The sequence below is a fragment of the Manis pentadactyla genome, chromosome 2, assembly GCF_030020395.1.
Source record: "Manis pentadactyla isolate mManPen7 chromosome 2, mManPen7.hap1, whole genome shotgun sequence".
Classification (NCBI taxonomy): Eukaryota; Metazoa; Chordata; class Mammalia; order Pholidota; family Manidae; genus Manis; species Manis pentadactyla.
In genome coordinates this window covers 189300502-189444680 of record NC_080020.1, presented here as the reverse complement: position 1 = coordinate 189444680, position 144179 = coordinate 189300502, and the positions used below count along the sequence as shown (strand labels likewise).

The window sequence follows — 144179 nt, the reverse complement described above, 5'->3', positions numbered from 1 at the left end:
CAAATTCCCTCAGCTTTTGCTTGTCTGGGAACTGTTTAATCCCGCCATCATATTTAAATGATAGTCATGCTGGCTATAGTATCCTTGGTTCAAGGCCCTTCTGTTTCATTGTATTAAATATATCATGCTATTCTCTTCTGGCCTGTAGGGTTTCTGTCGAGATGTCTGATGATAGCCTGATGGGTTTTCCTTTATAAGTAACCTTTTTCTCTCTAGCTGCCTTTAAAACTCTTTCCTTGTCCTTGATCCTTGCCGTTTTAATGATTATGTGTCTTGGTGTTGTCCTTCTTGAATCCTTTCTGTTGGGGGTTCTGTGTATTTCTGTGGTCTGTTCGATTATTTCCTCCCCCAGTTTGGGGAAGTTTTCAGCAATTATTTCTTCAAAGACACTTTCTATCCCTTTTCCTCTCTCTTCTTCTTCTGGTACCCCTATAATATGGATATTGTTCTTTTTGGATTGGTCACACAGTTCTCTTAGTATTGTTTCGTTTCTGGACATCCTTTTATCTCTCTCTATGTCAGCTTCTATGCGTTCCTGTTCTCTGGTTTCGATTCCTTCTATGGCCTCTTGCATCTTATCCATTCTGCTTATAAATCCTTCCATGGTTTGTTTCACTTCTGTAATATCCTTCCTGGCATCTGTGATCTCCCTCCAGACTTCACCCCATTGCTCTTGCATTTTTCTCTGCATCTCCGTCAGCATGTTCATGATTTTTATTTTGAATTGTTTTTCAGGAAGACTGGTTAGGTCTGTCTCCTTCTCAGGTGTTAACTCTGTGATCTTTGTCTGCCTGTAGTTTTGCCTTTTCATGGTGACAGAGATAGTTTGCAGAGCTGGTACCGGTGATGGCTGGAAGAGCTTTCCTTCTTGTTGGTTTGTGGCCTTCCTCTCCTGAGAGAACAGCGACCTCTAGTGGCTTGTGCTGGGCAGCTGCGTGTAGACAGGGCTTCTGCTTCCTGCCTGGCTGCTATGGAGTTTATCTCCGCTGTTGCTGTGGGCGTGGCCTGGCTCGGGGGGCTCCTCCAAAATGGTGGAGCCCTGTTGGAGGGGGAGCAGCCGGGAGGCTATTTATCTCCATAAGGGGCCTCTGTGATCCCTGCTGCCCAGGGGGTTAGAGTACCCAGAGATCCCCAGATTCCCTGCCTCTGGACTGAGTGTCCTGCCCTGCCCCTTTAAGACTTCCACAAAGCACTTGCCAAACCAAGTCAACAACACCACCAACAATAAAAAACCACATGATTTTCTTTGTCCTCAGGCACTGGCCTCAGGCACCCGCTCACCAGTCTTGCTGCCCTGTTTCCCTAGTATTGGGGTCCCTGTCCCTTTAAGACTTCCAAAAAGCACTCACCAAAAAAAAAGAGAAAAAAAAAATGGCCGCTCCCATTTCTTTGTTCTCCGGCATCAGCCTCAGGCACCCGCTCACTGGTCCTGCTGTCCTGTTTCCCTAGTATCCAGCGCCCCGCGCATGCACTCTGTCTGCGCTATTGTCCGGATGGCTGGGGCTGGGTGTTCAGCAGTCCTGGGCTCCCTCTCCTTCCCGGCTCCAACTCCTCTCCTCCTGCTGGGAGTTGGGGGGAGGGGCGCTTGGGTCCCGTAGGGCTAGGGCTTGTATCTTACCCCCTTCGTGAGGTGCTGGGTTCTCACAGGTGTGGATGTGGTCTGGATGTTGGACTGTGTCCTCTGGTCTCTATTTTAGGAAGAGTTGTCTTTGTTGTATTTTCATAGATATATGTGGTTTTCGGAGGAGATTTCCGCTGCTCTACTCACACCACCATCTTGGCTCCGCCTCTCTATTCTTCTTGATTTTATTTCTGCTCCAATCTTTATTACGTCCATCCTTCCACTGACTTTGGGCCTAATTTGTTCTTTTTCTTCTAGTTTTGTTAATTGTGAGTTTAGACTGTTCAAATGGGATTGTTCTTCTTTCCTGAGGTAGGATGTATTGTAATATACTTCCCTCTTAGCACGGCCTTTGCTGTGTCCCACAGATTTTTGCGTTGTTGAATTACTGTTGTCATTTGTGTCCATATATTGCTTGATCTGTGTTTTTATTTGGTCATTGATCTATTGGTTATTTAGGAGCATGTTGTTAAGCCTCTGTGTGTTTGTAGGCCTTTTCGTTTTCTTTGCATAATTTATTTCTAGTTTCATACACTTGTGGTCTGAAAAGCTGGTTGGTACAATTTCAATCTTTTTTAATTTACTAAGTCTCTTTTTTTGGCCTAGTATGTGACCAATTCTTGAATATAATCCATGTGCACTTGAGAAGACTGTGTATACTGCTGCTTTTGGGTGGAGAGTTCTGTAGATGTCTGTTATGTTCATTTGTTCTAGTGTGTTGTTTATTGCCTCTGTCTCCTTACTTATTTTCTGTCTGGTTGTTCTGTCCTTCAGAGTGAGTGGAGTGTTGAATTCTCCTAGAATGAATGCCTTGCATTCTATTTCCCCTTTTAATTCTGTTAGTATTTGTTTCACATATATCGGTGCTCCTGTGTTGGGTGCATAGATATTTATAATGGTTATATCCTCTTGTTAGATTGACCCCTTTATCATTATGTAATGTCTGTCTTTGTCTCTTGTGACTTTCCTTGTTTTAAAGTCTATTTTGTCTGATACAGTTACTGCAACACCTGCTCTTTTCTCCCTATTAGTTGCATGAAATATCTTTTTCCTTCCTTTCCCTTTTAGTCTGTGTATGTCTTTGGTTTTGAAGTGAGTCTCATGTAGGCAGCATATAGATGGGTTTGTTTTTTTATCCATTCAGTGACTCACTATCTTTTGATAGGTGCATTTAGACCACTTACATTTAGGGTGATTATCGATGTGTATGTATTTATTGCCATTGCAGGCTTTAGATTTGTGGTTGCCAAACGTTCAAGAGTAACTTCCTTACTATTTATGAGTCTATCTTAACTCACTTAGTATGCTATTACAAACACAATCTAAAGGTTCTTTTCTTTTCCCCTCCTTTTTTTCCTCCTCCATTCTTTATGTATTAGGTATCATATTCTGTACTCTTTGTCTATCTCTTTTTATTACCTCTGGTGACAGCTATTTCACCTTAGGAACATTCACATCTGTAACATTCCCTCCAAAATACACTGTAGAGATGGTTTGGTAGAGCTAAATTCTCTCAGCTTTTGCTTATCTGCAAATTGTTTAATCCCTCCTTCAAATTTAAATGATAATCTTTCTGGATAGAGTATTCTTGGTTTGAGGCAGTTTTGCTTCATTGCATTAAATATATCATGGCACTCCCTTCTGACCTGTAAGATTTTTGTTGAGAAGTCTGATGATAGCCTGATGGGTTTTCCTTTGTATGAGATCTTATTTCTCTCTCTGGCTGCTTATAGTCTGTCCTTATCCTTGATCTTTGCCATTGTAATTAATATATGTCTTGGTGTTGTCTTCCTTGGGTCCCTTATGTTGGGAGATCTGTGCACCTCCATGTCCTTAGAAACTATCTCCTTTCCCAGATGTGAGAAGTTTTCAGCAACTACCTCCTCAAAGACACTTTCTATCCCTTTTTCTCTCTCTCTTCTTCTTCTTCTGGTACCCTTATGATATGAATATTGTTCTGTTTGGATTGATCATACAGTTCTCTCAGTATTCTTGCTTTCCTAGAGATCTTTTCTTCTCTTTGTGCCTCTGCTTTTTTGTATTCCTCTTTCCTAGTTTCTATTTCATTTATTTTCTCCTCCACTGTATCTAATTTGCTTTTAATATCCTCCATTGGGTTTTTCAATGATTGGATCTCCATCCTAAATTCATTCTTGAGTTCTTGAATATTTTTCTGTACCTCCATGAGCATGTGTATGATTTTTATTTTGAAATCTCTTTCAGGAAGATTTATGAATTCAGTCTCACTCAAACCTTTCTCTGGTGTTGAGATTTTGCCTTGAACCAGTTCCTTTGTCATTTCATATTTGTTTGTGGCACCCTCTATTGCCTGGAACCTCTTCTCTTTGGAGCTGCTCACCCCTGGAGTGATGTTGGTGGTTGCAGGGGTGTTGTACTGGTGCCTGGGGGGAGGAAAGAACTCTTTCCTGCTTCCCTTCTGCTCTGCCTGTCTCCACTGCCATAACCAGTGGGCTGAACACACAGGTGTAATTGCCTCCATGCTTTGTGTTTGTAGCTGCCATAGGCAGGGCTTTCCTCTGGCTAGCCTGATGCCAGGGCAGGCACTGCCAGTTTCTGAGCCAGGGGTAGGATGGCCTGGAGGAAGACACACCAGCCTGTGTTGTGAAGGGCCTTGGAGGTGCATAGCAAGCCAGGGGGATGGACCTCCTGAGGATTGTTTAAGTTCTCAACCTGCTGGTCAGAGTACACCCTGGCAATTTTGTCTACCTTTCCTTTCTACTGAGCAGTAAGCTCTGTGCAATCCTTGCCCCTTTAGCAGCCCTCTCACTGTTAGGAAGTCTCTCAGACTGCCCTCCCAGATCAGCTGTATATGAATTCCTGTTTTATACAAGCAGCTGGAATCTCCATGTCTCCAGGTATTTTGCTTGTCTTAGCTTTCAATCCCACAACTCACCAGAGCACCATGCAATGTAGGTTCATGCTCTCAGAGTAGATCTCCTGAGCTATGTGTTCAGCAGTCCCAAGCCTCCACTCCCTCCCTGCTCTGTTTCTCTTCCTCCCATGGGGGGAAGGGCTTGGGTCCCGCCAGGTCACAGCTTTGGTACATTACCCTGTTCCATGAGGTCTGCTCTTTTCTCCAGGTGTATGCAGTCTGGTGCAGAATTCTTTCCTGTTGCTCTTTCAGTATTAGTTGTATTAATTAAATTTTCATGTTATATGTAGTTTTAGGAGGTGGTCACTGTCTCTTCTCTCACACTGCCATCTTTAATCATCTTTTGCAAGGCTTTTAAGAAAAACGTTTTGTGAGAGTCAGGTCCAGTTGTTTTTTTCTTTTTTTTTAAAAAACTGTTTCTATCATGGGAAATCTGGGCAGCTGAATCAATTCCCCCTGTTTCAGATTTAAAGCAATGTCATACATAATGTAAATGGTAGCATTTCAATACTTGTACTATTTTTCTCTTGCTGCAAACATTAAAACAAATAAGAAAATTTTCCTATTTAACCAAATGATTATTCAGAATTTGTCTGCTCATTATTCAGAATGTAATCTTTTTCCTCAGCTACAGAAATGGCATTTTTCTCCCTGTGTACCCATGATAATCAGTTGGAACAACTAATATGATATAATGAGGCTCCCACAATTGGGGGGCTTTGAGAGACATTTTTCTGTCAGATTTATACTGTCTACACTAGGCTAATAATCAAGGTTATAAACTTGATGTAGGATCTAGATTCAGATTTTCCTCCTTTCATAATCTAAAATTTATAATACATTGGAGGCATTGAAGATTTAATATATTTATAAAATATACATATCTGTATAAAAGATATATATACGTATATCTTCCACAGTGTGAAAAGAAGTAAAAGATAAAATGTGGCAGAAAAGATTTAACTTCAAAATAAGACAGAATTTCTTGAATGATGAGATTGTTAAGGACTTAGCACTGATTGAGAGTCTATCATGTATCTATGCTTTACATGTATCATCTTATTAATTCTTCTAACTACCACATGAGGGAGGTATTATACTTCTCATTTCATAGATGAAATAGGGACTCAGAGAATCAGAAATATTTAAGCCAGGATTCAAAAACCAGATCTGTCTTTCTCCAAGGTTTATACTATTTTCAGTACACAATAGCTAGATGATTTTCAAGTTTTTTTTCCTCCCTGGAAATTCTTTATGTTCTTATTTTCAGTATCCACACTCATTTAATTGCAGTCTGGAGGTGAAAATAATGAAGAGGGAACTCTTGAAGGTCAGGAGATCTGTTGGGCCCTAGTTTCCACATGTGTAGGTAAATGTATGGCTGCTACCTTTGCCTAGATTCTGTCAGTTGTAGAGCAGTATTACTGACAAAATGCTATTATTAAATAAGGAAATTACAGCCCTAGTTTTCTTGTGGGATAGAAAGAACACAATTTAGGGTTTTCCCACTTCCATTTACTCTACTTAATCCCCTACTCTTGGTCAGGAGTAGTTGTTACTATTAAAATTCACAATTTCGTGAATGAAGAAGACATGGATAATCAGCATAATTCATGTTCTACACCTTGTTTAGGGTTCACAGAGCTAGTAGAACAAGGAAAGAGTATAAATGGATCCTGTCTTGTGACAAAAAAGCAAAAATCATCATAATTTTGGATTTTAATCCAGGATCATAGGTCTTCTTCTTCCTAGGCTTCCTCATGAAATGATCTGTCTCAGTCCTACTTTTGGGCAGGCAAGGTTTCATTCCTGTTTTATGGGAATGAAAACAGGGGCTGAGAGGTTATGCAGCTTGGCCATGGTTTCAAGAGGGGTTCCACAGAGAGGGAGGATTGAGTACAGCCATCTTCCTCATGCAAAAGCAAATCCTGGTTTTGGAGATGTGTTTTTTCTGTAGGAGCTCTTAGTTCTGCATTCCACAATCAGGGAATGTAATGATATCTCCCCTTGCTTTCCAAATCAACTCCTGTGTTCAATCTAAAATGATAACTAGGACTCCCTGAAGATAAAGGATCTTATATAGTAGTTCTCTCTAACAGATATGAAAGCATCTTCATTGCATCTGCTGGCCCCAGATTACCACATCCAGACATTTGGATATATCCTCGGGTTTCAGAACCAGGTTGTCCATTGCTTTTTGACAAAACTTCCTTCAGCAACCACTATTTTCACTTCACGAAAATAAGTGTTTAGAGTCTGCTATCTTACTTATCATTCAATAAACTAAAATGTGAAAAAAAATTGCAAGTCCCTGATCATACCTGGTATATGCATATCCATGTTCCACTCCAGCACTTAATGTTGCTCTGTGCTGGAATGGTCCTTGCCATGGCAAATTCTTGACAATCATTTGTTAGGGAAGCTGTGGAGAGGATCCATGCATCAGATTAAGATTTAGATGAATTTTTGGGCTCTCTTAATCCTGTGAGGCTATGATTTTGTGGTATCAACATTACTACTTGAAAGAAGTAGATAACCACTGGTCATGATTGTGACCAACATAGACCACCACTTTAGTGTTTTTGTTTTAAATGGAGCTCATTTTTTAAAATGCCTCTTGAAGTTTCAAGAGGGCATTGGAAGCTTTATATCTTCAAGTGCTATTAAATATTGGCACAGCAGCCTGACAGATGATAGAAAACGTATAAATTTGTCAGTTTTATTGCTTGGCTCCAACCATTGTCATCTTTATTTTCTCATCATCTTCATATTCTGATATATAATTTGGTTATATCAAACATTTCCTGCAAAGAGCCTGAAACTAAGTATGTTAGGCTTTCTGGGTCACATAAGGTCTCTCTTGCATATTCTTCTTTCTTCTCCTTCCGTTCTTTGTCTTCTAAAATTGTGAAAATCATTCTTAGCTTTACAGACTGTAGTACAAAAACTGTTGAGGGCACTTTCAGCCTGGAGGCCCATAGATGGTAAAGTTCTGGGCTATACCATAGTTAAAAAGTGAATATTTTAAAAAGTCTATTGATAGGTTGTTTGCATTTTTCACTATTTCAAACAATGCGGCAGTCAAAAATCCTATGACTCATGTCTTTGTTCGTGTGTGCTAGTAGAATCCTAGAAGTAGAATTAATCATTAACCTGTATTTGCATTTTTTAACATTGGGACAGATATTGCTAAATTACTCTCTGCAAATGTTGTACCATTTACACTTTCCATAATAGTATACACAAATTATTTATTCTCTATGTCTTTGTAAAAACTTCATATTATCAAACTTTAAGATTTTTGCCCATCTCACAGATAAAAAATACTGTCTCACTTTAAAAAAATTGTATTTTCCTCATTCTTAGTAATTTCAGGAATCTTTTCATATATTTATTAGACATTTAAATATATGACTTTTGTCCTTTATTTTTCTATGGGGGCTTTCATTAATCCTTTCCCTGTTTTATATGTTGCAAAGTTTCCAGTCAGTATGTCCCTTGTCTATTTACCCTGTTTTGAAATTTGCTATTTTTATTTTAGACAAACTAAAAATCTTTAAGTTTGTGACTTCTGGAGGTGTTGTGTCTTGTTTTGCCTTCATTCAGATTAGAAGTATGCCCTTTTAAATAGTACCTTTGACTAAATTCCTATCAGAACTGTGACATAAGGAAAATAATTCCCTCTCTCAAATAACATCAATACTTTTTTGCCTAGTCAAGAAATAGCTAGATCTGTGGTTCAAGTGTGGTAACTACCCTGCTTCTTAGGCTATGCAGTAGTTACTGTGACCCATCAGTACTAAAGTGGTAGCAATAAAACTGAAAACAGAGGCTAGGTTTAAATAAAAACCTAGCCCCTGAATTGAAATCCAAAGCAGAAAAGCAGGTCATTAGATGACCTCAAATATGAATGGAGCAGCTCTGAGAATCTGAGTTTGTGGGCAAATTTGATCAGTAGTACTGGGGAGCCTATGGGGAGACAAGGTCTGGAGATGGGGATGGATGTATTCAATCTAGGGGATCTGTAGTCACAGATTCTGATCCTGTGCGCTCACAACTTCTGCAGGCTTATAACCTCGTACATGTACTTCCAAAATCCAAAAAGCTCCAAACACCCAGACTTTAAAAATATTTGTCAAAATCTGACCTAAATAGGTATGACAATATTTAGTCTTTATTCCACTTATTTTGAAAAGGCACGTATTTTAGCCGCATAAGTAACAATGTAGTTAATTTTAAGTTGTTCCTCATATAATACTAGAGTATTGTGTACTACCTGGTGTATGTATCTCCTTACCTCCTTACCTTTTCTAAATGCTTGGATTTCGGAATTATGAAAAATCTGGCCTCAGGGGTTTCTATTATGGGATTGTGGACCTTTAATAGCTTACCCGAAGGCCCAGACAGAATTAGCTTCCTTCTTGCTTCCTTATGGTTTTTGGTGTCACCTTTCTAAGATTATTTTTAATAATCTTGTTTCATATGTAGTTTTCATATAAGCTCTTCATTTTTTTGGCAGTGGGGTGTGGGAGCCAGCTTTCAAGAGGACCCACAATAATCTTTTCCTTTGTGTAGTCTCCTCCTATATTAACACAGACTGCTCTGTATGTGCATATAGAATATGGGCAGCAGTGATGAGGTATGACTTCCGAGACTAGACCATAAAAGACATTTCAGCTTCTGCCTTGGTCTCTTGGATCTTTGGTTCTGGGGTAAGCCAGCCACCATTGTGTGAGAACACATAAGAAGCTACAAGAGGAAGCCCAAGGGGAGAAAAAGCAACTTGTCAATCATGTGAACAAGACTCCTTGGAAGTGGATTCTCCATCTCTCATCAAGCCTTTAGATGACTGTAGCCAGTCCAACACTTTGATTGCAACTTCGTGGGAGACTGAGTCACAACTGCCCAGCAAAGTGATCCGCAGAAACTGTAAGAACTATAAATCACTATTATTCTTTTAACCACCAAGCTTTTGGATGATTTTTATGCAGAAATAGATAACTAATGAATTAATGATAACTAATGAATAACTAAATAATTCAAAAAAAAATCTCCTGCTTGGAAACTTTTTTGCAGGGCATCTAACCAGTGAGTAGACTTAACATGGTATTTGATCCCTGCATTGCATTTCCTGCATACTTTGCACATTGATGAAATTGGGGATTTTATCACTTGCCATGCATAATACTTAAAAGTTTTTTCTCTCTTCTTTCCCTTCTCCCCTCTGGCAGAACTGGTTATATAATTTTATTTTTATGAAACTCCTTATTGTGTGACTATTCTGATTCTGGTCCAGAAATAGTTTTGCACCAGCCCTCCATTCCTGTGTGACAAACCGCCCCAAAACTCAGGGTTTTAAAACAATGAAAATTTACAGATGGTCCCTGACTTACAATGATTTGACTTAGGCTTTTTTGACTTTACAATGGTGGGAAGTGATACACATCTAGAAGAAGCTGTGCTTTGAAGTTTGATCTTTTCCCCAGCTAGTGATATGCAGTGCCCTCCTCTCTCCTGATGCTGGGCTGTGGCGGGGCTCAAGAGCTCCCAGTCAGTCACATGATCACTAGGGTAAACAAGAGATACACTTGGAACCATTCTGTAGGCATGCAACCATTCTGTTTTTCACTTTCTTTACAGTATTCAATATATTACATGAGATATTTAACACTTTATTATAATATAGGTTTTGTATTAGATGATTTTGCCCAACTATAGGCTCATGTAAGTATTCTGAACATGTTTAAGTTAGGCTCTGCTAAACTATGATGTTCGGTATGTTAGGTGTATTAAATTTATTTTTGACTTGGCTCTCTGCAGATATGCCTATGGATCTCACACTCTCAGCCATAACATATACCCTCAGGATGTTTGATAGGGCACCAGAGTCCTGTTTGGTTACCTGCCTATTCTTTTATACACTTTACCATATGGCAAATATGCCAGGAGTGAACTCTTATGGCTTAAAATAATTGGAGTAGGTGTCTGGGGGTTTATGGACTTCACATGCAGAACAACGTATTGAGCATTAGGTGGCAGAGACCTGAAGAAAATGTAAGACGCGGAATCACAGAGTGGGAAGGGAAAATACAAATCATCTTGTCATCTTCCATTTGAAAGATAAGGAAATTGAGACTCAGGGACATTGACATGTTCATATTAAAATACCTGTTTAACAACAGACCTGAAAATACATCTAGGGAATTTTGACTTGCTGTCTGATGTTCTTTCCTCTGGTGCCTGCCATCTTAAAGAAGAGAAAGATAACATCTAAAATTTATTGAAAGTTAACTTAGGGTATGTCAAGCAATGTGCTAAACTTTGAGTTTCTCACTGAATCCTTCTGACAACTGGAGGAATGGGTATTGTTAGCATTCTCATTTATAGAGGAGAGCTTAAATAACTTTCCTAAACTGCTAATTCTAAAAATTTCAGAGGCAGGTTCTCACCTAGATAGTCTGACTCTAGAAATGATGCTGTTCATTATTGTGCTGGTCCTAGTGTGTGAATTAGAGTGACAATACTGAAAAAGCCAGAAGAGGCTGGAAGCCTGCTGAGGTTACATGGAAAATCTTTAGGTCCTGAGTGAGGAACTATGCTGGAGGCACAGGACATGTGCCTCTGGGGGTTAATCACAGCCTGGCTCATGGTAGAAACCTAGGCTGAATTTGTTATGTCTAAAATATCCCATTTCTTTGTGAATGGATAAGTCAGTAGAGTACACATTAGGATCAGAGTTTTTCTCTTGCACTGAAGACAGTCTGATGAGAGTAAGATTTCTTTCTGAAAATAGTCTGATCATGAGTGAATTAAATCTAACCATTTTATGGCATGGGCAATAAATCCCTTTTTCAAACTCTACTTTAGAAATTAGCAGTTTTGTAGTCCATTCATCCATTCATTCATTCATTGTTTCAGTAAAGAAACTGAGCATCTGTTTTGTGCAAGAAGACGTATCAGCACTGAGCTAGTTAGGGTAACTTTTGGAAGCTGTCTCTACTTTCCTTTTAGCTCTAATTATGTCTCCTATTATCATGACTCACAGTATTTCTTTTCTGAAAGAAAATTTGACGTATTTTGACATATTTATTTAAGTCATGGCAAAAACAAAATTAGAAAGTGATATTTCTCAGATGATTTTCATTTGGTATTTTTTAAAGAACCCTAGAAAGAAGGAACATAAATCTTGCCCTTGGTCATTATGATTTAAAAATTTATTGTGCTAGTTAGAGTATAGCTAGCTAACAAACCCAATGATGTATAATGGCTAAAAAATGAGATTTTTTTTTCATGCTTGTGTAAAATCTCAAATGCATATTTCTGGTAATTAGGTGGGTTTCTTACACATGGTGATTCAGATGCCGAGTTCCTTTCAAGGTGATTACATGTGCACATTAAGCTGGCAGGATGGGGGAGAACATAGAGGATGTCACGTAAGTGGAGCTTTTTTGGGCTAGACATGGGCATGGCACGTATCTTTCTATTGACAGTCCTTTGGCTAGAGCTCAGTAACATGGTCAAAACCTAACGGTGAGGGGGCCTGGAAAATGTGCACTATTTTGTACCCAGAGAAAAGAGGAAATAGCTGAAAAGGGGGGAAGGACTGTGAAATCCTCTTACTCTACTTTTCTCTTAATTCACTAACCCTTCTTTAAACCTACACATTTTCTTAAATTTAATGTAAATATTCATGAATTTAAGTTTTTTATTTCCTAACCTTAAAAAATTATATTGTCAAATTCCTTTTGAAATCATGTTCAACACTTTTATTACATAGATGAGAAATGTGAGGTCCAGAGAAGTCAAATAACTTGCTTAAGGTTCCACAGCTTGTAGGCAATAGAGCTAATACTGAAGTTCAGAGGTTTCTTATTCTCTTCTTTATTTTAATTTGAAATAATATCAATAGTATTTTCCTAAGCCGTTATCTGTTTTAAATTTCCACCTCACACACGTTTTGTTGAATTCATTTTGTAGAGATGAATTTTTTTATTATCTCCCACACTGATATTATTACACTAACAACATTTCTAGCAAAAACAAATCAGCAAGTTCAATAACTGAATTCACATTTAAAGATTTCATTTTGATCCATGAGCCAATTTGGAAATAAAGTTCGTGTTGATGGAAGGGATTAAAAGTAAAAAGCACCTTTTCCTTGCTACATATAATATTTTGTAACACAATGGCTCTGAAACTTCAAACCAATATCAGATGCAAAATCCAACTCGCAGGACTCTCATTTTAATTAGGACTATAATATGGACTTGTCTCTTTTCTTTTTTAAATAGTCATTTAGACAGTTATTTAAAAACCATATGCTTTAACTATAGGGCAGGAAGCTGAAAGTACATCCATGACAATTATACTCCACAGTTAATACTTTTTTACTTGTGTTGAATTGTCATATCACTGAGAACCTTGACCTAGTTCTAAGATTTGAGGTAACTTACAGTTATCATTTTTTGGAAACATTTTTTTGGTACTTCAGTTAAGTCCTCAGGGTTTTTTTTTTTTCTAAAATCTAGGGCTAGAGTTTAACGTCCAACACTTTCCTCCTCAGTTAACACAATTATGAATATCCAGAAACCCAGATACTTCTTAAATCATTAACATTTTAGAGCTTTGCCCCAAAATGACATTTGAAAAGAATGACTAAAATAGAATTAGCTAAATTTTACACTCCTGAAGCTGCCTACACTCATCTTTAGATTTTATGTTTACAGTATATCCAGGAGAAACTAAAGAACATCTTACACTAATTATTTTCCACACTCTATTCTAGATGTCAGTTTACTAAGAGTTGTAGTTTTTGCACAGGTGAACCATTGACTTTTAAAATTACACTATACTAGCGGGGCTTAAAGATGGCAGCATGAGAGGTGAGACAGAGGCTTCCTCCTAAAACCTCATATAATACAAAAAAAATAATTAATACAACTAATCTTGAAAGAGCAACAGGAAAGAGGACTGCGCCACACTGCATAAACCTGCAGAAAAGAGCAGACCTCACGGAACAGGGTAACATACCAAAGCCTGGCCTGGAGGGACCTGAGCCCTTCCCCTACCCCAGCTCATTGGTGGGAGGAAGAGAAACAGAGCAGGGAGGAAGTGGAGGCCTGGGACTGCTGAATACCTAACTTCGGAGATCTGCTCTGGGAGCACAAACCTACATTTCATTGTGCTTGCATGGTACTCTCACGATTAGGGGGTTGGAAAGCTAAGACAGGCAGAATTCCTGGACAGACTGAGATTCCAGCCACTTGGGGAAAGCAGGGATCCATATTTGGCTGCTATGGGACAAAAGAAAGGTGGAAGTCCGAGAGACTTCCTAACAGCAAAAGGGCGCAAAGCAGCAAGGATTGCACAGAGTGTACAGCTCAGGATAAAGGACAGATAGACAAAATTGTGCAGATGTACTCTGCCCAGCAGGTTGGGAGCTTTCACAATCTTAAGGTGTTTCAGCTCCTTGGCTGTCTACACAGTTTCCAAGGACACCCTCCGTGATATGCAGCCTACTGCGCCTTTCTCCTGGCCAGCCCCACCTGGCTCACAAACTGGTAAAACCTACCGTGGCGTTAGGCCAACCAGAGGGAAGATCTGTCTACAACAACTACAAACACAAAGCATAGAGGATTATACCTGTGTGCTTGGCCCACTGGTTCAGGCAGTGGAGACAGGCATAGCAGCCAGGAAGTAAGAAACAGCTCTTTCCTCCCCCCAGGCACCAATACCACACCCCTGTGACCCCCGACATTGCTTCAGGGGCTGAGCAGCTCCAGAGAAAAGAGCTTCTGGGCATTATAGGGTGCCATATACAAATATGAAATGCCAAAGGAATCTGGTTCAAAGTAAAATTATTACAACTCCTGAGAAAGATTTAAATGACATTGAACTCATGAATCTTCCTGAAAGGGAGTTCTATAAAAGTCATTAACATGCTCATAGAGGAACGGAAAGATATTCAAGAACTCAGGAATGAGTTCTGGTCAGAGATACAATCGTTGAAGAGCACAATGGAGGGTATTAAAAGCAGATTAGATATGGTGGAGGAGACAATAAATGAAATAGAAACTAGAGAAGAGGAATACAAAGAAGCTGTGGCACAGAGAGAAAAAAGAATCACTAAGAATGAAAGACTATTGAGAGTACTGTGGGACCAATCCAAACAGACCAATATTCGTATTATAGGGGTATCAGAAGAAGAAGAGAGAGAAAAAGAGAAAGATAATGTCTTTGAGGAAGTAATTGCTGAAAAAGTCCCCAGTCTGGGGAAGGAGATAGTCTCTCAGGACATGGAAGTGGACAGATCTCCCAACACAAGGGACCCAAGGAAGACAACACCAAGACATATAGTAATTAAAATGGCAAAGATCAAAGATAAGGCAGACTATTAAAAGCAGCCAGAAAGAAAATTAGATCACATACAAAGGAAAGTCCATCAAGCTATCATCAGACTTCTCAGCAGAAATCTTACAGGTGAGAAGGGAGTGGCATGATGTCTTTAATGCAATGAAGCAGAAGGGCCTTGAACCAAGATTATTTTATCTAGCAAGATTATCATTTAAATTTGAAGGAGGGATTAAACAATTTCCAGATAAGCAAAAGCTGAGATAATTTATCTCCCAAAAAATGTCTCTACAGTGTATTTTGGAGGAACTACTATAGATGTAAGTGTTCCTAAGGTTTAATAGCTGTCACCAGAGGTAATAATACCACAGTAAAGAAAGTAGAACAGCCAATTACTAAGGAAATGCAAACTTAGATTAACTATCTCCAAAGTCAATCAAGGGATAGACAAAGAGTACAGAATATGATACCTAATATATAAAGAATGGAGGAGGAGGGAAAAGAAGGAGGAAAAAAAAAGAACCTTTAGACTGTGTTTGTTATAGCATATTAAGTGAGTTAAGTTAGACTCTTAGATTGTAAGGAAGCTAACCATGAACCTTTGGTGACAACAAATCTAAAGCCTGCAATGGCAATAAGTACATACCTATTGATAATCACCCTAAATGGAAATGGACTGAGTGTACTAATCAAAAGACATAGAGTCACTGAATGGATAAAAAAACAAGACCCATCTATATGCTGCTTTCAAAAGACTCAGTTTAAACAAAGACATACACAAACTAAAAGAGAAGGGATGGAAAAAGATATTTCATGCAACTAATAGGGAGAGAAAAGCAGGTGTTGCAGTACTTGTACCAGACAAAATAGACTTTAAAACAAAGAAAGTCACAGGAGACAAAGAAGGGCATTATATAATGATGAAGGGTCAATCCAACAAGAAGATATAACCATTATTAATATCTATTCACCCAACACAGGAGCACCTACATATGTGAAACAAATATTAACAGAATTAAAATGGGAAATAGAATGCAATGCATTCATTCTAGGAGACTTCAGAAGGACAGATAAACCAGACAGAAAATAAGTAAGGAAACAGAGGCACTGAACAACACATTAGAACTGATAGACCTAACAGACATCTACAGAATTCTCCACCCAAAAGCAACAGAATACACATTCTTCTGAAGTGCACATGGAACATTTTCAAGAATAGATTGTATACTAGACCACAAAAAGAGCCTCAGTAAATTAAAAAAGATTGAAATAGTACCAACCAGTTTCTTAGACCACAAAGGTATGAAACTAGAAATAAAGTACGCAAAGAAAATGAAAAATCTCACAAACACATGGAGGCTTCACAACATGCTCCTAAGTAACTAATGGATCAATGACCAAATAAAAACAGAGATCAAGCAATAGGGAGACAAATGACAACAATAATTCAACACTGCAAAATCTATGGGATGCAGCAAAGACCGTGCTAAGAGGTAAGTATATTGCAATACAGGCCTATCTCAAGAAAGAAGAACAATACCATAAGAGCAGCCTAAACTCACAATCAATGAAACTAGAAGAAAAAGAACAAATTGGGCCCAAAGTCAGTAGGAGGAGGGACATAATAAATATTAGAGCATAAATAAGTAAAATCAAGAAGAATCAAACAATAGAAAGAATCAATGAGAGCTGGTTCTTCTAGAAAATAAACAAAATACATAAACCCCTAGCCAGACTTATGAAGAAAAAAAGAGAGTCTACACACATAAACAGAATCAGAAATGAGAAATGAAAAATCACAAGAGACACACAGAAATAAAAAGACTTATGAGAGAATACTATGAAAAATTATATGTTAACTGGATAACCTAGAAGAAATGGACAACTTTCTAGAAAAATACAACCTTCCAAGGCTGACCCACAAAGAAACAGAAAATCTGAACAGACCAATTACCATCAATGAAATTGAATTGGTAACAAAAAAACTACCTAAGAACAAAATCCCTGGAGCAGATGGCTTCACTGCTGAATTTTATCAAACATTTAGTGAAGACCTACTACCCATACTCTAAAGTTTTCCAAAGAGTAGAAGAAGAGGGAATACTTCCAAACTCATTCTATGAGGCCAGCATCACCCTAATACCAAAACCAGGCAAAGACAAAACAAAAAAAGAAAACTACAGATGAGTATCACTATGAACATAGATGCAAAAATACTCAACAAAATATTAGCAAATCGAATTCAAAATATACCAAAAAGATCATCCATCATGATAAAGGAGGATTTTTTCCAGGAATGCAAGGATGGTACAACATTCAAAGATCCATCAACATCATCCACTACATCAACAAAAAGAAGGACAAAAACCACATAATGATCTGCATAGATGCTGAAAAAGCATTCAACAAAATTCAACATGCATTCATGATAAAAACTCTCAAAAAAATGGGTATAGAGGGCAAGTACCTACCTCAACATAATAAAGGCCATATATGACAAACCCGCAGCCAACATTATACTTAACAGCGAGAAGCTGAAAGCTTTTCCTCTAAGATCGGGAACAAGACAAGGATGCCCACTCTACCCACTTCTATTCAACATAGTACTGGAGGTCCTAGCCACCCACAGCAATCAGAAAACACAAAGAAATAAAAGGCATCCAGATTGGTAAGGAAGAAGTTAAACTGTCCCTGTTTGTATATGACATGATATTGTACATAAAAACCCTAAAGAATTCACTCCAAAACTACTAGATCTAATATTTGAATTCAGCAAAGTTGCAGGATACAAAATTAATACACAGAAATCCATGGCATTCCTATACACTAACAATGAACTAGCAGGAAAACAATTTCATTCACAATTGCATCAAACAGAATAAAATACCTAGGAATAAACCTAACAAAGGAAGTGAAAGATCTATACTCTGAAAACTACAAGACACTCATGAGAGAAATTAAAGAAGACATCAATAAATGGAAACACATCCCGTGCTCATGGATAGGAAAAATTAATATTGTTGAAATGGCCATCCTGCTTAAAGCAATCTATAGATTCAATACAATTCCTATCAAAATAACAACAGCATTCTTCAACAATCTAGAGAAAAATCATCCTAAAATTCATATGGAACCACAAGAGACCTCAAATAGCCAAAGCAATCCTGAGAAGGAAGAATAAAGCAGGGGGTATTACACTCCCCAACTTCAAGCTCTACTACAAAGCCACAGTAATCAAGACAATTTGGTACTGGCACAAGAACAGACCCATAGACCAATGGAACAGACTAGAGAGCCCTGATATAAACCCAACCATATATGGTCAATTAATATATGATAAAGGAGCCATGGACATACAATGAGGAAATGACAGCCTCTTCAACAGCTGGTGTTGGCAAAACTGGACAGCTACATGTAAGAGAATGAAACTGGATCGCTGTTTAACCCCATACAGAAAAGTAAACTTGAAAAGGATCAAAGACCTGAACGTAAGTCATGAAACCATAAAACTTTAGAGGACAGCATAGGCAAAAATCTCCTGAATATAAGCATCAGCAACTTCTTCCTGAATGCATCTCCTTGAGCAAGGGAAACAAAAGCAAAAATGAATTCATGGGGCTACAACAAATTAAAAAGTTTCTGTAGAGCAAAGGACACCATCAACAGAACAAAAACACATCCTACAGTATGAGAGAATATATTTGTAAATGACAGATCTGACAAGGGGTTAATGTCCAAAATATATTAAGAACTTACTCTCCTCAACACCCAAAAAGCAAATAACACAATTTAAAAATGGGCAGAGGATGTGAAGAGATGGTTTTCCAAAGAAATTCAGATGGCCAACAGACACATGAAAAGATGCTCCACATCACTAATCATCACGGAAATGCAAATTAAAACCACAATGAGATATCACCTCATACCAGTAAGGATGGCCATCATTGAAAAGACTAAGAACAACAAATGCTGGCGGAGATGTGGAGAAAGGGGAACCCTCCTACAATGCTGGTGGGAATGTAAGCTAGTTCAACCATTGTGGAAAGCAATATGGGAATTCCTCAAAAAAAGTAAAAAGAGAAATACCATTTGACTCGGGAATCCCACTCCTTGGAATTTACTCAAAGAATACAACTTCTCTGATTCAAAAAGACATATGCACCCCTATGTGTATCGCAGCACTTTTTACAGTAGCCAAGATATGGAAGCAACCTAAGTGTCTATCAGTAGATGAATGGATAAAGAAGATGTGGTACATATACACAATGGAATACTATTCAACTATAAGAAAGAAAGAAATCCTACCATTTGCAATGACACGAATGGAGCTGGAGGATATAATGCTCATTGAAATAAGCGAGGCAGAGAAAGATAAGTTCCAAATGATTTCCCTCATTTGTGGAGTATAACAACGAAGTAAAACTGAAAGATCAGAATAGCAGCAGACTTAGAGACTCTAAGAAGGGACTAGTGGTTACCAAAGGGGAGCAGTGTGGGAGGGCGGGTGGGGAGGGAGGGAGAAGGGGATTGAGGTGTATTATGTTTAGTACACATGGTGTTGGGGGATCACGGGGAAAACAGTGTAGCACAAAGAAGGCAAATAGTGAATCTGTGGCATCTTACTGTACTGATGGACAGTGACTGCATTGGGGTATGGGTGGCTACTTGATAATATGGGTAAATGTAGTAACCACATTGTTTTTTCATGTGACTCCTTTATAAGAGTGTATATCAATAATATCTTAATAAAAAATTAAAAATAAATAAATAAAACAATGTACCCCTGAAAAAAAAATTACACTATACTACTTCTTATAGAGCTAATAGTTAAATACATGAACCCAAATCTTATGAAAGCAGCACACCCTTGGGAGTAAATAGTATATATTAGAAGTATTAACATCAGTGGTTTGAATATAAAAATCTATTTTTAGGTCAAAGTATGCAACAAATAAAACCTACAGAAAACAGATTTTCCCATCAAAATCTGTTACTTTACCAAGTAATATTTTGAAAACACTTTCCTTTAATCATTGCAAGTTCTTAAAATACAAAAGAAATTAAATATGCAAGTAAGTCTAGTAGACCAAATGCTGTTGTGAGGACTTCTATTTTGTGGTTACCCTTTAGTACATCCCACGCCATACACCTCCACTCATGCCACCTTGCCCATAGTCACCTCCACTGCCTCCACCACCACAGGATAACTACCTAAGCCAGAGAGGAATGTTTTTAATTTCTTTTATTTTTTAAAATTATTTTATTTTTCTTGGTCAAGAGGTTCTCATTATATCCTTTAGATGGCACAAGTTAGATAATCCAAAGCTGTTTTGTAGCTCTAATAATTATAGAAGGTTCAAGAAAAGTTTATGGAAAAATGGGAGCATTGAATAATAATTTAAATTAAGTAGAAATGTTACCAGCAAAGTCTCCCTGCATTTAGAATCAGTGTTTGAGTGAGTCTTTATGCACAAGAGGCAAATGTTTAGAAATTTTTCTAAGAGTTCTCTAATTCTGCCAATGTCAGGAGTCACTAGGAATAAATGACTGTTGGGATAGATTTTGGGATAGGAATTAGAGTTGGAGGTTTCTGAAATGAATAGAATATAAATCTAGGAGGCAGGAGGCCTCAGTTTTCCATGAGTTCCCAAATTTTCAGGACAGGTTTTTTCTATATTGGCTTATGCTACTTATTGCAGATCTTTGTGGCATTTGCTAATTATTTACCTCATCAGGGTGTTTTCAAGACCTATGTGATGATATCTGGAAAGTGTTTCGTGTACCTCTATAGGATGGTGCTATAGCACAATGCTTTGCCCTTGTTAAGGCTACAGCTATTATTTGTGGCTTTGAATTTTCCCATTAGATTTCCTTTTTCTCATTTTTATCTCTGGAGGTACTAAAAACTCTTTTCCTAAGGTGTCAAGGAAAAGTGGTATTTACCCAGTGCATCTTATGTTGACCAGAACTCTGGTAGCCAGTGTGAGGAATCCTAGGAAAATATACTTTCTCTTGAGATCTAATTCAATTCTGAAGACAAGGAAAAGAACCACATACAGAAGAAGAAATATAATTTGTTTTTGTGAATTGATTATATGAATTAGTCCTTCTGCTGTGAACATGTGAAAACAACCAGCATACACACCAAACAAATGAAAATGTGTTGAATTGAGGAAGGTGATGGTAAAATATTCCTCTAGTATTCACCTAGGATGTACTTTCTGGCTTCATTGTCTTTAATTTTCAAAATTATATGATTTTATAATTAGCATTGGAATCCAAATTAGAGTCTGAATATCCAAACTTCATTTTTCCTAACAAAGTCAGTTTCAAGGTTTCTGTGATAATATGAAGTAGGCAAAGCTCACTGTTGGCATCCTTGGACTCTGCATACTGGGTCCTTTCTCATCTGGGTGGTATTCCTACCCTCAGCTCCTTCCCAGCAACTAAAATCTGCTGGTTCTCTTCTCATCATTTCTGACAAAATCTACTCTCTCAACCTTCACAATAAAGCATATGTGACTGATGTTGGCCACAATTGTTCCTGATATCCACCAAGATTTCAATTTTAGCCCATCTGAACCATCTCTTAAGATAAAGATATAAAGTTAAATAGATGTACTACTTTTGTAAAAAATGTACACAGTCATTATAAAAATTCAAATGGTATAGGTAAATACATCCAAAATTCTATCTCCCAAAGATAACTACCACAAACACTTTGGTGAAAATTCTTCCCTGTCCATATATACATGTATACATATACACAAAAACGGGATTTGGGTGTTGTGGTAAAACTGAAGCCCTCCAGCAGGTAGCCTATTTCAATAACTATGCCAACAACATATGCTTTGCCTATGGTAATAAACCTTGCATGATAGGTTCAGTAACTTAAAATACATTGTATCCAGTTTATGATATATCCATGATTTAATGATATAACTGTCTTTTAAATATTCTGAAATGCAAAAGGTAATTTCTGATGATTCTTATATTGAAGAATAAGTTATGACTAGAGAGTCCATTCCTATTTTGGTACATCTTATTGCATAGTTTTTGGTAGGAGAGAACAGACTCCTCCGTTTTTACCCTTAGTTCCCCATTAGGAGAGGTCACAATTATAGTTCCTATTGACTGCATGAAGGAGAAGGGTTTCATGCATGAGTCCATGAAAAAGTGACTAGAAACATTTATGATTCTAGTTTATTGGTCCAGTCACTATTATGTCTCCTAAACAAAGTTTTATATTACGAAACTACATGATGGCTTCATCATACCCCTGTTAAATTTCAAAAGTTTATTTAAAATTTTATGTGGAAATTTCATCTATAGAATGTAGAATTCTGTACACCTGATCTCTTGAATATGTTTCTCCCACTCTCAGTACCTGCCAATCATTTTTGTCTTTTTAGGTTTAGGGTTTTCCTCTCTTTTGTCCTTATTCTATTCTGGACCCACATTATTTTTTTCTTCTTTCCATTCTGAATAATAGGGATTTCCATCCAAGCCAACCAATTGATTAATTAATTAATTAAGCAATTATATTAATTAATAATATGCCTAGTACATAGCCAGGCACTGTGAAGGTTATGAGAAGAGGCAGTGCTACTTAGTGGTCTAGCACTTGGATTTTGGACTTGGACTGCCTGAATTTGTATGCCTTTTTACTAGCAATGTGAACATGAGCATTTTTACTGCTATGAAGCGAAGATGACAGTAAAAGTACTTCCATCAAAGATCGTTGATATAATTAATTGAGATAATCTAAGTAGACCACTGAGCCTGTACCTGGTACATAAAAAATATCAATAGAAGTTATTATTTATAATTTTTCTTCATTATTATTAAGGAGTATTAAACATGAAGCCTGTCTGAAGGAAATTCACAGTTTTGCTGAAATGATATTCATATGCAAAAATCACAAAGAACAGCAATGAAACTGAGTGACATAGATTGTGATGTTGGCAATAAGAGCTATAAATAAGGAGGAATTCATGGAGGAGGAAGAGATTTAGTTAAACCTTGAAAGTAGCATAATGATGGATCTGCAAAGAAGAGAGACAAGACTCTTGTGCAGACAATATGTGTTAAGGTTAGTTTTTCTTGAGTATCAAGAGGCTTGGGATCCTTTACATCTTTTATGGATAAGCTGCTTCTAGGGCTAGGTTCTGGCAAGACCAGAAATACCATTGTTTCAGGGCCTCAGGGCTTGATAAATTTGTTCTGTGGGGATTAATAGAATAGATGAATGAGTAACAGAAATGGTAATTAAGCAATATGACAGGATAGACTGTGGCATAACAATGATTAATGGGATGCCTCAGGTGAGCACTGAGGCATAAAGCAGAACTGAGAGCTCTTGGTACCAGGGAAGTATCATTAATCAGCATTATATCATGCTTGAGAGTAGTTTATTGAAATTATAAAATAGGCACTTAAAATAACATTAAAAGCACAATTTTAAACATGCACAATTGATTGTAGTGAAGTACTATGCCAGGAATGAATTCCAACCTTCCAGAGAACTGTACCCCAAGAAAAAGAGAAAAAAAAAGCTGTGCACTTCAAAGCTGAAAGTAGCCCATTGACATATGTGGCCCTGCGAATTTTACCTCCTTAAAGCTGTTCTTTTCACTGGAAACCACAGTAGAGACCAGCAAAAAACAGAAATGAAATCTTGGCAGTATTTCTTCCTGCCTTATGTGCCTTGTAATGTTGCCCAACTTGTCAGCCAAGGCTGGCTGTTCTTTCCACACCAGATCATTAGGGAATGTGTAAAGGAAGGGGTTCTGGGCAATGCACAAGCATCTGTTGAATTTGGGACAATCTACTGCATCTACTGCACATCAAAGAGAAAAGATGTGGTATGGGGGTTGATGTTTGGGGAAAGGAATCAGGTATTTCACCTTGAGCTATTATAGTGGGTTCATCCCAGTAGAAGTACAGTTCAGCATCAAACACTGAAAATCAAATGACAAGAGGTCAACATCCAGGGTAGATTCAGTTTGCTAGTTGGGTACCTCAGAATCTAAAGATATGCTCAAGGTTTAGAGAAGGCTTTTCCAAACTAAGTTTGGAGAGAAGAGTGCAGGGGCTGCAACATAATATAGAGCTGATGCACCTGACAGGCCCCAAAGAGCCTAGAATACCTGGTAAGGACTGCCTCCTTTGTCACCTACTTAACTTCTATGGTTAGGCCCCCTCCCCTTAACTTGGGTGCCCCTCAAGGGACTATGATATTGGTTCATCATAATTAATTGAATAATATGGCACTTTTCTACTTTTTCTATTTAGAAAATTTAAAAAAATCAGAGTTGCAACCTCATGCCAAAACAAAATAAAACATCTTTTCCTCTCTTTCCCTGCAAAGACCTATTTTGGTCATATTGGTTCAGATAGCGGCCTCATAAGAACTGCACATTTTGTTTAAACTTTAACCTTGCTTTGGCCCTTGTAGTGGACTGAGTGTGGTCCCAAAAGATATGTTCAACTAAAACATGTGAATATGACCTTATTTGAAAATAGAGTCTTTGTAGATGCAATGAATTTAAGGATCTTGGCGCAAGTTAGGATGAGCCCTAAATCCAATGACAAATATTCTTAGAAGACAGGAAGAGAAGAAACACAGATAAGAAGGCAATGTAAAGAAGGAGGCAGAGATTGGAGTGATGTCTCCAAGCCAAGGAGCTACCAGAAACTAGGAAAGAGGCATAGACTATATTGTCCCTCAGAACTTTCAGAAGGAACCAAACCTTGTTGACATCTTGCTTTGGACTTCTGGTCTCCAGAACTTTGAGAAAATGAATTTCTGTTGTTTTAAGTCACCAAATCTGTGGTAATTTGTTACCAACAGAAAACTAATATAACCTGTAGAACTTGCCTCAAGAAACAATTTTGAGTTGAAAGCATCCAGAAATCTGCTAATTTGTTAACCTTAGTAACCAGTGATGACTCCTGAAATCTGGGTTTCTGGGCCAGAGGAGCAGAGAATTTTGTCAAGGATGAATTGATGGATCATTCTACAAGTTTTATTGTGAACCGTGCCATGATACTGTTCTTTTTTCTAAAATGAGTGGAAGTCTTTCATTCCACAACTCATGCCAACCAGCTTGCTATGATAGCTGTCAAATCAGATGAGTTTAAACTCTTTGATGAACAACTAAATTGCAAAGTTTTTATCATTCTGTTAAAAAACCACAATTCCAGAAACCATAGACAAGTGCTCTTAGCTCTGGTTTTATTAATATATCCATTAAAATATATAACACATTCAAGGTTTCTGTCTTCCTGGGATTTACATTTTATGAGGTCATTCCATTCAGTAAAATAAACTTCATTTGACTTGGTTTACTATTCCTCCAAGTTTCTCTTGTTGATGTATTTAGAACCAGACTTGCAAATTGTGTAAGAAAGAGGATGATGATTTGCCTTGTGGAAGGGTCCTTTGCTTCACTAAAAGATTAAATACATAGTTCATTCATTTACTAAGTGAATACTTACTGAGAATCATCTGAAATAGACATTATTCTATGTACTGGAGATATAGGAATGAACAAGGCAACCTTCTTACCATCACCAGGCTTCTTTCTAATGATATCATGAAACTACATGATGGCTTCATCATACCCCTGTTAAATTTCAAAACTTTATTTAAAATTTTATGTGGAACTATCTTCTGTAGAATGTAGAATTCTGTACTACTGATCTCTTGAATACATTTCTCCCACTCTCAATGCCTGCCAATCATTTCTGTCTTTCAGGTTTAGGGTTTTCCTCTCTTTTGTCCTTATTCTAATCTGGACCCACATTTTTTTCTTCTTCTTTCTTTTCTGAATAATAGGGATAATAAAGCTTCAAGGAAAATTTCAGAACTTAACCCACAAAGTTAGATTGAACTTCACTTTTTTATTCTCTGGAGAGAATCAGAAAACAAAATTTTGGAGCTACTGGGCTAATTTCTAATACTTAGCCAAGAATACTTTATTTTTACTTTTTTTTGGAATTTTCTATAAAGAAAAGGACCTTTTTATTAAGAGAAAAATATTTTTAGAAGAAAAGAAAGCCATACAGGGAATACAGTGGCATAAGTATAATAAGTAATGTAAGGACACATCACAGCAGAAGTGAGGTAGGATAACGTGTACACTGCTGGGAATCACCCACATGATGCTGCCAATCTTTGGCAGGCTCTCAGCCTCAGTCTGCAGAGGAATGGACATGAGTAAGCAGATCCCAAAGCAGGGCTTATGCTGACGTGATCTCTTGAGACTTAGCTTTGATCTTTCCCTTTGGAGGATGGGTCTAACTCTTTAAAGCATATTCTATTCTCCATTGGACAATGCAGAGGGTGGCCTGAGAATGTATTTATAGGCAGGCTTGGAAGCTTTAGATTTTCATGTAAAAATCCACACAGACTTATAGCACAGGGTTTTGTGGTTGTTGTTGTTTCTGTGTGTGTGTGTGTATACACCTAATCAGGTACCAGGGATATAAGGCAGGATTCTCTCCTTACCTTCTTGCCCTACTCTGTACTAGTGCCCTGGGAATGTGGGGAAAAATGTGAGGAACCACTCCAGCCACAAGAAAGTCTAGGCAGAAGGGGGAATAAAGGTGATTTGGTCACCTTAGTTTAGAAATTGGTGAGGGATGGCATGGGTAAAATCGCAGTATTTCCAGAATCTCTCACCTGGCTTTAGTGCATCTCCATATCAATAGATGTTTCTAAGGGGTGGAGAGAAGTAGTCCATCTCCATAGCAATAGGTAATTACATGGGCTAGTGAGGGTTTATCAAGATCAAAGAGGTTGGGTGGAGCTCTCCTTCTGCAGCCAAGACTGGAGAGATGTGGAATGACTGCTTGCAAAAAATAAGTGGGTTTCTCCCACTTTATCTCTCCCTTTGACTGATTTCAGTTTCAAAGGTATTTTGCTCTGGGATTTTCCCCCCAGAGTTGCATCTGGTGGCAGTTGGCAGGACCTCTGAACCTGAAATCTCTCTACATGGGTGTGACCCTTGGGCGGGCTGCCTCTAGGGATGGTGGGAAGGCCCCAGTGGCTCCAGTGGTAGAGGGTGCAGCTTTACTTGGGAACTCCCTATACATAGGATTACCAGTTGGGGAGCCCTAGCGGGGAAGTGGTCTAGGGTAAAGCACCTCTTAGAGGGGTGGGTCCTTCCACAGAATTGGGGAAGGGTGGAGACATCAGAAGCTGGAGAGATGTGGAATGACTGCTTGCAAGAAATAAGTGGGTTTCTCCCACTTTATCTCTCCCTTTGACTGATTTCAGTTTCAAAGGTATTTTGCTCTGGGATTTTCCCCCTGGAGTTGCATCTGGTGGCAGTTGGCAGGACCTCTGAACCTGAAATCAGATAGAAGACTGCTTAGAGGCCCTGAATGGCCGTGTAGCAGCTGGGACTGTAGGATCTCTTTTTGTCTAGATAGTGGGAGGTGTCATTGAGGAGAGAGAGAGAGGGTTATTGAGGAGAGAGAGAGAGACTTCTGCAGGAGAGAGACACACTTTGGTATCGCTTGGAGGAGCTGAGTGATGACCTACGGGATGCCCTTAGGAAAGAGACAGTTATTGAGAAGATGAGTTGCGCTCTTGGAAGATAAGGTAGCAGCAAGGGAGGAGGCAGCCAGAGAATCTGCATTGCGAGAGGCCATGGTGGAGGGGAAGGAAGGAGTGGTGCCTTCAGCCCTGAAGATGGTAGAGGAGATGTCAGGAGAGGATGAGGGGTTGTGGCCCAGGGCTGATCTGTTGCCGAGGCTACTGCCTAAGGCACCAGCCTCTCCTGTATTAAAGGCCACCCATTCATAATTAATAAAATAAAAATGCAACAATCATGGGCTCCACAGGGGAAGGAGCTGATCCCTCCCCAGGTTGTGGAGCGCTCCATGCTCTTTAGCATCCCTATACCCAGGATGAGCTGGTGGACATGAGCATCTGGTATTGGCAGAAGCCATTGGAACCTCTGCCTACATGGCTTTTGTGTCTCTGGGATATGGGGGTGGAAAACATTGTTATGTCAGGTTCTGAGATGAGTAGACTGGCTTTCCTGTCAACTTGCCCTTCTCTCTGGCAGCAGGTGCAAAGTACCTGTCACACCTCAGGGAATCAAGTGCTTCTGGATTGGCTGACAGCAGCTATCAAGGCAATTTGGCCTAATCAGGGTGAGTTACCGAACTTATCCACTAGCTAGAAAACATATGCAGAGCTCCAGCAGGTGTTACGGGAGCTGGGCTTGAAAAATATAATCTACAATATGGACTCCCAGGGCCCTGATGAGTTGTTGTTTACCATAGGAATGAGAAATCTGGTGTTCCATAGCTCTCTTTGGGTCCCTAGTGACTATCCTTTCCCCCTACATAGGACAACTCATAAGTGAGGCTACTTGTACATTAGCAGTTCTGGGGTAGGTTGAAAGAATAAGAGCACAGAAGGAATATGGGCTACAACTGAAGGGAGAGGTGTAAAGTGCCCCATGAAGGTCTCAAGGAGTCAGATGTGGGTTGATTTGGTAAAGGCTGGGGTAGTGAAAGAAAAACTTGATGGGCAACCGAATAGGATCTTGTTAGAACCAGAGCAGTAGTTCCAGCCACTGAGGTCTAGGATATGGAGTTGGAGGCAAAGCCCCATATCTGGCCTGTGTCCCTGCAAGACTTCCTGGGGGACAGTACTAAGGCTCCACCTGGGCCCTCACCCCCACAGGACAATGATAGGGTGTCGCAGTTTGACTGAGGGGAGGGTCGAGGCTCCCACCATGAGGGACATGGTGGGGACTAGAGGCCACATGTAGAATTAGCAATTCATTGGTCCCCTGTGAATGTGCAGTGTGTCCTGGCACTGGTGGACACAGGAGCTGAATGTTCCCTGATTTATGGCAATCCTGATCATTTTCCTGGACTGCCTGCTATGATAGATGGCTATGGGGGTAAGGCAGTTAGGGTGAAGAAAGCCCAAACCCCACTGGGAATAGGGCATTTACCCCCAAAGGAGTATACTGTATACATTTCCCATCCCTGAATGTATTTTGGGGGTAGATCTGCTGCACGGCCTGTGGTTACAGACCACTGCAGGTGAATTCAGACTGAGGGTACATATGGTAAAGGCAGTTCTGAGGGAATATGCTAAGCACCCACCTGTAGCAGTGCCTGCATCTTGGTGGGTGACAAATACTAAGCAGTATAAATTGCCTGGGGGTACAAGGAAATTGGAGAAACTCTACAGGAGTTGGAGAAGGTGGGCATCATAAAGCCCACCCATAGTCCTTTTAATTCCCTGGTGTGGCCAGTGAAAAAGCCAGACAGTTCCTGGTGTATGACTGTGGACTACAGAGAATTGAATAAAGTTACACCCCCTTTGCATGCTACTGTTTCCTCTATAGCAGCCCTTTTGGACACACTCAGTCATGAACTGGGGATGTATCATTTTGTTGTGGACCTTGCTAATGCTTTCTTCTCTATTGACATAGCACAGGAAAGTCAGGAACAGTTTGCCTACACATGGGAAGGCCAGCAGTGGACATTCATTGTCCTTCCACAGGGATACCTCCACAGTCCCACTATTTGTCAGGGACTTGTAGTCCAGGACTAGGCCACATGGAAGAAACCACAAAGGTTTGTATCACTACATTGATAATATTATGCTCACCTCTGATTCTCTTTCATATTTAGAAGGGGCGGTTCCTAGACTACTGTAACATCTACAGGAGAAAGGATGGGCTGTGAACAGCATCAAGTTTCAGGGACCTGGTTTGTCTGTAAAGTTCCTAGGGGTTTTCTTGTCAGGTAAAACTAAAGTTATTCTTGAAGCAGTCATAGACAAGGTCCAGGCTTTCCCTACTTCCACCACTGTAGTAGTATTATAAGAGGTTTTGGGTCTTTTTGGGCTACTGGAGAGGGTTTATCTTGCACTTGGCACAAAATCTGAAGCCCTTATACCAGTTGGTATAAAAAGGCATCATGTGGAACTGGGATGAAACGTGCAGCTGCTTCTACTGCTGCTAAGTGAGCAGTCAAGGCTGTACAGGCCTTGAGTATAATGGACTCATCAAGGCCCTTTGAGCTAGATGTTCGTATAAACAAAGATGGTTGTGGATGGGGTCTTTGGCAGCGGCTTGAATGGACACACCAACCTATTGGATTCTGGTCACAACTATGGAAAGGAGCAGAGGTCTGGTACACCTTGATAGAGAAGCAACTGGCTGCTGTGTACCATGCCTTGCTAGCTGTGGGTCCCTTCACTGGAACAGCTCTGACCAAGGTAATAACCAGCTATCCTATTGTGAGGTGGGTGCATGACTGGACCCAAAGGCCATGAAGTGGCATGGCACAGACACCTACACTGGCCAAATTGGGTGCATATTTATAGCAGTGTAGTGCCCTCTCTACTAGCCTCTTAAGTGGAGAACGCCAATGCTTATTGGAGTCAGTGATATATACCAGTGGAAAGTAGAAAGAACTTGCTTTTGAGCCTTTGGTAGATGAGAGTCCTCTTCAGGAGGGAAAAGCCCCTATATCTGAAGATGCTTGGTATACAGACAGTTTCAGTTGTGGGCAGTCCCAAAGTGGAGGGTTGTGGCTTTCCATCCTAAGACTGAGACAATATGGATCGAGGATGGAGAGGGAAAGAGCAGCCAATGAGCTGAGTTACAGGCAGTATGGCTCGTGATCACCCAGGAACCCTTTTCTATAGATGTCTGCACTGACAGCTGGGCTGTCTATCAGGGCTTGATCCTGTGGCTACCAACATGATACCATGCCAACTGGATGGTTGGTCACTGGCCCCTTTGGGGGCAAGAGTTGTGGCAAGACCTATGGGTCTCTGTCAGACTAAGACTATTACAGTATATCACGTGACTGGCCATTTGCCTTTGGCATCCCCAGGGAATGATGAAGCAGACACATTGGCCCAGGTGCATTGGCTAGAAGGAAAGCCTGCCTCTGATGTGGCCCAATGGTTACATCAGCGTTTGTTGCACACGGGGCAAAAGGCAATGTGGGCTGTAGCCCATTGGTGGGGTTTGCCATTGACCTCTGAAGGAGTCACCTGAGCCCAGAGGAGTGCCTTGTGTGCTCTAAGAGGGACTTACATCAAGTCCCACAGCAACATGGGGCAACAGTAAAGGGCTGATACCCCTTGTCAGGTGGCATAGACTATATTGGGCCTCTGCCCATATCAGAAGGATATTGATATGCCATGATTGGGTGGACACAGCTATGGCCTGTTGATTGTTTTTCCTGCACGTCATGCAGATCAACAAACCACCAAGAGGGGCTTAGAGCACCTCATTGCAGCCTATGGCCGGCTGCAGGTGATTGAGAGCAATCAAGGCACCCGCTTTACTGGACATGCATTACAAGGATGGGTGCAGCAATTAGGAATAAAGTGGAAGTTTCATGTACTATATAATCCTACTGGGGCAGGCATGATAGAGAGGTACAACGGTTTGTTGAAATCTGGCCTGAAGTCAGACACCAATAGTCTACAGGACTCGTCAGTTTGCTATGGACAGTGCTATGGCATTTGAATGAGAAGCCCTGAAAAGGAGCTTTGAGCCCTGTAGATACGATAACACACATTGCTGCCTCTCCTATACAACTCTATGTGCAAACCAAAGAGGAGTTACTGAAGCCAGGATATGGTCAGCAGAGCAACATCCTGCTGCCAGCCCCAACTGCATTAAGCGCTGGAGGCACTGTTGAATGGACATGGCCCTGAACATTTTGACATATGGACTAGTGATGTCTGGCGCTTCTGGCACCTTGGGGAAAAGGCCTAGAAGTTGGCCTCATGTGTATTTTTGGAGTAACAACAGAGTGGCCCTCAAAGATCATGGTAGTGTACTCAAAATGTCTGGGAGGTAAGAGCATCTTATGGGGAAGTTTTGTTTTATTTTTATGATCAGTGCATGTACCTCCCATAGCCCTATATATTGACCCACCTATAACTCCCACAGGGAGGGGGGTGAAAGCCTGGTATACTAGACCAGGACAAGATCCCATTCCTGCCACTGTCCTATCATAGGACCACTCTCTTGCATGCCTCCTACCTGAAAGACAAGATCTGCCTATGCTGGTGTCATTAAAACATGTATCTTATCGCCCTTAAGGATACTTTCTTCTACAGTCCTTGGGGGCCTGGATGTGCCCTCTGGCTGCGGCTGCCATGTGATGATTGCTCTGAACTCCCTACCTGTTCAGCTACTGACTGCCTGTGTAATGGGCAAGCTACGGACTTATTCTGTATAGGACTTTGAACCTAGCTGAATCCTCTGGCTTGAGGATTATCATGATTTTATGTTATTAGTCTGGTTACAATGGTCCAGTTTTCTCTCACAGAGGCCATTGTGGAAGATGGGGAATGTGTAGATTGTGAGGCGAGGTCTCTGGAGGGGTGGCCTGTGGATAAAATTGCAATATTTCCAGAATCTCTAGCCTAATTTTAGTACATCTCCCTATCAATAGGTGTTTCCAAGGGGTAGAGAGAAGTTTTATTTCCATATCAATAGGTAATTACAAGGGTGATTGAGGACTTATCTAGACTTGAGAGGTTGGGTGGAGCTCTCCCCTCTGTGGCCAGGTCTGGAGAGACACAGGATGACTGCTTTTAAGAAATTAGTGGGCTTCTCCCACTTTATTTCTCCCTTTGACTGATTTCGGTTTCAAAGGTATTTTTCCCCGGAATTTTTTTCCCTGGACCCTGGAGTTACAGTCAGAAAGAAGGCCTGGCTGGCATTGAAAGCATGGAAATGTCTGAATCTTTGGCTTGGAGACATAAGAGCTCTACCAATTATTTCCAATTTTCACTGCTTGGGGGTTTAAGACCTTTGATCAGTGATTTTTGGAGTGAAGTGGGGAAGTTTTTTCAGAGCTGACAGGGCTAGGACAGGACAGATGACACCAGTAAGATTTGCAAGATGAGCTACATACTTGCTTACCCCATTTTGTTTCCCCTAGGAATCATGTTCATCAACCATGCTGTAACTCCAGGGGAAAAATCCCAGGGCAAAATACCTTTGAAACCGAAATCAGTCAAAGAGAAAAATAAAGTGGGAGAAACCTGTTTATTTCTTACAAGCAGTCATCCACTTCTGTTCTCCTGTATCTCTCGCCACATAGCTGCAGAAGAATCCCCCACCCAACCTCTCTGGTCCAGATAAGTCCTCACTTGCTCTTGTAATTACCTATTGATATGGAGATGAACTACTCTTCTCCTCACTCTGGAAGCACCCATTGTATAGAGATGCATGAAAGCCAGGCGAGAAATTCTGGAAGTACTGCAATTTTACCCACACATGCTTTTTTTTTTCCTCTGTACTATTAACCTCTTTTCCATGGCACATTCTTTTTGCATATAAGCATGTCCAAGTCTCTCAGATAATTAAAAAGCAAAATAAAACCAATAAAATAACCCCTTATCCTCAGCTATCTGTCGTCTCTGGTCATTGTTTTTTATACTTGCCTCTCTTCATGGTCATGCTACTTATAAGGGTTGTTTTCAATTGCTAGTTACACTTCCTTACCTCTCCGTCTCTCCTCAGTGCACTGTACCCTGGCTTCTCATCTCTCTCCAGTGAAACTGATATTGCAAAAGCAGTTTGAGAAAAAAATTTGCAAAAGCAGTTTACAAAAAAATCTCCCAAATTCCATGGACACTTTTTCTCTTTTGGGTGATAATGACTGAGTCTGTGTTTTTCAGTGCTCTATTCTCATTACCCAATAGCACATAACACTAATGGTTACACATAATAGGCACTCAGTGAATATTTGTTAAATCCAATTGACTTTTGTGACATCTGATTCTTTATAATTCTCTCCTTTTTGTTCTTTCTCAATGTTCTTTCTTGTTCTCCTTCTTTGCCTAGCTCCTTAAGGGTTGTTAGGCCCCAGGGGACTGTCCTTTGGCCCCCCCCTTTTCCCACTCTATAGATTTCCTGGGTGATCTATTTAAACACATCGTTTCAACTGTCTGCTCCAAGATAATGACTTCCAAATCTGTATCTACAGCTCAGTCCCTATATTCTAACTGCCTACTAGAAATCTCTGATTGAATGTCTGCTGTGTATCTCTAACTCAACATTTTCAGAACTGCATTAATTGTTTATCTCCTCATCCTCCCTCTCCCATGCTCCCTTGGCTCAGTGGAAGACACACACCATGCACCAAGTTGACCAGGAGCTGTGTTCATTACTTGTTCTTCCTCATCTTGCACATCTAAATATTGAAATCCTACCAGTTCCATTCCATCCCTTAACAGCTCTCAGATCCATCTCCTTTTCTTTAACACTATTGCCATCATTCAAGTCTAATCCACTGTCATTTTTCCCTCTATTGTTGCAGTGTCCTCCTCATTGCTCTCTCTGGCCTCTGACCTTCCTCAGACTCTGCCTCATCTCCATCCAGCTTGAATAACTTCTAGTCATCCCTCAAGTTCCTCTCAATATCACTTCCTTTAGGAAACTTCGACTAACACCCCCACCCACCGCCTCCCTGAACTCTAGGATATATTGAGTGCTTCTATTATATGTGCTCCAGGCACTTAAATCATCCTATTACAATTGCTTATTTAGTTACTTAATTGTCTAACTAGCCTACTAGATTGTAAATTCTGTTTTGCACAGCTATATTTTTAGCACCTAGCATAGAGCCTAGAGTACATAGTACATAGTAGCCCACATCATATGGTACTCAACAAATATTTGTTGAATGAATCAGTGAAAATATTCTCTAAAGAGGTAACATTTCATAGTTCATCTAAAAATAAAAAAGATCAGTAGTTTAGTAAATAAATCATGTAGCTGATGAATATCAACTATGTAAGTGAAACTCTTGTTTTCCAAATAAAAGTATTCAGTGTGAACTGCAGTGTCATAACTTTTGGTGCTCATGGCAACAAGCAGTTGCAACAAACAAAATTAGCAAAGAAACAAAGGTAACAAAAGCTCACTTATCCATCCAAATCTTTTCTGTTTAACTGTGTAGTTTTAACAGTTCAGTAATTCAACTGCAAATTTGTTAAGAGTCATTGGCTTTCCAAGTCCATCACATGCTTAGGCTTATTTGCTTGTCTCTTTCTGCTGGGAAACTATTTGTCTGTGGAGTGGCCCAGAAAACAACTTTTTTCCCATGTTAATCACTCAAAGATTAAGAAAGGTGAAATATGAGTTATGTAATAGATTGTTTGGCTCCTGGTTTACTTGGTAGTGAGCATGCATACTTATCGTTGGGAATGCTTACAATGGTGTTATTTTATGAATGATGGATTTTCTTGTATTCCTATGATACTATTAGTAAGATACTAATTTCCTCCTTCCTATGCCCATCATTTGAATAACTTTTTCCAAATGTCCTGCTTCTCTAATTAAAATTTTGGATTATATCTTATATATACAGCAATGTGAGGATTATCAGAGCAGTAAGAAATGTATTTTAGGTCCTCAGTCCCTTTGGGAACATGTGATCAAAGCCCTCATGAAGCACATGGGATAGGGTGTGAGGAAGTAATTGCAACCAAAGCCTCACAGGCCAGGTTTCCTTCCTACTAACCATTACCCAGTGTTTTTGGACTTAATATGACCACTTAAATTAAACTTGAACTTGAATGTCTCAACTCTAGGGTGACTTTTTTACAAACTGATATACGGTGTATATATATATAGTCATATGGTCACACTACTATATTATTTATAGTATATATGTGAGTACAGTTTATAGTGTATACTATAAACTGTATATATATACTGTATACAGTTTAAACATACTAAAATACAGTATGTATGCATATATAGTGTGTATAAATAGAGTTTATACTACAGTTGCATTTCTTACACAATTGCTAAGTTTTCTTGGAGTTAATAATGGTTTTATATTTTCATTTGCTTTGTTTTTACACTTTTTGAATCTATGGCTGATTCTTTTTTGTAAAGTGGCTGTCAGTATAGCTTTCCACATGATAAAATCTTCAAGATAATCTGCTAGTTCATTTTATTTCTTTCCTACAGAAATTCAGCCAGTCACTTTTTTGTTTTCCTTTTTCAATCAGGATTGGTTGCTTTTAGATCCTGTTACACATTTGTTTTGATAAATGTGATTCATTTTGACACAATCTGAAGAATTCTTAAGAAATTCTGTCTGCTGTGCTGAGTTTTCCTTTTTCTTGGTTTATTCCATTATTTTAGTGGAGCACATTCCTACTTAGCTACCAGAGGAAGGGTGCCTAGGAGTCTGCATATACTTTGTATGTCTGGAAATAACTTAATTTTATCCTCATATACAGCATGATGTTGAAAATAATTTTTCCTCAGAATTTGGCTTGGTCTCTTATTTATTAGAATTTGTCTTCATATACCTGGCAATTCTTGGCTATTCATTTATCTTTAGGAGTGAGTCATTAAAAAGAGACAATTTTTTGTGGTACCTTGGTTTGACTGGAACAGGAGGCAATAGGCTGCTGAGGTGACTGAAGAAAGATCACAGGCTATTTTCAAGCAGCCAATTATTGAAAAGCCAACTTTTCAATTCTATCCTTTTTTAATTTTATTTATTTGCATCTTTGAGATTTTAAAATTTACATTTGAAAATCTATTTAAGTTTGTTTCTTTTCTAAAGTTCTTGGAAAGAAAGTACAGCAACCTGAGCTAATGTTTAATTTTAAAATGTGACTGATATCTCTTAACATTCACTATCATTTCCTCAATCATTTATTCCTTAATTGTTAAAAAATAAAATAATCTATTTGAATATTTGTCTGGTACTTATAATTTCATTTTAATTTCTTGTTGTATTTTTGTCAAATTTTCTTTTATGTATGGTCTTACTTTGCAGTTTCAGATACATTCAGTATCACTAGGTTTCATTGTTAACCTTTATTTTCAGTCTATAGTAACCACATTTATTTCTATTAATAATGTGTACTAAGAAATCACCTTTATTGACTACCAGGATAATAACCTATATTTCTCTGATAGTCATACAGTTATGACCAGGACTTTGGCTATTTGGTAACTTTTAGTTGAAAAGTTTTTAGTCAGCCTATAAATTATCTGGAATTGTATTCCAAATTTTCCTGCATATGTTTATATGTATTTCCCACTCTGACTCAAAGATTCCCTTATCTAACTTCCAAATGTGTAAGAACCACTATTATTATAACTTAGATGTAAATGTTTTTCTTGCAGACAACAATTAAAAATAAAATAACAATAACAATAAAAAATAACAAAAGTGAGATATTATCTTTTAATATAGTCATCATTGGTCTTGGGAGTTAAGGCTATTCTCATTCCTTACTTTTTTTCTTATTTATATGGTTTCCGTGAACTAACTTTCCTCCCTCCCTCCCTCCCTCCCTCCCTTCTTCCCTTCCTTCCTTCCTTCCTTCCTTCCCTCCTTCCTTCCTTCTTCCCTCTCTCCTTCTCTTTCTTTTAAATTTTATTTTTTACCTTGACAATCAAATTTGGCTTAAAAAATAGACCAGTTTGAGGGAGAACAAAAAGATCTGGATCACAAAAATGTACAGCTATATTTAAAAAAATTTAAACATATATGTGTGTGTATATATATATATATATATATACACACATACAATACATATATATATACACATGTATACATACACATATATATAGTATTTTCATACATAGTGAAATGCAAGATCATAAATGAACAATTGATGAGTTATGACATGTATATACCTGTATAACCAACACCTCAATTAAGAAATAGAATATTTCCATGACCTCAGAAGTATCCTTTGGTTTAACAGCTTTTAAAAACAAAGGAGATAATTTTTACCAAATGTTTTCAGGTTAATCAATCTTCTTTTTTTAAAAAGCATTAACACAGATGTATAGTATTGTGTTTTTAATTATTAATGAATTATACAATTAACTAAGTAAAGTTTAAAATGATTTATAGGAAAGATGACATTATGCTTTATTTAGCCATAATTTTCTCTTCATACCTTAGAGTTTCCATAAAATATTACCAACTTAACTATTGACTTTGTATTGATAGTATTCTATTAATATTATATCCACATATTCTCAGATGTCTATTATCTTTTTTGTGTTCCTTGATGGTTTTTGCATTATTATGTGGGACTTTGTTGACACTTTGTTTTAGGTCTGCAATGATTTGAGATTTTTCTCTTTCTGATTTCAAAGAGAAAATTAACTTGGGTAGATACTGCACTTGTGGTTAGAACCCCCTGTCTACTGGGGAGGGAGTTCAAGGAGAGCTGATTTAATTTTCTTAGTACATGTGCTTTATTTTATGTAGTTAACTGTCCTTTGAGGTAGGATTATTATACTCATTTTATACAGTACAACAGAGTAATGGAACCAAAGTCACATATCTAAGACCAGTACAGCTGGGATTTAACTCAGGTCTTTTCAACTCTCTGACCTTTACTTTTCTCACTCCAATATTTCCTCTGAGCTTTATCTGGGTTTTTCCATACATCTCTTCTTATTTCCAGGTGAGATGTCCAAATTCATTCAAACCACCACATTTTGAAATGTCTTCTTTAAAACCTTTTAGAACATGAAGGCACATTTTGTTTCTTAAATCAAATATTTATTGAGCCTCTATACTTCTAAGTGTGGGGGATACAGAAAGTTCTAAGCTAGTCTTCACATTCAAAGACACATAAATATATCATCAGCTTTCCAAATTAGTACTGACTCCTTGGAAGTGTATCCACTTATCCTTTAAATGATAAATACTTGACAAGTAAGTATAGTTTTTTTGGGAGGGGAGCTATTATTCCCTTCAGGCTGTTTCTGACTGAAACTGATTGACTTTGTCATCCAGACTGATTTTTTTTTTTGAGGTAAAAATTTAGGAAAAAAAATTTTTTTTTCAGATGTTTCACTGATGCTGGTCTTTCTAGGTTTCTTAGTTACACCATTATTCTTGCAGGTTAGATCTATGGTTCCATTTTTCAGGTATGTTTAGTCTTGCTGATTTTTACTATCACTTGTCTAAACTGATTGTCTTGTTAATGTAACATTTCCTTGGCATCACTGATACTTTGCTGTGCTTTACTAAGTCTGTTGTTTTAAGATTCTTCACTTTAAAAAAAAGATTATCCAGTTGAATCAGTGGTGCTCAGCTGGGGTGTTTTTGTCCTCCAGGGAACATCTGGCAATGTTTGGAGCATTTTTATTTTTTACAAAGGTGGGTAGTAGGGGCCACTACTGGCATCTAGTAGATTGAAGCCAGAGGTTCTGCTGTACCTTGCCATGCACAGGGCAGCCCTCCACAACAAAGAATTATCTATTCCGAAATGTCAATAGTGCTAAAATTGAGATATCTTGGTTTAAATAATTTATAAAATTTAGGGTGGTCACTTTCTTTAGGTTAATAGTATTTCCAGTATTACATATGTCATGCAGATCCCTTTCATATTTTCATTTTTGAAGCCTTCCTAGTTTGTTTTTTCTATAGACTCTCCAAAATTACAGCTGACTTAAAAAAAAATTAAGGTATCATTGATATACAATGTTATAAAGGTTTCACATGAGCAACATTGTAGTTATTACGTTCACCCATACTATCAAGTCCCCCCACCCCCCAAAAACCACATTGCAGCCACTGTCCATCAGCATTGTAAGATGCTATAGAGTCAACTACTTGTCTTCTCTGTGCTATACTGCCTTCCCCATGAACCCCACACATTATATGTGCTAATCATAATGCCCCTTAATCCCCTTCTCCCTCCCTTTGCACGCACTCTCCCTACCCACTTCCCTTTGGTAACTGCGAGTCCCTTCTTGGAGTCTGTGAGTCTGCTCTTGCTTTGTTTCTTCAATTTTGCTTTGTTGTTATAATCCACAAATCAGTGAAATCATTTGGTACTTGTCTTTCTACACCTGGCTTATTTCACTGAGCATAATACCCTCTAGCTCCATCCATGTTGTTGCAAGTGGTAGTATTTGTTTTCTTCTTATGGATGAATAATATTCCATTGTGTATATGTACCCCCTCTTCTTTATCCATTCATCTACTGATGGACATAAGGTTGCTTCCGTATCATGGCTATTGTAAATAGTGCTGTGACAAATGTAGAGGTGCATATGTCTTTTTGATTCTGGGATCTTGTTTTCTTTGGGTAAATTTCTAAGAGTGAAATTACTGGGTCACATGGTATTTCTATTTTGAGTTTTTTGAGGAACCTCCATATAGCTTTCCAAAATGGTTACATCCCCACCAACAGTGTAGGAGGGTTCCCCTTTCTCCACATCTTCACCAGCATTTGTTTTTCCTTGTCTTTTGGATACTGGCCTTCCTAACTGGTGTGAGGTGATATCTCATTGTGGTTTTAATTCACATTTAACTGATATTAGTGATGTGGAGCATATTTTCATATGCCTGTTGGTAATCTGAATTTCTTCTTTGGAGAAGTGTCTGTTCATATACTCTGCCCATTTTGCAATTGGGTTATTTGCTTTTTGGGTGTTGAGGCATATGAATTCTTTACATATTTTGGATGATAAAACCCCTAACAGGGTAAATCATTTATAAATATATTCTCCCATACCACAAAATGCCTTTCTGTTCTGCTGATGGTGTCCTTTGCTGTACTGAAGCTTTTTAGTTTGATGCAGTCCTATTTGTTCATTTTTGCTTTTGTATCTCTTGCCCAAGGAGATGTGTTCAGAAAAAACTAACTCATGTTTATATTCAAGAGATTTTTGCCTATGTTGTCTTCTTAGAGTTTTATGGTTTCATGACTTACATTCAGGTCTTGGATCCTTTTCGAGTTTACTTTTGCATATGGAGTTACGCAATAATGCAGGTTCATTCTCTTGCATGTAGCTGTGCAGTTTTGCCGACGCCACTGTTGAAGAGGCTGTCATTTCCCCCTTGTATATCCATGGTTCCTTTATCATATATTAATTGACCATATATGCTTGGGTTTATATCTGGGCTTTCTATTCTGTTCCATTGATCTATGGGTCTGTTCTTGTGCCAGTACCAAATTGTCTTAATTACTGTGGCTTTGAAGTAGAGCTTGAAGTTGGGGAGTGTAATTCCCCTTGCTTTATTCTTCCTTCTCAGGATTGCTTTGACTATTTGAGGTCTCTTGTGGTTCCATATGAATTTTAGGATGATTTTCTCTAGATTGTTGAAGAATGCTGTTGTTATTTTGATAGGAATTGTATTGAATCTATAGATTGCTTTAAGCAGGATGGCCATTTCAACAATATTAATTCTTCCTATCCATGAGCATGGGATGTGTTTCCATTTATTGATGTCTTCTTTAATTTCTCTCATGAGTGTCTTGTAGTTTTCAGAGTATAGGTCTTTCACTTCCTTGGTTAGGTTTATTCCTAGGTATTTTATTCTGTTCGGTGCAATTGTGAATGAAATTGTTTTCCTGATTTCTCTTTCTTCTAGTTCATTGTTAGCATATAGGAATGCAATGGATTTCTATATATTGATATTGTATCGTGCAATTTTCTGAATTCAGTTATTAGTTCTAGTTGTTTTGGGGTGGATTCTCTAGGATTTTTTATGTACAACATCAAGTCATCTTCAAGAGTGACAGTTTAACTTCTTCCTTACCGATCTGAATGCCTTTTATTTCTTTATGTTGTCTGATTGCTGTAGCTAGGACCTCCAGAACTATGTTGAATAAAAGTGGAGACAGTGGGCATCCTTGTCTTGTTCCTGTTCTTAAAGGAAAAGCTTTCAGCTTCTCGCTGTTAAGTATAATGTTGGCTGTGAGTTTGTCATATAGGGCCTTTATTATGTTGAGTTACTTGCCCTCTATACCCATTTTGTTGAGAGTTTTTATCATGAATGGGTGTTGAATTTTGTCAAATGCTTTTTCAGCTTCTATGGAGATGATCATGTGATTTTTGCCCTTTTTGTTGATGTGGTGTATGATGTTGATGAATTTTCAAATATTGTACCATCCTGGCATCCCTGGAATAAATCCTACTTGTTCATGATGGATGATATTTTTGATTAATTTTTGAATTCAGTTTGCTAATATTTTGTTGAGTATTTTTGCATCTATGTTCATCAGGATATTGGTCTGTAATTTTGTGTTTTTTTGTGGTGTCTTTGCTTGGTTTTGGTATTAGAGTGATGCTGGCCTCATAGAATGAGTTTGGAAGTACTCCTTCCTCTTCTACTTTTTGGAAAACTTTAAGGAGTGTGGGTATTAAGTCTTCTCTAAATGTTAAATTCTCTAAATGATAAAATTCCGTGGTGAAGTCTTCTCTAAATGATAAAATTCAGTGGTGAAGCCATCTGGTCCAGGGTTTTGTTCTTAGGTAGTTTTTTGATTACCAATTCAGTTTCATTGCTGGTAATTGGTCTGTTCTGATTTTTTGTTTCTTCCTGGTTCAGTCTGGGAAGGGTGTATTTTTCTAGAAAGTTTTCCATTTCTTCTAGGTTATCCAATTTATATACTAGGTTAGTGTATAATTTTTCATAGTATTCTCTAATAGTTCTTTGTATTTCTGTGGTGTCCATAGTGATTTTTCCATTCTCATTTCTGATTATTTTTATGTGTGTACCCTCTCTTTTTTTTATATGTCTGGCTAAGGGTTTATCTATTTTATTTTCTCAAAGAACCAGCTCTTTTTTTCATTGATACTTTCTATTGTTTTATTCTTCTGTATTTTATTTATTCCTGCTCTGATCTTTATTATGTCCCTCCCTCTACTGGCTTTGGGCCTCATTTGTTCTTTTTCTAGTTTTATTAATTATGAGTTTAGACTGTTTCTTTGGGACTGTTCTTCTTTCCTGAGGTAAGCCTGTATTGCAGTATACTTCTGTCTTAGCACAGCCTTTGCTGCATCCCACAGATTTTTTGCAGTGTTGCGTTATTGTTTTCATTTGTCTCCATATGATGTTTGATCTCTGTTTTTATTTGGTCATTGATCCATTGATTATATAGGGGAATGTTGTTAAGCCTCCATGTGTTTGTAGGCTTTTTTGCTTTCTTTGCATAATTTATTTCTAGTTTCATACCTTTGTGGCCTGAGAAGCTTGTTGGTAGAATTTCAATCCTTCTGAATTTACTGAGGCCCTTTATGTGGCCTAGTATGTGATCTATTCTTGAGAATGTTCCACATGCACTTGAGAAGACTGTGTATCTTGCTGCTTTTGGATGGAGTGTTCTGTAGATGTCTCTTAGGTCCATCTGTTCTAATGTGTTATTCTGCACCTCTGCCTCCTTACTTATTTTTCCATCTGGTTGATCTGTCCTTTGGAGTCAGTGGTGTGTTGAAGTCTCCTAAACTGACTGCATTGCATTCTATTTCCCCCTTTAATTCTGTTAGTATTTGTTTCATATATTTGGGTTCTCCTATGTTGAGTGCCTAGATATTTATGATGGTTATATTCTGTTGTTGGACTGATCCCTTTATCATTATGTAGTGCCTTTTGTTACTTGTTTTTGTCTCTTCTTACTTTCTTTTGAAGTCTATTTCATCTGATATAAGTACTGTGACTCCTGCTTTTTTCTCCCTATTATTTGCATGAAATATCTTTTTCCATCCCTTCACTTTTAGTCTTTGTATATCTTTGCTTTTGAAGTGAGTCTCTTGTAGGCAGCATATAGATGGGTCTTGCTTTCTTATCCATTAGGTGATTCTGTTTCTTTTGATTGGTGCATTCAGTCCATTTACATTTAGGGTGATTATCAATAGATATGTGCTTATTGCCACTGAATGCTTTGGATTTGTGGATACCAAAGGTTCAGGAGCAGCTTCTTTACTATCTAACAGTTTAAATTATGTTGCTTATTAAGCTATTTCAAACACAATCCAAAGATTCTTTTTTTTCCCTCCCTTCTTTTTCTTCCTCCTCCACTCTTTATATGTTATGTGTCATATTCTGTACTCTTGTGCATCTCTTGACTGACGTTGTGGGTAGTTGATTTAATTTTGCATTTCCTTATAACTAATTGGTCTACTTCCTTTGCTGTGGTTTTATTTTCTCTGATGACAACTATTTAGTCTTAGGAGCAGTTCCATCTATAGCACAGTCACTCCAGAATACCCTGTAGAGACAGTTTGTGGGAGGTAAATTCCCTCAACTTTTGCTTTTCTGGAAATTGTTTAATCCCTGCTTCAAATTTAAATGATAATCTTGCCGGGTAGAGTATTCTTGGTTTGACACCCTTCAGTTTCATTTCATTAAATATATCATGCCACTCCCTCTGGCCTGTAAGCTTTCTTCTGAGAAGTCTGATGATAGTCTGTAAGTTTTCCTTTGTATGTGATCTTTTTTCTCTCTCTGTCTGCTTTTAATACTATATCCTCGTCCTTGATCTCTGTCATTTTAATTATTACATGTCATGGTGTTGTCTTCCTTGGGTCTCTTGTGTTGTGAGATCTGTGCACTTCCATGGCCTGAGGGACTGTTTCCTTCCCCAGATTGGGAAGTTTGCAGCAATTATTTCCCCAAAGAGACTTTCTATTCCTTTTTCTCTCTTCTTCTTCTTCTGGCACCCTTACAATGTGAATATTGTTCCATTTGGTTTGGTCACACAATTCTCTTAATATTCTTTCATTCTTGGAGATCCTTTTTTTCTCTGTGTGCCTCAGCTTCTTTGTATTTCTGTTTTCTAATTTCTATTTCATTTACTGTCTCCTCTACTTCATCTGACCTGTTTTTAAATTCCTCCATTTATGTTTCATTTCAGATACTGTAGTTTTCAAAGTGTCCATCTCTTTTTGAAGTTCTCCCTGAGGTTTTGAATATTTTTCTGTAGCTTCCTGAGTATGTTTATGATTTTTATTTTGAAATATTTATCAGGAAGACTGGTAATTTTTGTTTCACTTTGCCCTTTTTCTAGTGTTTGTGGGACTTTTGTTGGGACTAACTTCTTTGCCATTTTATATTTCTAATAATTACTATGGAATAATAACTTTGTGTTGGTGGCACCCTCTAGTGTCCAGAAGCTCTACCATCTGGAGCTGCCCAGCCCCTGGAGTGATGGCAGAGGTCACAGGTATGCAGTGCCAGTGCCTGCCAGGAGGAAAGAGCTCTTTCTTGTTTCCTGGCTGCCTTGCCTGCCTGCACTACCAGCCATAGGTAGGAGCCTCTATGCTATTATGCACTTGTAGCTGCCATAGGCAGGTTGCTCTCCAGCTGGACTGTTGCAATGCCAGGGCTGCAGGTTGGTGAACCAGTGCTTGTTTGCAGGAAGGAGCACCAGGCTGTGTATCACAGAAGGGCACCTTGATTGCATTGCCAGCTAGGGGTATGGAGTATGTATAGCTCCTGAAAGATCCCAGCCTGCTGGACTGTATGTGCAGGATAATTTTGTCCACTTGTCCTTTTTCCTGAGCAGGTGGCTCTGTGCAATCCTTGCCCCTTTAGCAGCCCTTTCATTGTTGGGAAGTCTTTCTTTGTGCCCGCCTTTCTTTTGTCCTGGAGTGGCCTATTTTTGGTACTTGTTCTCCACAAGTGGCTGGAATCTCAGTCTTTTTGAGTAATCTGCCTATCTTTGCTTTCCAACCCATCTAATCTTCAGAGCACCATGTAATGTGCATTCATGTTCCCCGAGTAGATCTCCAGGGGTGGGTATTTAGCAGTCCTGTGCTTCTACTCCCTCCTTGCTCTGTTTCTCTTTTTCTCGCCTGTGAGATGGGGGTGGAGGGAGGGCTTGGGTCCTGCCAGATTGCAGCTTTGTTACTGTACCCTTTTCTGTGAGGTCTTCACTCCTCCCCAGATGTAGCCTATCTGTTGCAGTCTTCTTTTTAGTTGCTCTTTCAGCATTAGTTGTATTTGCTGTTTTTTGTATTATATGTGGTTTTGGGAGTAGGTTTCTGCCTCATTTCTCACGTTGCCATCTTGTTTAGTCCTGTTTTTCAGCTTTTTTTTTTTTGATAGAATGCAAAATACAGTAGCCCCTTTTACAGTTGCAGGTGTTTACTTTGGCACTTATAACAAGGCTTCCACTTGAGGCATTTCCAATAGTACATTGTTTGTAACTTTTAACTATCACTTTTTCCCTCTGTTTATGTTAGGGGCTTCATAAATCAGTGAATAAAGAAAGGTGATTGCAATTATAAAGCTAACATAATAGGTCTTCATTTAAACTTGGATCTTTTTATCCTAAATGTTATTAAAGGAAAAATGTATTCTTAGCAAGGTCTTTTGAAGACCTTTTAAAATTTGACCATTTTAAAGGGATTCTCAGCATGAGCACAACATGCCATTTGTTCAAAAAGTGATGTAGCACATGTGCTGCAAACTCTCAAGTTGAGAAACTGAACTAGACCAATTTTTTATTCCGTCTGTTTGAGGTTCAATTACTAATAAACACGATAGCATGAAAACAGGATGATATTTGGGGTTTTGGGCTTGGTTTGCTGTCTTGGTGAAAGGTAGTCTGTTTTGTTATGCTTTTTTTTCTTGTGCTTAGAGTTTGAACTAAGATACAAAAGGAAGTAGGAGAGTTGAAGCTCTGTTCTGAAATTTTTAAAGGAGAAAAGGGAGATTTGTGTCTATCTTGTAGTAGCTGATTAGTGCATCTTAAACCCCAACCAGACAGATAATTTCCAGACTTCCTGAAAATAAATGAAGATGTTGTAGTCATCTCATAGTTTCCTATGCATCTTGCCTTTAAAACATGCAGCACATTTTATTATTATTTAAATCAAGTATTTATTGACTATATATTGTGTTAGGTGTGGGGAAGACAGAGAGTTTTAAGATGTAGTCTTTGTGTTTAAGGAATGTACACAGTAAAATTATTAACAGCTTTCTAAATTAGAAGCTATGGAAAGGTTGGGACAGTCAGTTCCTGCTACTGCAGTTCCTTTTCCTTTCCCATATAGACTCTGTAAGGCTGGAGGCACCAAGTGAAGGGGTGAGCCTGATGGACGAGCTCAGGCCTCACCAAATGAGGTGAAGAGACCAACAGGTACCAGTCTGACAACATTCCAGAGCCTGATCGGACAATCCTCCCAACTAGAGCCCTTCTCCAAGCTAAAAGATTAGTGGTAACTTTCCAGTACCTGGCTAAAGGCCAATGAGAGACCCCTACATACCCTAGATGAGCCAATCCTCATGCCACTGTACAACTTTGCTCTCCCTCCCCCTGCCTTCTTTAAAAACTTGCTGCCTGCCCTGCTGGGTGTGACTTCCCTGGCCTGTGTTTCAGACCGTGGAACATCACCTGGGAAGTGCGTTCAGATAAACTGCCTGGCCCTTTGTTGCCTCTCTTTGCCTGCTTATTTCGGTTGGAATTTATTGGAATTTATCTTACAGACTACCCTGTATTGACCTAGCTATGTGGTAAAGTCTTCTCTCCTAGGGGTTTGCTTGGTATGACCCTCTTGCTTTTAGTGTGCTGAGCTTGGCACACCCTGGCTCTTGAATATTCACATGGACACTGGAGTTTTGGGTCTGTGGCTAGACCTCCTTGTCTTGGTAATTGACTCAGGCCACCTTTTCTGGATTACTGGTCTCTGTGCCTTGCCTGTCTCTTCCCTCTGCAGTCTGTCTTTGATTTTGTTCTTTAGCAGCTTTTGGGAGGTGACAGCCTACTTTGGCTGCACAGCATCCATGCCATTGATGAGAAGTTGACACCTTGTGTCATTCCTTTCTCCCATCCTGATTGCACTTCTCCTTCTGCTGGGGAATATAGCAGAGTTCATGGAGGAGGTAGAACTTCAAATGAACCCTGTGGAAAACAGAGTTTTGAGAAGATTAAGCTGAAAGGGCCACACACAGAGAAGTGAAGACAGGGAGACTTCATGGAGGTTTTACCATGACCAGAATCAGGGGATAAAAGCCCAAGTTGGTGGTAATATGAAAAGGAGAGATTGATGGTAGAGATGTTACTAAGTAAGAATTATCTAGACTGATTGGGCAGAAAGAGAAAAAGAGAAGGAATCGTTTAAATCTTAGAAATGCTAAATGTAAAAATAAAGTTTTGTTTTAAAGGTAAAAGTGACCACCTGGGGGAAACATGAGAGACTGTTGAGGGGTCACCTGCCACTAAGATGACCAAATGTCATTATTTGCTTAGGACTGAGAAGGTTCTCAGGACTTGGGAGTTTTGGTTTCAAAACCAGGTCCTTGGCTGTAAACTCCAGGGGGAAAATTCCACAGCAAAATATCCATGAAACCGAAATCAGTCAAAGGGAGAAATAAAGTGGGAGAAAGCTGTTTATTTCTTACAAGCAATCATCCACTTCTGCTCTCCTGTGTCTCTCATGACCCAGCTGCAGAAGAAGGGCTCCCTCCCAGCCTCTCTGGTCCAGACATGCCCTCACTTGCCCTGGTAATTACCTATTGATATGGAGATGGCTACTCTTCACCCCTTGGAAGCACCTATTGATATTAAGATGCACTAACGCCATGCAAGAGATTCTGGAAATACTGCAATTTTACCCATATTGGCAAACCAGGACAATTTGGTCACTTTATGACTGACAAATACCAACATCACATAGCATGGTGTTAAAAGCTTTTACCCTTTTTGAGGGGTGGAATGCTCTTTTGACAGTCCAAGTCAACTTTGCCTGGGTTATTTTGGACAGGCATTTCAAACAGCTATTGGGATTTTAGTCAAAGAGGTTGAAATTTTATAACTGGGGGAGACAGCCACATATGAGTCGCAGGTGCCTTTGTGAGTATAGCCAAACTTCATACTTCCATTTTGATCAAAGGCAGATTTAAAAAGTAAAATCTTTTTTATATACTTTCATGTTTCTCCCACCAATCCCTTAGCCCCTGACTCCCTCCCCCCAAAAATTCATAGTTCAATTTTCATAGATTAAAATGATTTGCTCTTCTTTTATGATTTCTTTTAGTGGGTGATTTAGTGTTACTGAAATGGCTCAAAGCAGGAATCAGAAGCATGAAGAGAAGAGAAGAATAAGATGGGAAGAAAACAATTCTGTGAGTGAATACATTGATTGTTGACTTCTGAACTTGACTGTGCAGTGTCCAAGGACAAGTATCTGGTAATCTCTTTTCTCTGAGGTATACATGAAGAGCTTGAAGGGCTTTGAGCAACCAGAATATGTGCTACATATTCATGCATTGATGCTTATGCATTTAGATCAGAAGGCTAAGCTTCACAATACCATTCAAAACTAATTTATTTTCAATGTAAATATTGTTACAACAAACTTATTTGGTTTTCCAGCCATCTGCAAGCTGGAACCAATAAACCCAAGATTTGTACATAGCACTTTGTGCTATAAATGTCAGCACAAAGTGAACACTGATAATTTGATAGAATAGAAGGAGACATATAAAAATGTAAAAATTTGCCAAGCTAACCAAGAAAGCATGGCAGCCTATTTAATGTAGGGGCAAATAATTCCATGCCTCTGTTATTGTTTTATACTCCAGTGGAATAACTGATAATTTAAAGATGACTAAATCATCAAGAAAAAGTAAAAAACACTTAGCATACCTTCTTTGATACTCCATACAGTGATTTAACATTTTCGAAAGAGTTTATATCAAATTCTTACATTAACAAATCTTCAGTTATCTGAAAAATTGACTTCTGTGAAATACTTTATTCCAGGAATTGTCAATAAAGTAAATGTTACTGCATGTTTAAAAAAAAATGATGGAGGAAGCCTAAGTGAGATTCAGGACTCTATGTAGAATACTAGGGACACTGCATTTCTGAGAAAATTGACTTGCAATCTCCCTGTTCAGCTGGGGCTGCACAGTGGATGCCAACTGTAGGACAAGGCCAGATCTTGTAGACATTCTGTTGCCCTGACTGCCGGCAGAGAGCCATCACAAGCTTCAGTGCAGTCCCAAGGGGTGCATATATTAAAGAAAAAGCAAGAGCCATGCTCCGAAATGGCTTATTTAAAATGCAAGGGGTAACAAGAGAACTGCATTTGGGGAAAGCCCAACTCTCAGAAACAGGAAACTAATACTGAATCTTGGTTAAAGTTGCTTGCTCTTGAGTTAATTAGCTGGGGATTGAATTCAGCAGGGGAAGTCAGAATGTGGGTTAAGAGTGAAGGAAAATCTTATTTTTCCTTTTAGGTACCAGGCTGGCACTTCAGAACATCATAGCAGGCATCACATGACTGAGATTCAGCCAATTTGGTGAAATCACAAAACTGAAAAACACAGCTAATTGCAAAGGGTTTCCAGGGATATACTTTCTGGCCAAATGCATGATGAAAATATTTTTATCTTCTTTGGTGGTAGCCTCTTTGTAATAAGATAGGGGCACATTTGACATCAAAGAAAAAAAGAGAGGAATGACTAATACAGAGTCCAGTGGGATAACAAATAAGATGATCCCACCACTTTTGAAATAGTATTCCTACCTAGCATTGATCTGCTATTGTTTTCTTTCAGGTTTCTTTTTTTGTACATAAAAGAAAGAAGACAGGATCATTTGCTATTGTTTTATTTATGAACCTTTAAGCAAAGTATAGAATTAAAGTAAAGTCACATAACCCATTGATGACATCCCTCACTGGATTCATGACTTTGACAGAACATGCCTGCATATAACAAGATATTTTTTTAAAATTTTTTTATTAAGGTATGATTGATATACACTCTTATGAAGGTTTCACATGAGAAAACAATGTGGTTACTACATTTACCCATATTATCAGGTCCCCACCCATACCCCAATGCAGTCACTGTCCATCAGTGTAGTAAGATGCCACAGATCCACTATGTGCCTTCTCTGTGCTACACTGTTCTCCCCGTGATCCTCCACACCATGTGTACTAAACATAATACTCCTCAATCCCCTTCTCCCTCCCTCCCCACTTGCCCTCCCACACCATTCCCCTTTGGTAACCACTAGTTCATTGTGGAGCCTCTGAGTCTGCTGCCATTTTGTTCCTTCAGTTTTGCTTCATTGTTTTACTTCACAGATGAGGGAAATCATTTGGCATTTGTGTTTCTCCACTTGGCGTATTTCACTGAGCATAATATCCTTCAGCTCCATCCATGTTGTTGCAAATGGTAGGATTTGTTTCTTTCTTATGGCTGAATAGTATTCCATTGTGTATATGTACCACCTCTTCTTTATCCATTCATCTACTGATAGACACTTAGGTTGCTTCCATATCTTGGCTATTGTAAATAGCCCTGTGATAAACATAGGGGTGCATATGCCTTTTTGAATCTGAGAAGTTGTATTCTTTGGGTAAATTCCAAGGAGTGGGATTCCGGAGACAAATAGTATTTCTATTTTTAGTTTTTTGAAGAACCTCCATATTGATTTCCACAGTGGTTGAACTAGCTTACATTCCCACCAGCAGTGTGGGAGGGTTCCCCTTTCTCCACATCCTCGCCACCGTTTGTTGTTCTTAGTCTTTTCAATGCTGGCCATTCCTGCTGGTGTGAGGTGATATCTCATTGTGGTTTTAATTTGCATTTCTCTGATGATTAGTGATGTGGAGCATCTTTTCATGTGTCTGTTGGCCATCTGAATTTCTTCTTTGGAGAACTGTCTCTTCATATCCTCTGCCCATTTGTTAATTGGGTTATTTGCTTTTTGGGTGTTGAGGCATGTAAGTTCTTTATATATTTTGGGTGTTAACCCCTTGTCAGATATGTCATTTACAAATATATTCTTCCATAGTGTAGGATGCCTTTTTGCTTTGTTGATGATGTCCTTTCCCATATGAAAACTTTTTAATTTGATGTAGTCCCATGAGTTTATTTTTGCTTTTGTTTTCCTTTCTCGAGGAGATGAGTTCAGGAAGAAGTTGCTCATGCTTATATTCAGGAGATGTTTGCCTAGGTTGTCTTCTAAGAGTTTTATGGTTTCATGACTTACTTCAAGTCTTTAATCCATTTCAAGTTTACTTCTATGTATGGGGTTAAACAATAATCCAGTTTCATTCTCTTGCATGTAGCTGTCCAGTTTCGCCAACACCATCTGTTGAAGAGGCTGTCATTTCCCCACTGTATGTCCATGGCTCCTTTATCATATATTAATTGACCATATATGGTTGGGTTTATATCAGGGCTCTCTAGTCTGTTCCATTGGTCTATGGGTCTGTTCTTGTGCCAGTACCAAATTGTCTTGATTACTGTGGCTTTGTGGTAGAGCTTGAAGTTGGGGAGTGTAATTCCCCCTGCTTTATTCTTCCTTTTCAGGATTGCTTTGGCTATTTGAGGTCTCTTGTGGTTCCATATGAATTTTAGGATGATTTTCTCTAGATTGTTGAAGAATGCTGTTGGTATTTTGATAGGAATTGCATTGAATCTGTAGATTGCTTTAGGTAGGTGGCCATTTTGGCAATATTAATTCTTTCTATTCATGAACACCAGATGTGTTTCCATTTATTGATGTCTTCTTTAATTTCTCTCATGAGTGTCTTGTAGTTTTCAGAGTATAGGTCTTTCACTTCCTTGGTTAGGTTTATTCCTAGGTATTTTATTCTTTTTGATGCAATTGTGAATGGAATTGTTTTCCTCATTTCTCTTTCTATTGGTTCATTGTTAGTATATAGGAAAGCCACATATTTCTGTGTGTTAATTTTGTATCCTGCAACTTTGCTGAATTCAGATATTAGATCTAGTAGTTTTGGAGTGGATTCTTTAGGGTTTTTTATGTACAATATCATGTCATCTGCAAACAGGGACAGTTTAACTTCTTCCTTGCCAATATGGATGCCTCTTATTTCTTTGTGTTGTCTGATTGCTGTGGCTAGGACTTCCAGTACTATATTGAATAGAAGTGGGTAGAGTGGGCATCCTTGTCTTGTTTCTGAGCTTAAGGAAAAGCTTTCTGCTTCTCGCTGTTAATTATAATGTTGGCTGTGGGTTTGTCATATATGGCCTTTATTATGTTGAGGTACTTGGCCTCTATACCCATTTTTTGAAAGTTTTTATCATGAATGCATGTTGAATTTTTCAAATCCGTTTTCAGCATCTATGGAGATGATCTTGTGATTTTTGTCCTTCTTTTTGCTGATGTGGTGGATGGTGTTGATGGATTTTCGAATGTTGTACCATCCTTGCATCCCTGAGATGAATCCCACTTGATTGTGGTGTGTGATCCTCTTGACATATTTTTGAATTCGGTTTGCTAATATTTTGCGGAGCAGTTTTGCATCTATGTTCATCAGGGATATTCTTCCGTAATTTTCTGTTTTTGTGGTGTCTTTGCCTGGTTTTGGTATTGGAGAGATGCTGGCCACATAGAATAAGTTTTGAAGTATTCCCTCCTCTTCTATTTTTTTCAAAAGCTTTAAGGAGAATGGGAATTAGGTCTTCACTAAATGTTTGATAAAATTCAGCGGTGAAGCCATCTGGTATAGGGATTTTGTTCTTAGGTAGTTTTTGCATACCAGTTCAATTTCATTGCTGGTAATTGGTCTGTTCAGATTTTCTGTTTCTTCCTGTGTCAGCCTATAACAAGATCTTCTTAACAGGCCTTTGCTAGATTCAAAATTTTCATGCCTAATTGACTGTGTAAACAAACTTGGAATTTAGGAATTTTCTGTCACAAGCAAATGAAGATTTATTACCTATTTTGTAGATGGGTCTTCCCAAATTTGAGGGGTCTACACTATCTGAAATCTATGCTATTCCCTGTGGTGCTCCCTCTGACTGTTACATTGTATATTTTATACTAATTTGGTTGCTGCTTAGCATTGAGAAGTGTTGTGAGCCAGAACAAGGGTAGACCATCTCAGGAAGAGTTACATTGCCAAAAAGTGCAGGGCAGTCAGCAGAGGCCACCCAGCTTTGCAAGTCCTGCCCTACCAAATGCAGCAGTATGTGAAGTTCCCATATCCAAATCTCTTCCAAATTTGGGGATTCCATGAATTTCTTATTCGCCCACTGCAGAAAGAAAGGAGAGGCAGGTAAAGACTGTGCCAAATCCAGGGTTAGGAGAGAAAAGGAATAATTGAGTGTGGTCACCCATCAGTAGAGGCACCAACCTCTGCATCAGCTGGCCAGGAGTCCACAGAAAAGCCAGTGGGACATAGTACAGGTCACCTGCATGTGGCCATATCTTCTATGACTGACACTTAAGTGGCAGAGCTTATTTGATGCTGCTCCAGGCTTGCAGCTGAGTGTTTTTAATTGTGTGTTTTAATTAATGTTTTTATTGTACTTGGACCCAAAGACTGTTTAAGAGAAACATATATGCTGTTTCAAGCATATATTTAGAAGTCTCTGAATAAATAAATGTACAAAAGGGGAAAACCATCTCTGCTGGAATGACAAGAGTGATTGTTCTAAAAAAAGATAGATTAAGATTTCAAACTCAACAGCTTGAAACTAACTTCTCTGCAATATGATGGCCTATCACCTAAATACAACCTTTGGGTATAACATGGCTTTAGGATATTATCCAAGGTCTGGCTTTTAAAGTCTATACTCTAGGTCTTGACGCAGTTGGGGATATTGTGGAATTTATTGTGTCAATTTTAACTAAAAAAAAATTAGCAAAGAAATAGTAGGGATCTTGGGCTGGCAGTGGTAGCACATTTCTGAGACAACATTTATTTGGTCCAGTGTAGTTCCACTGCAAGAAAAAGGCAGTAATTTGAATGGCCTAGTTCTTTTTTTCCGCCCCATACCGTTCTTTCTTCAGTTTTTTCCTCTCCCCTTAAAAAGGGGCTTATATCTCTTCCCTATATATTTTAAGTCAGTAACACTTTTAGGGAGTGTATTTACTTCAATTCAGCTGTTATTTACTGAGCACTTTCTTCATTCAAGGTAAGAGCTAAACTTTATTAGGGGAATGAAATGTTTATGAGTTAAAGGAAATGGGTTTATAAGACACATCTTGCTTCTGAATATGTCCTGAGTTGGAGTAGATGAAAACATCTCCAGTTCCAGTTTCTTTTTGTCAGAACCCTTTATTAGTTAAGCTCTCCAGTTGTAATTTTCTTCTGGCACCAGAGAACTTGTGAAAGTTACTCAAGAGCTAGCAATAAGGCTGAAGTGTTAGCAAATTGCCTACTGACAGTTTGACAAGGCCTGGTCCTGGGCAGAAGAGTAATATTCTGAAATCTGTCTGGTTATCTGCCACTACTTTTTGTTTTTCTTTCCTAACAGTGGCACCCTTTTTCTTCCCCTTTCTCTATCTTCAGGGGCTATATTCTTTAAGGAGCTCTAAATTAGTGGTTCTTGACTCTGGCTGCAAAGAGTTCTGAAAACAATACTGATGTCTGCACCTCACACCCCACTGAAAAGCTCTGCAGGGATTCTATTGCACAACTGGGTTTGAGACTAGGGTACCCTTTGCCACCATTAACAGTTTTCTTCTATGTGCAATTTGGCAAGCTTGCCCTCAAGAAAATACCTGATTAAAATTATCTCAGTTCTAGAATATATCATATTCACAATGCCACTGGTTCTGAAATATATTATAGATCCAGCAACAGATTTTTTTATTTAAAAAGAGTAAGAAAAAATGTTACTACATTAAAAGCGCACCTTAATTTTAGGTCATGACATGATTTTGGAAATATTAAAGTATGAAATTATGTAATCTTAGAACAAAAGGAATATGGTTCTTAGTAGTATATTGTCTGAGAGCAAAACCTTACCTGCTTTTTTGAGGAATATTTTCATTGTGAAAAATATCCTTTTAAAACTGAAATATGCAAGCACTGCCTTTAAAAAAATTGAAGTATACTGGACACTGAATATTATATTAGTTTCAGGTGTACAACATATTGATTTAACAATTATATATGTTACAAAATGCTCATCATAACTGTAGTTAGCATCTGTCACCATACACACATATTACAATATTATTGTCTATATTCTCAATTCTGTACTTTTCATCCCTGTGATTTATTTATTCATAACTGGAAGTTTGTACCTCTTAATCCTCTTCACCTATTTTGCCTATCCCCACATTCTTTCCCTTCTGGAAACCACCAATTTCTTCTCTGTATTTATGAGTCTATTTTTGTTTTGTTTGCTTCTTCATTTGCTTTGTTTTTTAGATTCCATATATAGGTGAAATCACAAGGTATTTGTCTTTTACTTCACTTAGCATAATACTGTGGGGAAGTTGGGGTTCCTATGGCCAGTATCCTCACTGAACTTAAACCACCTGATGAAGTAATTGGCCTCTTGCTAGGCTACCACTTCCACACCTTTAGGCAATAAGCTATTATTGCGCTATGTAGAGAGCTCGGCCCTGTGCTCTGGGCAGAGACAGAGATGCTAGTGCTCGACCTGCTGCCGGAGAACAAGCCGGGTAATAAACCCTTTCACCCCAAAGAACATTTGCTGTCATTTTTCTTTGGTCACATTGAATCCATAGCGAATTTGCCTGGGCCTGAAATCCATTGGGAAGACCAGTAGTGTAGTCGGCAGGATTCATTGTTGACCAAGGAAAAAGACAATTTGCCCTTTTGGGAGGTGTACTTCAGTGGGATGCCCCTGTGAATGGGGAGACAGTGGTTTGTCTCCCAATGGGTACATGGTCTGAGGTGGCTTGCCTCCTAGAGGGCTGGGCCCCACCCCAGGACTGGAGGCAAGTGGAGGTGACACCTGAGGCTGTAGGGATGGCCTTGGTAAAGTAAGTAGGTCTTTTGAGAGAGAGAGTGCCCAGGAGGCAGCAGAGACTGTGGGTTGGCTGCTTCTCACAGTATTAAAAAAGTCTACAGAAGAGAAGGACATGCTCCTGAAAAATAACCCAAGAAATGGTGGCACGAGAATGCAAGCTGCAAACTTCTGTGGATTCCCTGAAGAAGGAAATGGCATTGATGTGAGAGGAGGCAGCACGAGTACACTGGCAGCGAGATGCCATTGAAGAGGTAAAATATTCCTTACACAATGAGACAGCAGCGCTGCCAGGTGTTCTGAAGGAGGAAGAGACCATCAAGGAAAAAGACACTCCTGAGGGAAGCACAGGCGGAGGTGACATGAGAATACCAGCTGCGAAGCATTGAGGTGAAGGTAAGAGAGCTGCTAAAGACTGAGCTAGAATTGCTGCAAGGTGCAGTAGAAAAGGTAAAGGTTGTAGCAGAAGAGGCACTTGGGGAAGCAGAGAAAAAGGTGCCATCAGCCCCAGAAATGGGGGAGCTGGGGAAGGATGAAGGGGTGGTGCTAGAGCCACTGACCCCTTCTGTATTGAAAGAATGCCCAGTGGTTGTAAAGAAAATAGAGACCCGGCAGCTGAAAGTTCCCCAAGGAGAGGAGCAGCCCCTTCCCCAGGTCATGGACCACTCTATGCTCTGCCACTAGACTCAGGCTGAGCTGGTGGATTTGGGCTCCTGGTTTAGGCAGAATCCCTCAGAGTCAATATCAGCTTGGCTCCTGCATCTCTGGGACTTAGGGGTGCATGGCATTGTTCTGTTGGGATCAGGGATAGGAAAGTTGGCTTCCATGACAGTGCAACCTGCCCTGAGGCAGCAATTGCAAAATGCACATCAGAACCCAGGAAGTCACTCCCTCCCTGATTGGCTTATGGCTGCACTTCATGCTGTGTGGCCCAATCAGGGTGATCTACCATCCTTTCCTGTTAGATGGTAGACATATGCTGAACTCCAACAGGTGTTATGAGAGGTAGGCATAAGAAATACCATTTACAGTCCAGAGAATTATGGCCCAGATGAAGAGATTTTCACTACTGGGATGAGAAATATTGTGCTTCAAAAATCTCCCACATCCCTCTTTGGGTCTCTAGTGGCCATTCTTTCCCCTCACTTAGAGCAGCCCATAAGCGAGGTGACATGTATAGTAGCCGACTTAGGAGAGGCTGAAACAATGAGAACATGGAAAGAAATATGGTCTGCTACTCATAAGAAGAATTTAAAGGGCCCCATGAAGGTTACAAGGATGCAGATGTGGGTTGATTTAAAACAGGTGGGAGCAAATGGAAGGAAATTAAATGGAAAGTTAAAAAGGCTCTTACTAGAGATATGGCAACAACTGAAACCAGAGTAGCAGTTCCAGCCATTAAGACCAAAGAGGCAGAGGTCAGAGGCAGAGCTATAAGTCTGGCCTGTTTGTTTACAAGACTTCTTGCTGGAGAGCAAGCCAACCTCATTCAAGCCCACACAGGAAGATGATTGGGAAACACTGTTTGACTGAAGGGAAGGTCAAGGTATCTGCTCTGAGGGACTGGTGGGGACCAGAGGCCACATGTTGAAATAGCTATCCATTGGTTCCCAGTGAACATGCACTGTGTCCTGGCTCTGGTAGACACAGGGGCTGAATGTTCACTGATTCATGGTAACCCTGAGTGGTTCCCTGGCACCCCCACTATCATAGATGGATATGGGGGTAAGACTGTTAGAGTGAAAAAAGCCCAAATCCCTTTGGGAATAAGTCATCTACCCCCAATAGAATATACTGTGTATATATCTCCTATACCTGAGTATATTTTGGGGATTGAAATCCTGCAGGGTCTATGGTTGCAGACCACTGCAGGTGAGTTCAGACTGAGAGTATGTGTGGTGAAGGCAGTTCTGAGGGGACATGCTAGGCACCGGCCCATAGCTTTGCCTGTGCCTCAGCGGGTGACTAATACCAAACAGTACAAACTGCCTGGAGGGCATAAAGAGATTGCAGAAACTCTCTGGGAGCTGAAAAATGTGGGTATTATAAAGCCCACCCATAGTCCTTTCAATTCCCCAGTGTGGCCAGTAAAAGCCAGATGGCTCCTGGCATATGACTGTGGATTACAGAGAACTGAATAAAATCATTCCCCCTATGCATGATGCTCTCCCCTCTATTGCAGGCCTGATGGATACACTCAGCCATGAACTAGGAACATATCATCATTATGTGGTAGATATTGCTAATGCCTTCTTTTCCATTGACATTGAGCAGGAAAGTCAGGAACAGTTTGCCTTCACATGGGAAGGACGGCAATGGACTTTCACCATCCTTCCACAGGGATACCTCCACAGTCCTACCACCTGTAATGGACTTACAGTCCAGGACTTGGCTACATGGGAGAAACTGCCAATGGTATGGCTGTACCATTATATTGATGGTGTCATGCTCACATCCAGATTTAGAAGGTGCAGCATCTAGACTGTTGCAACATCTACATGAGAAAGGATATGCTGTGAACAGTACCAAGGTTCAGGTTCCTGGTTTGTCTGTCAGATTCTTAGGGGTCATCTGGTGGGGTAAGACCAAAGTTATACCAGAAGCAGTAATAGATAAGTCCAGGCCTTTCCTACACCTACAACTATAGCATTGCAGGAGTTTTTGGATCTTCTAGGTTACTGGAGAGTGTTTATTCCGTACTTGGCACAAATTCTGAAGCCCTTATACTGGTTGGTATGAAAGGGCATCAGGTGGGACTGGGATGAGACATGTGCATCTGACTTTACTACAGCAAAATGGGCAGTCAAAGCTATGCAGGCCTTGAGTGTGATAGACCCATCAAGGCCCTGTGAGCTGGATGCTCATGTGACTAAAGATGGTCATGGCTGGGGTCTCTGGAAGCGGCTTGAACAAACTCACCAATCTATTAGATTCTGGTCACAACTCTGGAAATGGGCAGAGGTATGATACACTTTGATAGAAAAAACAACTGGCTGCCATGTAACACACCTTGCTGGCTACAGAACCCATCACTGGAATGACCTTGATAAAGGTAATAATCACCTATCCCATCTTGGGGTGGGTACAAGACTGGACCCAAAAGCCAAGGAGTGGTGTGGCACAAGCACACTAGCCAAATTGGGTGCTTGCCTACAGCAGTGTAGTGCCCTCTCTAGTAGCCCTTTGAGTGAAGAACTCCAAAGCTTATTGGGGCCAGTGACATTTACTAATGAAAAGCAGGAACAACTTGCTTTTGAACCATTAGTAGCAGAGTCCCTATCGGGAGGGAATAGCCCCTATACTCAAAGATGCATGGTACACAGACAGCTCCAGCCATGGGCAGCCCCCAAAATGGAGGGCCATAGCTTTCCTTCCTAAGACTGAGACAATATGGATGGAAGATGGTGAGGGGAAGAGTAGCCAATGGGCAGAGTTGCGGGCCGTGTGGCTTCGGATCAGACAGGAGCCCTTCCTTATAGTTGTCTGCACTGAAATCTGGGCTGTCTATCGGGGCTTGAACCTGTGGCTTCCAACCTGGTACCATGGCAACTGGCTGGTTGGTCACTGACCCCTTTGGGGGCAAGAATTGTGGCAAGACTTACGGGCCTGTGGTCAGACTAAAATAATTACAGTATACCATGTGACAGGTCATTTGCCACTGGCATCCCCAGGAAATGATGAAGCAGATAAATTGGCCCAGATACGTTGGTTAGAAGGAAAGCCTGCCTCTGATGTAGCCCAAGGGTTACATCAGCTTTTCTTGCATGCAGGGCAAAAGACAATGTGGGCTGTAGCCCATCTGTGGGGCTTGCCTTTGACCTTTGAGGACGTTAGTAGAGCCCGACAGGAGTGTGTCATGTGCTCCAAAAGGGACTTACACTGAGTTCCACAGCAACATGGGACAATAGTTAAGGGGCCTATAACCCTCGTCAGATGGCAGATAGACTATATTGGGCCTCTACCTATGTCAGAAGGATATCAGTATGCCATGACTTGTGTGGACACAGCTACTGGACTTCTGGTTGCTTTTCCTACCTGTTGTGCAGACCAGCAGTTGACTATAAGAGGCCTGGAGCATCTCTTTGCTGCCTATGGCCGACCACAGGTAATGGAGAGTTATCAGGGCACCCATTTTCCTGGACATACACTGCAAGAATGGGTGCGACAGCTGGGAATCACATGGAAGTTTTATGTGCCATACAGTATTACTGCAGCAGGCATGATGGAGAGGCACAATGGCTTGTTAAGATCCAGACTAAAGCAGATAGCAATAGTCTGCGGGGATGGTCAGTCCACTTATGGACTGTGCTATGGCGTTTGAACAAGAGACCCCGAAAGGGAGCCCTGAGTCCCATAAACATGTTAACACATATTCCTGCCTCCCCTATACAACTGCAAGTACAAACCAAGGAAGAATCACTGAAGCTGAGGTTCGGCTATCAGAATAATATCTCAATGCCAGCGCCAACTGCACTGAAGTCTGGAGACTCCATTGTGTGTCAAAAGGCTTTGGACCTTTTGACACATGAACCAATGATGGCTGGCTCTCCTGGCACCTTGGGAACAAGGCCTGGAAGCTGGCCTTCTGTGTATTCCTGGAATAACAGCAGAGTGGCTGCCACAGGTCACAGTAGTATATCCTGAACAGCCAGAAGGCAGGAGCATCTTACTGGGGAGTTTTGTTTTATCATTATGGCCAGTGCATGCACCTCCACTAGCACTATATATAGACCCTTCAGTAACCCCCATGGGGAAAGGAGTAAAAGTATGGTATACTAGACTTGGAAGGGACCCCCTTCCTGCTACAGTCCTATCACAGGACCACTCTCTTGCATGCATCCTACCTGACGGACAAGATTTGGCTATGTTGTTGTCATTAAAGCATGTGTCTCATAGCCCCTAAGGTGTTTGTGGATTGGGAACTTCCTCCAGTTTGAGGATTATTATAATTTTTGTTACCTGTATCAAAATCTTATTGTATTTTAATTTTTGTTATTATCTCTAAGTTATTGTTACCCTCTGTTGCTGTTGTGGAATCTGGTTGCAGTGCTCCAGCTTTCTCACACAGGGACTATTGTGGAAGACTGAAAGTGTATAGACTGTAAGGCAAGAATCCTGGAGTGGTGGAATGTGGGGAAGTTCGGGTTCCTATGGCCAGGATCCTCACTGAACTTAAACCACCTGATGATGTAATTGGCCTGTTGATAGGCTATCGCTTCCACGCCTATAAGCTATTATTGCACTATATAGAGAGCTCGGCCCAGTGTTCTGGGTGGAGGCAGAGATGCTAGTCCTCAATGTACTTGCTGGGAGAACAAGCCAGGTAATAAACCCTTTCACCCCAAAGAATGTTTGCTGTCATTTTCTTTGGTCACATTGAATCCATAGCGAACTTGCCTAGGACTGAACCCCATTAGCAAGACAGTACCTTCTAGGTCCATCCATGTTGTTGCAAATTTCATGCTTTTTTTAAATGTCTGAATACTATTCTGTTGTGAATATGTACAAATCTTCTTTATCCATTCTTTGATGGACACTCAATTACTTCCATATCTTGGCTATTGTAAATAATGCTGCAATAAACATAGGGGGTACACATATCTTTCAAATTAATATTTTTGTTTTCTTTGGATAAATACCCAGAAGTAGATTTACTGAATCTTATGGTATTTCTGTTTTTAATTTTTTGAGGGAACTCTATACTGTTTTTCATAGTGGCTACACTAGTTTACATTCCCACCAGCAGTGCAGAAGGGTTCCCTTTTCTCCACATCCTTGCCAATACTTGTTATTTCTTGTCTTGTTGATATTAGCCATTCTGACTGGTGTGAGGTGATATCTCTTTGTGGTTTTAATTTGCATTTCCCTGATGATTAGTGATGTTGAGCATTTTTTTCGTGTATCTGTTGGCCAGCTGTATGTCTTCTTTGGAAAATTGTCTATTTAGGTACTCTGCCCATTTTTCAGTCAAGTTATTTGTTTTTTTTTGGTGTGTGTGTGTTTGTTGAGCTGTATGGGTTCTTAATATATTTTGGATATCAGCCCTTTTTCAAATTTATCATTTGCAAATATCTTCTCCCATTCAGTAGGTTGCCTTTTTGTTTTGCTAATGGTTTTCCTCACTGTGCAAAAGCCTTTTGGTTTTTTAAAATAATCCCACTGTTTATTTTGCTTTTGTTTCCCTATTCTGCGGAGAGTATCCAGGAGAAAAATACTAAGGCTGATGTCCAAGAGTTTACTGTCTGTGTTCTCTTTTAGTTTTATGATTTCAGGCCTACATTTAAGTATTTAAGTTGCATATATTGGCTTTTTTAATGATAAAATTTCAAATTGGATTCTGGGTTATGGAAGGGTTTCTCAATTTCAACACTATTGACATTTGGGAACAGACAGATCTTTGTTGTGGAGGACTGTCCTGTGTACTGTAGGATATTCAGCTGAGTCTCTGGCCTTTACCCACTAGATGCCATTAGTACTTTACCTTCCAATTGTGATAACCAAAAATGTTTCTAGACATTGCTAAGTGTCCTCTCGGCAGGCAACAAAATTATCCCCAGTTGAGACAATTAGGCTAGCGAAATAGGTATTTGGGAGTGGCAGCGTCTACTAATTAGTGTTCAGTTGCAGAAAACAGACCCCACTCCAGCTGGCTTAAGCAGAAATGTATTAATGACAGCGTATTCAAGAGTCTACAGAACTGATCTGTGGGCTGAAGAAACAGACTCTAAACTGGTAAGCTTCCAGAAATGAATCCCGAAGCTACACCACAACTGAGCCATCAAAGGAACTGCTGTGCTTGACTTGATCTGGATGCTGTCTGCAAAATGCAGACGCTTAGTCAGGGGGCTGCTTCTGCTAACCTGGGGAATCGACACCCCATCTGCAGTAGGTGAACAATGCCTCATTCTGGCCTCTCTCTTGCTTCACTCAGTCTAAGTTCACATTCTGTAAATGACTCTGATGACAGAGCCTATATCATACTCAGAACCCTAGTTACAAGGAAGCATACAAAAAGCATCTTTTAATCTATCAGTCTCTGTAATACACACAAAGCCATTCAAGAAGGAAGTTGGAGTTGACGTTGAATAAGCTCATCTCTAGTATCTCTCACAGAGTTCTTTACAGAGATCCTTAACTCATACCACCAGCAACCACCTATTCTAGGTGATTGGGGTCGGCCTAAGTGTCCTTCTCATTCCCCATTTACATTTTTTATATTGAGTTAATCTTCTCTCTTTTACTCCATAGTCTTCCCAGTTTTCTCTTGACCACTGTTTTTTTTCACATCTGTTCCCTTTCCCTGGCCCTAACTATAGGTTTCCTGAGAGCTTGAAATGTATATATCTCATACCTGGCTTTGCTGATAGACATGACATGTAAAAAGTCTTTGTTGGTGGAGAGTGAGCTGAGAACTAGGATACTCAACTTACAGCATCTATATCTCTAGCCACTCAAGATACTGTGGTAATTAACAGGTATTTTAGTGCAGAGATTTGTCCTAGAAAATATGTCTTTGAGTCATATTTTCTCCATCTAGAAGAACAAAGCACCAATTAACATGAACTATCATATTGACTGATTTGAAGTAAATGTTGATCAGTAGCCTTAAGTCCAAGTGGGTAAGAAGCAAACTATGATTTTTGTCTCTGGATTATAGTCTTTTAAAAATAAAAAAAAGTAACACCTTATGGCTAGGCATAAGTGATTACCTGATATAATATAGTTTTCTTCTAGATTGTTGCTAAAATCTCCTAACTTTTAATTTGATTTCAGCTATGGGGAGTTTGACCCTAAGTTAAAATTCAGTCAATATCCTTGGGAGAGGTAAAAGCATCCCAAGTCATTTACTCTTTAGCATAGGGTTGCCACACAAAATATAGATAATCAGTTAAATTTGAATTTAAAATAAACAATGACTAATTTTAGTGTGTGTCCCAAATATTGCACAGGACATAGGTACATAGGTAATGTTACTTGTTGTTTATCTTAAATTCAAATTTAACTGGATGTCCTGTATTTTTATTTACTAAGTCCAGGGTGAATAAGCTGACCAAGTTATTTGTTAAGAATACAATTCTTGAAAGGGACAGGGTATGAAGAAAACATGAGGGTAATGGACTTCTGAGAGGAATGAAGATGAGCAAATTGGGCTATTTATAGAAAAGAAGAGGGACAACTAAAAACCCAGGCAATAAACTGGTCTTGGTTATCACTGACCATTCTGTAGACATGCAAATAAAGCTCTTATGTGAAGATAAATCTCTATTCTTTCTCCACAAATGTAGCCACTTTCCTAAAGTATTCGAACCTGGTCCCAATGTAGCATTCCTTTGCCCTGTTGGACAAGCTGAGCTTGGAGGTAAGTGGAAGGGATGAGCAGCACAGACCCTGGATACCTTGGAGCCTTGTAATCTCACTTGCACAACCTCCAGATTGCATGGTTCTTGGCTTCAGTGCAGCTGGGCACAATTTCAGTGCACATCTATGGAGACCATGTCACAACAACAAAACAAACCAATGTAGCTGCGAGTTACATTAACAGCTTGAAAAAACAAGTCAACAGACTTGAAGACTGCTCTGGGAACCCCTCCCAGGGAGTCAGCCTTTGGCAGAAAGGGAGTTACTGTGCCTCCTTTTTGACATTTTTTCAGCTCAGATTATTCTATATGATTTGCAGCTTGTCCCTTTCAAATAGTTCTTGTTTATTATTTGGGGAGAGCACTTATTTGCTTCATTATTGATCAGCGTTAACATCTTCTTGATGTGTGGAGTGTCCCATATTGTATGCAAGTTTCTTGTCCTAAAAGAGTTTTCCTGCTTAGATGTTACACCTATGTAGTGGTACTCTCCTTTCCTGACACTGCTGTTTTTCACAAATACCTTAAGCAAGATTGTCCAAATCTTCTACCTAAGTTGCAAATTGGTAGAGTTACACACCTTGAAGCAATACCTCATGACAATTCTGAAGTAATTTGTTGGAGACATCTTGCTCCTTATAGGGAATACATTAGTACATGTAAATTAAGGTTGGTAACCCCTTCTCATTACTGGACTAAGAATAAACTGCTTTTTATTGTTAGTGGATCAGGCCCAGAAGTATATGTAGACTGGAATCTTGCCAGTATCAGGAACCTCCTGTGCTCATATATTTTTTTAATTTCTGATTTTTATGGAAGGTTTGATTTATGTTCCACTAATATCAGTGAGTGTGGATGAGTACACTGTGTGAGGAAACTGCTGAAAAGAAGAAAAAGTAAGCATTTTGGAAGGGATCTTCTTAGTTGTGCCATGTGATTTCTTTAAAAACAAATGTATGGTATGCTTTATTTTGCATCTTGAGTCTTTTCACCTGATTTGACCCTTGGACTATTTTACCTAAAGAATTTAGTTTCCCATATGCACAGTCCATTATAACAACTCTAATTTTTGCCTTGTATAATAACTATAAATTTATGTTTGTAAGAGGACAACAAAACAGCAAAGCCATCCTCATTTTCCTTATTTTTCTTTGGTTGTCTTTTTTTTTTACCAAGCTTCTTCTGACTCACATCCTGGGGTATCTCAGTTTGTGCATGTTTCCAGAATTTGTTTTTTTTCTTTTCAGTATTTTCCCTAGTTCTTCTTTTTCCTGTTATTCAGTCCCCAACTCTTCTTGCCACATAGACTCCCTTTTCTGCCTATCTCTTCCTATTTCTCCAGACCTTTATGGAGAGACACAACCTTTTTTGCTCCTTTTCACTTTCATGAAGTTCTGCTCCAAGTTCCCTTAAGCAATGTGGAACAGATTGCCCTAGCTCAAGAGAACACTCCAGTGAGAGGCATGGAAGGACTAGGAGTTTCCGGTGTGAAAAAAGATGGGTTATGATCTCTCCTAGGTCAATTCCACTCTTAGGATGCCATGATTCCATGAAGAGATACTCTTGTGACTGGTGCATCAAGTAAACTCTTCTTGTGCATTTAGATTCTCTGACTCAAACATTATAGTTTGAAAGTTGTTATACTGAGCTGAAAAACTGACAAAAAATTTTCTAAGCCATAAAAAATTTGGCTCTTTTCAGAGAGGTCAAAAGATCAATATTGTCAGATGGTCAGAAACCCTTATAATATCTGAGAGGAAATTAACTCAGGAGGCAGAGTAACTGGAGGGATTAACTCCTAATGCAGTTAACAGGTCTTTCTCTGGCACACCTTGGCTCTCCAAACCTGTACGGTAGCTTTAAATCCTCCCAGGGGAACTAGAGTCGTTAATATCTGTAGCATTACATGCCCTCCCTTGGATTCTTGTGGTGAGGGCTTTATTCAGGGTGAAGAAGCTGCTGCTTCCATGGAACCCACCCCCCAATAAGGGAGGATGCAAAGTTGTATGTCACAAGTGATAAGCACAAATTAAAATCTACATATTTTGTTGAGGCATCAAACTCTGCTCTGTTTCAGGCACTGTTAAACATTGGTGAACAATGGTGAGTAAAGCCTGATATGGGGTTCCCACCCTCATGGAATATAGAACCCAGTGGGGAAGACAGACTGTAATCACATAATCATACAAATACATGTAAAATGCTATCATTAATAAGTGTCAAAAAGGGAAGCACTGGAGCTATTAGCACATAAAAGGTGGGTTTGACATAGTTGTGAGGTGGGAGGAGATCTGAAGGAAGAAGAGGAGTTATGTGGTTGGAGAGTGGAGCGGAAAGTTCCCTAGAGACAGTGGCCAAGTGCCAAAACTCTGAGATAGGAGGGGTGGAGAGAGGGCCAGTGCAGCTGGAATACAGGAAGAATGAGACAGCAGCGGCCAGATCATCCAGGGGCTCAAAGTTTATGTTATGGATGATTTTGGTCTTTAATCCCAAGAACAATAGGAAGCCATCAAAATGCTTTGGGGGTAGTGTGGGAGAGGTAGTCAGACTTAGATGTCCAAAATATTTATTTAGATATAATAAGCATACTGTGAATTACTACGGAAACTTGAACATTCAAATTTGAAATACATTTTCTTTTTAAAAATTTTATTGTTGTAGGAACACTTAATGTGAGCTCTATACACTTAACAAATTGTAAATGTACAATATATTGTTGACTATGGGTACAACATTGTACAGCATATCTCTAGTACTTTTTCATCTTTCTTTATTGAAATTTTATTCTTATTGATTAATAGCTTCTCATTTCTCTCTTCCCCCCTGCTCCTGATAACAACCATTCCAGTCTTTGATTTTACAGATTTGACTATTTTAGATATCTAAGTAGAACCATATAGTATTTGTCTTTCTGTGTATAGCTTATTTCACTAGCACAATGTCCTCAAAGTCCATCCATATTGTCAAATATTGAAGAATTTCCATTTTTAAAAAAGTCTAAATAGCATTCTATTGTATGCATGTGCCATATTTTTTTACACTCATCAATGGACACATAGGTTGCTTCTATTTCTATCTCTTTGCTATTTTGAGTAGTGTTGCAATAAATATGGGAATGACAATACCTCTTTGGTATCCTAGTCTCAGTTCGTTTGGATATATACCCAGAGATGGCATTGCTGAATCATATGGTAGTGTAAAAATTTTTTTTGAGGAGCTTTCATACTGTTTTCTACAGTGGCTGCAACACCATTTTGCATTCCTACCAACAGTGTTAAAGAGTTCCAGTTTCTCTACATCCTCTCCAACAGTTGCTGCCTTTTTTTTTTTTTCATAATAGCCATTCTGACAGATTTGAGATCTCATTGTGGTTTTGATTTGCATTTCGCAGATAATTAGTGATGATCAGTGATTTTTCCATTTGTCTGTTGGCTATTTGCATGTCTTCTTTGAAGAAATGTCTCTTCAAGTCCTTATCACATTTTTCAAATCAAAACATTACTTTGTTGTTATTGAATTGTTCTTTACATATTTTGGAGATTAACCCCTTATCAGATATATTGTTTGCAAATATTTTCTCTCATTTCATAGGTTGCCTATTTATTCTGTTGATTGTTTCCTTTGCTATGTAGAAGATTTTTAGTGTGATATAGGTTAGTCTCACTTATTTACTTTTGTTTCTGTTGCCTTTGCTTTTGGTGTCATATCCATGGGATCATTGCAAAGGCCAATGTCATGAAGCTATTCCCTTATTTTTTCTTTTAGGAGTTTTACAATTTAAAGTCTTATGTTGGAGCTGATTTTTGTCTATGGTGTAAGATAAGGATACAAGTTCAATATTTTGCTTATGGATACCCAGTTTCCTCAATACCATTTGTTGAAGAGACTATTCTTTCCATATTGTGTATCCTTGGCACCCTTGCCAAAGATCAGTTGACTGCGTATGGATTTATTTCTGGGCTCTATTCTGTTTCACTAGGCTATTTGCTTATATTTATGCTAGTACCATACCTATTTTGATTAGTATAGCTTCATAATGTATTTTGAAATCAGGAAATGTGATGCCTTTGTTCTTCTTTCTCAGGATTTATTTGGCTATATGCAATCTCTTGTGGTTCCATATGAATTGTAAAATTGTTTTTCCTACTTCTGTCAAAAAAGTCTTTGGGATTTTGATAGAGTCCATCAAATCTGTAGATCACTTTGGGTAGTATGGATATTTTAACAATATTAAATCTTTCAATCCATGAACACAGGATATCTTTCCATTAGTTTGTGTCTTATAAAATTTCTTTTGTCTATGTGTTGTAGTTTTCAATGTGTAATTCTTTCACCTTCTTAGTTAAGGTACTTCAATTTATCTTTCTCTATAAAAATGTGGACAAAATAGCCCAGAATGAAAACAAGATCAAAACAGTGGGATAAAATTATTTTGGACCTCAAAAAATGTTTGTATTTTAAGGTGTATTTTATCAGCTTTTAATATGGGATCTTTTTTATTATAGTGTTATGCTTAGTTTTTCATTCTTTTACTTCAAATTAAATTTTTACTTTATCTTATTTGGGAAATGAGTGAAAAATTAGCTGCTGGGGTCCATATGCTGCTTGGAAATGAAGAGCTAAAAGGAGGTTGATTTTTTTATATATAATCAATAAATAAGCCTTTTATTTCTGCCTGTAATATCGATACTTATTTGGGATGGCTACTGGCTTTTCAGTCACATTATAGTCACCTAAGAAATTCTATTGAGTCATAATTACTCAATTAAATTATTTTGTAAATTGATAGCAAATTTGATCTGTAATTTATGACAGTGATTTATAATTTGACTGGAGAATTCTTATTAACTTAAAAGTATGAGAAGCCATTATCCATTGTGATCATTTAAAAAATTTCAGTTTGTTCCTTAAAGGGCTCACCTGAAGTTACAGCTAATTTTGCATTGGTAAAGTGTGTGGTCATTATGGAGTTTTCATTTACCCTTAGTGGAAACTAACCCCATTTACAATGAGCATGGGTTGTTCCCAAACCAAGTATAATTTCCACTAATAAAGTAGGAGAACTGGAAAAACTGATGAGTGATGTCCGAAAGACACAGATGCTAAATGTTTAGTTAAGAAAACCAATTTTCTAGAGGAAAAAATTGAAGTTCTTGAAAAAATATTAAAGTAAGTGCATAGCTATAGTTCTTTAACTGGCTTCAATCTTACACTAATTCATTATAAAAATTGGCTGGTGGATGTAATACAGCACATGGTGGCATGGGCAGTTTGAGAATTGTGAGATGTTGAATTATTTAACTGTTTTAGATCATCAGTTCCAAGATGATTATGAAAGAAGAAAAATATCACGTCTTGTATATAGAATGAAACTCTTTTTTTTTTTTTTTTTTAGAAAGATCTGGGAAGTCTACAAATCAGTCTCATGCATGTTGTTTATGGTTGTGTATATTAAGACAAGTCAGTAAATATAGTGGTTAAGAGGGCAGCTTCTGGAGCTGACGGCTTAGGTTCAAATCCTTACCTTCTCATTTATTAGCTATAGGACCTGAGAATGGATATATATATATAAACAGTTAATGCTAAGGAAGGTCAGATAAAGAGAGAAATCACTATAGCCAAGAAGTCTTCATGGAGGATGTGGCATTTGAGTGGGATCTACAAGAAGGTGCAAGATTTATGATGGGGAAGGAGACCTAGGGTGAGAGAAATGATGACATTCTAAGTGGGGATCAATGGTTTGAGCAGAGGCAGAGAGGTATGAATATACAGCACATGTTCAGAGGGCCATGAAAAGAACAATTTTGCTAGAAGAGAGGATTCATTGAAGAAAATATTGCTTTAAAAAGTTGGAAAATTGATTGTGGAGGGACTTGAATGACAGGTGGAATGACAGGGAGGTTAAAGGAATTCAGGAGATTTCTTATAAAACTTTGCCTCTATTTCTGAAGTTTGATCCTATCTACCACCTGAATGTGGGTCTCCATAAACCTCCAATTTTTCACTTGAGAAACACTCTCAGTGTTTTACACTTACGTGGCAATGATGTAGAAGACAACTGGTCATTGGTGTTCTACTTCATAGAGACTATTACAAGTAAGTTTAGCATGCATGTGTTTCTGAGGCTTTATATTCACAGCTTTGCTCAGCTTTCATGAGGTGCAGAGTCTGTGGCCTAATTGGTCATCTGGTTTACTGGCTTACTCTGAAAATATTGTGTATCTGCAAATGGAAAATCAGTATGTGTAACCTAGCTGCCTAATCACGCCTGCCCCAAACACTGATGCTTCTTTATCAACTAAGTTAATGTAACATTCTGAGTCCTTTGTTATCATTTCAATGATCTTCACAGCGCATCTTCTCCAGGAGTAGATTCCATCTCAAGAAACCTCTTTCTTTGCTCATCTGTGAGAAGCAACTCCTTATCTGTTAAAGTTTTATCATGAGATTGCAGCTATTCAGTCACATCTTCAGGCCCACTTTCTAATTTTAGTTCTCTTGCTAGTTCTACCATATCTGCACTTATTTCTTCCACTGAAGTCTTGGACCCCTTGAGGTCATTCATGAGTGTTGGGATCAACTTCTTCCAAACTCCTGTTAATGTTCATATTTTTATCTCTTCCCATGAATCGTGAATGTTCACAGTGGCATCTAGAATGGAGAATCCTTTCCAGAATGTTTTCAGTTTACTTTGGTTATGGATACTTTATATCCATCAGAGGAGTCACTATCTATGGCAGCTATAGCTTAACAAAATGTATTTCTTAAATAGTAAGACTTGAAAGTTGACATTACTGTTTGATCCATGGGCTACCAAATAGATGTGTTAACAGGCAAGAAAACAACATTAATTTCATTGCACATCACCATCAGAGTTCTTGGGTGAGCAGGTGCATTGTCAATGTGCAGTAATATTTTGAAAGGAATCTTTTTCTTAGCAGTATTTCTCAGCAATGGGCTTAAAATATTCAGTAAACCGTGTTGTAAACAGATGTGTTGTCATCCAAGCTTTGTTATTCCATTTATTTGTTGTTCTAGAGTAGATTTAGCATAATTCTAAAGGGCCCTTAAAGAATTTTGGAGTGTTTAATGAAGTTTGGCTTCAACTTAAAGTCACTAGCTGTATTAACCCATAACAAAAAGTCAGCCTGTCCTTTGAAGCTTTGAAACCAATCAGTGATTCTCTTCCTCAGTTATGAAAACTCTAAGTGATATCACCTTCTAATATCAAGCTGTTTCATCTACACTGAAAATCTGTTATTTAGTGTAGCCACCTTCATTAACTACCTTAGCTAGATCTTCTGGATAACTTGCTGCATTTTTTTATATCAGCACTTGCTGCTTCACCTTGCACTTGTAGGTTATGGAGAGGGTTCTTTCCTTAAGCCACATGAGCTAATCTGTACTAGCTTCAAACTTTTCTTCTGAAGCTTCCTCACCTCTGTCAGCCTTCATAGAATTAAAGAGTTAGGGCCTTGCCTTGGATTACGTTTTGGTTTAAGGGATTGTTATGGCTGGTGTGATCTCCCATCCAGATCACTAAAACTTTCTCCACATCAATAATAAGGATGTTTGGTTTTCTTATCATTTGTGTATTCACTGGAGTAGCACTTCTAATTTCCTTCAATAACTTTTCCTTTGCATTCACACCTTGGTTCGCTGGTGCAAGAGACCTAGTTTTCAGCATATCTTGGCTTTTGACATGCTTTCCTCACTAAGCTTAATCATTTCTAGCTTTTGATTTAAAGTGAGAGATGTGTGACTTCTCTTTTCTCTTGAACACTTAGAGGCCATTGTAAGGTCATTAACTGGCCTAATTTCAATTTTTTGTGTGTTTCAGGGAATAGGGTGGCCCAAGGAGAGGGAGGGAGATAGAAGAATGGTAGTCAGAACACGCACAACTTTTACTAAGTTCCTTCTTATATGGGTGTGGTTTGTAGTATCACAAAACAGTTACAACAGAAACATCGAAGATCACTGCTCACAGATCACAATAACAAATATAACAATAAAAATGAAAGTTTGAAATGTGAGAATTATCAAAAAGTGACACATAGACGTGAAGTGAGCAAATGCTGTTGGAAAAATGGTGCCAATACACTTACTCCATGAAGGGTTGCCACAAACCTTCAATTTGTTAAAAATGTAATATCCATGAAGTGATAAAGATAAGGACAATAAAACAAGGCATGTCTGTATCTAGAGGTTAAAAAATGCCTTTCTTGGAAAAGTCTAATGCATATTTGCTGGCACTAAGCTATACTTTTAAGATGTTTGAAGGCACACCTTAAATTTTCAACTGAGGCACTAGCCTAAATCCCATTTTAGGAGATTAATATGAACTGCTGAATACCTGAATCCTCACTCTTGACCCTCATTTAACATGTCTGAATACAAACTGCTCCTGTAGCTTTTGCCTTTTGCATCCACTTGTTTGACATTTGGCACTTGTTGCCTTGCTGTTGTAGCCAAAGCCTGGCCTTTCCCTCTGGCCTGAGTTCTGTATTTTGGCTTTGCCCAGGACTGGATTTCCAGCATTGATGGACCCATCCTGTGGGCTGCATATAGGACACTGAGATGTTAAAGCATTTGTACAGAACATTCTGGTAATCTGCTCCCAGATTTTGGACTCAGCCTCCAGCTTTAGTTTAATGCCCATTTTGCTTAGGAAGTTTTAAAATGGCCTGGCTATGATTATCTAAGAGGAAGCCTCCTATGGCTTCCTTGAGTTTGCTTTGAATATTTAAAAAAGAACTTCTTAATCTGACTTTAAACTCACTATAAAAAAAATAAATTGCACATACATGAAAGTATAAAGAGGAGAATACACTGTTCTTTTAATCCTATCCCAAAAATAACTGGAATTAACATTTGGTGTACTTTCTTCTCTCTGTGCATATATTTATGTAATTGAGATAATGCCTGCTGTACTTTCTACTTAACATTGTATCATAAATATCCCCTACTTCATAAAAATCTCTTTGTAAATATTTTCATCACTGCAGAATATTCTACCATATAGATGTGCCATAGTTTTAACTTAGCCATTCCCCTATTGTTGTACATTTAAACTATTTTCATTTGTTTGGTTATTAGAAATAGTAGTTAAGTATTCATATTTGTGCATTAACAATTTTCTTATAAACTTAAAACCCAGTTCTAATACCCTTTCTTTTTTAAGAGTAAAATAATAGTTTTTTTCTTCCATCCTTGGACAAGAAGTAAACAAATGGGCTGAGACAATTGTAGACACTTAAATATCTGTTGAATGAATAAATAGGTATTTAAAAGGTGATTTGCCCTGCTTAAAAATGAGTATGTGGAAGTGGAACTCAGTAAGGTTCTACTTACCCTTGAATATAAGAAGAGGATGTAGAGAAAAAGAGAAGAGATAAAGAGAAAAATAAGTGAAGCCAAAAATAAATCTAGTTGTTAAAAGCCTTCTCTGCTCTAATGGAACACTTCCATTCCCAAAATAAAGAATATACTCATTTTCTAGCTTTTGCATTGAGGCAGAGACTGCTCACTGGTGACCAAACCTCTTTGCTCTTCTTCCTGGCCACACAGCTAGACTATATTTCCCAGCCTTCCTTGCAAGTGTGGCCAAAGGGAAGAGGAGCAGAGTGATCAAAGCCACTTCCAGGCCTGCCCCATAAAAGTTCTCACATTTTGCCTGCCATTGATTCACCTCTTGATGTAGATGAGCATAAGGACCTTGGAAGCCATCTGTGGATGATGATAGAGCCTCAGAATGTAAGAAGCTTGGATTTGTGAATATCTGCTTGGGATAATTGCCTGTCTTTTGAATTATGGGAAACAGAAACCTAGGTTCACTTGTGATAGGTCCTTCTTCCTCACTTTTCATGTCTAATCCAAAATTAAGTCCTTTATTTTGTCTTTTATGTATGTATTGAATCTGTTCACTTCTCCTCATGCCCTCCACCAACACTTTTGTCTAAGTTAACGTGTCATCTTTTGCCAAGCTGCTGGCATAACCTTCTAAGCTTCATCTATTCTGGCCTCCTTCCAGTTTATCAAAACTTGTTTTTCCTCTATTACATACTCTGGTGCTGGATGCTACAGGGCACATCACATTGTGATGGAACCCCTGGCCTTGAACCTCAGGTAAGGTCAACATAGAGGGTGGTGAGAACATTTCCAGAAGCTCTTCCTATACCATACAGTAACTGAAATTAACCATACATAGAAGTGACTGTGAATTATATAGATATATCCCACTAAATCCAAATTAAATGTACCCTCCTCACTCAACTTCCCTGAGGTTGGATTCCCAAAAATGCTTTTGACCATTCCAGTGCCATCCAACATGAGAAGTGTGATAGGATGGTGAGGGGGGTGGGCACAACTGAATTGCACCTAATTCAGAACCATGTGTCTTGGACATGGTTGGTGCCTGATTTGCTAAGTAAGTGATACTTGAGAAGAAGAAAAGTGGAGAAGAAGAGAAAGATAGAGGAAGAGAGGGAAACAAATGGAGAACCAACAGGAAAATGGTCAAGGAACATGTTCATGTGGTATGAAGCCTTTGAGCCAGAGTTATAGAGGCTTTGGTGTTAAGCTCATCAAGCAGTACATTGCCCTAGTCAGAAAATGTTCCTTCCTGCCCCACATCCCCTCAGCCACGTGAATTACTGGGGCTGAAATAGAAATTTCTGATTCACTGATGACCTCCCACATCAAGCCTCTGTCTCTCTTCCTTCTGCCTGAGAGCTTTCTTTCTACACCGCCAGGGAGCTTGCCCTCCTGCAGGCAGTTAGAAGTAGGTAAGACATTAGTGCCTTTGGGGAAACCCTCACCTTAGGGGTGGAAGTCAGTAGATAAATGGCTCAGCCTAAGCAGCTTCTGATGGGGTGCTTTTGAGATGAGTTCCATGTGACTTCTCAGATGATCCCCAGAGGAACTGAGTACCAGTTGCCCACAGAAGTGAACCACTCACTGACTCACTCATTTATCAGCATCTTTCCCTTCCCTGAGTCATTTTTCCCACTTCCTTGCCTGTGCTTTCTAGTTAACCTTTCAAATTACTCACACTTAATCCTTGTGTCAGGGTCTACTTTTGGAGTAACAACACCAAGACACTTAGTTTAAGTCATGTGCAAATAATTTGCCACTTAAAGAAACATAATCTACATATAAAAATAAAAAACATGTAATACAGTTTTTAAAGGAAATAAATAATTTAGAGGTACCCAAATAACTCAGTGAAACTGCTTATGTTATATGCATCTGTTCAAAAATAATGCTGAGATTCTGTATAAATTAATTTGTTACTATAGGAAGATAAAAAAGAACTGAATTATTGCATTTAGGTGTTTAACATTCTCTTGCGTTTGTATTCCAACTCTGGCTTATTAAAGGGGTCTGTGCGCTGTTAACATACACATGCTCTTACAACATAAACAGCTTAACTAGACATCTGTGTTGACTACATATAAGAGGCAGTTAACTTTTTGCCTTGTTTCTATTCAATGATTTTGATATTTTGGTCTGCTGGCCAGATGAAACAAGATTGGTTTTTTGGTACCAGATGTGTCACAGTTTGGGTTTGTATTTTGCAGGTGCTCCCCCCAACTGGGAGAATGGAAACTTGCCATCTTTCTGAGATGATGATTTGGGATAGAAATATAAGTGTGTTAAAAATAATTCAACATATTAATGAAGGGCTTTGTTCCTTGTGGGCTTCTTATGCATACCATATGAGCAAACTACCGGCTGCTCAATATTTTAAAAGTAGAGTTAGAAAGTTAGAAGCATACATAGCTATTCAAAATATAAGCAACTGCTTGGAATCATGGAGACAAGATTCAGCAATGAACTTGTATTTGTGAAGCTTCTCAAAAAATAATAATCCCATTAGGATGCTGAATAATCTTTCTATTTCCACCATTTGGATTCATGAAAACATCTCACTTGTAGAGGCAGAGTGGTAGAGATGAGTACAATTGTTATATATGGGGATTGGCTTCTAGCAGATTTCTACCCTCTAATACCTATATTTTGGAATCACAATTTAAAAACCCTACTTGTTTTGTCATTTTCACTTAAATGTATTTTGAAAGAATTAAAAGACTTTCCCATTGAGGACTGAGTTGTTAATCAAATGTAGCATCTTATTTCAGGCCTCTAAAGCAAGAATCTTTTAGGTGATGATATTCATTGTTTGCCTCTTCAAAAGTCATCAATGAATATTAACCAGTGTCAAAGAATGGCAACAATCTTTACATTAACCTTTACCTCACAGTAATCTCATGGAAAGAAGGGCTCTGTAAGCCTTTGGTCCAACTTCTGAACAAGGAGAGTGTTAGCCCCTCTCCATCTTCACAACTATGGCTCTCAAATCTCCCCCATGCAGAGAGTTCCATTTGGATCTTTAGTTATAGGCTTTTATTCTTTTGGAAATTGCTCTCAGGGATAGTAAAGTCTACATGATTGGTCCTTAACTTTCAGTTTCTAGACTTCAGGAGTATTTTATGTAACACAATTACTTCTGCCTTTCCCAAGATTTTTAAAAGAACAGATCAACTAAAGTTTAACAGAGTAAATCAGAATCAGGTTGGTATCTTTGTTATTTCAACCCACCTGCGTTTAACAGCAGTTGGTGACAACTGGTCAAGGCATCCAGCAAGGCTGGTCCATGATTTGGGGTGTTCACTTTGAGGAAGCAAAGAGATTGTTTATCAGTGTTGAATTTGGAGTATGGCCAATGAAATAGCCCTCATATAATTAATGGGATCTGCATTCTAGGCACAGTACTCTTGCTCAACAAACTGTGACCTTGAATAAGCCTAAAAATACGATGGTTTGACTAGGTGGCATCTAAATTCAGAATCCTATCATTATTAAAAAATATGTGTATGTAATAGATTTTTTGTTTGGAGAGGATGGAGGCTGCAAGTTGTCAAATAAATTAGTTAACAGGGAAACCTGGTAGCTGAAGGGAAATTACTATTTTGAGAAGTCTGAACAACCAAGAGGCCTTTCCTAGTCACTGTCAGAACATAACTGTTCAGTTAGAGAGCGTGGAAGTCTCAGAGCCCAAGTATGGGCATTAGAATGGTGAAGTGAGGGAAACAACTAGTTCAGTCCTTATTACTGAGACCTACTATGTAAGAACATAAAATTTCCCTGGAAGTGTGTTTGGAAGCTAGGCTTCTTTCACTGCTGAAAAGAGGTAAACCAACTTCCAATTTAACATGATCACTCATATTTCAGTTAGTATCAGTGAAGAGGAGCAAAAACATATAAAATTTAACAGATAAAATACTAAAAATTTTTATTTTGGATTGTAACTTCAAAAATTTATAGTTAAATTCGGTAACTTTTTATGTCCTGGGCCCCAGTAATGAATCTATACTGGGAAAACCTGTTTTCGGAGGAAACCACTCATTTTCTCTTCCATCAGTGCCTAATCCTTCCCAACAACCACTGAATACAAAGAATACTGAGATGCTTTCAAAAATTTGGTAAATAGACCCATCTTTTTTCTCAATGCCGCCCTTGGGTAGGGATTAGTTGTGTTTTTTAAGGCTGGAAAATATCGTTTCAATATCTCAGTTTTACAGATAAAGAAACCAAGTCCCAAGAAGGTAAGTCTCACAACTAATTATCATTAGAACTAAGATAGAACCCTGGTTCTTCTGTACTATTACATCACACTGTTTAATGTTGGAAGGGATTACCATAGAAGTAGATTAATAAATGTTTGCTGCTGAATAATAATGACTGATGATGAATTATCTTCATAATTCCTGTTGTTGCAAGCTGGTTTAAATCAGTGGTTCTCATGGAGGAGTTGGGGAGGGAGTCTGTAGTTTGAAAACAAAACAGGGCTTTGTCTTATTGCTTTGGTTTGTTTTTAGTGAAGATATTTATTTTGAATTTCAACTTTCATTAAAAGAAAGCATGAGATTTTTATGTTTACTGAGGATAGTTGTACCTCTAAGAGAACTCATGTGTTAGCTTTTCAAAGTTTTTCCAGGATTTTGCTTCTGTGAATGAAGGAAAATATTTTTTTTCACTTGCTATTCTTTTTAGTTAAAAATGAAACAAAAAATAAGGGATTTAGGCTGTGAAATTAGTGGATGAATTGTTTAGGAGGCAGTTTTCCCTTTTGACACTCAAGATAAAAAGGAGTTGCAGGTGGAAACAACCTGTCAGCAGATGTCCAAATGATGAATGGATTAACAAAATGTGGTGTGTTTAGACAGTGGGATATTATTCAGTTACAAAAAAGGAGTGATGTACTGATACATTCTATACTATAGTTGAACTCTGAAAACGTTACACTAAGTAAAAGAGGCCAGACACAAAAGACCACTTAGTGCATGACTCTATTCATATGAAATGTATGGAATAGGCAAATCCAAAGAGACAGAAAGTAGATTACTGGCAACTGCCACCAGGACTCATGGGAAGGGAAAGTGGGGAGTGACTGCTAATGGGTATGAGGTGTATTTTTGAGTGATGACAATATTATGGAACTAAATAACATTGATATTTGCATAATTTTGTAAAGTACTAAATACCACTGAGTTGTACACTTTAAAATGGTGAATTTTATGTGTATTTACAATAAAAAAGAAGGAATTGCATCAGTTACACTTCAGTACATCAACACTTTGAATGTGTTTATGCTTTGTGTGTAGGGCTAGGCTTTGGGATGAAAGGGCAACCATCTTGTCTGCAGTGAATGGCTTCTCTAGGTCCACAATACATATAAAGATGTATTATTTTATTATAAAAAAATATAAACTATATATAAATATATTATTTGTACATCATACAATTAATATATAAAATCTATTATAGAGTATGTTACAGATTTATTTTATATTATTAGTATATTTTATATAATTTATAGTATATATATTTATATATAAATATAGTTTATTTTATATTTATAGTATATATAATTATATAATTACATATATGTTTAAAGGTGGGTGTGGAGGCTCAGGGTTTATGCATAAATATTTCAGAGATTCCTGCTGCTTCTATAATCCTCTATGGAGTTAGAGATAAGATTCTGCTTTCTTTTTTGAGTGAAAAATCCACTGGAAGAAGGTCTTAGGCTTTTTTTCTTACTTTTCTCAGGCCCAGTTGAGAACTTTGTCTATTGTGTAGAAAAATCACTAGACTGATTAAAAACAGAAAAGTTTAAATTAAGCTTTAATTTATCTGAACTGTAAGTAATCATGTGGACAGGGTGAGAGGTACCGACTCAAAAGTCCTGCTGTGTTGTGGCTGGTTGTTTACTCTGCTTCCTTGTCTGGCCCTTGGCTAGACCTGTTTGCTCATTGTTTCTATGCCCCTTTGACCTTTAAAATACCACCCCCTGCTCTACTCACACAAGAAGTTTGTGTTTTGTTCCTTGGTCTCTTGGTGAACTTCCTGTTTGACAATTAGTCAAATTCAACTAGTCAAATTTGTACACTTACAAATTCCTTGAGAAACATTTGTTTCAGTGTCAAGGTTATCTGGGTGTCAGGTTAATCATATATGCTCTGAAAATGGGTGTAAGAGAAAATTGGCTTTTTTGTGGCCCGATTTTAACAGTCTTTGGTTTCCTTATCTCCTCAATTATTTATTTAAAAAAAAATCAAATGGTCATTCTTGCTGTGGCAGCCATAACTAATTTTTTTCCAGACAAAAAATGCATTGGCATTATTGGCTACATTAAAAGAAAACCTCCAAAAATTGAATGATCCTCTAGAAGAATATTTTTATTTAAAAATATGATACATCAAAGTGAAGAAGTTACATTTTAAACAACTAAGAAAACATGAAACCTTTTCACAGAGTTGGGAAGGCAAGTAATTTGCTTTATTCATTGTCACTCTGGATGCCAGGAATAAGAACCATTACCATTTTTTTTTTCTCCATGAGCATCAAATATAAAAATAAGAAATTTTAATTCTAAGCCAGTAGGTTTTAAATGTATTCAGAAATTAAAACTTCTTCAGTGAAATACCTTTTCTTCATATTGCTTCACATGTTGTGGAAGTTCTGAATTCAGGGATGTTATTACATTTACTGAGTGTTATGGACTGAATGTTTGTGTCCTCCCAAAATTCTTATGTTGGAACCCCAACTCCCATTGTGATGGTAATAGGAGCTGAGGCCTTTGGGAGGTAATTAGGTCAAGAGGATGGACCCTTCATGAATGGAACTAGTGCTCTTATAAAAGGGACCCCAGGGAACTCACTTGGTTTTTTTTCTACCATGTGAGGATGAGTCTGCAACCCAGAAGAGGCCTCTTACCAGAAGGTGACCATGTTGGCACCCTAATCTTGGACTTTCAGACTCCAGGCTGTGAGAAATAAATGTCTATTGTTTATAAGCCACCTAGTCTATAGTATTTTGTTATAGCAGCTCCAACTAAGATACTGAGTTTCCTTCTTGAGGTCAACTCTAATGTGTTTAGGAAGAATTTGTTTTCTCATCTCCTCCCCATAGGTTTCTCAATATAATAATTTTCTAGGGGATGTCTTGTTTATTTTGGGAATTTTATTTACTGATTATTTTACATTCATAGTAAGAAAATTCTGACAAGACTTAAAGTATCCTATAGAAACCAGCATATTGTACAATAATTGTTTATTACAATGTAAGAAACAACCATGTTTAGACTGATCGTGAAAATAAAAACCAATACAAATATGGTAGATCCTCAATTTCTAAAGAAATATATATATTTATTGACTTTTCCCATTTTCTTATAAAGCAGTTAAAAAATTCATTCTTGAATGTGCATGCTATCCAATGCTATGATGGCTGCCTCCTTATGAAACTGTCAGTGGGGCTGTAGTAAGATTCCTTTAGCATCACAGAAGAAAATCATTGGTTGGTCCCACTTTTACAGAAAAGAATCCAATTTTCATTGGATAGAGTATGCTTAGATTTCTTGAAGAAGACCACTTTAGTGGATTAATGTCTAATTTACATACAGTAATAAAAACAAACTTTGAATCTTTACAGATTAAATGCCCACTTTATACTATGGTGTAATTGAATTATTAGTAAGTGTATAGTATATAGATATAGATGTACTAGATATGTCTATAAATAAAATAGTGCTTTAAGATAACAAAATTCTTTGGTTGATTTAAATGCCTATAGTGGACTATTTTAAAAGACTAAAATGAAAATGGCCCCACTATTATTGTCAATCTTAACACTGAGCTTGTGCGAAAGGTTCCTATACTGCTGACTGTTAGCATCTCCAGGTCCACGATGTATTCTCTTGGTCCTGATAGCGGCTTCACCAGCACAAGCATTGCACTTACAGGACTTGTTTGCTAAACAAAAGGAAAAAAAGAAGGAAAGAGAGAAGAATTTTTTTGGATTAAAGTTTCTATTATTTGTGAGTATACCTCTTATAAGAATCAGGGGAAGAATTTTAAGAGTAGGATACAAACCACTAATTAGTTCCTTCTTGGTTCCAGCCTTTCTTGATTCTTTTCCCTTGTCCACACACAGTCATTAGTTCCAAGTTACAGGGACCTGCTTTTTTGATAGTTTTGTGATTTCTATTTTTCTATCTCTGTTTCTGTTTCTCTTCATCTTTATTGAGTAGTACTAGCCTTTATAGAGACTGGCATTTAGGTGAGAATCTGATAATTTCTGAACTAGTAAACAAAGTTGTCATCCTTAATTTCTCAGTGTTATGTATCTGTTTATATTATAGTAGGTGAAATGACGTGTAAGTAGTTAATTTCAATAGAATGTGGCAAATTCTAAGACATATAAAGGTGTATACATGCAAGGAAGAAGAGGAGAGACCCTGAAGCGTTGAAGGCCTGAGGAGAGTCACCCAGGATAAACGGAAGCTTTGAAAGAAGCATGTCAGGAGAACTGGATGCAGTATCCTTTTGGTGAAGAATGTGATGGGTACTGGAGAGTGGAGGGAGATGAGGTTGGAGGTGCAGGTAAGCAGATGTGTGAATCTGAATACCTAGAGAAGGGCAGGGACAGTGGATCAGGATTTAGTAGTCACTTTAATGGGTGGACATTAAACCAAGGGAGAAAATGTATATGTGATAAGACTGCATCTGGGAGAGGCAGACATTTAAGGAGTGGGCATAGGAGAAGCCACTGAAGGAATCTGAGAAGAAATAGATGATTAACTGGAAAACAGATGAGTAGCCAGCAGTGTCCAACAGAGCAGGGGAGGCTAAGGATGACTGGAACTGAAAAGTGTCCTCTGGATTGAGTAGTATGGATGTTGTTCATTGTTCGTGGCCTTTTTCCACAGCAACTTCAGTAGGGTAAACATGGAAATAGAAGAAGGTAGAGGAGTAACTAGGAAGTGAGAAAGGAGAGACTGTAGTTACAGACTGTGCTTTACAAACCTTGGCTGCAAAGGGAGAAAAGAGAGAGGACAACATCTAAAGGGAGAAACAAGCTGAATACGTAGATGGAAATAGATGGGAATTTGACAGAAAAAGTTGCAGAGTAGATGGAATGAAGAATACAGGTGGTGGGTTGTCCTTGATTGACAGAAATGAAACCTTGTCTTTGGAAAACTTGAGGGAGAAGGTAACAAGGGGAACACATGAACTTAAGTTTGCAGGGGTGGGTGGGAAATTCAGATAATTCATACCTATTGGCCTCAATGGTTTCAGAGTTGTAGGAGGTGAGGTCACCTACTGAAAAGGAAGGGTGTAAGGACTTACAGTGTTGGTCCATTTGCAATCAGTGTCTAAAGAGAAGAAATAAAAGAAAGTAATAGGATTGTTGAGTGTACTGAGGGTCCATAGCAGTATAAATTGGAGGCTGTGCAGACAAATGGGGTTTGAAAATAGGCATAGATTATGGGATTGATCTAGGATTGCTGGATTAAAGCGTGGGTTTTCAGCTTAAATTCACTTCTTCTAGGAAGCTTGCAGATCACTCCTGTCCTAGCAGTTAACTTGCTAGCACTCATAAACATTGTGCAACTCTCTCTTGTGACATTCAGTGTACCTATGACCAATGTCTTGACTATAAACTCTGATGGGGCAGGAATTGGCTTGGTCTTATTCACTGTTATGTTTCTAGGACCTAGTATGGTGGTTGTTCCTTGTAGATAGTAATAGTATCTTGAAAGCGTTGATTGAATTAATTCAGTCATTTAATAATATTCTTTGAGCACCTGCTATATGCCAGTTACCATTCTACGTGCTAAAGATAGAAGAGTGAATAGACAGATAAAGTCAGCTCTCTTATGCCCACACTCTAGTGGACAGCACAGACCAATGAATGCTGTGCAAGGTGGTAATAGGGTTATGACAAAAGATAAGGCACAATAAGGAAGGACAGATACTGGGTGGCATGGGGTGGGCAATGATGGAAATTCAACTTCAATTTCATATACTACCTCTATACAATATGTACCCTTTTCTAGGGAAGAAGGTTTTTCTCAGTATTCTCCCAAAGGAATATAAATAAATCCTAGTCCCACAGATCCTTTCAAAGATCAGCTTCAGTTTCATGACCATCAGGAAACTTTCTTTGACTAGTTCAACTCATAAGAACTCTTCAAGGTCTTGGACCATGGAATTAAACACAAAATTGCCCCTTTCTTTCTCATAGATGTTAAATTTTGTAACACAGTAATATTTAAAGCTCTTTGAAATAAGGATCTGTGTATCACATGCACCTATCATGAAGCTAAAAATACAGTAATTACTTAATTGGTTCTTATTTCAATGGAGAAGTTTTATAGGATTTCATCCAACTACTTTTCGAACTCTGTGATAATAGTCTTGAGATGTCTTTTTATTTTAAATAGTTTTTTATTTCAAATAGCTTAATATTATTTTACTCTAGGGTTATCAAAATTGGCAGTGTTCTATATCATTCATGAAAAAATAGGATTTTGCTTGAGAAAAACACTGTGCATATTTATATTTGAAAATATCAAGTCAGTAAATGCACTGATACAAATCATAAAACTTTTAAAGTGCCATGTTTATTGCAAGGAATAAAACATGGCTGGAACTTTGCTTAACAGTTTGTTGATTCTACTAGGAAATTCCATTTTCTGAAGTTATGGCTAAGAGTTCAAAATGGAAAATTATTTTTAAAGATTTTGAGATGGACCTATTTTATCACTGTGGGTTACAAATAATGTTATTTGTTTGGGTTAGAATTATTAAATTTGTATTACTTGAACTGTGTAAAATTCATTTGGAGTAAATTTCTTACAAATATGTAGTATATCTCAAATTTAAAGCATCAAATGTTAAAGAAGTTTATCCTTTGCTATTAGAAACGATACAGCAATAGATTGTATTTTGGGTTTTTCTATTCAGAAGTTGGTCATGAGAAATTAATCATTTCTAATTTACTGGCAAAAATCAGAATCACATAACTCTGGAGCTGGAAGGGAACTTAACATATCAAAGAGCAGGGTAAATATGTAAACATTAAAAATCTGTAAACTTTACCACAAGGATGGATTTCCCAATATACTTTTCACATTCTTGAAATTAAATATTGACTTAAAAATCTGATTAAAAAGGAAGAGTGCCCAAAGGAATTTTGAAAAAATTATAACTAGATAAATAATATCCTTAGCATGAAACAGTTATTGTAACCCTGCAAACTGCTTGGTGGAGTGCCATCATTTTCACATGAAGTGGTGAGCCATATTTAAAATATGTCAGAATTTTAACCTAAAATGAACTTGCTGACATTTTGCACAGGGTGCTGGAAGGCTGAGGCACTGGAGTCAGAGAGATCTGCTCAGAAGCCCTTGGAGGGATTAGAGAGGTACTAAGAGTCATTTTAAAGGAAGAGAGAGAGAAGCATGGGAAGGCAGAGATAACCCAGAGACATTGTGAAGAAAGAAATGGCAGAATTCAGAGAAAGATTTCATATAGGCAATGAAAGAAAGGGAAGGTACAAAGGTGACCTCACACTGTTTGCCTGGAAGTTTGCAAGAATGGTAGGTACAACTACTGACACATTTGGTGCAGGGGCTTAGGGTCACTTCTCAAAGACTTCCAGGTTTAAGTTTTGGTGAAAATGTAAATAATCTTGTGAGTGTAACAAAAAGGAATTCATTGAGAAGCTCTTCAGGAATAATTTTTTCTATGTACAATTAAATAACTGTCACTGACTTGTGGTATCTGTTTCGGGTGTGTGTGTGTGTGTGTGTGTAGGCTTGTGTTTTGTTGGTCTGTACACAACTCCATTAAAGTCTGCAAGTTGGTATCTGAATAACTGTAAAGAAGCTACTTAATCTCTCTGAGTCTTCCTTTTCTCTTCTGTAAAATTGGAGATAAATATTATCTGACAGTGTTACCAAGAGGATTAAATGAGATAATACATACTAGAAGGCCTTACATAATACCTGCACATAAGAACTTTTTAAATGTTAGCTTTCCTTCCATATGAATACTACCAAACAACAATAACAACCTTCCACCTTTGTCAACAGCTGCCCTAAGGGTACTTACTCTTAGGTAGAACTCTCCATTTTCATTTCCAGACTTAATCCGAAAAGTATTGATAGTGTTGGCATAAATGGTTGTGGCCTGTATCTGGAAGATGTCTGATGGCACAGACCTATCAGATCGGATGCTCATGTATTTGTAGACTATAGACTGGGGAAGTTCTCGGCACACTGCACTTGAGACTGGGCAAACACATCGGCTGCAGAGACAAAAGTATTTACCAGTTTAGCTTGGTAAGACCAGATGATTCTCACTTTCAGAAGTTCTGATTTTTCTTACTTCTCTGATGTTAGCACATAAGGATCTTGACAAGGATTTCGTGGGTAACAACGGAAGCCGCCATGGTAATTCCAACACATTTCATCTTCCCGACATTCATTTGTGGTCTCACACTCATTTATATCTGCAGAGATGTAGGGTCAAAGAGTTTATCAATATAAATAAATTGTGTAAATGACAGATTCAGGTTTCCAAGGTGGGGAGTGTCTGGGAATACGGACTATGTTTAATTTGCTTTTAGACACGAGACTGGAACCTGAGTTCAATACATTTAATTCAGGAGAGATGTAGCTGAGCCATTATAGACAGATTAATATGTGTCCTTTCATGATATTTTATCAAGCACCTATTGCTTATTTGTTGGATTCAGAGCCAAATGCTAGTCATTGGCTTTGCTTATATAAAAGTGAAAGATATTACTTCTTTTTCTCAGGGAGATTATAATTTAGTTAGGAATATAGATAAGGTAACAGTAATTATAAAACAAAATGGAATTAAATAAGAGATAAGTAAGTGCACTAGAAGATTAGAAGCAGAACTGATTAATTCTGCTTGGGTCCTTAGAGAAGGCTGAAAGAAGGAGGAGACATCTCAATTTGGGCTTGAAGGGTGATGACTGGATTGGATTTTCATAGTTGGTGTGGGGAGGGCCTTTCAGGCTGAGAAAGTGGCATACAGAAGTATGGAGGGAGCAGTTTATCATCTGGGTAAGGAGCTGCAGAGAGAGGTAAAGGCTAGAGATGTGGTTTCAGTAAGCAGTAGCAGCTGACGCTCTGGGAATGGATTATACTGTCCAGAGGAAGCACAGCAAAAAAAGTGAAGCTATGAAGTAGTCTACCTTATAGAACATAACTATTTAAAGACAGTGTGGAAGAAGGGGAAATAAGGAAGGAGCTGTCAGTGGTGAGAGGCAACCCAGGAAAGGCAGTGCAAGAAAGTCAGAAAGTTTAGTTTCAGAAAGGTGAGCTGCGAACAGGCCAGGCTGAACAAGGACTGACTTTAGATTTAGGGGCTTAATTGTTTTCTGCTTTGTATTATTGATATATCTGTGTTTGTCTTAACCCCCCTGTTAGCTTATAAACTCCTCAACTGCTATAGTATCCACCTTTATATCCCTTCATCATCTAGCATTAATGTGTGGGGGGCACCTGGCTTTTAAGAAATATCACATTGAACCAAGTCGCTCCTTACACAAACCGTTGTAGACATAGGAAAGATATTATCTCTATTTGAGATGGAGGAAAATTAAATAAGGGTTAAGTAGCTGGCCTAAGTTCATAGACTCAGTTACAGGCACCTTTCTATTGCAAGGTACTGCATCCTTTATACGAGAATAATCCCATGCCTTGTCTTTGGAGAGAAAATTTTCTTTTAGCTTCCAAACTGGCACCCAATAGGAGACTGGGAAAGATATGCAGTTACCAAGAGTCAGTTACAAGAACTGTCTTCTTTTGGACTGGCTAAAGAAAGAATATAGATTCCTTAGAAGAAATCACAATTGCCTGTCCTTTCAATATTTTTCACTTTTTTGAAAAATAAAGATGTTTTGTAGCTACAGGGAAAACTAATACTTGTTTGTTATATAGAGAGACCATATGTTATATAACACTGGTATGTTATATGGGAGTAAAAGGAAACTTATGCAATAATTTCATTTATTTATTCTGGTAATTTAGATCCTACCATAATCAACATCTTAATGATTCTAGAAGGTTTTTCAGAAATCATTAATAGTATTAAAATATTTGATGAGAGTCTGTGTATATCTATCTGCCTTCTCTGTCTGATTGTCTCTTCCATTCCTGCTGTCTCCTCACTGCCAAGCATACAGAGTTTTCATTTTTGCAAGTCTGGTGGAAATGAAAAAAGTTATTTCATCCCCAAAATAAGCCTTTTGGGGAAGGTAAATATCCAAACTCTTTTAGTTTTACTTTGTCTATGGACAAGGTTGAGAAGAGATGGTTTCAGGGTGGGGGGGGGGATTAATTGCTTTGTACGTTAAGAGAATGTTAAGTTTCTTTCACAAAAATTGTTTTGGTTTAACCAAATAATCTGAAGAGATATCTCTTTTAGATGTATCGCTTATGAATCCCCTATTTGCAATTCTAATGCATATTCACCTTTAATTACAATAGGTATAAATATTTCCATATAGAGTAGACAGGTAAAATTCCACTGTATAGTAATTTGTTTCTGTCTTTTGCTGAGTATCAAATCTATTTATGATCAGAAACACATAGACATTCATTTGAAAGACTATAGGGAAATTGGTTAATATATCCCACTGGCTAACATTTGCCTGCATGTAATCTTCACATTAAAAGTTTCAATTCAGTTTAGAAAGTAAAACTGTGGGAACAATTAACAATATAGAGTCTAGTAACCCAGAAAGGGTATAAAGATGTTCATTGTGCAATGACATTCTGATTATGCTCCTATTTAGTGGTTAGAGTCTAGCTGAATGATCATATATGTAGTACAAAATCCCAGGTCATGGATGTTCCTTTGAGTTAATATTTTCCTGTAAAGTCATGATATAGATTAAGAATCTCTCTTGTTTCCTTTCCCTGATCTTTTTCTTCACAGAATTTCACTGCCCTTGTTTATCCTATCTCAATTCTGATTAAAAAGGATTTTCTAGAGAAGATTTGCTACTAGTCATTTACATTGCTAGGTAAATAAAAACACCTTGAATTGTACAGTCTTTATAGTTAACAAATGGTTTTTGTGTATATTATTCCCTCAATTCCCTTTTCCAAATAAGAAATCTGAGGCTTGGATAAGTTTGATAACTGGTTCAAGATTGTACAGATAAATGCTGTATATCTAGGACTCAAACAGATTCTCTGTTTTCAAGTTCAGTTGTATTTTTCACTCTTTTACTGCTTTATGTAGATGTGTTTGTATTAGCTTTTTCAGGATTATCTACATCTTTGGTTTTATCCAAGCAGTGTTTTCCTGTTAAATCTTAAACAACATTAGAGGTAGAGAAAAAAGGGTGCATATTTTCAGATCTTCTGTAGAGACTCTGAAGTCATACCATATACTGTTTCTTCCAACTCTGTGTAGGTGTGAAGATCACCTGAATGTTTATTTTAAAACTGTACCCACATACATTAGCTATATTTAGATCAGTAGTTTTTTTGCCAGAATAATTAAGTTCATTTTAATGCACACAAGGCTGATTTTCTCAGCAAGTAAACTATTACCCAATTTATAATCTTGGTGTTTTAGAGAGTTGAGACTGGTTGGAGGTATGCCTAACCCCCATACTAGGCTTATGCTTATGCTCTAGACTCAAACTCATGGTGAAATCTTTTAATAACTGAATATTTTCTGATAGATGATTAGAAGATGTCTATCATAGAGATTATGTAGGCTATATAGAAGGGATATCAACATTTTATTTAAGTTATTTATGTCTTAAGGAAAATGATTACATTTCAAGGAAAGTCACTGCTAACATTGAATAGTACCCTCTTTATGAGATGTGCCTATCTTATGATAAACAGGGAAGAAAAAGAGCTCAAATGACATATTCAAAGTGGAAAAAATGGAAGTCTAAGGTAGAGAATCCTGTAGCTTCTCACCTGCTCTTCCTGGTTAAGACTAAACACTTAACAAATATGATAATAATAAACTTACCCTGACATGTTCTGCTTCTCACCACTTGGTATCCCTGGGGGCACATACATGAAAATTTACCAGGTTCATTGACACACTGATATTGACACAAGTAGCTTGAGGTTCTGCATTCATCAATGTCTGTTGAATCAGACAAGGGCAAGGACACATAGTTTAAAAACTCACACATCACTACTTCAGTAATATATTTTTAGGTGTGATAAGAGTAAAAACATGGCAAACTCTGAAGCAAAAATACTTCATAAGAAGCTCAAGGGCAAATTCTAACAATATCAGCTCATTTTCCCCAGAACATATAGCACAAAGTGTTTTTTCTTAACATCAGTTTTACTTAATTATTGCTGACATATTGGAGAATCCTGGACCTAACCATTATGATTGAGCAGACTAAGTGAACTGGGAATTTAGGGAAAGATTGCTTTGCATTTTGCAGTGATGATGTCCCTATAAGTTTGCTCAGAAGGGCAGAAGCAGCTGTCCAGACAGCCCTGTTTGATTTTGAGCACAGAGGCATGATGTGAGGCCTCTCTGGGTGGGGCATGACCTCAAGTAAAGCTCTGAGGCATCGAGCAAAGCTGGGAGGGTCTGTGAGGAAGTCAGGGACATCAAGTATCAATGGCATCCTACAGGAGGTGTCTTATGGAGCAGGCACATGAAACAGACTCTGAAGGTCATCCCTCCAGATAAATGGCCCTCTCTTTACTCACCTGGAAAGTGAAACCCAGGCAACTTAGGAAATGTGCCCATTTCACACAGTGGCAGGAATAAGACTAAAGGCCAGGTCTCCTGGTTTCTAGTCTAATGTTTCTGACATATAATCAGCTCTATTTGAACTTAAATGTGCACACCAGTCACCTGGGATTCTTGTTAGATGTAGTATCTGACTCAGTAGGTCTGGGCTAAGGCCTGAGATCTATATTTCTCAAAAGCTCCCAGGAGGTGCCAGTGATGGCCAGTGGATCACACTTTGGTAGGAAAGACTCCAGAGCACCCTTTCTAATTATTAAACCCACCCTGCCCCTAAAATTTCAGTTATTTCATTTCTTCTTTCTCTTAAGAACATACTAAAAAAAGCCAGTGTTATGACTGAACCAAATTAACTAGATTTTAGAACAGAATTTCCATGGATAAAAATTTGTTTTCATAAACAGGCACATAATCACATAAACCAACAACAACCACAGGGATTGGACTCTTATTACAAATTATTAGGAAAATATTTTACCTTCACAGTTGAGCCTGTCACTGCTTAGCTCATATCCTTGATTGCACTGACAGATGAATGAACCAAGAATGTTGTAGCATTGCTGAGCACATTGATTGCTGGCATCACATTCATTTATGTCTGAAAGTAAAACTTATATACATTTATATATCCATGTTTTGAAATTTGCTCCTTTTGTACCTATGTCATCTGATGATAAGTAAGCAATTCCCTAGCTGGATTCTTTGTCCTGCAGAAGCTCATTGGAGAACATCCATTCAGGTTTCATATTTACTGGAACAACTTCAAACATCTGTTATATACTTCTTGTAGAAATACCAGAATGTTTTTTTCTGGGAATGACGGTTAGTTTGGTGTTTGATGAGTCTTTCCAAAAGAATTTAATGATTCTAATAAATATACATTCCAGTATCTATTTTCTTTTATTGTTGTTCAGATGAAAAATGCCAACTCTATAAATCATTGACATAAGACATTCATACTGATACAGTCTCTCAGCATGCTGTAGTGAAGATTTATCTGTGCTATTTATTACTTTTTAAATGGGTTCTGTTAAATTCCATTACAATTATAACATAAGCCTTTGAGACCCATACAGAGTTTTGCAATGCTCTAAGGCACTGAAAATATTGTGAAAAGGCATTTTTCCAGCACTAGATTCTTTCCATGTCATGCCAATCTTAAAATTGTGTGCTGTGACATTGCATTCTGAAAAGGGAGAAGCATGTAAAAATCAGACGCACTTTCAGTGGAAAGTTTATGTACTTGAACTTGCAGTAACCCCTCTGGCACTTTCAGCATTTATATTACACACTGTTGACTAATTGGTATGTGTATATCAATTGATCTGTAGTTTTTAATTTTTTTTGATACACTCACAGGGGAGAACTAAAACCAAGGTTAACAAACTTTTCCATTCACATCTTGATGTGTTTTAAGAAACAGATTGGTTATTGTCTTTTCAGCTTTATGCAGGGAGGTTGATGGAAAGCAGTTTACTCAAGAACATAGAAAACTGGAAATACTGCAATATAACATAGGGTTTGCTTTTTTGGACAGAAAGCAGTTAGGCAGGATGGCAGTTCTCAAAAGGCTTACCTACACAGGTATAGTTGTTTGCTGCCAACTGAAACCCAGGACTGCACTGGCAATAAAACGATCCTGGTGTGTTCACACATCTTTGGTGGCAATATGGAGGGATGGTGCATTCATCTATGTCTAGGTTATCAGGCACACACACACAAACAGAAGCAAATTATTGACCATGCATAACTATTTGCTCTCAAGTTCTCAGCAGAGCATTACCTAGAAAACCTATCCACAGAAGACCTCATTTTATTTTTCTATTTTTTTTTTAACATAAGCCTTTTAACATTCTACAATTAAATGAGATGTTAAAAACAAAGACTTCACAAACCAGGTTGGTTGGGTTGATATTTAAAGAGAGAAAAGTAATTAAGACTATTTCACATATATATGATAATGTCAGTTTGGGGACCTAAAAGCTTACTTATAATAACAGGAGTAAAAACAGAACTATGGAAGAACTGAATGATGTAGTATAAAACCAAGAGAAAGGAGGTGTGGGCTGCTGCATAACTGGTGACCTTGGCAAAGTCACTTAAATGTTCAGTATCTTGTTTGTTTCTTCTGTAAAATGTGGATAAATTACTTGTTATGTGTATCTTTTGAGGTTTCTGTAAGAATCAAATGAAAGAGTGCTGTCAAGGAATAGAAGGCTAAACAAGTTACCTCTTGAGAGTGCCCCTGGCACATTCAGGAAGCATTCCAGCCTTCCTGTTGCTGTCCTTCTCATATAAATATTTCTAACTATAATATGTTCAATTGAGAACTTGCAAAGGAAGATTAACATCTTAAAAGCATAATAAAACTTCATTAACTCATGACTACACTTTGTGACAACCCCAACATGGAGGTAGAGTATTTTTGTCTATTCATTGCTGTATGATTAATTCCTGGAATAGAATCTGGCTTAGAATGTGCTCAATAAACATTAGTTGAATGAGTGGAAATGCCATACTAATTAAGAGCAAGTTTAGCATAGTTCTTTCTAGTCCCTAGTTTTAGAGCCCAGTGCTAGCATCAATAGCTAATTTATATAAATGGTACATTCTAATAGTTCCATGAGGACTGTGATTCTATAAAATCTGTTTGTTCACCATGATGGCCCAGCACCTACTTGGTACATAGCCCTCAATAAATACTTGATGGATAAATGATGCATGTCTTCTCAACCAGTAAACACTCATTAACCATTGTTATTTGCTAGCATTGTGTTTGACACCATAGATTTGTAATGATAATAAATATATGTACATTCTATCCTTGTCTAGTATGGAAGATGGCATGAAAAACTACTGCATGGAATGATGAGATCAACAATAGAAAGGTATACAAGGGACATGTACTATTCAAAGTATGGCCTGCTTACTACTGTTGGTCCGTGGACTAGTTGGACAAATCTGCAATGAATAAGTACAGAAATTGAGAGTACATGTTTAGGAATAGCAATTTGGTGTTACTATAATAACAGTACATAACAGAAATACTGATGTGCAACAGATTGGAAATTTACAGAATTTATCCATCCAAGTTTGAGAAGTACTGGCATAGAGGAGGGAGTGACTAATTATATTTGGGTAGATCATGGAGGACTTCCCAGAGGAAGTGACCCTGAGCTGAGATTTGAGAGCTGAATAAGAGTTTGTCAGGGTTGCATGTTCCTGGTGCTGAAAGAGATTAAGTAGAGGCACTAAAGTGTGACACTGTGTGATGAATGAGGGGAACTAAAACTAGAGGGCTAAAGCTGGAGTGTAATTTTTGGTGGTAACAGAGGGGTGTTGATGCAATAGACCTCAGCAAGGATCAGACTGTGGAAGACCTTATATGCTCTTTAAGGAATTAGAGTTGGTTCTGTGGGTGAGGGGAACAGCATATGATTAGATCTGAATTTACCTCCTACCAAATCATAGAGGACTATAATCATAAATTCCATTCTCTTTGATTCTTCCCATAGTAGGTTGGATTAATTCTTTTTCTGGCAAAACTTTGGTGCCTGTGGAGTTTCCCAAACAGTCTTCTCCTAAACTATAGCTTCAGTCACTGCAAAACCTGGGCCTTCCTCAGAGGCTGGGCACTAACCCCAGTATCTAGGCATAGCCCCATGGCAGGCAGAACTGGGCTGGGCCCATGAGGAACTCAATGTTGACAGCCTGATGTCTAAGGCTTACATTCTCAGGTGAAAATTGATAACTGGTTTCCTCTCCTCACATCCTTATCCTCTGTTCCTAAGAGAAAATAAGGATTCTTTACCAATATATGGTAGAAGGGGGTAAATAAATCAATAGATAAAAGGAATCAATTACAGAGTTTCATGCCTAGTGCTGGAATTCATGATGGAGCCCAGACACTAAATTTACTTCTTATTTTCCAGTCAGCCTACTCATACTGTGTTCCTTCAGGCATTCAAAAAACATGCACAAAGCAGTGACAAGGCAGGCACTCTTCATAGACTGGGAAGACAACAGTGACACTAACCAGACCTGGCCCGTCCTCAGGGAGCTAAGTACAGGCACATGATCTTTGTATCTCTAGCACTATATCCACTTGCAGCATAATGTTTAATACTGTTCATCTCATTACATAATGATAGCACACAGATAGTTGTTCAGCCCAGAACCAGCCACTGTTCTAAGCACTTCCACATAGGAGCTCCTGAGGTAGGGGCTAGTATTATCTCCATAGCACAGAGGAAAAAAGTAAGAAACAGAGTATTTAAATAACTTGCCCAAGGCCTCAAAATGAATTTAGGTGTGGAGCTGGGATTTGAGCAGCACCATTTGCTCTATAAACTATGCTATGCCACGAACCAGTGAATGAAGTCCATATCATCAGTGTTTAAGTGCTATGGCCCCAAAATAGCTATTTTTAAATTAGTTTTCTGATTGTTTTTGTTGTCCTATTCATACTCCAAATTTCTGCTTTTGTTTAGTCTAACATATAACCCACACTTTGATATCCAGAATATGTTCAACCTTTAAGGTTAGTTCTTTTTTGTTAATGTGGAAAATGGATTGGTAGTTAATGAAAGAATAAGCAATTGTTAGCTATCATTTTCCAAATAAATATGAGTTTTTTGTTTAGAATGATTGAGGTTTAAACAGTTATGATGCTCAACAGAGGATTTTGCTTACTACACTGCTTACTTACCTACACACTGCTCTCCTCGCTTCTGATACCCGGGAGGGCACTGACAGGCGAAGGAGCCTCGTAAGTTGATGCACACATGGTCGGCTCTGCAGTTGTGAGTCCCTGCAGCACACTCATCTATGTCTGTTAAAACAGAAAGAGTTTGAATCCATTGTGAAGAAGTTGATATTTGCTCCATTTGCCATCATACTTTTTGTTAGGCTGGAGGAAGGAAAAACAAGGACATGCAAATAGAACAGAGAGATGCCATAGGGGGAGAACAGACCAGACCCCAAGGTCCGTGCCTTATATGGAAAGGGGACAGCTCTTCCTGAATTCCATCCTTCTGATGTGCCAACTAAGACCTGGATGTCAGCCTCCTCCCTCTTGGAAGGAAAAAAAGTTTCTAGTTGTCTATTATGTCACCTTTAGCCAATCATACCTCTCCACGCCCCCTAAGATAGCTTGCCCACTCCTCCCCCTCCTAATCCCTTATAAGCCCCCACCTCCCTGACCAGGTGTGACTTCCCTGGCCTGTGTTTCAGACCAGGGAACATCACCCAGGAGTGGCATTCAAATAAACTACCTGGCCCTTTGTTGCCTCTCTTCGCCTGCTTATTTCAGTTAAAATTTATCTTACACTTTTCTTAAAGAAACCAGGTTTGTACTTTATTCTTGAAGGGTTACTCTGTAATATTGTTATGTTGGAAATGTTTAAAATGATAAATTATTTCATGTGTTCGGAAAATAAATTTATAGATGCCAGTGTGTACCACTCAGGTTTAACATATGGTAACATTTTATCATGCTTTCTTCAGCTCACTGTATTTTGCAAAAGAAATGAAACATTTGAGATATAACTAAGGCCTTACTTCATCCCCATCCCTTTACCTACCCACCTACCATTATCAGTAGTAGGTGTAATCCTTTCCTGGGATGTTTTTATATTTTTTATTATGCAGATATGCACCCCCTAGTAGGGCTTTTGTGTTTTAAAATGTAAATAAATTGCATGATACTTGCATTTGCTATCTAATACATTGCATTTGAGGTAATTTCTACTGACAAATTTCTAAAAAGCTGCCCAATAACTGGGTATAAATCAGACTTAAATATTATGTATTCTCTGTTGCTGTTTTTTGCAAACTTTAGCATAACATGAATACATAAATCCTTCATGGCAAATTTCAAAATGCAAAAATTTCAATTTGATCATATCCTCTAGGAAAGATAGACTGGTTTAGTTTAAAATATATATTTTCCCAAAGCATTTCAGTTCTGGGAATAATTTATTAAACATGCCTTAAGGAGTAGGTAGATTATAGTTGTAGAAAAGTAAAAAAATGCTCAGTTATAATATATTGAACCAATTATAATGAATTTCTTTAGGACCTATATGTGACGTGAATTTGTGAGTGTGCATTCATATTACAGTATTTTATAAGTTAAAGTTTGCCTTATCTACATTACCTTTGCATTCATTCAAATCTCTCAGATTATGAAGTTAAATAGCACAGATGAAAGGATTGTGTTTTTGGCATCTCCAAAACTGAAGACCCTAAACCTCATTTAAAAAATGTGATAAAACTTGTAATTCCTAGCTGACAAATTCTGAATAAAACTGAGACAGGCTTAGTGGACCTTAGATCATTACTATGGTAGACCCAGTGTGGTGCTTTGGAAGAAAAAGTGGACCAAAAAGCAATACAAAAAACGAGCCAGCAGTAATTCGCATTTATTCCTCAATTCCTGCCTTCCCTTAAAGAAGCTCAGAGAGTGGCCCCTGGTGCATTGCTTCTCATCTTTCTTTTTCCAGGAAGAATTGTTGTACTTACACTACCCAGTGTAATAATGCAGGAAGTTTAGATTATAAGAGAGTTGTTCTCAGATACTGTCTTCGATTAACTGGGTGTGGAAAAGATAAGAGAGATTCTTTCCAAATGAAAGAGGGAGGGGAGATGAAAAATACTCAAGGGATATATATGGTTATTTATTGGATAACAACCTATAAAAGCATTTACCTACATTATTCTTTGAATCTGGTTTTCAAGTTTTGGTGAATTTTTTTGTTATTGTTTGTTTGTTTTTGAAATCCATTATTATTTTTCAAATCAGAGATTACAACTCTGTCCTTTTAGGTACTATGCAAAGGTGCAGCAATCTTGCTTTGAAATTTTCTGGTTTTTGGGTGTCTTATATTTTCTCATAGTACTTGATAAAAACTTTTCTACTGGGGTTTCTTTCAGAGCTTTGACTTGCTAATGCACAAATGACAGCAGAATTCCTATTGTTTTATGTCAGGAACATTTGCCAGCATTTGTAGTGATAACAGCCCTGAGAGATACCATAATGTGAGATTCAGATGTGGCAAGTTTCTTTAGTACATGCTGGCAGAAGATCAAAGACTCTGGCTGTCTGCTGCATTTTCTAAAGCAGGCCTCACCAGTGACTGTGGCTTTTTTTTCTGAGACATCTCTGCAAACTGCCTCCACCCCATCACATTCCTGATGTCCTGCAATTTCCTTCTACTTTCTTGTTGTTCAGTTCTAAGTCTCTTTGACAAATGGGCTATTATCTTCAGTGGAATTAATATATTATTAAATAGGTTTTAAACATAAAAACTATGCTACCTGTATCTACTCATTTTTAAGACCCAGGTCCATATACTTTCTGAGAAGGGTTATTTAATAATTTTATTTGGTGAATTAAAGTAATTTAATAAAAACAAACAAAAAACAAAATCTCACTGCATCCACTGCCACTATATTCTCCATTCTCTCTCAAAAACAAACAAAACTGCAATAAGACTTATACCTTACTAGAATTGACTAATATTATTGTTTATACATTTTCTACTTACTTGGACTTACTTTTATGTATAATTTTTTCAGATGGGAAGACTCTTGAAATTCAATAAAACATAGTTGCATGAAATTCCTTTCTTCTAAAGGAGTTGAGTTCATGCTTCATCATTTACCTTGGGCTGCAAGTGCTAGTAAATGAACAGACTTTATTTTCATTTATAGCTTCTCTGACTCGAGTTTAGAATATTTATCCATTTATCCTCTCCTTTGCTCCTAGTAGGTTCTGTGATGCTGAAGAATATATAGATAGACTGGATTTCTTCTAACTTCTTTCAATTATACCATCAACTTCCTAGTTTATTTAAGTAACACAATTTTATTATTTTGAAAGTTGTATTTTGAGATCCAGTTACTTCTTATTCACACATCTGTACAAAGTCATATAAGAATTGTTATAGATTGTTAAATTCCCTTATGCTTATTTTTTCTACTTGTATGCATTTCTATTTGTCTTAAAAATCAGAAAGTGCAATGTGAAAAGAAAATCATTAAAATATACAACTATGTCAGAAACTCAAAGCAGAACGTCCATGCCTGTGCAGACGTACCAGCAGACCTGGCTTTCCCAGGTGTGTTAATGAAAGTCCGCTGTGGATAAGAATATCTATACTGGCAAAAGCCATGCTTTATTCATATGGAAACTGCTCAGGTCAGCCATGATTTTCCTGGTAATCAAAGAAAAAGTTCTCTGAAGACAGGAGGTTTGGTTTTGTTTTTAACCTGTAAGTTATCCTTGTCAGTTAAGCTCACTGGGTTCTTTAGGCAGTTAGTTAATACATTCACTGGGCCCTACATCCAGGCTGTTTGAGGATGAAGTCTATGTCTTACTATTTTTTTATATTCCTGGTGTGTAGAAGAGTATATGAAACATGGTGGGTTTTCAATAAATCTTTGTTCAATAAATTGATTAATGAATCATGATTATTTGCTGAGAATTGATGCCTGGAATATAAGTAGGGTCAGTGTTTTATTTCATGGAACTAAACATATACAAGGTAGGATAACAGGCAGGAAGTAAAAATCAGAAAGATGTCAGCAGATGGAAATGGATGTAAACAAATGGGGTTGAGAAGTGCAGAAGGTAGTAGGAATAAGGCAGCATCAGTGCGGGTAGCTGCAGGTTTGCCTGAGGAGGTGTTTAGAGCTGCATTTTGAAGGTGAGGTACATGGATTGGCAGAAATAGGAAGTTATTTCTAGGCAGAAGGCAGGTCACATTGGAAAACACTGATAAGACAAAAGCAGTTTGCATGAAAAGAATGGCAAACAGCTGAGTGAGTCATCATGTCTTGGAGGAACTGAGTATGAGGAGCCTAGTGTTCCCGGTGGAAGGCACTCTTAAAATGGTAGCTCAAGTCTTGAGCAAAATTCAGGGCATTAAAGGAAGGATTAGAGTTTGGATTGAACACAACAGGGACCAGCTCTGAGGGATGTAGACATAGCTTAATGTAAACATTACCAAAGAAAAAAATAATAGGATACGCTTACTAAAATACCACAACACGTAAATCAACTAACTTTTCACCATTTTAATGCATTAAGAGTAGCTAATGACAATATTTGGTGATTCCCTCATTTTTCAATGTGCCCACATTCTCCCTCTCAGTGATTTATACTGTTGTGGGTCCCTTTCTTGCTGGCTTTGGCACCACCATACTGCTCTAAATAATCCAGTCTGATCATTGTTCAGCTCTCACTCTTACCCTCTTTATCACACTGACCCAGTCTATAGAACTGTGTATTTGGTTTTCTCTCAAAGTTAATGGAGGCAACTGTGTCCACATCTCTGTGGTGTCCATTCTGTCCCTGCTTAGGCCCTCATTCTCTATGTTTTTGGCTCCTTCCCTTCAGTCTGACTCATATTTCCCAAACCCTTGACTCATGCTGCTTTCTCGCTCTTATGCAACATTTTAATCTCTGCAATGTTCTTCACATAATTTGATAACTTACCATGGCATGGAGTCACTTCAGTGTGTTTTCATGGGCAAAAGTTTTCTATACCTTAAAGGCTTTAGATTAGAATTTAGGCTTTTAATATTTGAACTGCTGTAGGCTTAAGGAATAATTCAGAACTACTTTGGAATAAGGCCCCATTGACCAGTGATGCCAAAGCACTGAAATTGAAGGAAAGGGACTGAAATTATTTGGATTCTGTCACTTCATGTGTGATCTATGGCCATAGTATCAATTTTTTTCCCGTTTGTCCATCTGTAAAATAGACCATCTATCCTTAATGATGATGCATAGATTAGAAAAAATATTCAGAATCTTCAAAATATATCTTTGTTTCCAGACTGTAAATCCTTAGAGTAAAATAACCGTATTTCTCCCTAGTTCTGTGAGGGACATTATGCATGCCTTGCAAATATTTTTTGATGGTACTGTCCTTTGAACTCCTGTGGTTAAAGAAAAGGTGGTGGTTAAATTTAAGTTGTTGCTATTTCTTAATCTGTGTGAATTTAAAACCTTCTATCTTCCCCAACCATACTAATTTAATCTAATAAATGGAGTAAAGTTAAAAAAAAAAACAGTCAAAGATTCATGTTTCCTGTAAGGAGGAACTCCTTTATTCTTGGCCTCTTTCTTTCCTCTTTTTTCTTTTTTTCCTTCACATTCTCAAAACTTTATATAGATACCTTTCTGCTTAGAATGACTGATCCTAATTCTTTCTAGTGACAGGATAATAAACTAGTTCCCAGCAAAGTACTCTTTCTACTTACTCTATGAAACTTTTCAAATAAAAGGGACTCACTGGGTAAAGATCTTATAGTTATTTTGGGTATTCGTTTTATTTTCAATATTATTCTAGAAGGTAGGGACTACCTCAACAAGCACTGAGGGTATTTCAATTTTACTACTATCTCATCCATTAATGGCTATTAATAATGATAACCTGAGTAATCAAGACAGGTTGATTGAAATCTGTTTAAGAAGAAGGTTTGTAATATTTTGTGTAATTCATATACAGACTTTTTAGCATTTTTAATTAATTGGGATAAAAACAGGTAAATACTTAGCAATATTTAAACATTTATTATTTGATAAGGAAATCAGATCTACAAACCTCTGATTTAATCCTAATAACAGTCCTGTGGAAAAAGTGATTAAATCATCATCCACAATTTATGGATGAAGCAGAAGGATGTCATTGAAAAGTAGATTGGTGAGGTGATCTCCCTCAGGTCACACATAGAAGAGATTCAAACCCAAGATTTCCATTTGTGCCTCTGCAATTTAGGTCTCTAAAAAGACTTACTTCCTAAAAGTTAAGGTAGCAGCAGTTTTATTGTAGTTATGTATATATATGTATATATTTAATTTTTTTTAGTATTAAAGAGAGGGTCATTAATCTGTAGAGCCTTGATTCCTCCATTGCATCTTTCATTTATATTAGAGTAACATTAATAGCTCTCCAAGTCTTCTGTTTCCCTCCCCAGTCTTTAGCCAATTATCAACAATTTTTGTCAAAGACTTTCTATTTCCCTTGCTGCTTCTTTCATAGTACTGGAATCAGATTTATCTGGGCTAAATGCCCAGTTCTAGTTAGCTTTTCACCCTTCTGAAATTATCAGCTAGAATTCACCCAAGCTAAGCAGTTCTAGTGGAAAAAATAAATACTGATAGTAAGTAACAAAAGAGGGCTGTCTTCATCTGTGGCCAGCAGTAGATTTATAGTTATAGATCCTTATCTCTTCTGGCAAAACAGATTGTTAATAATTTGATGTGCTTTAAATGATAAACAAAAAATATCACCAAAATCAACAAATATTAGCCTCCCTGATAGTTTGTTTCTTTGTTTTAGAAAGTGTTGAATCAAGTGTCCTAGAAGTCCTTGTCATTGCACCGTGTTCTGTCAGAACCTCGAAATACGCTGTTTCCATATGAAAAAATCATGCCACATGTACTTAGAGGTGCTTTTCCATCAATGATGATGGATTTGCGTTGCAAATCAACACTCTTTCAGCTAGTCTCCACTGTGCCTAGTTCATTTGCAAGATGATTGGATAAGGTTAGATAGACACGGAGGGGCAAAAACCAAGTGGTGCACATAAACGATCAACTCATGACTCATCTGTCCTACACACAAACCAAATCAACCAATTGGTCATAGGCTAAAACAGGAGAATAAGCAAGGACACAAAGGCCTTAATTCTCATTCTTCAGCTCTTTTTGCACACTGGCAAAATGAAGCTTATTGCTTGTAGAATCTTAAGAAAAAACCATTTTCTACTGATAACTGATTGTTAATTGTTGGAGGTATTCTCTGGCATCTTTGTGAATATGTCATACTCAGTTAAACTCCTATTTTTCTTCTTAATTACCCATTAAAAAGTGTTTGGGAAATGATGGCCCTGGTATTTGGAGTGATATTGCAACCAACCATCAATGTCTACAACCTTCCAGAGGTAAAACTACATTTTGAAACACGCAGCACCATCTGTTTTTGCTCTAGGGTGGCTCAGTATCAGGAATTAAAGACCCTCAGTGTGAAAGTTCAAGCCCATTCCATACAAACTAGGGACCTGCTTCAGACTGATGGACTTTGAAAGAATTATGATCTCTTCTTATCATGGGATGCTTCAGCACTGACATTTCACTTGTGATTTCCTGGTGCACTACCTCTTCACCTTGCCCCTCCCACGCCACTTCCAGCCCCAGCTCTAGGTCAAACCCCTGGAGAGTGATGAACTGAATGAAGACTACATTCAGCTGAGATCAGCATGCCCTGCCTGAGCACTATGATTTGTTTCCTGTCCCTGTCCCTGAGGCTTTACAGCCAGATTAGTCAGTCTAACTAGCCCAAAGCATGCAATCTTGGTTTACTCCTTCATGCCAATCATCACTCGAGGTCACATAAGTCCTTGACTATGGCAATGCCAGTTGTAACAGGCATGACTTGGAGACCTCCTAATTGTATGAGACCAATTATACTATATTGTTGTTCATTCAGCAATAAACAGCTTTCGTGTCCACTAAATTGAGGCATACTACTAAATTTGTTGAGTGTAACTTGGTAGTACTTTTCAAAATCATTAACTGCCTAAGGCTTTTTAAATAAAGCATATCTTTGTGTCTCTTGCCTTTAGAGAATGTTTTCCTATACATTTCATTACTTACTTATGATGTTTCAGCACAATGTTTCCCCATATGCCTCAGGGCTCTTATGGTTTTCTGAATTCCAAATGGAGCAGAGAGGTAGGATGACGTGGTGTGTGTCATGGGAAGTCACCACATTTGCACTGAATTCCTTTTTCTTTTCTCTTTTTGATTCAAAATTCCAGCACAATGAAAAGCAATGAAAGGATAAATATGTGGATAAATTTAAATAAATTCTGACTGTATAAAACAATAACAGTGAGGTCTTTTTGGATTTATAAAATATTTAGAATTAAAGTACACAAGAATCATAGCACAAAGTTTGGCAGGAAGGTAAATGGAGTTTAAGTATTTTAAGGTCCTTGTATTTTCCAAGAAGAAGTAAAATTACTAATTTATCTTAGACTTTGAAAAGTCAAGGATACATGTTAAAGTACTCCCTAGATACACAGAACACTCTATGTAATACATAGCCTTTACAAGTATGAAGGGAATATTAAAAGAAAATGACTACATGCTAGCCTTATGGCAAGTCTAAATTTCAAAATTTGCAATATACAGATTTTGTTCTCTACAATGCAAATAAGATAGTTGCAACAATGACAACAAAACTAGAAAAATTGCCTTATTTAGGAGAAGAAGACATATTTTTCAAAACAACTCATGGTTTAGAGAAGATAAAATTGAAATTTGAGACTACCTCAAACAGAACAAAAATGAAAATATTATATATCAAAACTTGTGGGAAAAAAAATGCTAACCCATAAGAAGGCCTATAGTCCCTCCTTCTCTCCTTACACCAACCTTATCTTTTCTCCACTGTACTCAATTTGTAAGATATGAAAATATAGAGATTTACATATGAGATAGTCTGCCTTGAGAGTGTAATTTAGGGTTGTCAAGGGCTGCTTAGAGAAGGAGGAAAAGATCTTGACCATGTGTTTCCAAAAGGCAGAACTAGAATAAATGGGTAGAAATTCAAGGAAGACAGATTTTAGTTCAGTGTAAGAAAAAAATGTTATGGTCATTGGACATTTTAACATATTAGGAAGCAAGGAGGTTCCTATCACTGGAAATAAGCAAATGGTGTAGCATAGATTCCAGGAGTGGGTGGGAATCTGACCAGTCATCTGTGTTCAAAAATGGTGTTAATGGTGTTAAGATGACAGAGTGTTAACAGTTTTTGAATCTGGATAGTGGATGTTCAGTGTTCATTTAATCATACATCCAACTTTAAGTTTGAAAATGTTGCTAAAAAAATTGAAAAATAGGTGCTGCATCCCCTCTAATATAGAAAGTTGTGAGGATTCAACAAAATTGAGTATGTATAGTTTCTCTCATTTGACATATAGGGCACATACATATATCTTTGTATAGTTGAAACATTTACTTTTATATTTTATAATTTATCCTCTAACATCTGAAACACTTGTTCTGTAATAAAGTGTTGTAGGGAAAGATCTCATCTTAAGTGGTTATTTATTCTCCTCTTCTTCCTTGAGCAACGAAGCAGTTAAGAAATCCTAGATTTATTATTCTTTGTCATGTATTAAGGATTTTTCAGGGGGACTCTGCAGCCTTCATCATGTGAAGGCATAAGATTATTCAGTGATCAAAATGGTAAATATAAGCAACTACCAGCTTGTGCCCAAATCTTTCATATGCCATTAAACCAAGTAAGATTTGACTTCTTGGTTTTGTTCCAAATTGATGCTGTTGTTACAGTTTTCCCCAAGTTATTCATAAATTATCGTGCATGCTTGAATTTAATTTGCTGATAAATTGTGTTTGACATAGGTAGGCTGTGGGATTCCCACCCTCCCCTCTGTGTTGAAATACTTTCAGTGTTGTGAAGCAGCAAGTAACTCCGAAGTATTAGTTCAATGAGTACCTAAAGGCAATAGGGGACAACAGAAAATAATTTTCAACAAAAATACTGATCCTGTGAATGTTTCAATTCTTAATGTTCCTCAAGCTAGCATATAAAATAGTTGCTAGATTTTTTAAATGAGTTTGGGGCATTTTACCTTTCATTTCCATTGGGGGTGAAAATATGTTTGGACTATATATTCTCTGAGATCTCTTCCAGTTTTAAAAATCTTAAATTAAAGCTCACTTTATTGAATTATTGAATGCTATTGTAAAAAGTGCTAATTTTCCAGCTCTTATCTCTTCTGCTCTCTCTAATTTTAAAATGTTGGATCTTGGGAAACCTGAATAACATAAACCTGCTCTTGCTTTTTGGGAGCTATGATCATAGGTCTCTATTTCTTCTTCTTTTTGTTTTTTTCAGCAGTGACTTCTCCCTCCTTCTAATCTGTAGAATCAAAAAAGGGTAGAAAAATGGGCTCATTTTTCTGGACAGGTTTAAATGGTTCTGTTAGGAGAGTGGGATGAGTAGAAATCTTGATGTTTAAATGCACTACTGTGTACCTGTGAAGTTATATAGTTTTCTGGAATTTAGAGTAGTTTAATGCCTGTTTGTCAGTGTAAACTCTGAACAAGACCATGGGAAATATGGCCTGTACAGTTTCTATGTCTGTAGAGTGCAAAGGGAGATGGACGAGTGACAGTTATGCAGTTGATGTGTTAAAGGCAAATGCCAAACTAAGTCAGTCTTTAAGAGAATTTCCTGGCATGAATAAAAACAGATGAGAAAAAAAAAGGCTATGCTCCTATATCTATTAGATATACTTAAAACAGTTACTGCAAAGAGCACATCAGTGGAGTCTATCATATTCCAGGTTCTCATTTTAGAAGAAAATGGAAAAATTGAGCACTTTGTATTGTTAATTTTAAAATTAGCCTAGAATTATTTTTCCTTAGAAATGTAGTAATTTATTTGAAACCTTTAAATGCAAACCCTTGGCTTCAGACATGTATGTGGTGAATGTAGACAACTGTGAGGCCTGCCAGGTAGGTGAGAGGAGTTCCCCTGTCATTGACTTTCTATAGATGCCTTTCCAGGGCTTTCAGAATTAGAACAATCACACTATTTTCTCACTGCATAGTATTTTTAAGTTATAAATTATTTTATTTGAGATTACATGTTTCTTTAGTTGCATGTGCTAGCTTTTTTTCTAGCCTTAATTATACCAAGAATTTATTATACCAAGAATCAGAGTTTATAGGAGGATTTGATCTTTTTAGAAAGTCTGAGAACTGCAGAATAATTTTTTTTTCTTATGCAACTCACTGACAGAAATACATGAAATATTATTGGGACAGAAAAGTGGGTAAGTTTATGAGTTTTAGAGTCAAATAGGTCTCAGTTCGACTCCAAGCAACACTATGTTTTAGGTATGTGTCCAGGGAAAGTTATGTAACCTTTCCAAATCTCAGTGCCACATCTGTCAAGTAAGGATAATATCCATTTCATAATGTGACTGTGAGGACTAACTGAAATAATACACACCCCAAATAGTGCCTGGTTGACACTAAGTGCTCAACAAATTGTATTTAACATTGTGAAATGACTTATTCATTTGGTGTATTGAGGTTTGTACTTCTGTTGCACACAGATGGAAGAAAGGAAGAAAATGCAAAAAGTCAGGGCTTCTAACATGATTTTCTATATACTTGCACATAATTGCACATCCTATCTTCATTCCTTGATTATTGTCATATTTTGAATGTGGTCTACCATGACTGAAATCTAATCAGGAGGAACACCATAGCGTTGAATAGCTTCTCTTCCTTTGGCATATTTCAGATGAATCGATGCAAGAACAGGCAAAATCAACCTTTCTTTCTTAAAGTTATTTCTTATTAGGGAAATTGCAAACATTGAAACAAAAGGGATCTGGCAAAACAAAAAGAATCTAGCATCTTTTGCAATCATAATATTTTGTGATATGAAAAGACAGTTGATGGCTATAGGACCCCTGCAAAACAATGGAGTGTTAATGTTTATAAAGGTTACTTAGAAAACATTATTAGAGCTAGTTAGAGCTCTAATTTGAACCTATGTGTAACTCTGAGAACTTTTGTGTCAACAAGTTCTAGCTATGAAAAAGCTATGAAAATATACATTTCAGCAGCAATCTTTATTATATTGACTATGTCAAAGACATGGTCATCATCTTTCAAGGTAGTAATGAAATTATTAATCAGAACTAGAGAACAGATGGGGAATGTTTTCAAATATAGTGGGAATAACTGCATGTTGGGACAAGTATTTCTGGTTGTTGCTCATAAAGACAATGTTCAGAGTTAGATTTTATGATGAAAACATTTGATGCCTGACTTTTCAAATAAGCAGGGCTGAGGAGTCTCTACAAAACAAAATGGAGATCTACGTTATTTGTAGTTAATCATCATAAAGAAGAGTTTGATTTAGAGCCAATTTTTGTTTTGTTTTTTTTAAATGCTATGCTAGTAATATAGTAAAACCATGGCAATTAAAAAAATGATATTTTCCAAATGCTTTCATTATAGCCATAGCTAAATTACATATGTGTATATATGACACACTCTTATTTCCATATTAAGAAAGCAACTGATAGAATTAACAGGAAAAACAAAGGAATTTAAAGCCTGAGGAAAAACATTATGCTTATGGTGGCAGTGTGACATATCAGCAGGTGGCTAGGGTGACTTCCTTCTCTGTCATCTTATCTTACCTTTTTCCACCCTGCATTTCAGACTGCTTCTTCCTATTTAAATATTAAATTTTGTTATTTGCCCTTTCTCAATTTTACCATGATTGGACAGACCATTCTTTTAACTTGAGAGTTCTGACTGCTGCCACATCCAAGGTAATATGAGAACCATCTCCTACTAGTCTGTAGGCCTTGGGCACTGCTGCTTCCACAGTGGTTTGTGAGTGCTATTTCCATGGCCCAGCACCATGGCTGTCGAGTTCACCCCTCTGGAGTTCAGCAGGGCTGCCCCTAACATCTTCCCCTCCTCAGTGAAGCTGCTGTCCAGGCCCCCAGGACTCCAACACCTGCCAGCTGATCTTGTGACAATGCACATAGATGTCCACAAAATGCGGAAGATCCTGTATGATTGGTTTGAACTTCACTGCAACATAACAGGTGGTTTCATATAAAAATTAGTCTTTTCTTTAGAGTCCAACTTACCAATGTCATGTTTATTATATGACCCTCCACTTCAGTCAGTCTACATACTGTCATGGGCAATGTACATGTTGCCACTTGTCTGCCTTTGCCTGTAAACCTCTTTTCAACCCCTCTACCTTAACAGCATAGATTCCCCTTCAGGTTCCAGTTCACAATCACCTTCTTTACGCTTCTTTCCCCAGGTTCTTTTTGCCAGTATAAGATCACTACAGAAAGCAGCTTATCCATCTGACCTTTAGGACAGCTGTATCCACACATCATCCTTGTTAATAAAGAGGAGTAGTAACAAACTTGCTGTTTTTGTAAATCCAGTGCCTTGGAGAGGTCTTCCATAGCTGCTCCCCACCTTCTCCTTAATTAAAACCATTCTAAAGATGAAGGGTTGCCCCTGGCACTTTGTCTGGTTCAAGGGCCTGAACAAGTTTCACTTTGACTACCAAATGCTGGCCTTCTCCATTAAGAAACCAGCAGCTGGATAGCCCTAGGCACATGTCAATGGCCTATGTAAGTTTTATGTCTTCAATTTCTTGGAAGTACCAATTGAAGTCTCCCTTAGATTTAATTTATAAATTGTAGAACTGTTACATTACAAAGTGGCAAAAGAGTTAAGATAATACTTAATGTTTCCAGTCTTTATACAATTATATTGTCAGACAATTTTTTTACAAGGCTAAGGGATGCTGTGCCAAATAAGGTGAATGTATAGAACCTCTTACAGCTTCTGCAAAGGTTGTGTTACAATTTTACTTTCAACCTAGTCTCCCAATAAGTTTTAGTACAAACTTTCAAGATGAAACAAACCCCAAATAGTGAAATCCTTTAAGAGTTAACAGTTATATTCTGTGTGGATAAAATCATAAGGGCCAAGAACAATGCACTAAATGCTAACTGGATTTTTAAGTCTGGATTTGCCTTTTTTTAAAAATCTTTTTCTTGAGCTAAGATACTTTCCCCACTGCTATATTTGATAAAAATTTAAGCTCACAGACCTGTCCTACTTTTAGAATGAAATCCACTAGTCTTTGTTATATCTGGAGAAAAAAAGCAGTTCTAATTAATTACAATAAAATTATCTAACTGATTAAAAAATTTAGAATTCAAGAATGTTTTAAAAGCAAATGATGTGTTTACCTCTTCTGTGAGCAAAAAGGGTACACTTTATCTGAATTTGCCTAAGACAATTTCAAATTGGTATAGAGCATCTTTCATTTGGTGCAGAGGAAAGCTGATTATGTGACTTCCCACTATCTTTACAATGAAATACAAACTTTTAAAAATGACATTCAAAGCCCCTCATGATTTGACTCTTGCCTACTGTCACATGCTGCACACTGAATCACAAAGAACACTTATTGCCTTCTGTTTTTTACTGACGATTTTGGCAAACACTGTTCTTTCTGCATAGAACATTCTTTCTCTTTCCCTCCTTCCCTTCCCCAGTTCTTAAAAGACTAATTCTCACAACTTTTTAACACTGAAGTTTGGTGTCACCTTCTCTGGAAAGTCTCTAAAATGGGACTAAAAATGCCACATTATAATTACTTTTCACTTTCTCATAGACTATTAGCAATTTGAAGGTAGACATCATGAGCCTTTACTTTGTATTCTAAATACTTACTGTGCTTTGTACACAATAGTTCCTTAACCCAAACTTGTTGAATAATCTCACACTTTGAAATTGTATTTAGGGATCCAGCTACAGGATATTTAGTCAATAGTATTGTGCCATCTCCCAAACTGTAACAAAGCAAATGTTAAATTTCCTTTCTCCATCTTATTATTCCCAAATCCAATATAAAACAATAAAGTAAATCCAGACAACTAACATGTTATCTCCAGTAGACCCCATTTTTGAGAAGGCAAAGTACCTCCATGACTATGTTTACGAAGTGTTCCAGAATACAAATTTAAACACAGATCAATCACAGACAAACCAGGTATTTTACCTTTGCAAAATTTTAGCTGTGGGTAGGTCTTCAAAAAAAAAACCACACAATATCTCACAATTCAGTTAAGTGAGACCTAAATTCAATTAAAATTCCTTTGGATTATTCTGTAAATGAAACTATACATTCTTAAATTCTTAAGTTCTGGCTTTATTAGCTTAATAGTCCAGCCTCACCCCCACTCCCAAACTGCTGTTCCCCTCTTTGAACTCCATTTAAATTCTTATTTTGAAGTGAACATAACTTTTAAGTGGAAAATGTATTTCCCCTAGACATATTGGGAGAACTTGTTGCTCTCCTCTATTTATAACCAGGTTACTCCTTAGTCCATGCATATTTGCACAATGGATGGTCGGGGACTAATGGGCCTATGGATAATTGCCTCTTGCCATAATTTCCTGTAATTGCAAAAAATGTTATTATCAAGGCATGACTCTGCTTATGTTGCCAATTCATTGCATTTTGCAATGTCACAGCCTTAAACATGTTACAATAAGAGCAACTGTTGTTAAAGGCCTATGTTTAGACATAGTTTATGGTTAGAGACTTGCTCCATATTCCTTCAGCCATATATTATGACCAATGAACATTCTACAGTTTAATGGATGTGGGCATGAGGCAGAAAGGCTGATTGTTCAGAAGATAGTTTAAGGACTTATTTAGCTCCTAATTGGTTATTTCATGGGGTGAAGGGGCTGAAATACACCAAAATATTATTAATTTACTATTTGATGTTTACCTTTATAATACCTATGAATAAATACATTGCTAAACAATATTATAAACTGTTTACTTGGAGTGGAACTTGTTTAGGATCACCATTTGACTCAGGAGAAGCACTTGCATGTGAAAATAATGAATGTATGTCTATTAGAAATAGTTTTAAGCAGATTATGATGATTCCAGAAATAGTCCTTTCCCAAACTCTCTTTTTATGCCTCTTAGTAGCATTGTTACTGTACATGTAGTACTTGAAAGTTAATGTAATTATTTTTTGAAAAACTCACTCACTTTTCATTAAGTCAGACTGACATATGCTCTCTCTGCTGCCATCCCCCATCTCAGTCCTGTTAGGATGATTTAACATATTTAACCATATGTGTCTACTTATTTTTCCTCCTCATCCTACAATTACCTGGAGGTAGAATTTTCATTATGTCACTCCTCGCTCAAAGTCTTTCTCTAGTTATGACATTACTAAATCCAAATGGCTTAATTGAGGGTTCCATATAAACAGTTCTCCAATGACTTTTCCTATTTTGTTTCCTGCTACTCCCCTTTTTAGCACCCCCTTTCTCTCACCCCAAACAGCAATACAATACGAAACCATTATTTTGTATAGAAGTCATGCATGAAGCCAAGCCTGCCCTTTCTTTTTTGAGGATTATTCACATCCTTCATGACTCAGATCACATTCACTCCCTTCACAACCTGTTATAAGCACCGCCCACTTCCACAAAACCTGATGTTGCACAACTAATCCTTCCTTTGGACTCCAGTGCTTTTCGGTAACCACCATCTACCAAAGACTTTCATGGGGACTGAGACTTTCAGCTAAGGTTCTGTTGACTTGAGTTGTTGAGTTTAATTATTTGTATCATTTAATTTTAAAAATACAACCTTATTTTACTTCTTTAGACAGACTGAAAAGTCCTTGCAAGGAATGTGGTGTGTCTGGGCTTGAGTACAGTTTGAATACATTAAATGAGTGCATCAATGTCTGAACTGATGAATAAATGACTAAGAATTGAACAATGAATGCATGAATGGTGTAGATTTCAGCATGTACATGAAAAAATACATCCTAAATTTACACTAGCAATTTGGGGTCTGGTGAAGGAAAGAAAAGTAGAGTTCTTAAAAGCCAAGGCTCTTGATATTTAAGTTATCCTTTAATGCCTACAAGGCAAAAAGTAGTGGGTCCAGCAAGAAAGGCCAGAAACAGGCTCTTTTGGTTCCATAATCCTTCAGTTGAGTTCTGAATGTTTGGGAATTTAAGATCAGCATGAAGTTATGGTGACAAGTCGGTCAGACAATGTTCCCCTGTCCTTCTACTCAAGGAGGACCATGACCTCATTTTTTATGAAGTGGACTCTCCTCCCAAGCATTTGAGGACTACTTCTCTGAAAGAAGAAATGAAGTGCAAAATAGGAACAGGACAGAAACAGTCTTACTCAGAGAGCATGCATGAGTTCTGGTGGGAAAAGTCATTGCTGGGCTTGATAATTTTTTTTTTCTTCTGAACCTTTGCAAAAAGATCAACTCTGGTTTCAGTTTAATTTTTTTTTTCAAAAGAAACCTACAAGGCCACTTCAAATTTGTTCCAGATGGATTTAGTCATAGAATGATTGATTATCCACTCAGCTGTGAGCTATGTGGTTAAGCTCTGAAACCTACAACAAACTGGTTTGGAGCTGTGTTTCATGGTAAGTGGCAGAAAGGATAATCCTTAAACTGTCATTTTAGAATTAGTGATGAGGAAAGAGGAATTTAGTGGGGCTACTTATGTCAAGAGAATGTATTAGCAAGTGGATGGCTGAATATGAGAAAATCTTATGAGTGTAATACTTTTTTCCCCTTGGACTTCAGGGTCAGGGGAAGCAGATCTGACTGGGAGCCCCACTGAAGGCTACCCCAACTCTCACTGCCTACTTCATGGACCAGACCAGACTCCCCAGGATGCTCCAGGCCTGAGGCCAGAGGCTGGCCTCTACCTGTCTGCCAGGACACCCATTTATCCTACTACCCATTTAACAAGCCTACAGAGGTTTTTATTATTGGCATCAGAGACACCTGGGCAAAACCTGGAAAATAATTCTGGGAGAGAGTGAACCAAGGAGAAAATGTACTGTACTCCATACAGAGATGCATTATGCACTTTAAAAAGTAATTTAAGAACATCTGGCCCATTTCCATCTTCCTTAGGGGGAAAAAAAACCCCTTTCTTTGGATTTTAGTTATTTCTTTTGACAGCTGCATTAGCCCCTCTCTCTTTTCTTTCTCTCTGGTTAATTCACAATCTGGCTACTAGAATATTCTTCTAGGGGAGACCGGATATGGCTGGTGGCTTTTCCTACATGTCACCATCTGATTTTCCAGGTCCTCCTGTACATTGTTCCATTTCTGTTTTTGCTTATTGTCTATTCTTTTTTCCTCTCAGAGTGCTATTCTACCTCAGTATTCTTGTTGAAAAACAAGTAACTATTCTGCCTCTTCAAGATAGCTACTCCTTAGAACCCCAAGAAAGGTAGTGTTGGATTTTATGGTTTTTGAATTTTTAAAATCAAAGGATATAGGCATAATTATTTAGGAGTGGTTTTGGAAAAGATTGATAGCATTTTATAAGTTCCAAGTCCATGAAGAAGAGAAGGGTACATTCATTCAAAAGGAGCTGTTAGAAACAGGGATGTTCTTATGGACAGTACTTTGTCTATTTCAACCACACCCATCAGGCTGTATATCTGAATGAGTCGTCTAGTTTCCTGCTCTGCTGAGGAGGTGGGTGCATTTTCCTTTTTAGCTCAAATTTTGCTTTGAAACCATTTTAAAACTCTAGTTTGAACTCTACTGGTTTTGTTGGAATCAACTCAGGGAATTTTCATTATAGATGTGGTAGGCAGCTTCTGAAATGGCTCCCAATGATTCTGGACTCCTGACATTCATTTATTTGAATGTGGGCTGGATTTAGTGACTTGTTTCTAATGAACAAAGTATGGCTAAAGTGATGGTAGTCACTTCAGTAACTAAGATACAAAAGACTGTGACTTCAGTATTATTAGCACTCTCCTTCTTGCTGGTACCTTCTCTTGTCTCCTCATTTGCTTAAATCTGATGGAGGCCATCATGTCGTGAGATGCTCATGGAGAGATGTATGTGGCAGAATTAAGGAATGGAGGCAGGAAGCGAATCCTGCCAACAACCATTAGTGAATGTGTTAGGAAGTGGATTCTTCTTCCCAGGAAAGCCTGGAAACAACTGCAGCCTTGTGAAAGACCCAAGATGGAGACTCAGCTAAGAAGCCGCACCTTGATTCCTGACCCAGAGAAACTGTGAGATAATGAATATTCACTGTTTTAACCCACTAAATTTTAGGGTGATATGTTATGGCAACAGATAACTAGTACATAGACTCTAACTTCTGGTATCTATGTGGTGGATAATAATGCATAAGCTCAGGAAAGACTGATTTTTGGTTGTAAGCCTGGTTTTAGTGTGAGGCTGAAAAGAATCCCAAAATGTGAAATGAATAAACTCGTAGACTTTAAACAGATTGTTCTTTGCTGAAAGGTACTCAGGAAGGCAGGAAATCTTAATTCAAAAACAAGAAAATAACAAAGACCCTGTAACATTTAGTGTTGGCACCTTTATGTTTTAAAGGGGTTTATATGAATAATATGCAATAAATATATTAACTATAAACCAAAATAAAAATAACTCCTTCCCAAGCTAGGGTTGTAATGGAATCCTGGATCGTGACATGAACTATAATAATTACCCATGTCAGTGGCTGGGGAAAAGACTGCAGTGATCTAGCTTTTAAAGCTTCAGTGATTTGGTCCAGACTTTAGCAAACAACCAGTACTACGTGTGAAATGTTTTGTCAATAAAGCTTCAAGTCATTAGAACTGTCTGGATTTTGTTTCTGAGTCATTAGTGCTATTATAATCACAGAATGCACCTGCATTCTTCCCAGGGCAGATTTTAACTTGCTCTGGTATGTTTTCCTGACAAAAGTGCCATCTGAAAGGCAAAGAAGAACACCTATCAATAGAAACAGTTTAAATGCCAGGTGTGTATCAGTCAAGAACAATTAGTAACCACACTTTCAAGGCTTGTAACCTAGACAAAAGTGTACTCTGTCTCTCTTTCCCTCTCTCCTTTTATTTTGAATAAACAGCTGGAAAGGATAACTCTTAATTCTAACAGACAAGAAAACTGAGGCCCAGAGAGGTTAACTGGTTTAATACAGTCGGAGTCACTTTGGGAAAGACCCAGATGGAAACCTTTATCTCTTGCTGAGTTTCATGGGGTTTATATTGCTCTTTACTGCCAAAGACTACTTTCTGTGATCCTCCTGAGCATTCAAGCATAAGAACACTCCACTACAGGAGAAAATTCTATTAATTAGTAACTAAGGGAAGTATCTATTTATTACAGTTGTAGCTGTTACAATGGCATTTATATTGGAGGAATTGAGTAACCACAGGAGAAAAATATCTTTTTGAGAAAAAAAATCCACCACATGCAAATATTATTTTAGTTAAAATATGCCACATTTTGCTAACTGCAGAAAATAATGAATGAAAAATCACTAGACACATCAGCTTGATAAGAAGCACAAACTGTCATCTATTGGAAGACAGGCTCTGTAACTATTAACAAAATTTGGGAGCTTGTTAGAAAGTAGGTCTCACCCCAGATCTAATGAATCAGAATCTTCATTTTAATAGGATCCCCAGGTAATTTGTATGTTAACTAAAGTTAAGAAGCACTGTTTTAACACATATAGCATTTAAAAGATTCTTAAAAACATATTAGACAATTGAATCCCAAGTTTAAAGACTCCCTTAGCTAATTTTATACAAATAGCAAAACCAATTTACTCAGGTGTCACCCTCCCCCAATCAATCTTTTTGAGGAAAATATGAATTTATACATAATATACATAGGTGGAAAGTTGGTAATTGGTATTCCATTTTATGAGATAGCTCAGCAGAACCTGTTTTTGATTGGTGTAGTCTTATGCTTGCTCATTGTCCTCTACTCTCCTATCCTGCTCTCTACCAGTTCCATTCTACATCTCTTTTTTCTGTTTCTCATTTCTTAGAGCTGCTCCTTTCTCCCAAGGTAAGAGAAGTTTCCTGGAAAAGAAGGATATGTCTCACCTGTTGACTTACCTTGCTTTTTTCTCCACAAATGTGTAAACACAGTCCTGGACTCCACTCTGACAGATGTTCACTGATTATTTTGCTTTTTCCTTAGATGACTGATTTTCATATTGAGTGATATGTGGTGATGGTAGGTGGTGTTATGGGGAGAGTGTCACCACTATCTGAGTAACTCAGAAGAGGAGCCATGGAAGTCCGTAGCTGGCCTCACTGTCTCAGCCTAATATGTGGTATATATATTTTAAATTGATCAATGGGCAAGCAGCACTTAAGTCATGAATTTTCAGCAACTGCAGTTAATAGGTTGTGATCTTTTTGGTTAAGAGATCAGAAGAGAAAAGAAATTATTTCTTCTCCTTTAAGGGAAAGTGGTGTTTTCTTTCTGCTGAGTAACAGAGTTGATGGTAACAGTGCTGCGTCATCTATTAGAATAATTTGAACACGTAGCTCTCTAAATCAACTGTGAAGTCTTGGTCTGAATTTGAATCTGCACTGATTCTTCTTTTCCTAATTGTAGATCTACACTGAGGAATAGGCAGGCCCATTGCCTGCAGTTAGTTTTACCTACTTCTTAGGACTTTTACTTGATTTTTTAAGCTCTTGAGAAAACTTAAAACACTGTTCATATTTAATTAAATAATTCATGCCATCTTCCTTATTGATTCTTCTTTATTTTCCTTTGTCACTATAAACTGTTTCCTTAATATGAGACCAGAAGCTGTATTTTACCAAGAAAAATAGATTTAAGACCATTTTGTAATAGATTAATAATACATTTGGTAATGTGTAATTCTGCCTACTCCTAACTTTGGTATTATGATCAGATTTTCCAGTGATTCTTTAAAACTCTCTATTAGAACCCTAACCTGGTTTGTGGCCAGGTTTTTACAATGACAACTAAATAGCCCAAGCTCTTTCTCTAACAGAATAATATTCTGATAGTCTATTTGGGATATTAACCATCTGTGATACCTTGGTTTATTGGAAACTATTGCTTTGCATGCTACACAATTCATTTTTCTGCTTAAATTGAAAAATCAATGAGATTTTTTTTTATTTGGAACTGAACTCCAATTTACAATGGCTTTGCTATTTACCATTTTTTTAGCAGAATGAGCTATTCACTAAATAATCTTTCCTGATTTTCCAGAACTATCATTAGCTGCTTAAATTGTACCACAAATACATTTCCATCTTTCATTTAGCTTCTTTTTTATCATTAGTTTTTTTTTCAATTGCTAAAGAAGGGAGGTCATGCAATTGAAGTTCAGAACAAACCTGGCATCTTTACTAGCTTGGGTGGGAGGACATTTTTCTCTGGCTTCCTCTCTGGATTAGCATTCTTTTGATACACCAGGTCATGAACTATTTTTACAGAAAGGCCTACAGCTTTTACTGGGGAGTTTTATTAATCACAAATGCCTGAAATTTTCTGCCTTGCTTGTTGAGTGCAGTTTTATTCTGTGCTACCTCCCGACTATATAATTTAGCAAAGTCTGAAGAATAAAAAAGCTTGGGGATTCAACGTCAGTCCTAGATAAGTTATTTTCTAATCCACTCTATGATGGGCTATCGAAAAACTTTATTTTGTTAAAAATTCAGTTACTCATTATAGAACACAAAGGTGGGTCAGGATGGAATACAGGTAAATCTCTAAGAAAAGATCAGTAAGGAAATAAGCAGTATGCTGCAGAAGTGTAAGACAACAGACCCTCACCTTAACACTTTTACTTTTATTTTGTTGACCCTTTCTCTACTCAAACAAAATTCTTTGTTGATTAGTGTATGTAGTAGCTGTCCAAGGTGCCCATTCTCTTGTGAGAGGTTAAACACATGAATTCAGAAAGCAGTTTCCAGTGTCGATATTGTGGGAATAATGAGAGGGGAACTATGTTCTCAATCATTTTAGAAGCATTATCAGTTTTGATCAGTTTAATTTTGATACATGGTACTTTCCTACCAAAAATAATGGTGTATTATATGTTTGTGTATGTGTGTATATATGGGCATGAACTTGAGTATGAGTGTAAATAGCTGGAATAAAGTAAACCTAGGCAAGAAAGGGATCATTTATCCTGATTGACAGGTTCCTAGGGTATCTTTTAACAATTCCTTTTGGAGTGTCCTTTTTTTTTAGATGAGATATCTTCCACTATCACAAACTGCTCAGGAAAGAACAGGGATAAGGAGAGAGAGACATTTTACAGAATAGTATCTCTCTAGGCCTCAAATTATGAAAAGTAGGGATTAGAAAAAGTTCATTGGTGGATTGAATGCCAAATACCTAAATTACTCACATATATTAGGAGAATTGAAAGTTAAACTAATTTTCTAAGAAGCCTCATCAAATCAACAACAACTTGATGGATTCAATAGCAAGTCTGAGAAACAGACTTACACTGCTCTTTGTAATTTTGGTATATTATACAATATTGAGATATTAAAGTTTATTTAGTGAATAGTAAAATGTCAAAAACAATTTAATGACATACTTGTTTTGTGAATGTGTATAGGAGAGGAAGTCTTTTCTGCAAAATATTTCACAAGTGAATCTAACTAATCAGTGATGAACAAAATTTCTTCCCTAATCCAGGCTGTGATGACCTGGTCTCCATGGTGGACCCTGAATAGTACCGCTTGAGTTGTTTCGCATTTGGGGTTGTGTTCCACTCAAGGGAGTAGGATTAGATTCTTTGTAGCACACATAACTGTTTAGAGTGCAAAATTTATTTCAGTATAGTCCTTGGAGCTTTTTGAAGTTTAACTATATGCACAAAAGGCAGTTCCAATTCCCATAATGATCCTCACTTTAGCTGGGCACGCATAAAACTATACACATGGCTTTTATGTTTGTCTCTAGTTCTGTCCTCTACTTCACACTCTTCTTTCACCTACAGTTCAAGTATAAGCTAGTATTAACCCCTAAGGGACCCTCAGTAAACTGGGTTCTTTCTTCCTGGGCCCCTGGGATCCATGGATTTCCTTAGGTAATTTCCTCTGGCAATTCAGTTCTTCCTACCTTGGGAGTAGATCAGAGATGCACCTCTTTAAGTCAACTACATGCAACCAAGTGACTTGCCTTGATTCTACCTTTCAGCATCTGAACAAAGTTTAAAATGGATAATTTCTGGCCTGCAGTTGAGGGAAAAGAACAAGATGGATTCCTCTGATCCCTTCTTTCTTTCTTACTCTTATTTTTATAGATCTCTATCAAATGCCTTGAGTTTTTTCACAATAACAGAAAGCTCACATAAATATTTTCTGGTCTTATGATTATATCACTTCAAATATCATAAATATTAACATTTCCCCAACTGAACTGTATTTTCATTATTTACCATTAGCTTTCTGAGGAAAGATATATTTAATACAGAGATGTATTCATTAGTTAAATGGCTTTCAGAAAGTAAAAAGAATTCTAGTATTTCCAATTACTAATGTTGCTCTAGGAGTAATAACAATCTATCTATTCACCAATGTTTATTAAAAACCTAGCAATCCATGATATAAAGCATAGACTGTACAATTCTTTCTTTTAAGTGGCATAAGCTTAAAAGAGAATGAGATATCTAAGACCTCCATTATTTTTATTTATTTATTTATTTATTTATTTTGACACTTAAAAGGAGTGATATTTAATGATTTGGAAATTGTATCTCAAAACTCTTTTTTTCTTTTGGTCTCATTAATCTACAATTACATGAAGAATATATGTTTACTAGGCTCCCCCCTTCACCAAGTCCCCCCCACATACCCCTTCACAGTCACTGTCCATCAGCTTAGTAAGATGCTGTAAAATCACTACTTGTCTTCTCTGTGTTGCACAGCCCTCCCCGTGCCCCTCAACACATTATACATGCTAATCGTAATGCCCCCTTTCTTTTTCCCCACCATTATCCTTCCCTTCCCACCCATCCTCCCCAGTCCCTTTCCCTTTGGTAACTGTTAGTCCATTCTTGGGTTCTGTGATTCTGCTGCTGCTTTGTTCCTTCAGTTTTCCTTTGTTCTTATAGTCCACATATGAGTGAAATCATTTGGTACTTGTCTTTCTCTACCTGGCTTATTTCACTGAGCATAATATCCTCTAGCTCCATCCATGTTGTTGCAAATGGTAGGATCTGTTTTTTTCTTATGGCTGAGTAATATTCCATTGTGTATATGTACCACATCTTCTTTATCCATTCATCTACTGATGGACATTTAGGTTGCTTCCATATCTTGGCTATTGTAAATGGTGCAGTGATAAACATAGGGGTGCATCTATCTGTTTCAAACTGGAGTGCTGCATTCTTAGGGTAAATTCCTAGAAGTGGAATTTCTGGGTCAAATGGCATTTCTATTTTAAGCATTTTGAGGAACCTCCATACTGCTTTCCACAATGGTTGAACTAATCTACATTCCCACCAGCAGTGTAGGAGGGTTCCCCTTTCTCCACAACCTCACCAACATTTGTTGTTGTTTGTCTTTTGGATGATGGGGTTCCTAATTGGTGTGAGGTGATATCTCATTGTGGTTTTAATTTGCATTTCTCTGATGACAAGCGATGTGGAGCATCTTTTCATGTGTCTGTTGGCCATCTGAAACTCTTCTTTAGACAACTGTCTATTCAGCTCCTCTGCCCATTTTTTAATTGGATTATTTGCTTTTTGTTTGTTGAGGTGTGTGAGCTCTTTATATATTTTGGATGTCAACCCTTTATTGGATCTGTCATTTATGAATATATTCTCCCATACTGTAGGATACCTTTTTGTTCTATTGATGGTGTCCTTTGCTGTACAGAAGCTTTTTAGCTTGATATAGTCCCACTTGTTCATTTTTGCTTTTGTTTCCCTTGCCTGGGGAGATATGTTCATGAAGAAGTCACTCAAGTTTATGTCCATGAGATTTTTGCCTATGTTTTTTTCTAAGAGTTTTATGGTTTCATGACTTACCTTCAGGTCTTTAATCCATTTCAGATTTACTTTTGTGTATGGGGTTAGACAGTGATCCACTTTCATTCTCTTACATGTAGCTGTCCAGTTTTGCCAGCACCATCTGTTGAAGAGACTGTCATTTCCCCATTGTAAGTCCATGGCTCCTTTATTGTATATTAATTGGCCATATATGTTTGGGTTAATGTTTGGAGTCTCTATTCTGTTCCACTGGTCTGTGGCTCTGTTCCTGTGCCAGTACCAAATTGTCTTGATAACTGTGGCTTTGTAGTAGAGCTTGAAGTTGGGGAGTGAGATCCCCCCCACTTTATTCTTCCTTCTCAGGATTTCTTTGGCTCTTCAGGGTCTTTGGTGGTTCCATATGAATTTTTGAACTATTTGTTCCAGTTCATTGAAGAATGCTGTTGCTAATTTGATAGGGATTGCATCGAATCTGTATATTGCTTTGGGCAGGATGGCCATTTTGATGATATTAATTCTTCCTAGCCAGGAGCATGGGATGAGTTTCCATTTGTTAGTGTCCTCTTTAATTTCTCTTAAGAGTGTCTTGTAGATTTCAGGGTATAGGTCTTTCACTTCCTTGGTTAGGTTTATTCCTAGGTATTTATTCTTTTTGATGCAATTGTGAATGAAATTCTTTTCCTGATTTCTCTTTCTATTAGTTCATTGTTAGTGTATAGGAAAGCCACAAATTTCTGTGTGTTAATTTTGTATCCTGCAACTTTGCTGAATTCCGATATATTGTTCTAGTCATTTTGGAGTGGAGTCTTTAGGGGTTTTTATGTGCAATATCATGTCATCTGCAAATAGTGACAGTTTGACTTCTTCTTTACCAATCTGGATTCCTTATATTTTTTTGTTTTGTCTAATTGCCATGGCTAGGACCTCCAGTACTATGTTAAATAACAGTGGGGAGAGTGGGCATCCCTGTCTTGTTTGGATCTCAGAGGAAAAGCTTTCAGCTTCTTGCTGTTCAGTATGATGTTGGCTGTGGGTTATATGGCCTTTATTATGTTGAGGTACTTGCCCTCTATACCCATTTTGTTGAGAGTTTTTATAATGAATGGATGTTGAATTTTGTCGAATGCTTTTTCAGCATCTATGGAGATGATCATGTGGTTTTTGTCCTTCTTTCTGTTGATGTGGTGGATGATGTTGATGGATTTTCGAATGTTGTACCATCCTTGCATCCCTGGGATGAATCCCACTTGGTCATGGTGTATGATCCTTTTGATATATTTTTAAATTTGGTTTGCTAATATTTTATTGAGTATTTTTGCATCTGCATTCATCAGGGATATTGGTCTGTAATTTTCTTTTTTGGTGGGGTCTTTGCCTGGTTTTGGTATTAGGGTGATATTGGCTTCATAGAATGAGTTTGGGAGTATTTCTTCCTCTTCTGTTTTTTGGAAAACTTTAAGGAGAATGGGTATTATGTCTTCTCTTTGTGTCTGATAAAATTCTGGGGTAAATCTGTCCGGCCCAGGGTTTTGTTCTTGGGTGGTTTTTTGATTACCGTTTCAATTTCTTTGCTCGTAATTGGTTTGTTTAACTTTTGTGTTTCTTCCTTGGTCAGTCTTGGAAGGTTGTATTTTTCTAGGAAGTTGTCCATTTCTCCTAGGTTTTCCAACTTGTTAGCATATAGGTTTTCAGAGTATTCTCTAATAATTCTTTGTATTTCTGTGGGGTCCATCGTGATTTTTCCTTTCTCATTTCTGATTCTGTTGATGTGTGTTGACTCTCTTTTTCTCTTAATAAGTCTGGCTAGAGGCTTATCTATTTTGTTTATTTTCTCTAAGAACCAGCTCTTGGTTTCACTGATTTTTTTCTATTGTTTTATTCTTCTCAATTTTATTTATTTCTTCTCTGATCTTTATTATGTCCCTCCATCTGCTGACCTTAGGCCTCATTTGTTCTACTTTTTCCAATTTTGGTAATTGTGACATTAGACTATTCATTTGGGATTGTTCTTCCTTCTTTAAATATGCCTGGATTGCTATATACTTTCCACTTAAGACTGCTTTTGCTGTGTCCCACAGAAGTTGGGGCTTTGTGTTGTTGTTGTCATTTGTTTCCATTTATTGCTGGATCTCCATTTTAATTTGGTCGTTGATTCATTGATTATTTAGGAGCATGTTGTTAAGCCTCCATGTGTTTGTGAGCCTTTTTGCTTTCTTTGTACAATTTATTTCTAGTTTTATACCTTTGTGGTCTGAAAAGTTGGTTGGTAGGATTTCAATCTTTTGGAATTTACTGAGGTTCTTTTTGTGTAAGACCTCCATTATTAATGAGAAATTTGATAACATACATAGTGGGGAAATATACCTTATAACATATGGTACTCATAACTCATTTTCAAGGATGATTTTACAACTCAGAGTAAACTTTAAGCCTGAGTTCTCTGATGATTAAAAACCACTCATTTATTCAAACAAACACACATAAAACATTTTCTCAGTGCCTACTCAAAAACAAGTAAAGCAGGGGACAGTTCAGGCAACTATGCAGACAGAAATGGAGGTGAATATTATGTTTTGCTGGGGATGGAACCAGCACACATGTTTATGTGCAATGGTTCAGCATCATGTGCAATTTCTGATTTGGTCTTCCTCCATGTACTCCCACCCCTTATCTCGCTGGCATTACTATCAGCTCCACAATGCTTCTGGGGGACTCTCCTGGGAAACCATTCTACGATAGAAGGAACAGACATAATGCCACTTCTCTCTTGTTCTGCTTGGCTACAGGATGGTCACTTCCTTAGGTCTGATCAATTTTAATTGTGATACTGCCTGGTTACCCTTGACTAGTATATATGTACAATTATTTTTAATGTAGCTCAAGTTTTAGAATTTGATTTAGCCCAAATTTCAAGTTTTTAGTCTGTTCCATTTATATAACATTGATTCACTGTGTCTCTTTTTTATTAATGGTCATACAAAATTGACAGCAATAGGCTACCCATGCTGCTGCCAGTGTCTTGGCACTCCGCCTTCCTTTCATGTTATTTCTTCACTTCATCTTTATTAAATGTTTACAAATCATTTACGTCCAAGCTACAAGTGTGCAATTGTGGCTGAATGCATGCAATGACAACTGTATTTTTTTCTGCCAATATTGGAACATAGTTTTCTTGATCAGTTTTATTTCTGAGTGTGCAATTTGCAGTTACCTCCTAGGAAATGAAGCATGCTAATTAATTTCAGATGTGGCATGAATTACTTATTTGTACATTCATGCTTAGGCAAACACATTTGGGATAAATTTCAAAGAATAAAATTGTGTCAATAATTCAGCAAGTGCAAAGGAAGGCAATCCTTACAAATGGGGCAACTTGTTGGTTTCAAAGAATATAGTTTGAGACTTTCTGCTGGAGAAAGGTATAATGAGCCAGTGTACATTCCTGAAGTTACCCAGGCTTGCAATTCTATTCTACTCTGCTTCTTTTTGCTTCTTTGGGGAGATGGAAATTCATTCCACAGATGAAGTGTTAACTAGTTTGAACAAGGATCACCTCCTCTCTGATGGGAAGTAAATCTTTGATCAAATTTAAATTGAATAGATGACAGTTATGTGAATACTGTTCTAATATCTGATGATATTCACAGAGCCTAAATATAATGAGATATCATTTGTGCATCTGGTATTGGAAAGATCTCCAATCACTTTGGTAACTGAAAGCTGCTTTAAGGCCAAAGTCAGAGTTAACCTCCTCCTTTTTTGTGACTCTACATGAACTGAACCTCCAAACAGCATTGCCTCATCTCACAAGTTTTTGCCATAAGCATAAGTGAGATGTCTATAGAAGGTGTGGGTATCTCTTAGCACCAATCATTACCATGCCAGAACATTATTTAGAGTTTCACCTGCTGACAATTTAAGTTATAAAATTTCACATTTGTTTTATAGAACAATGCAAGGTCTCTTAGATGGCTCCTTTTCCTCTAGATTTCACATATCATGTCCTTGGTTCAAAGATATAGTCCTAAACAGGACTCATGACCATTCATGTTTAAGGATCAGAGTACTTGTGATGACAGTAAGAAAGGTAAGAGAAGTAAAATGGAAATATTATTCTATCCTAGAGACAAAATGTATGTTTTTGTTGTTTTCTTTTCACTACTTCCCATTTCACATGCAAAGAATTATGACTCTGGCCTCTGATTTTTGTAGCTGAAAGCAGCTTCCTGAAGTTAAGATTACTTTAGGGCATTGGTTTTGAAACTTGAACAGGCATCAGAATCGTGGGATTGTTAAAACAGATTGCTGTGCCCCATCCCCAGGCTTTCGGGATCAGTAGGAAGTCTGATGCGGCCCAGGAATTAGCATTCCTAATGAGTTACTGGATGATGATAATGCTTCAGGTCTGGGGACACATTTTGGGAATTACTGAGTTTACATAGCTTAGTCTTTTGTTGCAGAAGAATGATCATACTGACCTCTTCCATCCTTCCACCTCAAATGGTTGCCGTTAAATTTTATGAAGGAATTTTAAGGATTGTGCATGAATCAGATACATATACCATTGTTCACAAATGTATTTTAAATAAGAGCCTTAAATACTAGAAATTTGATAACTACCGTATTTGGAAAAGTAAATTATGAAACCGTGCTAGATTTTTCAACAGTAAATCAATCACTTGTATTATACTCCATAGCTTATTTAAAAAGTAATTAACTTTTACCTATAAACTCAACTCCTATTCATTTATTTGGCCTCAGAGAATTTTTCAGTACTTAAAGGAAATTAACTAAAAACAATGAAAAACTGTAAACAGGGTAAATAGGCATTTTACTTTTTGTTTCAAATATGTGTTTCTATTAATATCATAATTTACTCAGTTATAGTCTTTCTTTTGCAAAATATCCATTTTCTGAGATCAAAGCTCTTCACTGGGCTGCATAATTATATGTAACAAAAATTAGGCATTTCTTACCAAACCTAACCAAAGCAACTGGAGACCCTAATGAGATTAGTGAGGATCAACTAAATAGTAGTGTTTGAAAGTTGTTTGGTAATGACAATGCCAGGTATGTTAAAATACTTAGATTACACTATAATTTATAAATTGTCTTTGGGTCTGAGATAATTTAGGTTTCAAATGAAAGAAGTCAAAGAAAGACATCCCTAGCATCTGAGATTGTGTACATGTTAGTTCAAATTTCTCTTTTTTAAAGTAGATGTATAGATAATAACTTCTTTCCTTTTCAAAATATTATTATAGTTATCCTATGTTAATAAATAAATGTTCAGATAATAGATGGTCCCCAAGAGTGTAGAGCATTTTTTAATGCTGAGTATGATTTTTTTGTTTCTTCAGACTTTAAAAAAAAGCAATTTTTTCTCTTTTTTAGCTTTTGAGTTTCTTCTGCATCACAGATAATGATAAAATATAAATCACATAATTTAAAATACAGGTGGAAATTTTAAAAAGTAAAAATTTTGGCAAACCAAACTTTATAGATGAAGCATAGTATTTCATTTGGTTGCATGGTAAATTTTTTTCCCAGCAGAAAAGTGGAAAGATGAGCTAACTATGGTATGACATGTATCTAGCAAGTAAATGCCAATGTCTAGGTATCCTACACATGAAGTCTAGAACAATGTAGAAACTAGCTTATTGACAAAATGGCAAGTGGGAACCTCCTAACAACCACAAAGAAAGGTTCTGTCCGGGTACTTAAAAATCAATGAAGTTTTGTTTTTGAAAGTTTGAAACATATTGAAAAAATAGTTTCATTGAACAAACAATGCCTTAACCTGAAAAAATGGTGCTAACATTGGAACTTTCTCACTCTTGACTGAGAGATGCAGGAGATTTGGTTATGGGTATCTTTAGGGAGATCAACCAGCCCATTTGCATTTCCAGGGATGTGGACTTTCAGTTTAGAAATTAGGACAGTCTCAGGTAAACAGGGACAGTTGGAAACCCTAGGGTATGTTTTCATATCCCTGATTTACACCTTATATAAAAACAAACCAGGTACTGCACTTTGGTTCCATAGTCAGTTTCATTAGGCACTTTGAATCAAGTTCATTTTTTGATGGTGCAATTTCTTTAGCAACTCAGTAATGATACTTGTAAATTCTGACAGTTTAGTAATGGAGTTTAGTAATGGTTTAATTACCAGCTATACAAAATACCCTATGTTTAATTCTTTGAAAGTTCAATTAAGTGAGCAAATTCCTTCAAATTGGGCAGTTGATACTTTCTCTTACTTGCCAGTTCCTAAATGATATTTTTCCTGCAAGAATGGGGTTCTTATAAATTTATGTATGATTTAAGATGTCCTTTCTCAACTTCAACTAGTGATTTCTAACTCCATCTCATTTGAGGAGGATTACACAGAGACCATGAAGTAAACATGTAGAAAAATAAAGTGAGCTGTGAATGGATTATAATATATTCACCATTCATTCATCCAATTTCCTTTTGGAGCAGATGAATATCTGTTGTCTTTGAGGTAGACACTATCTCATAGAGAAACAATTAATTAATAAAACTTTATACATGCCTACATGTAGGTCATTTATGATATCAAATGAAATAATCTCCATGCAATTTTATAGCTGTCAAGGATGGCATCTATGATTTGAAATTCTCAGTGTGAAAGGCTCTCCCAGTACAGCATCATCAGTTGACAAAAATTGCTTGGAAAACTTGCTTACTGTGAATTGATATTTGGATGTTATATTATACTTTAAACCCCTGATTTTTGCACAAAATATGAGAACTATGGATAAATACATGAAAAGAAGTAAAAGGGTCATGTTTTCACTTAATGTTAAAACATAGACAGCTGGTTAAAAATATACTTATAAAATAGAATATACTTAAAAATATCTAGTGCTATTTAAATTATTACATCTGTGATTGATAGCAGTGTGTTCAAAGGCACAATTGACCTTAACACTTAAACATAGTACAGATTTCACTCATTACATAAAAAAAGTCCTTAGCTTTAGGTTGTGTAATGATAAACTGTACCTGCTGAAAAATATATGTGCAAAATAGAAATAATTTTAATACAAATATGACTTATCTGCAGGCATTCATTTATTCCAATCCAGCAACCATGGTAAGTGTGTTTGGATTTCCAGGCATAAGTGTGAAACACTTAAAGGGGTGGAGACCTTTATTAAAACAGAAGGCTCCTCGAACTCTACAATGTCAGAAATATAGGTCCTTGGAGCACATTATTGTTTTGAACGGAGGTCTCCACACTTTCACATTGGTTATAAAATGTTATTTTGTGCTACTGGCCTGGAATGAGAATGTCATACATCTGCAGGCAATTAGAAGAAGATGGACTGCATGTTTGATTAGCTCAATAATAAATGGGGACAAGTGTGACTCGACTTTTGTTAGTCAGATTCCCTAGACAGATTATCCTGTTGTTAGCATATGAAATAACCCCTTTTATCAACAATTAAGCAAATCCACATTTATGGGCACTTTGCAAAATTGTGATGTGGGAAGAAATCTAGCTTACACTTTAAATTATCCAAAAACTTTTAACCCTGCTTTCAGTGATACAGACCCCAATCTCAAATTTTAGAAATTGGTTGAATAATGCAGGCCATTTTGGGTTGGAAATACCCTGTGTGCACACAATCAGTAAGTATCTAGCATCTATCATAAGCAAGACACTTGATGGTTTTAGCTTATAACTAAAAAAAATTCTCAAAGAAGTAAGAATTATAAATATTTTAATATGTGAAAAGTAACTTACTTTGTAAGGTGGTCTAAATCTTTTTAGGAAAAATTAAATAGGATTTCATTTTTATTATTCACATTTTATTATACAGCTTCAACTGTAACTAATGCATGTTTTAAGTCCTGAATATGTCTTATTCTAGAACTTCATCTTATTCTAGGCATCATTCTTGAATTTAACCACATTGTCAATGATGAACTAAAACTACCTTGAGAAATGACCCATTTAATTTATCTGCTTTTATTTTTCTCCTAAGTGTCATTAAAACATACATATGAAGTGTGAAAAATAATTCAGTATATGCAAGTCAATATATGAAAAAAATTCGGCAAAACTTTTCAGTTTCAGGAAAAATACCACCAAATATTCTGATCTTATTTTATATTTAAATAACACAATTAAAAGTTGGTATATTAAATAAATTCAAGATTTTAAAAATCAATTTTACTCAAGTACATATATATAAAATAACCTCATGAAGTTATCTTGACATAATCTTTAAATTAAATATTGGAATATCAAGCAGATGCTGAAGCATTCATCATCAATATTGGAATTCTGACTCATGACAGTAACACAAAACAGATGCTAATACGATGCGCCCTCTGAAAAGTGACACCATCACAGCATGGGTTAGCTCTTGATGTGTGGGGTACTTAAAATTTGAACACAAAATATAAAATAATAGAGGGCAGAGCATCGCGGTAGGTGTCTCTACTTCATTTATAAGCCATTTAGAATCGACCATCTCTTATACATAGAATAAAACTCAACACTGGTAAATAAGGGGAAGCATCCAGGGGGTACAGAGATGCCTCTTTTACTTACTGCAGCAGCTAGGTGATCCCAACTGAAACCCTTCAGTGTTGGAGGCAGGAAGGTGCTATCTTTCTCACTAAGAGCAGGTAGAAGGTAAGAACTCCTGGGGTCTTTCCATTGGCCAGTGTGTACCAGGCACTTATGATATAATAAGGGGTTTACCCAGTCTGCCCCTGGCAGTGAAAAAAAGAGTCTGGGGTTCCTATAGCCCATCTCAGTAACACAATCTTCACACAAGGCAGATCTAAAAGGGTTTGCTAAGTAGGAAAAGGGAAACAAAATCCCTTAGCACAGTTTAATTATCTAATATCTTTGACGTCTTCAAAGCCCAAGATTCTTATCATTTTGCTAGCAAGAGTCTACAGCTGTTTCTAGAATACACAGCAATGTGTACTCTTGGTGAAATAAACAGAAAAACCCAGGCAGATGGTGCTATGGTGCAAGTGATATAAGCAAAATGTGCTTAAACAAGGGCTTAAAAAGAGATATAAATGTGGGCAGGAAAGACTCCCTCAAAGGTAGCGAAAAGCAGAAGTTCAATATCTTTATTCCCTCAGTGGGAAAAATAAGTCAGTGGCAAGTTCAATGAAAAGAAAGCTTGAGAATCTAAAGGGGGACCTTCATGGAGTTGCTTGACAGCACAATTTCAAATTCCAAATCAATAACCTGACTGCTCCTTCTGACAGCTGTGACACTGTCCCTGCCTGCCTGGGTTTGAAGACTGGCTCTGCACTCACCACCTGGGTGACCCCTGGTTTTTAAACTTGGTTGCACACTGGAACAACATGGGGAGCTTTAACAAATACTGATGGCTGGAACTATCCCCAGAGACTGTTAATTGGAGTGGGTTGTGGCTTAGATATTGAGAAGTTTTAAAGGCTCCCAAATGACTAAATATGTGCAGTTAAGGTGGAGAACCACTGATGAAGCCACAGTTTCCTCATTAGTCTATCAGCAACCACCTTTTAGGATTATTGCAATAATTAAATATGATAATCCAGGCAAAGCACTTATTAGCACAATGTCTGGCGTGTGAGTAGCTCTCAATAAATGTAAGCTGTTATTCTCACCACAAGGTGCACTTGGGCAAGAACTTTCTTGTTAGTATAATAAGTCATGCTTACCTTGGCATATGTTATGCTCACTCTGCTCATAGCCTGTTGCACATTGGATCCGATGAGAAGGGTTGGAGGGAATGCGTTGAGGGTCAGCTGGGTTCCGTCGGATGACAAAGTTATTTCGGCCCGTCTGCACTTCAGGGCCTGCAACTGCAGCTGCACTGGCGACCAGTCCACCCCCAGGCACTACTCCACTTGCAGCCATGCCACTGGCTGCTACGCTCCCAGTGGCTCCACCTGAGGCTGCAGCTGCATTTGCAGCTGCACCCACAGCTTCAGATGCTGGTGTTTCTTGCTGAGGTTGTTCATTATTGACAATAATCTGGGCTGTTTTAGGAAGGCAGAGGTATCCTCCATAGTGGTTGACACATTTCATTCCACCTTTGCAAGCATCTGGGACAATGTCACATTCATCGATATCTGGTCAGTAATAAAATAAGTCAGGAATCTTCTTAGAGGGAAAACCAAACATGTAAATATATGCTCATAACTTTTTGGTATAATATAGACAGGACTGGAAGAGTGAAACATGAGATGGAGACAGAAAACTATGTTCAGATGGGACGTCTTTGAAATTGGCTCACCTTTGCACTGCTGTCTTACAGGATCCCACTCATATCCATCTGTGCATTGCTGTGAAGAAAACATCAAAAAAGGGGCCAAGAGATAGTTAATTGGTGTGTTAACTCCCTAAGAAGTCACTCTAAAAGCTGCTTCTTTATGGCAAAAATCCTTGCACTACAGTTCTACAGAGATGATAAAAATGCATAGTTTCCTTTTTTAAAGACAGATCTGTGCTTTGAACCACTTCTGGGCTTTCCTCTCAGTCACCAGCTACCTCAACTCTTCTGTTGCATTTGGTACAGATGCACATCAACATGTTCTTGGTATTATTTTCTATCTTGATACTAATCTCCAATCTCTCTGGCTACTCCTTTTTTTGCATTATTTGCCCCTTCTTCCACATTTTAAGTTTTATGGAAAAAAACCACTTTTTTTTTTTCAGTTCTTGACTCTTTCCCTCTCTCTCTTTCAATCCTCTTAGAGCTTCCGAGCACCTGACTTTCCTTCTCATTCCTATGCAGCTGAATTCTGAGCTTCCCACTCACACTCTGGCCTGCCTCCTAGATTCAGTTCCTACAGGTCCGCTCTAGCTCACTCACTGAAGAAACCACCTATTTACCTTCTCACACCCAACATCATCCTAGTCCCTGGGGATACAAAGGTCATGAAGACCTTGTCCCTGTGCTTAAGCAGCTCACAGGTCAGAAAAGAAGACAGACAGGTAGACAAGTTGGAGCAAGGTGTCAGGTGCCATGACATAAGTTATGTGTGTGCAAGGAGTGATAGTCTCTGTCCAGGACTGTGGGTGGACCTGACAAGGTAGAAGGGAATGCTTTATGGGGATGCCACAAGTGGATTTTCCAGAGAGATGTGGAAATTCTAGGATGAAGGACCACGTTAGTAAAGGTCCAAAACTATTAAAAAGGGAAGGAACTGTAAGTGGCCGTGGGTGAGTGGGGATAAGACTAGGAGGTAGGTAGGGCCAAATTTGGGAAACCTTTCTTTGGGACAGGAAGGAACTGAATTCTACCATGATAGTCAGTGAATCTCAAGCTTTATTATGCTTAAAAATCGCCCAAGTTGCTTGTCAAAATGCTGACTCTGGGCCCACTCAAAGGATCTGATTCTGTAAGTCTGGGAAGGGCCCTGGCATCTGAATGCCTAACTATGTTGTCCTTGGGGTACTTCTTGAGAAACACTGCTAGAAGTGATATGAGGCCTCTGAAGAATTTTTAATCTCAAGAAAACATTTGACCAGTTTCAGAGGAAGAACCAGAACATTTGAAAACAAGAAATAACAAGAGTTAGTGAAGATGTGGAGAAAAGGGAATCCTCCTACACTGTTGGTGGGAATGTAAATTGGTCCAGTCACTGTGGAAAACAATATGGAGGTTCCTCAAAAAAGTAAAAATAGAAATACCTTATCACCTAGCAATTCCACTTCTGGGAATTTACCTGAAGAAAACAAAATCACTAATTCAAAAAGATACATGTGCACCTCTGTTTATCACAGCATTATTTTCAATATCCAAGATATGGAAGCAACCCAAGTGTCCATTGACAGATGAATGGTAAAGATGATGTGGTACATATATACAATGGAATATTATTCAGCCATATAAAAAAGAAAGAAATCTTGACATTTGTGACAATGTGGATGGACCTAGAGGGTATCATGTTAAGTAAAATAAATCAGGTACAGAAAGACAAATACAATATGATTTTATTTACATATGGACTCTAAAACACAAAACAAAAGCAAACAAACAAGAAATAGACCCATAAACAATGGCAACAGACTGTTGGTTACCATAGGGGAGAGGGGTGAGGGGATGGGTGAAAAAGGTGAAGGGGATAAAGAAGTACAAACTTCAAATTATAAAATTAATTAGTTATAGGAATGGTAGTACAATATAATATTGTAATATCTTGGTATGGTAACAGGGGATAACTACACTTACCATGGTGAGCATTTAATAATGTATGTGATTATTGAGTCACGCTATGTTGTACATCTGAAACCAATATTGTATACTAGCTATATTCCAATTTAAAAAAGAATTATCATTGCCAGAGATACACTAAAAATACATAGAAAAAATATAACATTCTAAGTCAGAGGCAAAAAAAAAATTGAGGAAGATGCTTCAGGAAGGTTTGAGCAAAAGTAGAGTAAACAAATAGTAAACTTTAATTTTTTTAATGGAGCTGAAAGTTGTTGATGCACACAATAGGTGTTTGGCAAGTAAACAGTGGAATGGAGACATAGAGCTCAGTTTGGGTATTTTACTGATATCTGAAACTTAAGAGGATAAAAACTGAACTCACCTTATGTCCCAAACTAATTCTCTCTAGTTTCCCCAACACTGTCCAAGGCACTACCATCTTTCTCAAGACCCAGGATTACAATCTTAACATCAGCACTGACTTTTCCAATGTCTTCCTTGATTTTCCTTTAAGTTCTGCTGACTTTGTGTCCATTTCTATATCAACTACATTAGAGTAAACCTTCCTAGCCTCATGAGTAGGCAAGGTTGCTTAGCTGGTCTCCATATTTCTACGTGCTGCACACAATCTCTGGGACAATCTTTCTTGCTCTCTTGGTTATGTTACTTCTATATCTAAGAGCTCAAATTGGCCTGTAGACCTCTTATCTCCCATTTTGCCATCTCCAGGTTCTCCTTACTACCCAGTATAGCCCATATGACCTTTTTACCTCCTGGACCTGTCTTGGTTGTTTTCAACTTTAGCTTTTGATTATGCCACGTGCCCTGATTCAGGTGCCTCTTCAGCCTTTCTGGGTTAATCCAGTCATCATTTCTTTCAAGAACCAGCACAGAGTTTTATGTCCTCCAATATGCCAATACTCACATTAATTACCTCCTTCTCTATTTCTTTAGCTTCTTGTATGATCTATATAATAATATTATTTGTACTTGCTTAGGAACTTTGTAGTTTTCAATGGTATTTTCCCAGGATAAATTCCCTGAGGCTAAGATGTGAATTTTCTTAATAAACAAATAAACTTAAATTCTTTTGCTGATGGTGATAATTGCTTATGCACCTGGTAGATACTTGGCAAGTAAATAGCTGAAAGGATCCTATCTTTAATATGGAAGGGGAATATGAAGCTATCTTGTTCATATGAGCCCATCCTTCTGAAAAGTATCTTTCAAGCCAGGCAAAATGACAGTTCACTAGAATAATCTGTATGATAGAGAAGACTTGCATTGAGGTATTGAGTTCCAGTACATTTAATATGAATCTACTATTAAACAAGTCTAGACTGGATTTACATTCACCACTGGCTGACTTAAGCAAGTTAAAAACTCTCTCTGATCTTCAGTTCTACTATCAGCAGAAGGAAGATGATGCTACTTACTTCATACTTTACTGTGAGAATGAAAGGAGATAGTATCTTCAAAGTGGGGCACTCAAAAAATAGTTACATTTTGTCCTTTAACCATGAATTATTAGGCATAAACAATTCAAAAAGAACAGGCCTAATCTTAGCACAAAAAGGATGTAATATCTGGGAAATCTGTTATAATAATAGCAAACCCTGGTTAGTGGTCCTAAAATCAGTGTTTAATCTATAGGGAACTTTCTCTGCTAAGACAAATAAGACTTAAGTGGTCAGCAAAGGGAAGGGGGTATAACATAAACAACTGTAAAAGCAATTAAATATTTTACTGGATGAACATAAAAATGGGTAGTTCAGTTATTTTTAGCTCCCTAAGAAGGTAGTAAGTTAAGCCTAAATAACAAAACATTTTCATTTTAAGATTAACAACACATGTATTCATTTCTTGTGCTTTATATTCAGCAGAGGAAGTAACTACATTTATCATTAACTTACCAAAATATTTATGTTAAGCCTTATTTGATTTATAGTTGATCTGAACAAGGAATATTTGCCAAATGAATACTAACATTCTAGGGATAATATGATACCATAAAGTGAGACACTGCTTATTATCAGTAATTGATACTAGCTCACTTTTAATAGTTTTATTTTCAATTTTTTTCACATTCTTTTGAGTAGCATTACTTAATTTTAAACTGGGAGCAAGTAGAAAAATGTGTTTTTCATATTGCCTCACAGCACTGAGTAAAAACTAGAAAACACAAAACAGAGGTGCAAACTCACCATAAGTGAGGTTAAGTACTGCCCTCTGTTCTCATCACATCCATTCCTGGCAGTGGAAGGGGTCAAATGACATTTTCAATATTTTTAAACATTGGTGATGCCCATATAATTAACTCATTAAATATTGCTTGGAAATATCATGCATGCTACTTAGAAAATGTAAAATCAAATTTCACACAAAGCATTTTAAAACCACTTTAGCAAATCCTGCAACCTGAAAACATATAAAGTCGATCTGAAGGGCATTTATATGAGTAATTAGTTGCATCATAAATGAATATAGCCTTTATAAAAGCCATAAAGGCTGCTTGCTTGAAAATATAAGTCACATGCACAAATGAGGTGATGTGCTTTTGTGTTTGCTTATTTGACTTGTCTTACTCTGTAAGTTTTGGTTTCATCTACATGTATATAGGAATCCAGGTGTTCGATCCTTTACACCCATTACTTTATTGAATGTGTTGGAAACAGGCAGCTTACTTTGGTTTTTTGAAGTGTACCCTTTATACGTCTTGTGCAATTCATCTACATTTTAGTCCCTATCTCAATTGGTGATCTAAATGAATTTCTGAAAGGACCATGGGCAATTTGCAACAAATCTTAAACATGAACCATGCTAAAGGGCTGTTTAATTTATTGCTCTCCACAGAGTACAGCCCACATACACTGGCAGGAGTGGATAAAGTCTCCTTTGTGTCACAGAATCCCGCTAAACCGCTCTTATCTCAAATTCCATCACACCTTACCGTGTACGTGATAGTTTCTTCCGTGTCCTGTGATTTGACCAACGCCAGAGGCAGCATAGTTAGGAAAAGGGCTTTCAACATCATGAATCTCAAAAAAAACACAGGACAAACCGATTCTTAGTATCCGCTGCGGGGGAAATAACAAAACTTTAGCTGTAAAGTAACAAGCGAGGAAGAGAGGGTGGAGGCAGAAACTCTGTCATACCCAACTTGTAATCTACTTTCGCACCCCCCACCCCTCCAGCCTTCCCGGTGGCCAAACCAAACACCAAAGACTAAAACGGCTGCAGAACTGCATTTCACTTTACTCCATCCGGCTACGCTGAACATATACATTTGGATGCACCTACACAGCAGGCTCCAAAAAGGGGGTGGAAGGCAAATAATAGAGGGTAATTAATTTCAAAGGAGATGATACCTTTTTGGAGGGTGGAGGGTGGAGGTGGGGCAGCAAATGTTATATTATTCCTTGAACATTAAGGCTATACTTATATGTTCACTTGCAGCTAGTGAGGTTCCTTGCACAATTAACAGAAATACCTGCGAATTAATATGAATTACTTTGGCTTCAAACATTTTTTTTAAACAAAACACTAAACAAGTGAAAACTCAGGGAGCAATTCCCTCCCCTCCTAGAATACCTGTACTTCAGAACTCCTTTTCACATACACCCCAGCACCAACTCTCAAAGTGGCACTTCCATGCTGTGCTCTACGCGCAACTCCGAATGCCCCAGGTTGTATGGGGGAGCAGCCCAAAGCGTCTGATTCCCTTGTGCCTTATCAGCCCCTCGCTTCCCGACATGCTACCTTCAGGATCAGGGCTGCCTAGTGCCGGCACTGGGGGACCACACTACAGCCGCGGATACCAGTTTCTCGGCCGCAGGCCTTGCGCCCAGGGAAAGTGAGGTCCCCTTTCTTAACAGTAGGTTAAGCGGCAGTTCTCCGGAGGTGCTTAGCTCTCCAGCTTCTAACCAGCTCTTGTGGGGTCCAGGTGTGGCTTAAATCTCGCACACTGACCCCTTGAAACTTTCAAAACCTCGTTTATGGGAAAAGCCCTGTCCCGCTGACTAGTGGCGCGCGCACACATGCCCATCCAAACAGATGTCACCACGGTACTTGCACATGCTGACAGATCGCATTCCGAGACCTGCACACCTCCACCTCCCTCTCCGCCTGAGATCCTGCACAGTGTGGGGCCAGCTCTCTGGTACACTGCACCCCAGGGTCAGCGCACTCACTCCCTGGTGCTGGGACCCTTGGGCAATGGGTGCGCTGATGGGACCCGCGCATCTGGGGCTCCTACCTGCGTGGGCGCGCTGCGCTCCAGGCCCGGGCAGCAAGGGAGAGCGCAGGGAGGGCAGCCCCGTGGGTCTGAACTGGCGAGGTCTGGCAGCGGCCGCTGCGGCAGGAGGAGGAAGAGAAAGGAAAGGAAAGGGGAGGGAGCAGGAGGGCGGAGGAGAGGGCGGAGGGAGGTGCAAAGGCTGAGCCAAGCGCTCCAGGCCGGGCGGGAGAGCGCGCGGAGCCGCTGGGTCTGCGCCCCCTGGTCCAGGGGCCCTCTCCACCACCCTGCCCGCCCTCCCCTGATGGTCCCTCACCCCCAGTTGCCAGGCGCAGCGGAACCCTAGGCTGAGGATGGCACGTTTGGCATGAGATGTCTGGGGCTTGAATCAGCCTTGGTAATGTTCCAGCCTTCCGAGCAAGTTCTCTGTGCCTTGGTGCCCGGTATAGGGAAGGGAAGACATCCCGCTCAGAGAGCTTATGAGGGTCCTGAGAAATTACTTATTTTTTCTTCAGTAAATGAATCCTAGGAGGGTAAATTAACCCCATTCACAGAACTGGTTTTATTTCCTTTTTTTTCCCTTTCATATTACTTTTTTTCTGAGAAGAGGGTGGTGGGTGATTGGGGAGGGTGGGCTTCCTCAAATGGAGAAAAAAAATCATTCGACAAATATTTGTGACCTACTACGTGCCAGGTGTTGCGAATGGGTCAAGTAGAAATCACACCAACAAAATTGTGAGGTGGGGTTTGTTTTTGTCTCTCAAACCTCCCTTTTTTATGGGCCCCTTTTCCCATCTACTGCTTTCCTTCTCTCCACTGGTTCACTTGTGGAAGTTCCCAGTACTGGTCATTCAAAGTTGGGCATTTCATTCTCACCTTGCATAATCATGGTGGAATTTCAGGAATCTGGAGGGAAAAAAAAATTTCTTTTTTTTTTCACTTCTTCAAATCATACCACACAGATTGTAGTTATCTTTGAAGGTTCCAACTCTAAAGTCAGATTAATAGTTTGCTTCCAAGGCAGTAACATCTTCTAAGAAGCAAACAACCAAGGAAAATATGAATGAAACAATGTGCAAACTGAAGGTATTAAGGAATTTAACCCTGATCATGAGGTGGAGGGTGGGAGAGAGAGGAACAACTCCTTTCCCTTCCTCGCTGCCCATGGGGTGAGGATGGTGGTAAACAGTGCAAGAGAGAGAGGCTGTCAGGCAGAAGTCTCTCTCCTTATCTCTGGGATATGCAGTGGGTTGCTCAGACCTTGCCAGTTTGGTTGCAAGCCACTAAATATTGGACAAGATCAGAGGAGCTTCATGACCCTGAACTTCCTTGGGTATATGGGATTTGCCAATAATATTAAAAAGTTTTACCACAAAAATCAAAACAAATTTGTTTTCCCAGTCATTAATGATTCTAAACTCTAAAAAAAAAAAAAATGAATCTTTGCTTTAATATTGTAAAAAGATCTGTCCAGACATTTTCTGCTATTTATTTTTGAATATGTTCTATCTATCCTCAGCCTTTTCTCCAGAAAAAGTGGGTTAAAACTCCCAAATTTTTATCATCAGGCTGGAACTATTCCTATATATTTAATTGATGGCTTGTTATCTTCATCCATACACCTAATGGATATTTCAAACTAAACAGGTCTGGCGAACCTCACCCTCTCTCCCTACCTACTCTACCCACCTGCTTCACCATCTCATTTAGCAGCAATTTCATCTTTCCATTTGCTCCCATCCATTAATATTAAGTCACCCTTGAATTCTCTTTTCCTCATACACCATGCACTCAGTTCTCAGAAAACTGGCTCCATCTCCAAAATATATCCAGAATTGGACTACTTTTAATCACTTACTTTGTTACTACCCTGCCCTGAGCCACCATCATCTTCCACCTGGATTATTACAGCAGCTTCCTAAGTGGTCTTCCCACCTACACTCTTGCTGCCCTGCAGTCTTTTCTCAGTAGAAGTTCATATAAATGGAATCCTAAAGTATGTACTCTTTTGTGGTTGGCTTCCTTCACTTAGCATGCTTTTGAGTTGCATCCTTGTTATTAGGTGTATCAGAAGTCCATTCCTTTTTATTGCTGTGTAGTAGTCCATTGTGTGGATATACCCTAATTTGTTTATCTGTTCACCTGTTCATGGATATTTGGGCTTTTTAACCAATGAAACTGTCATGGACATTGATGTAGAAATCTTTGTGTTGACATATATTGTGCTTTCTTATAGGTAAATACTTAGAAGTGGAACTGCTGGGTCTATGGTAGAGCTATGTTTAACTTTATAAGAAAATGCCAAACATTTTCCCAAAGAAACCATACCATTTTATATTCCCACCAGAAATATGCAAGATTCATTTTCTCCACATCCCAACACCTGTATTGTCAACCATCTATAATGTGAGCCATTATATTGGGTGTGTAAGTGGTATCTCATTGTGGTTTTATTTTACATTTATCTGATGCCTAGTGATGTTGAGCATTTCTTATATGCTTATTGACCACCAATGTATCTTTTGTAAAGGACCCGATCAAGCCTTTAGTCAATTTCTTGTTTGCGTTTTGTGTTAATATAACTTATAAGAATTTTTTAAAAATATAGTCTTCCTGCTAGTCCTTTGTCAGATATATATTTTTGGAATATTTTCTCCTAGTCTTTGCCTTGTCTTTTTATTGTCTTAGTGCTATCTTTTAGAGCAAACCTTTTTAGTCTTAATAAAGTCCAATTTATTACTTCTTTATTTTATGTTTTTCCTTTTTATATACTATTTACAAAATCTTACTTTGAGTAAATCTTATAAGTTCTCTGAACTTCAGTTCCTGCTTCTGTAAAATGGGGAGGTTGTAAAGATTGAAAAACTCATGGCAAACATCCAATACATGTATATGATTGTTCTTAGATGTTAGAACGTATGGTATGGGGGGCTGTTCTAAGCTGTTTCTCCATCCTGATGTAAACCAGTATTATTTAGGTATCATTCCTATTCCTAACAATAGGGTATCTCCTATCTAGTGTAAAGATAATGAAATCAGCAATGGCATTCCCAGGTTGTTGTTTTGGGGACAGGCCAGTGTTCCACTTCAGATCAATCAGACCAAAAGGAAGGCTTTCTTTTCCATAATTAGGAGAAAAGCTTTCCAAGCTCACATTGGAGGGAAACAATGGAGCCCTTTGCCTCACTTGCCACTGGCAGCTATGTTACAGCCCAGAGGTAAGACAGCCTGAGCACTAAAGTGATGCACGCTGTGTGTGGCCAGCACGTGGAGAGAACCTGGCTCCTTGATGAATGCACAGAGTAGACTGACCCTTGTACCCATGATACTCTTAAGGGTTCTCCATAATATTTTAATTTCTTTTAAAGTTAGGAGGAAAAAATAAATATCATCCAGCATGAATTACATTTGTCTTTATACCATTGCATTTGTAAAATATAAATTTTTATGAAAGAAGGGGCCCATGAAGGCAAAAGTGCCTAGGGACCATGAATGACATAATGTGGCCTTGATGGTTGAGCTTCCAAATCAGCCAGACAAGGACTCTGTCCTACTTCTGAACTCCAGTTTTGTGAAGTAGTATATTTCCTTATGGCCCAAGCCAGTTTGAGTCAGGTGTGTGTTAGTTGCAGCAGAAAAGGTACTCACTACTAACCTGGGGAATCCTCCTACTCTTGGAACTCTGGCCTTTGTGATGTGTGATGTGCTGTGCCTGGGTCTTGTACTCCAGAGTGGCAGGCCTTGAGTGTTTCTTAGGAGAGGCTGTTGGGAGAGATTCTCAGCTTTTCTGTCCTTGGGCAAGCTGACTGTTCCAGCCACTTCTGTCTGGATCAGCTTCTGAGTACCCCCACCCCAACCCTCTGGCATTTTGTGTGTGTGTGATTTTCAAAGCTTTAAGACTTGAATTCATTCTCTCTTTAATAGTTACTGTCTCAGTAAGGCAAATCTGGCTTTTCTTCACATGATTTGAAAAGTAACCAAGTGAGCCTTTTCTAAGGGAGCCCTCTGCTTCCCAGTTTGCCAGCTATTATATCACAAATAAAAGTTCATATTATATTTCCTTAAATATTTCTTTTTTTAAAAATTCCCTGAAAGTAATCCCTGGGTCTCAAGGACCCACAAAGTTCTTTAATTAATTGAGTCATGGAGCCAACAAATCCTATGGTTAAAACCTGATTAAGAATATTCAGTGGTATGTGTGCAATCAGAAAGTGAAATTTATGACAAAAATTAATTCAGCAAAAATACAATATAGATGGAACAATTACATAGGGATTAATAGCAGGTTGATCAACTCATCCCAGTTTGCCTGGGACATTTCCAGTGATGGGGCAAACTGAAGTCTGTGTTAGTGGAAAGGTGTAGTGGAAAGAAAGTAGAACAGATAGCCAGGACTTCTTACCTAGACTTTGCCATGCTGAAGCTGGGTAACCATGGCAGTCACTGAACTTCTTGGAATCAGTTCTGCACAAATGTTGACCATGGTAACAATATTTATCTATAGTTGTTATATTGTACTTACCTGTATTTATCATATTGTTTTTGACTTCCTATTCTTCTAATAATAATATCCTAGTTTTCCTTTGGAAACTAACTCATAGTGACAGACTATGACGAGGTTTGCCCATAGAATACCACTAAGTATACATGAAGGGAAAAATCCTAGGCTGTAAAAATAACAATGTGCTAGTAAAGAATATCAAGGTCCAGAACCTGGCTATTTTGCCTAGCAATGTGGCAAAATTATTGTCTTTTGTAATGGTTTAAGTTGTTTCTTTATGCTGGTAAGACTGGGGATACAAGAACACTGGACCCACAATTCCATCCTTCTCTCAGTTTTACTGGAAGATAGCTCATTCTACGTGGGCTGTCAAGACTTTTAGGTTTTACGCCTGCCTCTGTGAGCCACACAGTAGGTGGGAATCTGGCACATATTTCATTTATTGCACTTATATCCTTTGCCTGGTTGATTCATACTATCCTTGAATAGATGCCATGGTTTGACTTAGAGCATTTACAGTTAGTATGATTTGCATGGAGCTTATTTTGCCTCTGACACTCTAGGTGAATATGTGCCATAGGCTCTGCCAGTCATAACATCAAATCTCCTATATTCACAGTGATTGGTTCAGAAGTGATAGACACACCCAAAATAACCTCCAATGAAGGGGACAGTGTAGCATAAAGCTTGGATCCAGGATTTGGGGTTCAAAGCCTGACTATGCCACTCACAGGCTGTATGAACTTTGGAAAGTTACTTTACTTCTCTGGGGCTCAGTTTCTTCATATGTAAAACATATGTATCTTATAGGGTTTTTATGAGCATTAAATAAGAGAATGGACAGAAAGCCCTTAGTACAAATCCTTGCACAAAGCTGTTGCTGTTGTGGTATTAATCACTGTGGCCTATCTGTCATGGTCTGTGCTGTGAGCTTAGTAAATCAGATTCATCAGATGATAGGAAAAAGGAGTCATTAAGGTTGAAAATTTTCTTCATATTTTGTTTGTAACTATCTCTAGTTTATGGGATATTTAGAAGTGTCTGAACACTCTGTCCACTGCAATTTGATGACTGGATCATGGAAATGTGTTGCCCCATACTAAGCAACTTTCTGAGATGATGGTATTTTTGGAAGAAATGACTCTGAGATACCTAATTTTAAAAATCTCAAATGGCTTATAAAATTATACTTCCTTACTGATAATAAATAGTAATAGCTAACACTTATGTAGTAGTTACACTGTGTCAGGAACTATAGTAAGCACTTATATGTGTTAACAGCATATTATTATGCCTATTTTATTAAAAAGGAAATTGAGGCACAGGGCAATTTAATAACTTGCCCTGATCATATAGCTAATGAGTAGCAGGGTGGGAGTTCAAAAGCAGGCTGACTGGTGCTAGAACCCATGTTATGAAATCTATGTTACTCCTTCCCAACCACCAATTGAATTTAGGATTGCAGGAACAGAACAGCGGCACAGATGATTTCTTCAATGTAGTACAGCTACAGAGATTTAAACTGGCTGCATAGATTGAGCAGACTGAAGTTAGAGATAGCAATAAACTCACCTTGCTAAATTCCTATGAGTTCAAGGGAACCTAAGATTTTAAAGAGCTCTTTGGTGGGAAAAAAAATCACAGTTTTTGAAGAGATTCACAGATATTGATGGGCATGCATTGAGCTTTAATGTCTGTATGCTTTAGAGTTTGTATTTGAATCAAAGATGTCCTATCAGTGTGGCTCAGATCTAAGAGTGGCTGATTAAGGTGTAGTCTAACTGTGCCCAGCAAAGACCCACAGTGGGTATTGCTGGCATTCTAGAGACCAAGACACAAACTGCAGAATCAGCCTACAATTAGTGTCCAAACTAGGCAATATTTGGATTCACTTGACTGTAAAAGTATATTCCCTTATAAAGCTGTTGAAGGAGGAGCCAATGCTAGAGCTAGAATTGACT

General features: G+C 37.9%; 1 protein-coding gene across 2 annotated transcripts; it reads right to left on the bottom strand.

Moving 5' to 3' along the window:
- Window positions 1–81375: 81375 nt before the first annotated feature.
- EFEMP1 (EGF containing fibulin extracellular matrix protein 1) lies at window positions 81376–137878 on the bottom strand. 2 transcript variants are annotated; one of them, XM_036926045.2, is made up of 11 exons: window positions 137742–137878; window positions 136437–136524; window positions 131561–131609; window positions 130983–131396; window positions 95534–95656; window positions 92402–92521; window positions 91304–91423; window positions 90079–90198; window positions 86434–86557; window positions 86158–86353; window positions 81376–82011 (listed from the first exon to the last, which is right to left on the bottom strand). In XM_036926045.2, exons 2-11 carry the CDS (start codon window positions 136518–136520, stop codon window positions 81850–81852), a joined length of 1512 nt encoding a protein of 503 aa, XP_036781940.1. In that variant the 5' UTR covers window positions 136521–136524; window positions 137742–137878; the 3' UTR covers window positions 81376–81849. The 2 variants fall into 2 exon arrangements, with proteins under 2 accessions (XP_036781940.1, XP_036781941.1); XM_036926046.2 differs by lacking the exon at window positions 92402–92521.
- Window positions 137879–144179: the final 6301 nt, after the last annotated feature.

Excerpts from the sequence above, each read along its gene's own strand:
- EFEMP1 (XM_036926045.2), bottom strand. The coding sequence starts at position 136,520 with ATGATGTTGAAAGCCCTTTTCCTAACTATGCTGCCTCTGGCGTTGGTC. Across the intron at positions 131,397-131,560 it reads TGTAAGACAGCAGTGCAAAG|ATATCGATGAATGTGACATT; the intron begins GTGAGCCAATTT and ends ATTACTGACCAG. Across the intron at positions 92,522-95,533 it reads GCGAGGAGAGCAGTGTGTAG|ACATAGATGAATGCACCATC; the intron begins GTAAGTAAGCAG and ends CTGATAACCTAG.